The following is a 116,627-nucleotide window of genomic DNA, read 5'->3' as shown; positions in this document are numbered from 1 at the left end:
CAAAAGCTATTTTTTGTGATTTTTTTCTAAATGCGCTCAATTCGTGTGGACCAGTTGTTAGTGTGCGGATACCATGTTACAACATTGAATTCAAGTATGGACCAGACTAAGGCGACGAACAGTTGTTTTAAACAGAAAGGGTCAATAAAATCAGATGGCAGACAATGAATAAAACCAAGCTGCCGATATGCTTTGTCGATAACGTACGAATACTGTTGACGGAAGGAGAGTGACGAGTCAAGAATAGTACCGAGGTCCTTAGTTTCTATCCTACTTGGGATTACACACGAGTCAAGATCATAGTCTCGCTTAATTAGGTCTTTTTTGCGAGTAAACGCAACACTTATTGACACACAAGGATAGCGAGCACGCAGAGCACCAATTGCTAAATTTGTCTAGGCTATGCTGGAGTGTCGAGCTATACGAATTATTTCTAATAATCGCATACATCTTGATATCGTCCGCGTACATAATCAATCATTGATTTGGAAGCGCAAGTAAAAGATCATTAATAAATAGGACGAACAATAGTGGATCAATGTTACTTCCCTGTGGTACACCGGACGAACTGACGAATACGTTGGACAAGCATCTATTGATATTTACACAGTATGATCTTTAGTTTAAATATGATTTTAACCACATCGCTAGATTATCATGAAAGCCAAGCCGGCTCAGTTTCACAAGGATTATGTCATGGTTAATTCGATCAAATGCTGACATGAAATCAGTATAAATTGCATCGATCTGTGATCTTGCCATCCATTGCCGTAAGGCATTCAGACACGAACTGCTGGCTTGAACTGAAATAATTCAAGCCGCTCCTGACTTACGCTTCCTGGAAAAGAATTTCAAGTATGTTTGCTGATGCACTTAGGGAAGTTATTTTGAGATGACTAATTACATTGAACAATTGATGACAATTTGACACGTTCAATCGATTATACATTTGCCTTTTAATTTGCGTTAAAATTCTGACTACACCTTCTACAGCACTTACTGGTAACCTGCATCACTCAACGAGTTTCCCAATCTTGGCCTGAATCTATCCAGCAGAGATAAAGAACCGTACCATTCCAACACGGTGACCTACATATTCCAATCAATTTTCCATTCTTCACGCATGCTGCCGGAAACCATTTGCGGCACATCCGACTCATCCGCTGTACAGAAGCACCGGCAGCTCATCGACAGACCAAGTCCAGTCAATATCTATTATTCACTCCCAAGCAAACCTGCGTGGAATCGCTATGTATGGCTGTGTTTGTTGATGGGGGAAAGAGCGTACCATCAAAGATGGGATACACAAGATACGGTCGCACCCGTCGCACCGTCAAACCCATATCATGACTGTTTTCACAAAATGTTGACAACTCTACACCACTAATGCCAAAGTTCTTTTCCGCCCTTTTAACCAAATTCTATGCTCCACCGACGGCACGTCGGATTGCTGCCAAAAACCATAAATCACGACGCGTGTCCTTTCGTGCCCTCTTCTTCCTTTCTCTCTTTCTCTCTCATTTGCTTTCAGTCCTTCCCGTGAATGCCTGCATAGTCCTGAAAAGTAAAAGAGAGAGTGTGGAAAAGAGCTTAAATGTACGATGCCATCTCCCGACGAAAACTTATTCCATCGTGCTCGGAATGTCTTACGCCCTCGTGTCATGCTGTACCGTCCTCCCGTGCTGCCTTATGTCCTCCCTTCCCGACCCTGCCCTGCACCACAAAGCAAAGGTGGAAAATTGATCTCAAAGCTGCCCCATTCTGGTCGTTCGAACCAGTGCAAAACAATTCCAAACGCTCTGAATCACAACTTTCGAAACCATTCAAGCAGGGATCGACTTCATTGCTACGTTTGTACGTTCTACTGCTGCATGAGCTGCCATTCCCAGGAAGCTCCCCGGGCTGCTCTCCCGATCCAAAAAAAGGCAATACACAGCTCGTCCCACTAATGGTCGAATGGGTGAGCGGGAAAGATAAAAATTACTCCCCGGAAAGCAGTACGTCAAAGTCGACAGACGGATCTATCTGCCATTACCATGCTCGTTCCCGGGTAATTGAAGTAGAGCGCTGGAACATAAAGCACCGGGTGGAAACATCAAACTGCCGAGAAGGAATAAAAATAAACCACCACCCAGTCAAGTTTCTCCTCTTCACAGCATCCAGCGCCGTAACAACTTAATGAGCAGCGAAAACAAACGAATCCTTAGCGATGGTTGATACCGGCGGCGGCAGGGAGCAGATGGAAGCCGTTGCAATGGAATACATATTAATATTCTTTCCAGTGTGGGCAAACATTCCTATTCACGATCCCATGTAGTCAGGGGTTGTCCTTCCAGTGAGCAGAAATTATACCAATTCACGAAACCATTGCATGCTTGGATGGCTAGAGCCAGTGGTTCTTGGGCGGCTACCTCTTCTCCGTTCGGGGGCGAATAGAAGAACTAGTATGGAGCAGTGAAGAATAAATAGCATGATCTTTCAGTACAATGTGTAAATAAAATGGTGAATGGTGTAGAATAAAAGCCCAAAAAAGGGACATATTACATGTTGGGCTAGTAAATCGGAACCCCAACATAAACCATGCTGAATAGTAAGAGGCTAGGATGATTGTGGTTATTTATTTCGAATAAGTTCTAGGCCAATCTAAACTCCGATACAGGACGCTGGGTAGGAAAAAGTTACATTGTCCAACCAAAGAAAATTATTACACTGTGATGAAGACAGTTCTTAACCCATTTTGTTTGTGACCTTTTTGTAGCTTCTGAATCATTTCAAATCGAACTCAAATTAGACCAAGTTTATTGCAGAATCTTTATCGGAAAGAAGTTTTTGCCACTTTTAGGAACATTTTGGCTCACAAAATCAATTTGTTTATTGAAACTTGCTGATGAGCTGTTTTACTAGATACTGTGTCTGTATGGACATAGTAAAGTCTATTTATCAAAGCTTTTGAAGTGTTCTAAGTTCACAAAAAAAATATTATTAAAAGTGTAAAAAGCCAAAACCAATTCAATTGATTTAGTAAGAAATATGAATGTTCACCCTTGAATTAATGGAAAAAACATGAATCTTTGTATTTTCCAAATAAATATCATAGCTGCAACAATCATGCTTGCTAAGCCATTGCTTGCCTTGCATTAACGTTTGTTTGAAATTCAATTCCATTCGCAAGCAAGAATAAACTTCCCAAAAAACCTGTGTGGAATTTAACCTTTTAAACTAAATACTCTTTCCCACAAAATTAACTCGAAATTCAGCTTACAGTCGAAGTTCACCTCCAACACTCACAGTTTTAAATACACAATCACGCCATTTCCCTTAAAACGTGCTCTCCATTTAATCAATTACTCAATGAATAGCTGCAGCACCACTCCCCCATTAAAGCAGCCGTACAGGAAGCTACGTTGACGTTCAAAAGCGTCCCCGCTTCCATTCGCCTTGCTGTTCAGTAGAGCTTCCCGAAACCCTCCCCGAGTGTGACTTTTCTTTCCGAAGAGCCCACCCATTTACGTGCCACAATTCGAGCTTCCACGGCTTCGGGTCCGATTTGTCGGCTTCCCACACAGCCTTTCTGTTCACACCAAAAACCTCCGGCCTTACCCAACCCTTTGGCGGTGTGAAGGTGTAACTGTAACGGGTTCCAGGGTAACCAGGACTCTAATTGAAACAAATGGCTAGTGCAAAGCCTCGTCCTCTATTCGTCGTCGTCCCCGACATACCTCGCAGAAGCAGCAGCAGCAGCAGCAGTTATGAAACATTGTCACAAAATGGGCAACCGCCGGAAAGCGGAAGCTGCCAGACGACAAAAGCAAAGCGGTGGCTGCGGCATTATACTCCCTCCCCCTATTCAACGTAAATAATATATTAATAGACTTTAATTTTTCTCCCATCACTATAAATACTAATTAATTTGAGAATAATTCCATTAGATTAACTGTGCTGCCCGCTTATGCATCCGAGCGCTTTCGGCATTGTGCTGCTGCTCGGGACAGGTCCCGGTACAGGTTCAGCGAACTCCACAACCACACTCCATGTCACCCATCTTCTCCGCAAACGCTTCCACCCCTTCACCCCCTTTTTGTTGCTAACAAGCCTGCACAAAATTTGCCCCTTTACCGGAAGCACGTTCCAGCCATCAGCGACGACTTTCAGACCTTTTCCTTCCCGCGTTTTCCCGCTGCTTTTGGGTTGAGTCCACCAAAGCCTACACCGTCCGTTACGGAGCAAAGCCGTACTTCGGGGAAAGCATGGAAAGCACATACTCGAAAAGAAATTAAGGAGCGGTTACAACGAAGCATCCCACAACCGCTTTGTCCACAAGTACTCCGTGTCTCGCACGGAACGTTCCTTACGTTGGGATGATTTTTATGACGCGTTTCTTGCTTCACCGTTCCACGAAACCAATCCAGTCCTACCCAGAGAAGGTGTGAGGCGGGTGTGGAAACAAGCTTCCTCCACAACCACATCCGATAAAATTCTAATAAAAAACAATCTTTTCATCCATCGCTCCATTCGCAGGCTGGGGAACGGAACGGAAAATGTGAAATAAATTATTACCTGTGCGCCTAGCGTGCGGAAGTGCCTGGGAAGTGGATTGTGCCGGTCTCTCGGCAGTTGCATGCCGTAACAGATGCTGTAGGGAAGGGAGAGCAGAAGAGGAGAATTTTCTTTGTTTACAATTTAACCGTCTTAAATGGGTGTTTTTCGGTTTAAATCATTTATCTCTTACCGTTGAGAGGTGGCTACGTACGTAAGCAAGAGCATAAGTGTGCATATTCTGTGAAACCAAACAATGTAATTCGTTCTCGGGAACGTTTAGCAGTTGTGTCGAATTTTACCTTAAATACACGTGTCTGACAAGTAGCAACAAACAAGGAGCTCTTCTTAAAATTCCTTTCCAATAACAGAACAAGCATTTGCATCTTTTCATCTTCAAACATATTTCTACACTCATTTCTTCCATTTTTGCGTCAACTTTTAACACGAACTCGTAACCCAAAACACCTGCCATCGCTTGCTTCCTTCTTTGGTCGAGGTAACAATCCTCCGCACAGCTTTTTTTTTTGCTACAGATAAAGCACATGCCTCATATTTAACATACCTCCATTGCTCCCTCTTCACTCAAATGTCAACCTTCTTTGTTCCCTTTGGCTGGCGCAATATAAATGCTTGCCAATAATTTACGTCTCCCCAAGCGCGTGCTTCGCGCAACGCTTGCTTACATGTCTAACCACAAATCTCAGATACCGAGCCCTGAACATAAAAAACGGAATCCCACCCTCCTCCACAGGCACTACAACGGCACTCGATTAAGGATGATAAAAAGGAAAATACAGTTCACTGCCAAACCCCTTATGTGGCGGATAAGAAAGAGTGCGGTGCGCTCTGTTGGGACATGAAAATGAGTGCGGAGAGGATTTGCCCAAGTGTCCTCGTCGCCTGACGTCGAATGACGGGGCTAGCAGGCGCTAAAGCGAAAGGGGAAGAAGAAAAAAACGGAGGAATTCCATTAAATTTAGATTATGACATCACTTAATATTTCCAGATAATGATATTTTACGATACATCATTAATGACTTGGCGCGTTTTGCTTGGCAGTTGGTTGGCGTGTTTCTTTCCCTCCTTTCCATTTCTTTCTTTCTTCCCACAGCCCTGCCCCCTCACTACCCGTTCCACCCAAACGATGCCTAACCGGATGTAAACTGCTGCTTGGGTCTCGAGGACGGGTACGGCTTCCATGCTGCCAGAGTGCCCCTTCGCACACGCCACACGTCGAGTGTGATCTTCGCGAAGCCGCCGGTGTCCTCCCATCATTCCGAACAACTTCCGGGTTTCCGGTTTCGATTGCGGCACACGACCCAGACCCTTACCGCTCTACCCAAAAGGAACATATTGACTTTTATTAACGCTGTCACTGGCAGACCTGCCACAGAGCTCGTTCGGGGTGATACCTCTCCCGGGGCCTGCAATAATCGCTCCCGGATCGGTTTCCACATCGGCATGCGTCGTTTGACGCTTTTATGCATGGCTGCGTAGTGCGCGACGGTTTGACGCTTTTATCGGCAACACGGCACCGAGCGGCGCGGCAAGTTCTTACATCATCGTCCAACGAGGTTTGGAGTGTCGATATTTCTACGAGCCGCTCGTTACGCTCGATCAAAGGCCGGGCGGAATGAGTTTTTTTTTGTCTGTGTGTGAGTGCTGTTTTGCTTTGGTTATTCTCAATATCTATCACATAGACTCTTTCATTCTGGTACTGGTAAGATAGCGATCAGAATAGGTCTTTAGCACCCCGACCTGTCGGCAGAGTGTATTGATGAGGGTTCGTTCGAGAAATGTCCGATATTTGCCGCTCAGAGGACTTGAGCTTGAAAATAAATATCGAACCCTTAGGAGAAGCTTTCGGGCCCATTATTGCCCCATACAGATGGGCCATCTTTAAAGCCAAACAGGAGTTTATGATTATCAAACACACACACACACACACACACACACACACACACACACACACACACACACACACACACACACACACACACACACACACACACACACACACACACACACACACACACACACACACACACACACACACACACACACACACACACACACACACACACACACACTCTTCTAAATCTGTGCCACTTGTTAAATCGATTTTCTTGGTCACTTGTGTTTTATCTGCTGTCCGTCTTTTTGGATATCGATTAAACATGTCCATCATAGTGAGAGAAAAACTGCAGAAAGGATACGATGTATGAAACTCAGTTCATTGATCGCTCTCACACTCTATATTTGATGGAGTACTGTTTTTCATTCTGTCCATCATCATTATTTCCAGACGCTTGTTACTATTTGGATTTATAAAGAATAAGCATTTTACTGTTTTCATCACTCTATTTTAAGCAACCAAGTAAAGTCTATCGGCGTGTCATGCCTTTCAAACAGCAATTGAATCTAGCAGCAGTCATCTGCAATCACCATCCCTGTTAGTCAAATGGGTGATAGTTTGGCCTACTATTTGCCACCTTTAAGCCACCTTTAAGTACTAAATGCAACAACATAAAATAGGCCCCGTCGGCTGTTGCGCCCAGCATACATAAAAGTGCGTCCATATATGCCAGTAGTAGCCCAGGTGAGGGACCCTCATATTCGAGTAAGGCCCCATGTACTCCAACTATCATTCCAAATAAACATAGAACAAAACTGGTTTGAGTTTGTACATGATAACCAAAAAAAACTTCTGTTTGTCTGTAGTAAGTAAGTAAGTCTGTAAAAAAGTAAGACTGAAATGTCTATTTTTTAGCTCATACCATCAAAGGGACCCTTGAAACACAAACCAAAATGCCGGGGGACATTGTCCGTACTCACTGGTGTAATTTTGATTGGGTATGGAACGTATTAGACGCGCCATCAGGCTCGAGCGTGATGGTTCATGTAATGATATTGTAATAAGTAGATTCTAATGCCAAATTATGTCTATATTCAATGAGCTCCACACCTCATTATCAAACCTCTAACACCAGTCTACCGCCATTCCCTCCAACAACAATACAATAAAGTATCCACCACCAATAACAACACAACATGCACCGGAACCGGTCCACCATTATTACCAGCCTCATTAAGAACCACAACAGTGCCATTACCTTCCCGAGGATATTTTCTTTTCTGTTTACAGCAGTTCAAACACGTTCCATGCATTAAACAAACGAACAAACGGGAGTAGTTGTGGTGGCCTCTCACAACTACTCCCTCCCCCACATACCTCAAAGGGGTCACAACCTCATTGGCAACCGCCCTTCCCCATTTCCGATATCGAAGCCCAACAAATCCGTTTGCGTCAGTGCGATAATGACGCTAGTGGGTAGTGCGCTCCGGTGCGAATGAATGAACAACCGCTAGCCGCTCCTCACACCGTGCATCGGACGCTTCCGGCCAACAACAACAAAAAACCATAACCACACATACACACACACAATCACACATTCCTTCAGCGTTTCCCGGTACCGGAAGACAAAGAAAAGCTTCGATAATTACGATTGACACTTCATAAAGTATTCAACGGTATGGTACACCGTTACGCTTCCTGTACCGTCCCGCACAACGTGTCTCTAGGCGAGTTGAAGGCATTGAAAAGGGGAGGAATGAAAACGGTTTGCCCGAAGGGCTTTGATATTGTATACGCCCGTGCACCGAGAGACGCAAGGTCGTATGGTGGAAAACGCTTTGAAGCATCCTTTCGACAGGTTCCCGTTTGTAAGGACAATGGTGCCTGCCCCGCCCGTGTAAGAATGCGTCTTTGTACTCGGTGCTTTCTTTCTTCTGCTTCAGTTCCATCACCACCCTTGCCGAAGAGTGGAATTGGCACCGAAATGAGTGGCCATAGACTCAGCGCTTTAATGCACGTCCAATTAGATAAGCACGTTCGTAGCGAAGGCTCAGCGGACGCCGGCAATTGACAGCGAATGCATGCCAGTTAGGAGCGCCTTTTCAAGAACAAATTTCCACAAATGAGTGCTCGTCACGGGAAATGAGCGTGGCGAAATGTGGCCCCCAGTATCATATGACCCATCCTGCATTGATTACTGTAACGCCTGCTGCAACGAAGAAGCATCGTTCGATGCGGGGTTTGTGTCCGCCCTTCATGTATGTGTGCATGCTGCAGCCAGATACGCGTTGTTGTTTTTTTATCCTTTTACGTCTCCCTAACCAAACTACAAGTAAACGAGAACCATTCAACCATCGCCGAGGACGAACACATCATCCAGGCAAACATTTGTGGCTCCGTTCACCCATTCGCGTCACGTCTGGATCGATTGGTTTGGGTGGTTGTTGTTCTGGCTGGTACAGCACCAAAACGTTCTATCAAACCGATTGCCAGCAGTCCCCAGGAACACACATACACATCGGGTATCGTGTGAACATTCGGGCCGCTTCTGGGTAGCCGGCTGCGATTGTGTTCGAAATCAAATTAAATTGCTCTTTCTGCTGTCGGCCGGTTGGGACCAGAGCCTCAGGGTTGTCGCTTGCCAAAAACACGGAAGAAAAAACAAGAACACTCCTTCTGCTCTGTTCCTCCCACCACTGTAAGCTTTGTAAGCGTCGTCCGATGGCAAAAAAGATGCTACAAAACTCGATCTCAGATGTTTCTTTTTTGGGAACCCGAATTCCTGGGTTAGCATACATGCAACAGTATCAACCATAGCGGGTGCTCCCGGATACAGAACGAAGCATCAAACACCCACCCCATCATATGACATACACTCAATGTGCAATGACATTTAGGTGCTGATTCATGCAAAAATCAGGTGCTTGCATGTGCTTTCCAAGCACTCCAATGGTTCTCGAATGGTTCTCGTTCGACCGGAAGGTACGATTTCTTGCCAGATGCTACCGTTACTGCCCAGCGTTACTGGTCAAGGTAACAAACACGAACGAAACTATAACCATACTTGATACCGACTTTCAGCAGCGGTAAAAAGGTGGAAATGGTAAATGGACTAAGTGCTGATAGGTGACATTTTACATTTCCCAACCAATCAAAGCACCAATCGAAGGTGGATGTGCTGAAGGGTGCTAAATTTGTTTCCGGATAATCAAGTGATTCATTTAAACGATTTTTTTGTTGTATGTTTACCGTGAAAAGATTTAAGATATTTTGTTTTTAAATATGTAATTATCGAAGTCAGCAAAAAGAGAAGGGAAAAGTAAGAAAGTGGTCCAATTTGACATGTAATTTCCCTTCCATCTGGTGATTGATCCTCCGGGCAATGGTCAATGTATATGTACAAGTTGACTATTTACTGTCTAAGTTTAACAGCTTCATCATAATAATTTAAGAAATTTCCATTTAAATACAATGTTTGAAGTTGGTAAGGATTTCAGAGAGTGGATAACAGACGAACACGTTACAATAGGTTATAATAAATGAACTTGAAGGTGGATTACATTGGTGGCGATCTGGGCAGAGAGAGAGAGTCCATCAGCAGCCGGCGTTATTTGTAGTCATTATATTGTTTGAAGCAATTGTAGAACTCACCACAAACTCCTATGGAATATTGGAAGGCAATTAAGTCACTTATATCCGTGTATAAAGCCGCAAGGTTCCCCCAGCAAGGTGCTAACAGTCACAAATTGAAGAAGTATTAGGAATGAAAATGTATGTCTTGTTGTCACAATAATCACAACCAATCGAATTGTTAATCCTAATGTCGGCTCCGACACGTCAACATACGAATTCTCGCATAAGATAATGCGATAGTCCCACGCACCAGTTCAACCGATCATGAGCCGACACGTTATCTTTCGGCACGTGACAACGAGCGAGTGCCTGCTTTCTGCGAGAAGCTTCTATAAAGCGATCTATCAACGAATCGATCGTTCTCTTATCGTAAAGATCAATACGTGAACGGATATTAGCGAATGTATATTTTAATTGTGAATAAACGAGTTGAGCTTCATTAGTGTGTAAGCGCTTCGCGTGGAAGTTCTGTCATCAAACGAAATACCGCTTTGTGCAAACACAATGTCCAATTGAGAGAGCAACAGTCCCAGAGCAGTTCCAGTGCTTTTTCGTGATGCTCAAGAATGCCATAACTTCTAATGTGAACTAGCTCCGCACGATTGGACAGTTTTAGGCCATTTTGAAGAGAATATTCTATTGAGATAACATTTTGGTAAAAGTCTTTGACTAATTAATAACAAAAGAATCCAAAGAAACTGAATAAAATAAAAACTACCTCCACTTTATCAAATTTTTTGAAAGTTCATCGTTTCCTCCAAGAGGTGAAGTAATTTTTCTGAAATCATGAATTTCTAAACGAAAATACATTGGGTAATATCATTTTCCAGTTTTGTTTTATCCTTCCTTTTGAAAAAAAATCATATTTTTTGTATCATACGGTATCATACCTAATATCGAACGAACCATAACTCGCTTCGAGCACCGTTTCAAACTTGTCTAGCAAATTCCTGTTTTATGTGGTCAGTATATCAATGTATTCTATTCCCCATACCACCAACCATTACTCATCCCCACTATCCTCAGCGAACGAATATCCGACTACAATAACTACCTCCAGCAGCACTTAAGTTGCGTTTGTCAAAGTTATTAGCCTACCTCCAATGCAAACCCATCCTTGCCCAATTGTGTAAACCCGAAATCCTCCATCGTTGGCTTCGATGCAACGCTGAATAGCATATGTTAATCCAATGTCATTCCATCCAACCCCGATCGAGAGCTTCTTCCGAGAGCACCGCAAGCAATGTACACTGCCAAGTACTGTCATCACTATCGCTACACTGCGGCAATCCAGTGCAAACGCGTATGGCGTGTGGTCAGAGCGTAACCACAACAACCACGGCGAGCAAACGGTGCCTTCTCTGCAGCATCACTCCTGCAACTGCTGCCTGGCTGTACTGTGTGCTGCTGCTATGTCGCGATTGGCACGAAGTTTGTTATCAACATCCGAGCCATTCAACAAACGTAATATAGCAGAGCAACTACTACTACGGCGACGCTCCTTCATTACTGCCCGTGCTGATAGCAAACAGTGCTCGACGCGGCTACCATCGTCACGAGAAGCGGCAAAGCTGCACATTAAGCGAAACTCGTTATCCCACGACAAGCGTAAACCAAGCGTGGGGTTTTGCTCGGGAACCTTCAGTGCAGTGCAGAAGCAGTAGCATTGCGCTTCAACAACATGCAGACATTTATCGACAAATCAACTTGCATACATAATCGATAAGCGGTGCGGGGTCTGCGGCTTGCACTCTTGTGTTCTCCCGGCCCAGCGTTGACAGGGACGGTTAACAAACTTTTCGGCTGACAACTATGAATATCATCTCTGATGGATTATCTCGACCGTGACGACGGGCGGTTTGCCCCAACACGAACTGCACCGCACGTACATCGATCCGTGGATGTCGAGCATCTTTCCAAATGATAATTCCATTGCTCTATCCCCGACTCTAGTCCATGGGAGGGTAAAATAAATAATCCCCATCTACGGGGGCGTACGGTGAAAAATCCATTACTCTTTGTTGGCGTAAATTATGCAACTACGCTTCACTGACTTTACCCAAAACTAAAATCCGATAAATCACAACGACAATGGATGGGTATTGTGTTGCTCAGGGGTTATGAGAAAAATGCACTTAATCCCCCGTTGAATGCAATTATTTTTCGAACTAGTGAGTTTTGTTTTCATTTCTTCAATGGACAACAACACTACGCTTTAGCTTACTTCATAGAGCAGCAACAGTCCAATCGATATGTTTTCTATTGCAGTAATTTAAATAAAATTATTACTCGACTCTGTTTCATATGTAAATAACATATGAATCAATGTTATTTGTTTTGCAATAAAAAACAACGCATCACAAATACAAAAAAAAATCCCTTTAAATCCTATTGAAAACAACTTACAAAGTAACGTCATAAAGAAACAAATACCAGCACAAAACATTAACTTATTCGAACTTGTCACATTCATTTCTTAACAAAAGCATTTCACCTCTTTGTTTTTCAGTGATTTGTAAATGAAGCTAAACCAATAGTATGTTTTGATACACTGAACCATCCCTTAAAATGCTGAAGCAATTAATTGATGGCACAACGCAAGGATAATTATCACAACAAGTATCTATAAAGTGTAACCACCATTGAGCGACCAATTGACCAAATACGACTGGATAAATAACCACAGTAATGAGCTCATAAATATCGTTTGAATTTTGCAAACCCACTACTACCATTACCCACATGCACTCGATCGGTACTAATACCAACCACACCAGCAAACCCATGCACTCTAAACATTTGTATTGCAACACAACAGGACCGGCACAGGCTTACTATTCGCCTCTCGTAGCAATTGCAATCGCTGAACATCAAGCGAAACGAACGCCAGTGCATGGTAGCTTTTTGGAGCAGCCACCGAGCTCGGCAACAGCAGCCATCCAATGCAGGTATCGACGGTATGATAGTACCATGGACTGGCAGTTTAATCTAGCCCCAATTTCCAAATCATCATTTTGACACGTACGACTCCCCGAGAACGTCACCGAACTTTGGGGAGGTGTGAATCGATCGATCCATGCCACTCGGTTTCGGTTTGACGGGCGTAGAGCTATAATCGCTGTAATGAAACACCAATTTACAGCCTCTCATCGCCATCTCGAATGACACGCACTGGTGGACACTGATAGCTGCGAGTTTGCTGTAATTGGTTCCTGTTTTCGGGACTGGATCTGCTGTCTATAATTATCCTTTTTCAAACTAGAAACATTTGTTGAAATAGATGAAGCTTTGAGCGATGATAATGCACGAAATTGAATTAACCGTCGCTTAATGCATTAGAAGAACCAATAAGCTTAGAGCATTGCCAAATAGTCTTCGTATAACTTCCAATTTCAGTGAATTGATTAATAGTAGAGCAGAAAACTGAAGAAGTTGCTTGGTTAAACAAACATTTAATAAACAAGTACATCAAAACACTATGAACTTATTGGTACTCCCAATACATTCCAAAGGTAAACTTATGGTTAATTGGGTGGAAAGAGTCAAATTTCATTATATTTCATAAATGGATTGATTGTCCACAAAAAATATGAATCATTAAGCACTAATTGTATATATCTTATACATATGATACGTAGTTATGGCATTTTATAGTTCAATAATTATTAATGATAAAGTAATTGTATTAGAAGGACGCTGTGCGCTGAACAACGGAACTGCAACGATCAGAGGCTGTTTGTTGCGGGACTTTTTGACAATCGGATCGACTCGCCAGCGCTTCTTTCGAAGAACCGCAGAGATCGCTCCCAACTAGATCGCTACTCGACGTGGAGAAACGCTGCACTTGCTTTGGCTCCTCTGATCCGTTTATTTGTATGTGCTGTGAGTTAAATGTAATTTTTGACGGTCATTAAATGAGATTAAACGATGTATATATGTAATGTATGTAATCGATTTCGCTTAAATAGGGTCACTCGCGGTCCGTGAAATTTTGATCAATACACAACAAATAACAAAACCAAAAAGTTGTTTCATCTCCGTCGTGGGCATCTGGTTAGATAGCACAATTTTATCTGCATTCATAAACTTTTCTTTATTCGGCAAAAGATTGATCAATATATTTCTTAATCCTTTCCCATCTTAACATAAACATCGGTTTTGTTACATATCAGTTATAGAAATCTTAGAAGCACTTAGTAATTATCATCTATCAACACATTCCATAACAGCTTCCATCAGTCCTTCAACCGGCATCGCTCGCGCACCTTGAATCCTTCAACTTGAACCGTATTAAAAACGTATCTCAATTTAAACAGCCTTACGCCGCACTACAAGCATTCTGGGAGTACAGTAATCGGAATCCTCGGTTAGCTACGTCCGGCGTCTCATTCCCATTGGTTACCGTGTACACGACGAACGGCCGGGCGCTTGCTGTTGGAGTGGACGGTACTGAAACGGTTAACATTTCGGCTTCGATCGTACCATCCCGCCACCCTGTCCCATACTTACACGTGACGCCCGGAAATCCAAGACCACAGAACCGATCCGCGGTCAGGCCGGTAGGGTTCGGAATAATGATGAAATCCGTCGTACAGGCCGCCCCGGTCGCACTCAGCATGGCCGAACCGAGCAGAGTTGGATCGATCACGATCGCGTTGTCGGATAGCGTAAAGGCGTATCGATCGTTTGGAGGCTTTAAACAAAAGATAGTCATAAAGATGGTAAAGCACCTATTTTAGACAGCAACTTCCAGTCCCCAAGTATCCTTACCAGAGAATAGCTAACAGAGCACTTTGCCGCGGCGGGTCGTATGCAGATCCCATAGTTTGTGTTCGCCAACTGCCGGCTGCCCCGTGCACCGATCGTGTTGAGGGCCGGATTCTCACCCAGCCCATAGTTCAGACTGCTGATCTCACCCGTCTCATCGGTGTAGTACTGCAAACACCCATTCGGTGCCCGTTCCGCACTGGCACACGCAATCTGTGACAGCTCGATGTTCCACAGCCGATTGAACGACACGTCACCGTTGGTGGCAATGCGGAGCGAGATAGGGCTGCTGCCGGCAAAATTGAGGTACAGATGTTGGCCCGTGTTTTCACCACAGATTGGCACTACGGCCGGGCTGCCACCCACGATCGTCAGTCGATCAGTCGTGCACGAACCATCGCCCGTCGGCTGGGAAAGCGTTAGCGAACGGAAGTCGATACGAAGTTGACAAATACCGCTAGAAGGGTTGACCGTAAACGTGCAGCTGAAAGGCGAAAAAAAACGAACAGTTCTCTCTTGAGTAACATACATATCCAGGGCGTCTCAGAAGCTATTGAACTTACGTTCCACCACCATTGTACGGGCCCGGGAAGCCCGAGTTTGTAAAGTATGTACTATTGAGATTCGTAGAGCCCCCGCAGGATTTCGTATCTGCCAAAATGATGGTACATGAAGGGTAAAAAAATCACAAGCCTTGCTGCTTCCGACCACTGCAATACTCACACACACAGCAGACGGCCTGATTCGTGCGGGAACTGCACGAACCGGACGCTAGGCCACCGTTGTCCTTGCACTCGCCCGCAATCAGACAGGTTCCGGATAGGCCCGAGGGTGACGTGCACGGTACGTTCGCAATACGGCCAATCGTGTAGAAGGGAAAAACTGCACCCGAAAAAAGAACAAATAAACAAACCCAAAAAACCCCATCAAAACGAAGAATTGGAGTCGATGTTTGGAACGAGTAAAACATTGTATGTGAAATAGCTCTGTACGGCAGCTATCGGAGGCTCCTGTTCATTCTAAACGTGAAATATTTCAACTCTTATCTGCCGGCACCGTAAAACAACCGCGTCCCGCCGGACTTTATGCTGAACTTGTGGGTTATATCAATGGAATGGAATGGACCTCGCTCTCACGCAGGATGATGAAAAACATTGGAACTAAAATACTAATAACTCAAAAAACGTTTACGTTAGAACCGTTCTGTGGTCTATTACAACTTTCCCCTTATCGTGACAGCGACATGCGACATCAAACATAATAAAGTCTAGTTATTTGTTATTTGTTATTTATTAATTAAAATTCAACGGACCGCAAGTGGCCCACTTGAAGCGAATTCATTTACATTAGCATAGTCACATTTCGGTCATTCATTTGTCACGCTTAGTCTTAAGTAACATAATTAACATGTAAAAGGTCGCACGACACGAATACTATTTAACAATGCGAAATTATGAAGAGAAGTTTAAAAATATGAAATAACCTTTGTTATACTGTGCGTTTTATTTGATTTGAATTTTGTCCTATAAATCCTCTTTTGAATTCGTATGCCATGTTCATATCATTGCATGCTGTTTCCAAGAGATGCATATTAACATTTCTGATGCACAGCACGCAAGCTTTATCGGGAAAATCAAATGAATTGAAAATGCTGTAACTTGAAATTCCTGTACTCACGTCACAACCACTTGTTCTGTACAAATAAATTCATCAATTCATACACATCAAAGCCATTTTCACGAATCAAGTCGAACCACAGCATGACAGTGTTATCAACCAATCGTACCCAGGGTTTTAGATCAAAAAAGTTGACTACTTTGATGGTAAAATATTGTTACGATTCATTGAAAGTGTGTCAAATATGAGTTTCAACGCACAAATCAATATTGAACTCATTATCTATTCTGAGATATTGCACATTGGTTGTTGATTGAAATGCATTTTTAATGCAGTAATAATTTATTTCCATCATTCAAAGTCCACGTGCCCCGTTTGTCTAGAGTTGACGTGTTTTTTTATATTATTTTTAAAAGCTCCATAGAACAGGCTTTCTTTGAATTGTTATGTTCAGTTCAACCTTATTACTATCATTCAGCACCACAGTCACGACACAGCAAAATATCACACCTAATCGAGAAATTAAAAAGTAGCACACTATATTCCCTTGCCAAATTTCTTCTTTTCGGGCGCCACAGATTTTTGCACCGATTTGTGCCATTTTCCACTCCATCGGACCACCATCACCATCCTTCACTCAACTCACATCTTCCACTGCGTTGCGCTCCCGCCTGCACCACATCCAGCTCGTTGCTCCCAATCACGTCCGTTACATTTGACCGTTGCTGTACGGCGCAACAGCTTCTGCTTACGTGCAGGACACTGAGACAGAAAACCACCAACCACAGGTTCATCCTTGCACTGGCGTAAGCGTAAATAATTAAATACACACACAAACGCTGGCTGTAAGACTCAGAGGGCCGTTGCCTTGCAATGCGACAAGCGCCTACAGTTGGCTCCAATCCAAGCACGGTCCCACCAATCCAATCCGAGAACGATCACAAGACTGGTGGCCACACAATGTTGCCGTTCGGTGCGCAGTGTCTTGGAGCTTCCGACTCGTTCCGCTCCGGAAACGAACGAAGGCGCTAATTTCCACTCCCGTGTGCGTGTGAAACGTTTACGTTCAGGTCAGTTATCGCAGGGCAAGAGAGAAGTCGTACGAGTTACCTATACGAGTTCTTTTTATCTACGAAGCAATATGAAGACGTTAAGATCGCACCAATCGTTCCGTTTTCTTCCCCACATCCGCCAAGAGCAACGGTTTAGAATATGAATCGAGTACGGCGAAACGCATGATTGATGGACTTTCTTTTTTCACGCGTCCGAACGGAGAGTGAAAACACACATTCCCTCCCTCACGGGGAAGGTGTCTCGGCGTGTTTGCACGACCGATTAGCTAAACTGCCGACGGTGCTCTTGCGACGATTCCATCCATGAATGTGGGTCACTTGGGCTCTAGATTTAGAGCAGTTCAAGTCATCTCCAGTACCTGCATACGTCACACCATGACTGCGGTGGTACTGGAGTGCATCTTGAACGGTTTCAATCGCTTATCTCCAACACCAGCAAATATACTAAGCTCATACCATAAAAAGTTCAGTTGATTATTCTCAAACATTTGTGCATGACAATCTCTTCCTTCTCAATAGTCATGCGCCTTATCTTTACATCTTCCAGTCGATTGGACACATCATTCTAAAAACCAGTCCTGATGTTCTTTCTACGCACTTTTCTATTCAATTATTGTCGTCTTCAACAATTGCGAGAACATTTTGCAAACGTATCAGTTTTTTTCCAATGAAGATAATTGATTTTAGATAACCGCTTTATGTTTTGCTTTGCGTCACATATATAGCTTTTCTATGCTTTATTTTATTCGCCACAACGGTGTCCTAAAGGCCTCTTTTTCTCAAAGTCATCATTTTGATACGTTTGCTGAATGGCTATGTTAACCAACAAAAAAAACTCCATAAAAATAATACCTCCATCCTCGAATATGATGTGTTGGGGAAAGTGAAAAGAAGTATATTTCGATTCGAGAACAACAGTAGCACACACGCAAATGTGTCAAGAAAAGGCCACAATATGCGTTCAAATCATACTCCACACTGCCCACAACCGCCAACCACCGAGAGCACACGGCCAAAAAGGCATCAAATTTAGAAGTCAGCATAAACCAGCATCCCTACCTCTACCACCAGTACTACGGCCACCTGCAGGGAGTTTATTTGTTTTGATCTCATACGCCATAAATACACTCTCACAATGGTGGTCTCATGAAATACACTTACCTTTCCTAGTTATGCCCTCCCATCACTGCCACTTGCCACTACCGGGAAATTCTCACCCAAAACACACACACACACACACACACACACACACACATGTGTATGTATACCGAACCTGCACGCTTCCGTTTAAACGATATTATGAAGCAAAAGAAAACGAAAACGGAAGGGACTTGGTACGGATCCTGCTAATCCACTTGATGGGATTCTATATTTCATGGACGGATTGGTGGTAGGGTTTTTATGGCATGCTTCGCGTTGCGTCGTCTGCACAGTGCCCTTCTTACTTGCGAGTAAACCCTACTTCTTCCCTCTTTCTCACTCTCTTTCTTCCTGTGTAATGGGAGAAAGCTTGGTGCTTTTTTTGGTACGGCGCTGTTCGCCTTTACCACCATTACCGCAACACCACGGTAAACATCTTAAAATGTTTCAATGTGTTTTAAACGGGGTTTTACTGTTTATCTTGCCCGTCTCATAAATATTGCAGATTGGAAATTTAGGTGTTAAACGGTTTCATCTTTTCGGGGAGTGAATTGGAAATGTTCTTTTTTTCGGGATACACTTGATGCAACAGTGTGAAACAAGCCACCAATCGATGTACTCAATGGTCTGCAGAGCTATATTCTACTGCAATAAATTTCAATTTTCCATATTTCTCAAAATAAATCATTTTAAATTACACGAATAACATCCTTTAAAATGCTTTTAAGGACAGATAATGGTTAAAGTATGAACGTTTGATTCGAAAGGGTTTGCAAGTAGTATCTGAAAACAGAACCCATATCAATTGACAACCCTTAGAACCATATCAACCAGAACCATATCAACATCTGGATCCAAATTTAAGATCAATGGCGTAGTTTGGGAGTAACTGGAAAAAAATATGCTCACAATATCTTCATCATGAACGGAAAAAATTGAGAACATTGTTCGTTTTGGAGATCCCATATCTATGAAACTTTTTCTTCTTCTTCTTCTTCTTCTTTGGCTCAACAACCGATGTCGGTCAAGGCCTGCCTGTACCCACTTCTGGGCTTTGGCTTTTAGTGACTAATTGATTCCCCCCCACAGCAGGATAGTCAGTCCTACGTATGGCGGCGCGATCTTTTTGGGGATTGAACCCATGACGGGCATGTTGTTAAGTCGTACGAGTTGACGACTGTACAACGAGACCGGATGAAACTTTTTACTATTAGTCATTCAGCCCCAGCATTTTCTTGAAGCCGCACCTGAGGGAGACAATTATCTTAGGGAGACTGATACTATATGAAAGAATGTAACGAAACTGTTTAAAAAAACATATATAAAAATCAATGCATCTTAAAAAAACAACAACTTACATATATTTTACTGTATGAGTTTTGAATAGATACTCCGGGTGACTCCTCTCAATCTAAAGCTTAGACTTATGGTGTAATAGACTCACCTTCTTCAAAAGAAACGATTCTTCAACCACATCCAGTTTCTGCTCTCTATCTATAATATATTCCCGAATCCTTGTTACCTTAACCCGTAACTACTCATTGAAGCATATCAGCCATAGATTTTCTTTTATTTTTTTGTTGGTCTTAGCACTAATCCTGAACCCATAGCAAGCTTGAAAATGATCTTGAGTTAATACTGGTTCAGCAACTGATTACAAACCCATACCGCTCCTGAACTGATCCAAAGCTCTGTTGTCAAGAAACAGATCCTAAACCCATGCCAGTCTAGGAACTGATCATGTACCCATAATGATCCTGGAACTGAACTCAACCCTACATCAGTCTTGGAACTTATGCTAAGTCCATTTCTATGTTGGAACTGATCCTGAAGCAGTACAATTTCCTGAACTGATTTCCTGAAGTCTCATAAAGCGATCCTGAATCTCTCAATTATTATTTATTTATGATGGCCCAAGACCGGTACATAAACCGGTTTCTGTCGAAAATCCATTTTTGAGACCGATACAATATCTGCTCTGATCCAGCAACCGATTCCGATAGCATACTGGTCAACGATCCAATCTCGATAGCAGTAAATTGAAAAATTTCAGAAATGGAAATTTCAGAAATGTAATGCGTGTTACTTCATACGACTATTTTCAAAATGAGTATAGTCCTTCCAAACTTCTTTAGAAAATTGCCATTAAATCGTTGTATTACCAATACAGAATTTGCGTTGTACTTACCACTGACCCTCAATCGTACCAAAACACGCCACCGGTATGCGACACAACTGTTTGCAAAAACAACCAAAGGACCAAAGCTTTCTCTCTATCTCTCTCTCTCTCTCTCTCTCTCAGACAGCAACAGTGAAATGTTGCACGCAACACGAGGTATGGCCCTTCCATTTATCTGGCTCTGACCCACCCCTGTCTTACGCAGTCGAATGACAATTCCCAATCACCCTACCCTTTACCCTATCCCAACGGGGACCGCCTCTTGAACTCTTGTGACCGCACAGATACAGAAAGCACGAGCGAAAGTGTGACACCACCGCACCCCGGCCACAGCTTACCTTTACGCCCGGGATGACTTCGAAAGCCATTCAATTAAGCTAAATGTAATGAAAATGCTCTACCAAACTAGAGCTCGGTGCTTACTCTACTTAATTATATGCCATTTGGAATGTCCAAACCCAGTACGGACCCCGTGCGGAGTGTGGCAGCAGTGGCGAAAGGACTGAGAAGGGGAATCACACAGCGATGAAACGGCGATTTCGAAGCACGAACCAATACACTGCAGTTCCATTCCGTTCTGTACGCAGCAGCAGCAGCAGCAGCAGCCGCTCGGGCTCTCTACAAAGCCAACACCGGATTTGTGTCTCTGATCCTCCGGTCTCAAGCACTTGTCAAGCGAAACAGGATTCGTACGCTGGGCGGAAGCATGCCGGGTACGGTTGGGTTGCAAAAACGCGAGCACACCACAGCCGTCCACACCGGCTTGACTCTGGGAAGTGCTTTGGCTGTCGCTTCGTTCGGTTTGGCTTTTCGGCGTGTGATTTTGTTGGCACATTTACACTCTAACACTTCGCACCAGCCAGCTCTCCTGGCTCGACCGCCCCATCTCTCTGTCGCATGGATCGTTTCAGTAAATTAGAATCATGTTTGCCGAGCAACAATTACTCACAAAATCATTCCCACGCTCTGGCGCGCTGGCAAGCGCTTTCGAGTTTTGTGCGTTGTGCCCTTCACTTGGATGCTGAAGGATCAGTGCTTCAAGAAGATATACTGATACCATCGCCATAGCCCGGTACCGATCAAGGCGAAATTATGTAATGATAATCTGCTTACAGAGCAGAGCGCAGAACGACGAACGGCGACAAACAGCACGGACAGAGGTGACATCCGAGCAGCAAGCAGAGTGCCCCCTCACGTTCGCCCCATCATTGGTAGCAGACGCTCATTTCATCAAGCGTACGGTTAACACACCGGCTTGTTTGCATATGCTTCTCATGCTCGTCCACTGTGGTCCTTGCTCTAGTCTCCAGCGAAGGAAAACACACTCTCCGTGTTCGTACAACACACAGCCATTGTTTGTATCATTTCATCAACCAATTCGGCCGGCTGGTTTACCGAACCAAAGAGTGACAAGCTACGTGGGCTTAAGTGGATGCCGTTTTGCCAAAGATTTATCTCAATTGAAACAACACGCTGGACCAGGAGCAGTGTCGCATACAGTATAGTACTGGAAAGTTTCTTCTTATATGCTAAGCTTTAGGAGGTCTCCTCATAACTTGTTTTTAGATGATAATTGTAATAAAATAAATTAATTAATTCAACAACAAAAACCAAACCGAACAAAAACGAAATTTCACGATATCACAATTTATGCGCCTACATCCGCCCATTGCTGCCAGCAAACTACATTAATCATAGATGTGAAAACTCCCAGGCATACCAAGCGGTAATAATGACATGGTCATTTCCAAAATCAAACCTAAAAGCACCCAAGCACGGGTGATTCATTCCCTTTGTTTCGAACGCGCTGTAAATCTTTCGAACCTACATCAACGACAGCGCCGCAATTATGACGGCTACAGTTTGCCAGTACGGGTACTTTAGGACGCGGCAGGCAAACCCATTTCAACGGTGAGACATCTACAAACACACACACACACACAAAACACACACACACAAAAACACCCATTGCTCTTTGTGTCATTTTTCCAGTTTAGGTTCCAAGTTATTTCCGTTCCTCTTTTTTGTTGTTACTCTCGAGCTTTCACATCTCGATCTAAGTGAATTACTTCTCCTTTTTTTGTGCTGTCGTTTCTGTTGCTGCTACTACCGGTTTGTCTATCAATTTTAAAAACACACCCCATGCCCACGCCCTGTCGAGAATGATTAACCAAATTTGGATAATTAACGGAAACTCAATTAAAGAACCCCTTGGGGAACTTTACGGGTGCACTGAACCAGTCTGTCCCACCAGTCTTGTGCGAAACAATAAGCATCGGTATGACAAAAAAATGCGCTCGTGTGTTTTTGCCCTGGTCTGTACAGCAAGCAGCTCCGTCTTACTTGTACAACAGCACATCTTGTAGTCAAAAATAAATTGTAAATTAAATTAAATTAATGTATCATAAGGGGAAAGATACGATGAAGGTTAACACAAGAACTTGGATACAAATAGAAACATTCAGCTACATTTGTTGACTTGCACACGATAACGAAAGAGCGTGGCACTGGTGCACCAAACCAAGAAGCTACGCGTTAATCGAGTTTACACAGCCAGCAAATTGTTTCTGTTGTTTCTCAGGTCTGATTGTTTCGAAGGAAATGGCTTGTATTCTACTCCGACGTTTAGCAGATTACGTTTTCATTCTTGCGCTACTATCATCTTGAGTTAAAAAAACGCAAAAGATAATTTGTGTTTTTGCTTGCGTTATCTGTTTTATGAAAAGGATTCATGCTTTCATTTCTTCAATTTGTAACTCTCGATGAGTGCTAGATATGTGTTGTAGAAATGAAGGTTATATTATTTCGAAATTTGGACACGTATGGCTTGTTTTGCATACAATATTTACTAACTAACATTGATTCAATTGATCTAGATTTGAGAAATGAACGAGAATTTGCTATAATTTAACTCAAAACAGACGAAGGCGCGAGACCGTGAGAGGTTTCGAGCACTCCTGAGCCAGGTCAAGTAAGTAAGTAAGCAAATAACTCTTACTAAGTAAGTAAGTAAGTAAGTAAGTAAGTAAGTAAGTGACTCAAAACATTGCAAAAATCGGGAAACTTAACGATATTTCATACATTTTCGAGCTCGAGTTATGATTCATATTTAGAACAGCATCGAAATATTGTCAATAATCGTCATAAATGTTCGTCAATTTTCTAGTTTTAGAGAAATTTTAAAGGTCCTGCCATCCGATCCTGAATGTTGGCGAACGTAGTTATGTTGGCGACAGCCGAGTATGAGTGCATTTGTCTCTTCGTATCCTACCATGCGTTTATACATACCAAGAAATGTAACTACGTAAAGCGCGGTAAAATAGCCTAAATCAACATGGCTGATAAATTTTATCTGGCTCAATATCTGGTGAAATGATAAACAACATATATTTATTTATAGGGACACTAGGATCTACTAGAGCAGTGTTTTTCAACCTTTTTGCAGCTTTTCCCCTATGTAGGGTGCATGTGGGATTGCATTCCCCCTTACAAGTTTCTGAGCGGAGGAGAACGTGGCAATCCATGGTATTTAGTGATATTTTGATCCAATTGAACGGTTGAAAACCACTGTACTAGCCACTTTTCACTGGTTCATTTTCCTATGCATTTCACTCGGTGTTGCCGTGGGGTTAGTTTATCATATTACACTGTTTTTCATGTAAGTTTCCAATGTAAACAGCTTTATTCACGGTGTGCGAGATATTTTTCAACATTTCATATGTTTCTGGCAGCAGTGCTGTTGAAAAACTTCTATCATTGGAACATGACTAGGAAAAAAGGTAAAAATCAATAGTATGGGCTGAAAACACCACAATGAGTCAGGTTTCATTGCTGGTATACAAATTTTATTCAAAAACTTAATATAGCTCTAACTCCAAATTCACTAACAAAAACATTACTTGCTAAACAACACAATGTACTTGCACATTTTAAGCCATTAGGAATTATCAAACAGCAACAAAAAGCATCAAAATCACCTTCATTTACTGTTTTCATCCATCTTACCGTCAGCCAACAGCACACTCACGATGAATAATGATGACAAATAGCTACATCACAAAGCGACGACCCACAAAAAAGGGCCCCCTAAAAGATACTACCTTAAGACGGGATGTTTTGTGTATTCTCCTTTTATGAACAATTTTCTTTGCAGCAAACCAACAAAAAATGCTAATTTTCAACCTGATCCCCTTTGAACAGGTCAGCCGGCGGAAGCGTCAGCGAGTCGGTATGTGCGTATGTCGAGGGTAGATCAACCTCGGTAATCCCGCTATTAGTTTATTGACATTTTTACTTTTTCGCACGCCTAACTTTTTCATAATTTCTAATCTTCCTTTGTGGCGGACGTCATCAAAGCAAAAACTTGCGCGAATAACCCAACAGCAGAAGGAGAAGAAAAAAAACATCATGATCTATACACATCAAGCGCCGTACTTCGTTGGGGTATTGTTTTTTTTTTTTTTTTTTTTTTTTGGCGGAGGTCCGTTTTTATTCACCTGCTTTAATCCCAGATCACTCACGCTCGAGCAGTGTGGGTGCCCACTGACTGGCCGGACACCCGACAGTCTGCCCAGTCTTGTAAAGCCATCGCCACGAACCGTTTATTTCAATCACCAGATCCGGCGCTGTATCCGTGCTGCGCACACACACACACCCATACAGTAGCACGGTACATACACCGCTGGCAGCCGGCCAAGTACACGATTTAAGGACCAATTTGCCCAAAACCGTCCACGTGCCCAGGAAGCCCTTTGCCGTAAAGCCTTTTACGCCACAAAGGCTGTTCGTTCGGTTGTTCGTCAAAAAAAAAGCATCACGAAACACACGAAGAGAAGGTGTAAATGGGACTCGATGTGACCCAGCGGAGGCACCCGGTCACGTTCGGTGGCCGAGTCACGGACAGGATCAAAATCAGCCACACCACGTTTCGTGCCTGGTCTACCATCACCGACCTGCTTGTCTTCCCTTGTGCCGGCCTCTCGCGCCGCATCACTTTCGGCTTGTAATCATGAAAATTAAATTTATTCAAATTAAGAGCACTAAAGTTTGCGCCACCCCGCAGTGTGTACCGCATGGACGGACGGACAGACCTCTCATACCTCTTTCATTCTCTCTTCAGCGTTCGTGCCGTTTGTTTCGCTTTTGTTTAAAGCTAAAATTTGTCCTGCGCTTCGCTTGAAAAATGCGCCATAAAACCGGCTAGCTCACTGCCCTGGCCAGGTGTGCCCCAGCTTGCAGACTGCGTGTGCCTTTCTTCCTTTTTTTGCTACCACCATCGTAAAACCTTCGATACCGTCTCAACCGGAAGCGGCCAGCCTAACTTTGAACGCCACGGTCATTATGCTCGCTGTCATTGTCGCTGTCGCCTGGCACCGACAAAGTACCGGGCGGCAAAAATGTCATCACGCAGACAACGCAGAGCTTATTCCCACTGGCGGGAAATGCGAGGACGACCACCACCACCACCACCACCATCATGCTCCAGTTTGCTTCACGGGAAAAGTTTACCCACGTAAACGAAGAATAGAGAATGTTCTCTTTTTTCGGTCACTTTTCCCGTTGCTCAATCCGTCTTCACACGGCGGTGTTCCTGCAGTCTGAGCTCACTGCTAGCCACAACCGCAGTACTTAAGTAAGCGTGGGTATGGTAATACTACGTCCAAAGCTGTACGGAAGCGAAAGTTTTGGGCCCGCTGTTCACAAGTGCAAAGTGCTCTCGTAGGGCTAATTTGGATGTGCATATAAATTTTGCCAGCGACTAGCCTAGACTGCGGTGAATTGAAAGAAGGTATCTTTGCTGTGAGGGGTGATTTTAACTTTTCGTATCGATTAAATTGGATGTAGGAATTATAGGGATAACAGTGTCTGTATAAATAGATAAGAAATGCTTAAGTTGGAAACCTTTATTAATTACTGTAGTATGTTTAGACGATTTGATTGATGACACGATCATTTACTTCTAAATAGAAATGAAAAGAGTTCACCAGTAAGCTTGATTTAAATACCAGAATAACAAATCAGGAATCTATTCTGGTCAATCCAATTTTAACAAATGAATTCAAATAATAACGTTTCAACACAAAAGAGATCATTCTAGATCGTATTCAGAATCAGAGACCAATACCGGTTAACAAAAAGGAGAATGACAAAGAAAATGCCTTTAAAACTAGCCATATAGGATCAACAGTTGTAACTCTTTTCAAATCGATTTATCGATAAATGAGTTATGGTACAGTTCAAAAAGATGCATAACCTTATATCCTTATACTTTTATTAAATGTAGCGTTATGAGATACGTGCAGGTCTCATTCCAGATCTAGATTATACTAGCATATAAACTGTTTGAAACTTTAAATTTCTATAATGCTCTATATTTTTTACGAATTAAAAACATATTATCTCTCTGTATTGTACATACTGAAATAAATAGTAGAGTAGTAGTACTAGAGTAGCACAGAGTGTTGATAATATTCAATATTCTCCAGTTTTTTCGCTTTACCAAAGAAATTCTAAGCAATTTTTGAATTTAAAAGAAGTTATTAATGATACTTATAGAAGACGTGAAGTAATGACACTTAAGAAGCTATTAATGACATAAATTTTAGAATTCTGAAACTAAGACCTCAATGAAATCTCGCACAAGCTTTTGAGGTTACTTCAGGCTAACGCAAGTATAGCTTAGAATTTCACTATACTAAATTGCTCAAATACGCAACAGCAGCTCACATTTGCACCAAGTCAAACTATTAATCGTTGATCATTCAAACATCAAAGAACTTCTTTTACAATTCCTATTGTACAAGTTTCTCTTCCTATTATTGGCACATTGGCACTTTGAACACATTGGCAGGTAAGTCGTGGCAAGATATTGGGATTTTCAAAAGCTTCTTACATCGTGTGAGGAACAGCATAATTTGTCACCACTATTTTCATCAATTTCTGCATACATCCAGAATCGATAGCATAGGGAAAATAGATCATGTGATTGATAACAAGGACGTAGAAAATCCGCCCGAAATCACTAGCACTAAAGACCGTAAACCTTCAAATCCGTTATAGTCAAATTACGAACACTAGAATTCGCATAGATAAAGATTTGTGATCTAATCGACGATGAGAATGCATTCTTGAAATAAACCTTAGCAACTTTTATTCTAAAGTTGTTAGTAATACCAGCCACTACCACTAAGTTCGTCTTTATCTACTTTCACTCATATTATCTTTCAACAGTTCATGAAAGATACTAGCTGAGTGAATCAGATCCAGAACATTAAATCGTTCCAACGACGTATTACGTAAACTTTCACGCAATTGGTGTACGTATGTATGAGATTCTTGACGACGTAAACGTAAAACGTATAAGCTTCTTACTGATTGCGCAAAAATAGTAATGTTGCCAACACAACCAATCACTTTCCTGACTGTATGAGCTTCCCCCTCCCATCTTAAGCTTTTTCTCAAAGCCTACTACGATACACAGAACCTCATCAAAACCATCTGTCCGTTGCAATTTTTACGATACATTACTCATCCACCGAATTTGAAACGGACCAGCTTTTATGCAAGCCACTTAGCATCGTTTCAATTTAAATTATCTACCCCCAATCCCCAGCTCCATCAAATTACGCTGATAACATAGACAGGAAACCGGAGGGTGTAAGGCTAAACTTCCGTCTGTTTTCTTTTCTCTCAAACCTCTTTCTACTGCTGAATTTCTTCATTCAAAGTCAAAACGAAATGAAGCTGTGAAACATAAAAAAATGTACCATTTCCTTTGCTAGAACCAGCCTGGAGCTAGCACACTCCCGTTCTTCCTTCGCCTCAACCGACAGATCCACCAGAGCACGAGGACTGATTTTAATTTCGATTTCTCTTTTAAACGTCCATTTATGAGTCGGCTTTTGCTCCCCTCCCTCCGTCCAACCAGTTTACCGTGTGGAACTGTCAATGAAAGCACATTTTATTATGCTTCATCGACAAAAAAAACCAACCTCCACAAGTGATGGCGCACCGTGGCGCAAGAATCTCCCGACCGAAGCTAACACCAGCGCGGAAAATGGTCCGTAGCAAAACGATGATGGTGGCGGCTGTAGTTCGCATCGTAATCAAAATGAAATGGCGATGGTATTATTCAGCTAAGCCGTCCCCGGACTGTCCAGCCAACCAGTGCGGAAGGAAGGAGGGCAAGGGAAGCTTGATCGTTTCAGCTGCAAAACGACGGGACTTTCCTTTTCTTTCCTCTCTCTGTCACTGTAAATTATTCCTGTGCCAATTGGCTTAATGAGAATAAATGAGGAGGATTACAACAATCGGCCCAAAACAGTATTTGATGTTGGAGTAGGCGTGAAAGCAGAGGGTAAAAGGGAAAAGTTAAAGCTTCCGTGGAAGCTTGTTGCTGCTGAACGGGAGTGGGTATTGAAGTTTTTTTTTCCGTTTTACAAACTGAACAAAGTTTATTTTATAAATTACACATTTATTTGTATGAGTTTGTTTTTTGTTACCAAATTTTTTTTTACATTCATGACGTTTAAACACTATCAATCCAGTCTCCAGCATCAGTAAAAAAAGAATGATCACTGCAAGTTCCAAAAAAAAACTTTCTTTCAAAGCAAAAAATGGTGTTTGAATGTAGCATTTCAAAAGCACCTTCTAGTTTTTACCCAAACAACTCCATTCAATTCTGCGGTTGAAGGTTCAAATCTCCATTCAAATGCGCGATGGTTACCACCGACAACACCGGAACCGGTGTCTCGCGGGTTCGTTAAAACTTTCCTACACGAAATGCATGTAATTTAATGTTTGCTCAAACATTCGCGCAAATGTGATGCCTACTAACAAGCCTTGCGCCACACTCCCATGCCCGTGGGCAAGCAATGTTTTTTTTTTTTTGTTGCCCTTCGCACATGAATTTGTTCTCACTTTTGTAACACATTTTTTTCTGTACCCCCTGTGCCACCGCAACCGTTTCCGGTCGCTGCGTTTCCGTTCGCTCATTTGCAAAACCTGAAGCCTACCCGGCCTACCGTAAAGCTCTCCGCCGTTACGCTTTGCACGAACGCACGAAGCCTCCGGGCAGCTTTTCGACGATCCGGCTCGCTTAATAAACCTGGTTAGGGAATGTTTCCCCCTCCCGCCCATTTGTGCGGTGTCCTCTCCCCGTTCCATTCTTTTTTTTGCGTTACGGGTTCCGCTTTGCGTTGAGCGCTTCCGCTCATTTTGCTAATCTCTGTTTCTTGCGCCGGTTAACCACCCGAGCTTCCCACCCGCCACTGGCAAAAAGGGAAACTGTTGCGATGGAACAGGGTACTAGCGAAGAGGAAGTTACCGATCGTTTGAAACGGTGAGAGCGAAACGCGAAACCAGACGTTAGCCTTTTCACACAGAGCCAAAGAGGAAAGGGAACGGAAAACAACAGCAGCAAAAACAAAACCGACGCTCAACGCAAAGAAGAAGTGTAAAGTTAACTTTTAATCATCTCATTAAAAATAAAATCTTGTAACAAATTTATGCTATCATTTTACATTCCAGCGGGGCAGCGGCCGGGTGAGTACACCGTGTCCCTTCCCCCCCCCCCCTTTGCCCACCCCACTTGCTCCAATTATAAAACAACAGCAAGCCCTCCAACGTCCCAGCAGCGATCAACCGCCGAGAGTGGCCACTCGGGAGCTTTTGCAGCGGAAGCTGTGTCGTTGGAAGGATTAGTCTAAAAGGGCACCTTCCTTCGACCACTACCTGCACCGTGGCGTTCCTGTGGCATGAGCGTTGGCTTGGAAGTTTTGAAAAATTAACTTCTACCGCTTGATTCTGCCGCCCACTTGCAGAAAAGGAATACACACGCACACACGTACACACACCGACCTTATGGTAGACATTCTTGATAGCCCTGTTTTGGGTCATTATGTTGTGTACCTCATTTTTGCCGCACCTCCTGCCCTGCAGATCGAATCATTTTATGATGTTTATTTATCTTGTTGTGGCGATACTTTTCTGGTTAATGTCCGCTCCGCTTTGCCTCAAGATATACATTTTTTTCGTTTACAAGGTCCTCTTAAAATGGAATAATTGAGGCCATTGTTGAAACTATCTGCTCGTGATGTTTGCTGTGCTTTGGGTAATTTATTGTATCAGTTACAATAAAACATTTGCAGTACAATTACTTACCTAACATTATCACATAATCCAATCATTATTATTTCGATAGATACTGAAATCAAACCTGAAGAATTGAGAAATTTGTTCCTATAAATAGAGATCTGATTTGATCATACGTAGTTTCCAATCAAATCAGGTCAGTAAACAAAAGGAGCTCTATTATAAGGCTCTCTCTCTCTCACACACACACAAACATACACCCTTTTTCTCTCTCATTCTCTTGGTCTGTTGTTGGCCTATTCAAAAATAATGTTTCGTCCTTGAATACAAAAAAGACCGGTAGTTTTCAATCCATGTACGATCTCGATCTTCGACAGGTGAACGATGAATGATAAAGAAATAGTAACTAAACATATTAAGTTGCTGAAGCTTTCGGTTATTCAAGCTTGATTTACGGCATGTAGTTCAAATGTAGTTATAAAAATTTCGATTGAATTTGTCAACAAAATAAACTTTTCATTTTAATCGGTACAAAGATACCACGGACATTATAGACTCTCGAGGGCCGTAGTTTGGAGATCCCTGGTCTCCATGATGATGTCGTTGTGTGAAGTTAAGAGTATTCCAAAACAGCTGAGCTCCTCGACCACGATAGACCCTACTACCGGTTGAACTTATAGCAAGCAGTTATTTCGTCTTCATTGCATTGATCATTGGGCCTGTCACTTGATACAGGCGTCAACTAGCATGACTCAGTAACATACCCATCATGCGGACTCACGCCTTGCATGGACCGTCTTCCTCCATTCCTTCATCCCTTCTTTCATCATCCGTAGCGCAATCTATCTCGCTATGGGTACACCAGTAAGTCCCAGATAGCAAAACGCATTAGTGAATAAGACTACAAGACCTAGACCGACTACGGCAGTTTAACAAAACTGTCTAAGAAGACAGTCTAAGAATAAATAAGAATACAAGGAACCAACACGATATCAAATCTTGCAAACAACTTCTCACTTAAATATGAATCATTAATGGCTTCTGAGACAAACTTAAACAGAGCGACCTAAAATCGCAACGCTAACAGTACTACCCTTCTTTTGCTTTTATCACTCTCGTTAATCAGCTCCCGCAAAAACCGCAAAATTTGCCATTTGACTTAAAAATAACTTACTTGCTTATCGCCAGTTCTAACCATTGTAGTAATGCAGCCTTCCATCCATACATTGCTCTTCATTTTCTGTTCAACCACTCTCGACGACAGTCTGCAGTAAATCAAAAAGCAAGAAAGATGCTGCTCGCAACAGTGTTCATCGTGTTTGGTGCAGTGCAAATTACCCACCGTCAGCAACTCCTTGCCGCTAGTGTTGATCTGCCGGGCTTCCACTTTGAGCTACTGCTGACCCATCTGACAGAGATGGAGAATCGGCTGCAAGCAACGCTCGCCGAAATAGCTCAAAATCAATCCCAACGGCTGGAGCAGATCTGCGGTTTGGGTGAACTACGTCCCTTTCCAGGGGCTGAAAAACTTCCCGCAGCAGGGCGGTCGAACATCTATAGGCTGGAAAAAATAGCCGAACTCACCGGTGGAAACAACCTGGCTGGTGATTGGATCCTGTTTCAGGAACGATTCAACGGTTCGCTCAATTTTAACCGTACCTGGGACGAGTATCGGGTCGGCTTCGGTAACCCGCTGGGTGAACATTGGCTTGGTTTGAGGGCGCTCGAGCAACTGCTGGCCAAAGGACCGCACGAGCTGCTGATCGTTATGGAAAGCTTTAAAGGTACTACCGTGTACGCACACTACGATGCGTTTAGCATTGGCACGGAGCGCGAAAAGTATGCGATAAAAACGGTGGGCAAATACGCCGGCACAGCTGGTGATTCGCTATCGTTTCACGTCGGTTCCAAATTTTCTACCTACGATCAGGATAACGATGAGCACGGGTTGAACTGTGGCACCCAGTACGGTGGCGGCTGGTGGTTCAAGGACTGTTACTCATGGTGAGGTTCCAAGCGTATGAATTAACCTTAACATACTTTCGGCTTCGAAGCATTCATGGCTAATGTTTTGTACTATTTTCAGCTTCCTAAACGGCATCTATGTTCCCACCAGCCAGGGCACGGAAATGGGGCTGATTTGGTTCACCTACACCGGAGCGTTTCAGTCATTGAAAGCGTCAAAAATGATGATTCGGCTGCGTAGTGCACCGTAGCAAAGTTCAGATAATTTAAATCAAAATTCAAATCCCTTTTAATATCAACACTAATGCCCCAATCACTGTATTGTTTTATCATACGTCATGTTGTGTGTGGTTTTTCCAACAAAAATCTATCCAATGCTTTATCTTTGGACGACTTCTGAATGCGCTCAAACAACAACAGAAAATCAGACCCTTGACTGCTGTAACATTCACTCTTATTGCCCACTTCCATGCAACTATGGGCCGCATTAGCATTGGAATGACTCACTTTTAGCCGTTTGCTATTCATCGATATCATAGAAGCAAACGCCAAAGGAGCAAAAACCACCGCTGCCTCGAGCTGTTCGCGGACTATACTGCGTTGCCCTTGAAACGTGTACCCTGCCTTTGAGGGTCGACCTCGAAACGAACGTCCTTCTCGGCCTTCCCGGCAAAGCGGTTCACGAAGCGGCCAAAAGCAGATACCCTGCACGCGCAGAAAAATCAATAAACTGGCTACCTTGCGAAAAAACGCTCTCTCATGTGTGTTCCTGTGTTTGTGTGGAATATTTGTTTTTATTTATTCGCTTTTCTTTGCTTGTTTATGTTCCAACCAACCACTCATCAAGTTCGAGGGGGGAAAATAACGCAAGCGGCTAGAGCGCACGGCAAACAAACAACTTACAGAACGACCAGCTCAATCTGCATTTGTAAGGCAAAAATAGCAAAAACAAGCACTGGAAGTGTCATCGAATCAACAACAACTATACGCTACCATCCAATGGATCATATAAAATTATGATAATCTGCAAGCTGAACCAATTGTACACGATATACTGTGAATGTGTATGCCGCTCGGTGTTGGCACGATGTTAACCGTATTAAAATTGCATCACCATCACCAACAACAAACGCCAACCAACAGCAACGATTGAAGCACACTAAAGCGTACCTGGCGATAAGGGAGAAATAAAAGAATCCTGATTGTTTCGAGCCCGGCTGAAGTAGCTTACGGCATCAAATACCTGCCACTCACGTATGTTCAGCTTTTTACACGTGTTTTGCAAGGCTCGGAGTTAAACTATTATTATTTAAGCTAGCCTTTCTTTCTTTCTTTCTTTCTCTCTCTCTCTCTCTCTCTCTCTCTCTCTCCCTTTCTCTCTGTGTCACGCTTCCTGCCAAAAGCGTAAACAATTCAGCCAACTCTGCAAGCGGAAATTAAGTCCAAACACGTCGGACGACGTAAACACCAAACTACGGAACAATAGAGTGCCCCCCCCCCCCACCGTTACCCAGTGCCCAGTCACAAGCACATAAATATGCAAATTCTTTTCGGTGCGAGAGTGTGAGCGCTCATTCCACTGGGTTACCGAAAGGACAAAAACCGATTGCACCTGTTTTGTTGCATTCAGTGCACACGAATGCAAAATGGCCCTCGTGGTGCGGCATCTGTTCACTCGTTTGAGTGCTTTTCAATCAGCGCATAAATGTCGAAAGTTTCAATGAGCTAATAATGTGGCTGCTCATGTGTGAGTGCGGGCTATTTTCAATGAAATAACTTTATTTTTTGTTTTTCATTCTGCCATTTTGCAACTGTATAGCTTTGCATATAATGGATCAATGCAGCAATGGTAGTTGATTTGGTACTGGTTAAGATATGTTCTAAACTACATAATGTTCCTGAAAATAAATAATTAAATATTTTAATATATAGATATGCCATTTTTCCTTTTTTTATTTGAATAACCATTTATACCATTAAAACCAACAAAATTTACGCTTTTTCATCACTGCCGTAATGGTGGTGTGGTTCTAATAGTTGTCGCATTTTATTCCTGTAATGTTCGAAGTCAAAAGTCACATATATTGCGTGAAAAGTCACACAGTTTTGGGGCTTGTTTGATATTAGTATCGAGAATTGCTGTCATATTACCAAACATGTACGTAATTCAATTGTGAGCGTAAATCTATTATGCTGTCCGGGATAACTTTGTTTAATAGATAATTATTGTGACTACTTTTATAGAAATTGATGTATATTCCGTTAGTAATTTGTTATAAAAACGAGATTTGAACGATCTCATAAGATAAAGACGACGGAAAAATGATCCTCAACACAGTTATGCAAATAAAATGTTATTTGGTATAAGGACTGCAGTCAATCCAGACTTGGAAGTGAGAGCTTGATTTGAATGCTTGTTCTGCTACATATGCCAATTTAGGCTTTGTTTGGTAAAATATTCAGATGTTTGACCAGATTTATTCTCAGAAAATAGATAAAATATCCCACATCAGGCATCGCAGGCTTTCAAGACTTCATCAGTATCGAAATCTTAATCGAAGTCCTTGCTACAAGAAGATGGTCCATTCTGGGATTGAACCCACGACAGGCATGTTGTTAAGTCGTGCGAGTTGACAACTATACCACTGAACCGACCCATTTGCAACAGTATGTTTTTCTGTTTACATGCCAAAAATGATGAATACAATACCAAATCTTGTTGAAATGTTCAATTAGTTTAATAAATTCATCCCACTCCACGCAGACCATTTCTATCAAACCCAATTGGCTGCCGCTCACTGCCAATTAAATTGCCTTTTTGCCCATGACGCATTCAATTTGGTTCCATTTCCTGGAAATGGAAAAACAATGTTGATCATCAAGTTAGATACAATCTGTGCTACACATTTCATTTTTCATGTCGCTCTTTCTGCGATGCTCGATCCATTTGGATCCGGAGTCGAGACGAGAAATAATGGTAAAAACATTCGGCCGAAAAATGAAAGTCATCAAACGCAGCTGCAATCGTAAAAGAGGAGCAGAGCGAAATCAGCCTGTCTGACCATTCGTGGTGTTGTTTTTACGGTACACGTGTATTTGCATTCCGTGTTTTATATCTCTTGTACAGCGTGACGCAAGCAATGGTAGAAAGCTCTGAACTTATTTGGCTCTTTACCGTGCGTAATGGAACCAATGCTGACCTGTAAAATGTACTTCCAAGAAGAATTTTACATGTTTTAGTGTTAATCTCCAAGTGAAGTTACGGATACAACTTAAAGGCTTTTAGAATTTGGGTGTTTGGAGTTTACATAATGTAACTAAGCCTATTTATGCAATCGGTAAGCAGTCTATAATTCAATTTTCTTATCCGTACTTCATCCTTTCATGTTTTAAATAAACCCAACAAAACCCCGTTCCACATATGCACAAGATCTTATTTGTTTTATTTATAGTGAAAGCAACACAGTTCCACTCAAAAGCAGAACACCGCAGCAATCGATTCACAGAAACAGCAAAAGCTCAACAGCAAACAAGCCTCCCATTGTTTCGCCATTACAAAGCTGAGCATACACAAACATTAATAACCCTGTTCATAATCCTCCCGCTCCCCCATTGCTCGACTCCCGACAGACGAATCGAAACGAAACGTTTAACAGCCGGTTTAGCCTTTGCCGGTTTGTTTATTCCGTTTAAACTCACCCAAAGCAACACTCTCCCTCTGGTGGGTGCTTAAAAATTAAAGCCCCATTCGACTGGGCTCGGTTTCCCTGGGCCGACCTAATCAGCTAATGTTGTGAAGCACCGGAACGTCTCAATTTCCAGACAAAACGTACCTCGAACCCCTACCACTCGTACCGCTCCTAGGTCCTAGGTTAGGGTCTGCCGCCTCACACAACGAACAAGCCAAATAGATAGCGTCCCGGTCCATCGCACTATTTGTAAATCTTGGCACGAAGTTTCCCGGTCGCAACTGAAGCCTATCCGGTTACTACCGGTGAGTTCGCCCCGCGCCCTAACACACAAAGTCAAAGTCGCAAAGGTTCGTCGCGGCGACACGTTTTCCGGGGACCATTGGCGAGATTAGGTTCCAACAATGCTGCACACAGGTCGCACTAGCGCCCGGAAGCTATTCAAACAGATTAATGATTCATAGCGCCTCGGCACTGGCACACGATCCCGTGCCCATGGCGAAAGGGAAACGTGGGAAATGGTGAACGGTTGGCCCCTTTTTGTGCTAAAAAGGATGAGCGGTAGCAGCGTATATGAATAATAAAATTGAATAATCCTAATGGCTGATGGCGTACGTACGGCGCGGGATGACTTTCGACATTTCGTTAAACCCTCTTCGCACTCTCTTTCCCTGTACAACCTTTTTTATTCTCTTTAGTAAATCCTTTATCTACTGATTGGTCCTTTTTTTGTACTTTACTTTCTTTTAATCCACTAGCGTGCACACATACACACATTCAAACTATTTCCCTGTGTATTCCGCCCCTTTAGCTTTACCCTTTTTAACAAAACGAGCAAAAGGCTAAGCGTTCCGTAGGCTTATCCTTGTTTGAAAGCGAGCTTTTTTGTTGTTGTTGTTGTTGTCATTCGATCCTCACTTCATTTTGTGTCATGATTTATCATCGTGTTGGGGCAGCCTTTTTACAACAGCGGTTTGTGTTTGCGTAAATCTTTACAGCGCATAGAGCGTGAGTTCACTAAATCAATGATATTGTGAGCAGGCGAATAGTTGCACTATCATATGGTCCTGTATAATCCACACCATAAATCAATGGTGCTTTATTTGAAACCACAAACCGTGCGATTTATTTACCGTGGGCATGGAAGGGGGAAGTTTGATGCGTTTTAATCTCACGTTTGATTATGAGAGTGTTGGGAATTATTTGTTTTTAAACAGAACGATGATTTTATAGCATTGAGAATATCATCTTCACGTATTGTAATATTTCTTTTCAACTTACTGAATTATCCGGCGCAGGGGAGCACAGCGAACTCGATGGCTGGATCAAGTGAATCGAGACCCGACGGAGATCGGGTGTCTGCATGGATGGGAGGCTGCAGTTAGAGACCGAGCATCCTGGAGTATTATTGTTGACCGGGCCATGTCACATCTATGTGCTCTATCGTGAGCTGGTCAACAAGAGAGAGAGAGAGAGAGAGAGAGAGAGAGAGAGAGAATTCTCCGGCTCTATAACTAATTAGCGGCCTTGGTCTGTCTAAGACATGTTCCAAATCACTCATCTATTAATCCGTTGTTCTGGCCTTAACGGCGGAACCCTCCGCCCAGAGACGAATCAAGGCACTCTAGCACCTATCGAACCAGCCATCCGACTCGAACAAACAAATATGGAGGTGCACTATCAGACATATCGAACGAATAAGACAAACAAACACCTTCATTTGTCATCAATACATTCTCATATACGATATCTTGCTCGATTGGTGCCAGAGTGCCGGATAAGTAGTACGCAGACTAAGCGGTCGCGTGGGGGCCCGAGATCTCAAGCCCTTGAAGTAGAATTCCTACGACACAATTTGTACAGTATTCAGATGCCTCAGATGCGTATATGAGTAATGGTACTATAAAGGTGCGATACAGTCCCAGCTTCGACCGTCGCGTCGCTTGAGGTAAACTGCTTTCTGAGGCTATATAATGACCACCTGGTAACCTTGCATCTTAGAGCACAACATACTTTCCAAGCTATTGTCGCTGATGGCCTTTAACCCGAGGTCAATGTAATCCTGAACGACTTTAATAGTACGGCAATCCTACAAAAATATGGATTTAATAGTAGAGTTGATGGTAGTGTCCCCATCAATTTGTCCACTTTCACGATCTATTAGTAAGCCTAGGCCATATATGAGAGCATCAGACTAATGACATATCATCAGTAAGGAACCGAGGATTGATTTACAAATAGAATATTAATTATTTCCTTTGCGTCTGGGATAAGGCAATAACGTCAAGTTGAGTAAGACTTAGACTGTAGGTGAACACAAATCGCCCCCCATCCGACGCTTCCAGCCCGTTTTCTATCTGATACCCGAAGTTTATGGTGCCAAAACTCAGTACCATTTTGTTGAATTTATAATCTATGTTTAAATTTCTCCATTTTTTTAAACAATACGGCAAAGCCGTCCTTCTTGAATACAAAAAAAATCTCCATTTTAATGTACCTCTTTTTTATGTCCTTTCAACGCAATGTACAATTCTAACCATTCCAAATATCCAAGTAACGTCTTTGTCTCGAAGGAATTCAAATGGATCAGAAAGGATCACGCGCTTCTCAGTAAAGGATGATTAATCAAAAACCTTTCTCAAAATTCCATCTCAGAACAAAGCCACCCAATATACGACATTTATGGTTTCTTCTAAAATTTTCTCCACATATCCTGTTTCAGACTTTTTCTAGCCTGTCGTCAGAGGTTGATAATCTGAATAGGGAAAACATTCCACAAACTCGTTCACATAATGATTTCGAAAATGATTTAACCATGTAGCCTATAGGGACTAAAGGAAAAAAAACCATTTAGTCTCACAACAAACAAAACAACCACAACCCACTCTTTGTGGTGATCTTTTTCTCTCCCAATTACCATAAAACAATCGATCGAAACCCTCACCAGCTCCCTCATCATGCTAATGCTCTTTAAATATAGTTCAAAAACCCATTTCCCACCGCAATCCGGCACACCGTAATATACTAAACAGCTTCGTATCGTTCAGGGCCAACAATACGGAAGCCGAGGGGATAAAAAAAACCCACACACTAATACACAACCTCACCCGGACACACACCCATACGGTAGGCTGCCCGTGAGCCAGCCAGATGACATGTTGTCATGCTGCACAACTTTTTACACTACACTACCCCTCCCTTTCTGTTCCCTCCGTAAAGGGAAAACTTTTCCCTGTTCTATTCTTTCTTTCTTCAGTGTCTTTTCAAAGTTTCGATGGAGTTTGCAGAAAAAAGACCAACTCCAAAACACACATACACACACGCACATAGGCAAAAAATCCTACAAAACAAGGCACAAATCTGAACATGACCCGAAAACGGACAACTTTCCGGTCGTACTCGGTGGTAGAGTTAATCGCTGCGAGGAGTCGCAGCTTCTCTACGGCTGCTTCCATTTTTTTCTCTCTTTGTGCAAAGATAGAACATGCCATGGCAGAAGGATCAGGCAAAAGGTAATGTAAGGATGTGATTTTTCAACCAATCTTGTTGGCCTTTCAGCACCAACTACAGCCAACCGAGAGTAGTGAGTGGTGTAAAACAAAGCCGAACCAGAGTGAATGTACTGAATCAACTTTCTCTACAAGTGCAACTGACTTTTTGCAAGGAGAGGAGGAGATCAGGAGATTTCTCAGTATTTAAAGGCTTCTTTTTATGCTAAAGAAAGCGCAGATTAAGTTTAAAAATAAAGGCATGCCGAACCGAAACAACAAACTGTCTTACTTTCTCCAAAGAACTGCTTTATTTTGCAGCTCATTCGAATATATTTTGTCCTTTCCCACACAAGCTCAGGATCATCGAGCATTATCATTTCGGAAGGGATCTACCACCTGTTTCGGAAATGAATGTTTTATCATCAGTTTTCAGCTCTCGGCCCATTGCTGCTAGTTTTCAATCCCTACGTCAGCAGACACGCGTAAGCTCTGGAACTGAATGAGTATTTATTTATGCTGAGTTTCAAACCATCCTACCCTTCCGTCCTTCCGTCCTTCCGTCGCTGGCTTTGTCCCTTTTTTTTGGGCTGGGTTTTACCACAACGGAACTGTATGGATTTGTGAACTCTCTGTGTATGTCTGTGTATCGTCCAAAGCACGAGCAAAGATATGAATAAAATTTGTGCATATCATAACATTTCGTTCGGTGCCAAGCACGCCTTCGGGATGGGAAAATCCTTCACATGTGCTACCAGCCCGGCTTCGCTGCAGCTTCCAAGGAATCCAACAAGGGCAACGTACACAAAAAAAAATCCACCTCGAACAAATACCCCCGAGGGTGGATGTTGTTTTGCAGCACAAGGCTACCCCGCACGAAGACAGCTCCAAAATAATCCGCATACCCGTCGGGCACCGGTGATACTGGGTGATGGGCTGCTTCGTGCTGCCGTTGTTGATTTGGACTCGAACGATGATTCAACCATTTTCCATGTTTCCATTGTTTTTTTTTTATGATAGATTTGCTTGTCCTTATTTTTCTTCCTTCCCTTTCCCATAAGATTGTTGCACTGCCAAAGCGGGAACGGGCACTTCTGATTGCAATCGTTCAAACGGTTGCTTTCCCCCTTTTTTCCCTCCCCTTCTGTTCACACTCATTCAATCACGATCACGAACGATATTATTGTACCGTTTGGATTGTTTTTGTTTTCTGTCCTGTTTGGTGTGTGTGTGAAGCTAGCTGCCCAAATTGAACCAAATATTTGATCATCGCTGATGGATTTTCCCACTGCTGCTGTTGTTGTTTTGTTTCTTGATGCGGCTCAAGGAAAACCACAGTCCCACGCAATGCAAATAATTGATCAGTTAATGTTGGCGGATCGGGCCAGATTATCATCGTGCGGGAAGGTGAATGCACGTGTTATGAAATGAAACGATATTAATATTCATAGAGGTTAAGCTTGTGTGGGGAATCGTTTGCTGGAAGGTTATAAGTAAATCGAGCAAACTCTTGTTCGGAAAAAACCTTTATTCCGATGCTGCTGCAGAAGTGGGTACAAGTGTTAATTATTTGTTTTTGTTTATTTTAAAAAAGGTAGATAGTTCTATAAAAAATAATTTCTTCCATTAATAATGTCTTTTTAGTACTTTTCCACAGACATTTATACAAAGCCCTCAGAGGTTTATTCAGCAGTGTCTATCACGCCATTGCACAGTGGTCCAGCTCATAACAATGGGATGATATAGGTATTTTATGCTAGTGTTTTGTCAATTATAGTAAACTATCTACTTTTTCAGACACACAGATGGCACCACCTTTTTTTTAATTTTCACAATTAGAACCAGCCTCTTGTTTGTTCTCAGACACTTTGATGCATTTCTTGTGTTTTATGTTAAAGGAAACAATAAGAGATACTATATTTGTGTCATTCCGCTGTCTAACCTTTTAACTATTGTAGTTCTTGGAGAGGACTAAAGGGAAACTAAATCTTTTGACATAAGACTAAATTTTTTTTTTTGATTTACGTATTGAAATCGTTAAAGCTTTTTCATTGTATTGTTAACAATAACTTTCACACAAGACACTATTACTTCAATCTGTTCACATAATATGAATGAAGAAAAAACATCTTTGTAACAGTGCATTGCGTGAGCAAATAGCAAAATAAATAACGTATTTAGAAGCATTGCAAACATACCAATATTGCTGCTATACCAAAATTATAAGGATAAGAATGAATCAGCAAACATATTTCGCCCAAAGTCTGCTGTACATCATTGTGCAATGTTTTAGAAGATATTCATTCAATTGATATTAATTGAACGATCCATACACTAAAATTACATACAAACCTGCTCATATGATGAGAACGCATACCATCATCACCGTACCATTGTGGGATTGCTGAATCCCACAAGCAATCCTTCCGATCGCTATCGACACAACCTCACCCACAAGTAACGCAACAGCACGGCCACATCGACTTCGACCTGTATCTGTACCATCTTATCATGCATCCCACGGCTAATGCTACCCACCTACATGCCACCTTATTTGCACTGCAAATGTAAAACAAACCGCATCCCGTGCAGCTAACAGCTCCTGCACATTACGACGACCGCTGGAAACCGCACTAGCACACACTCCGCACTCAATCGCTTCAGGGCAAACTAAGTCGACTGTGAGTGTGGAATCGTAACGCGCCAAAGCCTACTGGCCCCCACCGCCCCGTTTGCAAATCCAATCACATGGATCAACTTCTTGACGCATCCGTAACAGCGCGTAGCGCGAACCGTACACGCACACTTACGCCTAACGCCTCTGGTACGCAATTGGCGTGGGAGCCAGCACATCAGGAAGGGGGCCCACCGGCACGCCGATTAGCCGCACTAATGGAAAGGTGGAAATTGTTATTTAAATTGGCGGTCACTGGCATCGGGCTGTATTGTGTGTGTGTGTGTGCCTGCAGTCGGTGTCCAGTGTGTAATATGATGCGAGCCTTTGAGCCTTCGAACAGGATGCACGGTGTGCACGCCTAACTGCCACGGTGTGGCGGGCGTATTTGCGGGAAAATCACACCCACGGCTCAGCAGCGAACCGCATGGATAATGCTAACCGGGATGAATAATAGATTTGAGTGTGCAGTTTTGGGGTTACAAATTAAATTTTCACGAGTTAACTTCACTGTTACGTCGGTGGTAGGTTAAATCGGAAATGCTCAATACTCGGAAGAAATGATTGCGTAATCGATTCTTCATAATTTAGCGTTTTAGTTTTTAGATACAAAAAAATATTTACAGTCTTTCCTCGAGTTACGAGAATTTTTAGTTTAGACAGTTCATACGTCAAATTGGTGCAATTTCCTCCAACAATTACCACATTCAAAATAAATTGCAGTTTTGCTGCAAAAGAAAAGAAGAAAGAACCGAATGTTCTACACGAATCGTATAAAATAAGTAAAAATGGACATTAAATTAATGAATTTAATCATAATTAACTTTTTATCATTCATATTTTGACTGAAGAACGTGATATTCGACATACGCGAAAATTCGAGTTACGCGATTGTCCCTGGAATGCATTATTTGCGTAACACGCGAAAAGACTGTATATATTTTGTTCATTTGAAAACACAAAAACTGTTGTACTTCTCGTTGCGCTACAATAAAAGGAACGAGACCGAAGCATTCTTAATGTAGCTGGAAATGGTTTGTTGAAATGACAAAACATGCCTCTACTAGTATCATGCGGCAGTAGGTATTTCATTTTAATTTCACGATAGAACATAGTAGAAGCAACCTTTTCTTGTATTATATCTGCGTTCTTTCATTATCTTTTCACTCCCATTTGCCCGCTCTTGTAAAATCGAAAACCGCAACAAAACCACCGCACAAACAAAGTATGTGCGCCGAAGGGTAAACTCTCGAGCTAAATTAAAAAGAAAGAAAGCACACAAAAAACCAGGCAGCTCATGACATACACTCCCGTTCATTCTATCCATAATTACTGCTCCGACATTTTTGCGAACATTTGCGTAGAATGAAGAAGAAAAAAAACGGGCAAATGGAGGATGGAATGCCACCACTAGAATGGGAAGCAAAAAAAAGGCCACAACTCTCCCAGCGATGTATGCACGCTTTCCATTCCCCAAGAAAGCCATCTCGATGAAAAGCCGTCTGATAAAGGAACAATTTCCACGGCCTTCCTCCCCTTTTCACACAAACCACACTGCCCCGGCTCAAATCCAAAACCTCGGCAGGACTCGGAGAGAAGGGCTGGCGAAGGTAGAGCAGTTGGGTGAGTTTGCGGCTGCTGTTGTGAGAACCTTCATCAACGCAAAAAGGTGCATTATGTGCACGATGGGCACAGAAGAGGGAATTAAGTCATTGAAAGCTGCATTCTGCCGACGATGATGCATTGATGTCGGTGCCATTGAAATGGCACTGTATTTGGATGATGGTGGTGGTTTCGGAGCTCACCATAAATGGCACACGAAGCCAGTGCACGACGCCTCCCACTCTAGTGGGCGCACGGAAAAGAACAAGCATTATGGGTGCTTTTTATTATCTATAGACAAACAAAACCACTCTTGCGCTGGTAAGAGCGTCTAAGTGGGATGCTAATTATTGCATGCCTTAAATGCCCCAAATTAAATCATTGTTGCGGCTTGAGTGTGACGTAATTGCATGAACCATGCAAGGCAAGCAACGATCACAGTGCCTCTTAGCGAGAGTGTTAGTATCGTCTGTAATAACTAACAAATACATTCTTACAATTTGTAGAAGCTGTACTAAATTCCAATACCGTTTCATCCTTCCTACAAGCAAATTTGCCTCATTTTCCTCAAAGCATAATCGTCCCGAAAGCTACAAATCGTTTCCAGCCATCAAACATTACTCGTCGACCCAAAATCGATCAAATTTCGATACAACGAGCCATCCAATTTTTTGCATCATCCGGATAATCTCCATCCGATTTACCTCTCGCACACGCCACTAATAGCCAGCACGGCAGCTCCGCCAAACTCAAAAACAAAGCATTCCCCCGCCAGCTTGCCTCCTGCCACAAGTCTTAGAGCTTTCGGACCGCCTTCTGGATATCCTGTCAGCGTCAGGCATGTCTATCCGACACGGCAATACAGCATTGGATGCGTTTGCATGATAGACGCATATCGTGAAAGGGGGCCATCATCATCTCCGTCGCTTTAACGTGCCTGCAGGCTTTCGATCCGAAATCGATTCCAATCAAACGCTGTAGCATTATTACATATCGTGTAGGAGGGCAGGGTAGCGTTTTAAGCTCAGTACAGCCATGTACCAGCATGATGGGTAGTGTGTAGATATATGTGGGCAATATGTGTATAAAGCTTTAAAGTCTGAAATGAATTTTTGCCACATGATCTTCAACCTTTGATGCATTGAATATTGTGAAAGGTACTGTTTTGTATATGAATTAGTTTAGTTTTCCCACGTTAATTTTATTTAAAGTTATATTTATTTATATTTTCAATTAATTGGTAGTACGATCTTATTATCTTAGATTTTTTTTATCAATTTTGATATTTTGATTTAATTTTAAAGCGGAATGAGATGAGATGCATCTAAAGTATGCAATGCAGCTCTTAAATTCCCGATAGATGGCGCTAGTAGTAGTTAGTAATATTGAAGGAGCTATGTTTGTAATGAAATCAATATCCCAATTGACTGAAAATTAAGCTACCAATTGAGTTTGAATGGGAAATATTACTGTTTATACCCATCTCCAATCTACTTTTCTATCTCCAACATCTCCATAACTATCGAGCTTCCAATCAAACTTATCCTAAACAACAAGCCCAATCCCATCAATTTTCGGTCAGAAACGTGATTTTGGAACCAAATGTTTTCCCCCATTTTCCCCACTGTGCGTGAAACAAAGCGGACCATGTAGCTCAAAATCTAATTACCACGTGCCAGTGATGGCCAGTCTGATCAAATATCACTTCAAAAGGGAACTGTCCGATAATCCAAACCGTAGCCCGTTATGTGACATCCGTCCGGTTGTATCCGTTTTTAAATGATTTGATTTCATGCATTCCACTCCATCCTTCCCAAACCTCCAAAGGCTCACTCATTTCCCAAACTGTACGGCCCACAGTGTCTGGTTATGAAAATTAAAACCTCCCCCTTATACCCTACCGCGTCATGCGTCACATCGCCACCGTCAAAGGATTAATTAGCCCGTATGCACTGCCGCACTCGGTCGAATCGGTTCGGTCATTTTGGCTTCCGGTTTGGCATGATGAGCCACATCCGACCGGCCGGTCGAAAGCGACCGAAAGCCATTGTGTCGCGTCCCGGGCCCGAAAATCGATGACGAGGGCCATCTTTTGAGGACGACCGTCCACCAACCTCGGAGGAGAGGAGCAGAAGAGTCTAAAGACTTGCCTCGAAAACGGTAATTAGTCAGGCTGCCCTGGCCGACCCTTTCCGTAGTCCGTAGCCTTTCCTCCACATTCTTTTGTTACTACGATTCATGCTGGCAGGACTGCGGGTAAAATGTGGAATATGAGATGCTTCGCCGCATTATACGCCGTACCAACACGATGACCATCACCGTTCACCGTGCTGCTGACATAGATACAACTCATTAATTTTTGATGACTACAATCTTTGCATTTTCTGTTTTTTTTTTTTGTTGTTTTTTTTTTTTGCATTTCCAGTACTGCTTGCACTGTCGGGCAAAGGCAATGATGTGATGTGTCGGGAAGGTAATAAAATGGCCATTCGACCGCAGTTGCCATGCACGTGGCAGGCATGTAATTAGCTCGCGGCGATTCAGAAATTTGACGTAAATTATGAGTGAGAGTGATGAATTTAATTTTTTTTATTGTGTTTCCTTAATCCTGTAAAGGATGCCAAATTAATAATACTTAGTAGATTATATCAATTATTTGTTAGTATCCCGCTGTAAGTTCTGAGTCGATAGCATTTTTAAGGATTAACGCATACGCAGCGGCGGATCTATCGGTAGGCGGACTAGGCGGTCGCCTGGGGCCCCGCCGATTTAGGGGCCCCGTAGATCGCCATTCTATAGTATGCCGTATGGACAGAGTACTAGCGACAAGGGCCCCCGGAAGGATGGCCGATGGGGCCCCGAGGTTGGCGAAACATTTGCACCCCCCCCCGTCAGCAAAATTTTTAGAGTTTGCGACAGATGATTTGCGAAGGATTTGATTTGCGAAGGGGGTCCCGCTGAATCACTTGCACCCCCCCCCGGCAGCAAAAATTGAAGAGTTTGCGACTGATGATCGATGATGATACTGTTCAATCTCCCAACAGCAACTTTATTGCCGCTACCCCCCCCCCCCACCAACAACATTTACCATTTACAGAGGCCTCAACTCATCGTTCCGCCTAGGGCCCCCGATACCCTTGATCCGCCACTGCGCATACGTTTGTTTCCTCCTGGCTGCTGAAATGGTTAAATTGTACATTCCACTGTAACGGAATCAGATACTTGATTGGAATAGGTACTGTTTGGGAGCCTGAACTGGAACATGTCCACCATCCGCTCTTTCATGAGGATAGGTCAAGGTACTGGTCTTTGTTATTAGGATATTGTAGAACCGATTTAGGTTCAAGATCCATTCGGGAACTGGTATGAGTTCAGGACCTGTGGCCTGACGGATAAGGATTCTGGATCAGACCCAAGACCGGCATGAGTTGGCGGTAATTTCCAAGATCAACATGGGTTGACGATACTATTATTTACTCTTTGTCATTTATTTGCAGTTTTTGCTATCTTTTTTTACCTACATTTCACTTACTTACTTACTTATCCGGCGCTACAACCGCTTTGCGGTTTTGGCCTGCCTCAGGAGTGTCCGAAACCGCTCACGGTTTCGCGCCTTCGTCTGCCAGTCCGTTATCCCGGCCTTAATGCCACGCCATCTTGCCACCTCAATTTGGGCCTACACGCCTCCTTTGTCCTTGTGGACGGCCTAAAAAGACTTTACGGGCTGGGTCGTCCGTTTCCATGCGTACAACATGGCCAGCCCACCGGAGCCTGGCGAGCTTTATGCGCTGTACAACAGTGAGGTCGCCGTACATCTCGTATTGCTGGTCATTATAGCGGCTCCTCCATTGTCCTTCCACACATACGGGGCCAAGAAAATATTTCACTTATCTTGACTAATTTTACTTCTTTGAAGATCTTGTAGGAGGTTCTCCAGACTTAAATAATTCAACATCAAGTTCAAGCTCCAGTTTCTGATCGTTTATATTGGTCAATTACTAATGAATTACTAAACGTTAAGCTTTTGTGTCGTACTAACGGATGTGTGCGCCATCTATTGGCAAAACTAGAAAAGTAAATTCAAAATCTTGACAGTGCACTGAGCAAATGTGAAAAAAAAACATTATTTTATTAAATGCTTGACTATAAATTGCTACATAATATTGTATTTCATGCAATGAAAGTCTTGGATTTGAATATCAATTTCCGATAAATATTCTTATTGAATAAACCCCACTCTTAAGATAACCATCAAACGATCGTTTCTGTGAGCCTTTTCTTTAATGCCATTTAAATTTGTTTTCTAATTGCTCGTTACGTTCAATGGGCCCCTTTGCACACCTTCCAAGAAACGCACAAATTTACGATCAAAGATCAGCAATCAGCTAACACCATCACTGGCAGGAAGATAATCATTTATCCCACACGTTTTCCGCCTAATTTATTCCGAACAATTCCAAAACGCTCCAACGTTCAGCCCTTGATTCGCGCACAAAAAGGATCATCACAAACGCACCGATAAAACACCATCCACAGCACACACAAAAAGGCACCCACCGGAAGGGAGCCAGTTTTGACCGGACCAGTCAAATTATGTGGCCGCAGGCATCGGAAAACTTTCCACCGTTTTTACTCTCCTCTTTGTTCACTCATTTTTTCACAATGACAACTGAAGAAGGAAAGCTTTTTTGTATTTTTAATTTTATTTTTACCGCGACCGTTGCCCCGGAATGCTTGCCTGAAAGGTAAGCGTTGAATTCCGCGAATATTTTAACCATCATTTAAGTCTCGCGAGAATCAAGAAGGAAGCAACTTAAAGCCCTCCTCGTGATTTCCCCTTTCGTTATGTTCGCGACTGGTACTTTCATTATGTACAGCCCTTTTTTTCTACTTTCACTTTCAGCAAATGATTTTCTTCCGGCCCCCGGAAACATTCTTCTAGCTGGCGTGTCTAGCTGATCTTTTCCCTGTTCGTGATGGGCGCAGACATCCCAAACGCACGTCGCACGACCACGACCGGAATGAAAAGTTTACGATGGCGGGTGAATACTTTTTAATCAGATTACTGCCTCTGCTGGCTGGCTGACTGACTGGCTGGGTGGTTAGGTTGGTTTGGATGGGATGGCCCACCGCCATACCGACCGACAGTGCACACGGCACGGCAGACAGTAATGTAAAAAATGGTGAGAAGGAAATTATTCCCGACCGTAAGCTATTGCATGCCCGTCTCTGTACACGCTGGTTGAAGAGAGAAGAGAGCAGGACGGAATTTACGTCGCCAGTGGAATTTTCCCCTTCCTTCAGCAATCTTCCACCCTGCATGGTGGGGAAAATCGTACACGTTCCTGGAAGGTTAACCCGGCGGACTGCCAGCTTACGGGAGCACCGAATGCTGGTACTTAATGTGAAAATCTTCACAACATTCGTTGGATGGTTTGCGTTCCGGTAGGGTTATGATTTCATTACGCCTGGTAAAGGGAAAAAGAGTAGCCGAGATTTACCATTAATGAGGCCCGTCAACAAGGTGCAGCTAGTGGTAAGTGCAGTGCGCTGTGAAGGAAAAATAAGGCGCACACACACACACATACAGATACAGACCACTGCATACTTCGTGGTAGGAGGTCGTTTAAGTGCAATAAATTAATTATTTCATTTTGTTGTTTGGTGCTCCGGTACGAAATTTGCACTATTTGCTTCCTCTGAGACCGGGCAATGTATTAAGCTTGGCAGTGGGTTACTTACTTACTTATCCGGCGCTAAAACCGCTTTGCGGTCTTGGCCTGTCTCAGGAGTGTTATCCCGGCCTTAATGGTGGACGTCTCCACGCCATCTTGCAACCTCAATTTGGGCCTACTAAGCCTCCTCTGTTCTTGCGGACGGCCTAAAAAGACTTTACGGGCTGGGTCGTCCGTTTCCATGCGTACAACATGACCAGCCCACCGGAGCCTAGCAAGCTTTATGCGCTGTACAACAGTGAGGTCGCCGTACATCTCGTATAGCTCGTCATTATAGCGGCTCCTCCATTGTCCTTCCACACATACGGGACACACAGTATCTTTCTGAGCATCTTCCTCTCGAACGCGACTAAGAGGGTTTCGTCAGATTTGGACAGTGTCCATGTCTCAGAAGCGTATGTGAGTACTGCATAGGTGCTATATAGTCCCACCGGTACTGCATATGTGCTATATAGTCCCAGACTCGTACGTCGCGACAGGTTCTTTGAGGTGAACTGATTTTTCAGGCTGTAGAAAGACCGGTTGGCAGCCAGCATCCTTACGCGCAACTCAGCTTTCATGCTATTGACGCTGCTGACCTTTGACCCAAGATAGGTGAATTGTGGGACGACTTCAAAAGTGCGTTCACCTATCTGTACGTCACGCCACCGTAGGTTTGGATTATTTATTGGTAGGGCCGCTGATGTTGCCACCATCAGTTTGGTATTTGCTTCGTTTATCTGCAATCCGAGGTTCTCTGCCGCTTGCTCGATCCCTTGGTAAGCTTCTGCTACATAGGAGAGCCGCACTATCGCTGGCTATGCTATCATATGCGGCCTTGAAGTCAATGAAGATATGGTATGTGTCATCTCTGTATTCAGCCATCTTCTCCAAGATCTGCCGCCTGATGAAGATCTGGTCGGTGGTTCATTTTCCGTTTCGGAATCCTCTTCGATCGTTTCCGACTATCTCTTCGACGTGCGGGACAAGACGATCCTGAAGAATAAGGGAGAATATTTTAGATATTTTAGTATTCAACACCCTAGTACCCCTGTATTTGTTGCAGTCCAACCTGGCTCCTTTCTTGTATATGGAATAGATGATGTCGAGATACCAGGCATCCAGGCCGACAAGGCATTGATTCGCTATCCCACACCTCAGTAACAATTTGATGAATTTCATTGTTCAATCGTGCACCTCCAGCGGGTTACTAGTGTTTAAAATCCTGCTGAAGTGACAGCACAAAATTTAAGAACAAACTATAATTAAATTAAATAGAGTTAAATAAACACAATTTTTAACTCAAAAACAGTCCCAGAATAACAAATGTTGAACACATTTCCTATACCTTCAATCACTGATGATTACATTAAATTTAATGCAATCATTTACAATCAACGAATGGTTTTGCACCAACCCCTTCCAATTACTATGCGTTTGCAAGCACACAAGCTATGCCAAACACAATTTGTATCTTTTTGTACGTAAAAGCCTTTGCAAAATGGGAGTTCTAGCACCGAAAAAAAACATGCACATTTCTACTTCACACTAACAACCATTAGGATGGCCCGGTAAAATCCGTGTGGGAATTCCATTCATAACGGTGTGCTAAAAATTTGCCCCAAAACTGCTCCCCCTTTGTGCCGGTTGATAGCCACGTGCTCGATTGAAAGAAAATTGTCTACAAACATATTTAAGGGGAGGGGAGGAACCATAGCGAAACATGCTTCAATTTACAGACTGTCACAAGGGAGAGGAGACACAAAAACACTCTCACACACACACACCCCCATCCTCTTGCACAATCAACCATTCACTAGGACAGAAAACACATTTCCCGTTCAGTTCAAATTACTCCAGCCCTGCAACTGTGCTGAGCGTACACGTTGTGGTTCCATTTTCCACGCAACGTGTGGAACGAACGGGTGAGCGGTTGGCAATTTGTGCGACCATCTTCTTTTCATAGTTCAATTTCAATTTGATCGTGCCTGAATGGGGTTGAATTGGTGGCACGATGGAACGGCTTTCTTAACCAAAGCAAAAAAAGGTGTAGCGCTTAACCAAAGCGAGTGCACTGCAATAACGCATTTGGTAGGGGCAATTTAAAACTGGGTCCCTTTCTTTAAATGGTAAGTTCTATTAGAACTTTTATGAAACATTGCTTTCAAATTAAAAAAAAAGCAAACTTGTAAGTGTAATTAATTATTTTTAGTGTTTTGTTCCTGCTTTATGTTTGGACGATTTGAACCTTCCCATGCACATACTCTAGAGAACGGTATAATCTACAACATGTTTAACCTGCAGAATAATCACTTTATCTCGTCTCAATTAGGTTAACTTATGATTCCGGTAAAATACGAACCACTAGTTCCGCCCGGAGTCGAAGTCGCCCGAAGACGTTCAGAGTCGCCCAGATTCATTCGGAGTCGGAGTCACCCGGATTCATTTAGAATCGGAGTCCTCCAGAGTCGTTCGGAGTCGGAGTCGTCTGGAGATGGCTGGAGTCGATCGAAGTCGTCCATAGTCGATCGGAGTCGACCGGAATCGGAATTGGTCAGAGTCTACAGGAGCCTGGATGTGCTTGTGATCAGACATTTCATTTCGTTGAGTTTTTTTGTTTTTTCATATACATGCCTTTATTTCGATGGCCGACTTCGGACAACTTCGACTTCAACCGATTCCTGACGACTCCGACGAGTTCGAACGATTTCGAACGATTCCGGATGACTCCGACTACCAACGATTCTGGCCGACTCCGGACAACTCCGGACGACTCCGTACGACTCCGAACGACTTCGACTACCAACGACTCCGACTTAGGACGACTCCGATTCCGACTCCGTACAACTCCGGACGACTCCGACTCCGAACGGCTCCGACTCCGGGTGACTCCGGATCTGGCTCCAAACAACTCCGAACGACTCCGGACGAATCCGGGCGATTCTAGACAATACAGAACGACTCCGGAAAATGCTGGGTGAACCTACCTTCTAAAGTCGATTCCGAAATTATCGGAGTCGGATCGAAATGGACTCCGGATTTTTGCCAACTTTACCCATCACTAGTTTTAACAAGTGATGGAAAAAGTTGTGTTGGTCGGAATCGATTCCAGACCATAATTCCTGAAAAAGTTGGCAAAATTGACTCCGGAAGTGATTCCAGACTCGGTTTCAAAATCGGACCTGGTTCCAGTATCAGATTCAAAATTATTATCGATTCCACATTTGCTCCAGCATAACTCCCGGAATGGGATCTAGAAGCGGAATCGGTATCGGAATCGATGTTTTCATGCTGAATCTGACCATGAGAAATCAACCTTATGCAGTAAACCTAACAAAATCAAGTGTCAAATCAGTGCTCGCAATTTGTTATTGTTTTTTTTGCAAATTGCTTACGCTCTTGTTCGGATAACAGAGAAAAACGCTCTGTATTACGGTTTCAAATTATCATAACGAGGGTTTTCGTGTTTTTACGAAACCGCATTGGTTTTCTTTAGTAAGGCCCAAGTGAATCAAAGATAAAGATCAATCCAAACCACCTGTAGCGCCCTGAACGTTTTGGTGACACGCAGGCCCGATAGCGGATGACAACAACACAATAATTCTTGCTAGCAGCTGTTTTCGTTCGCAAAGAATTTCCGCAGTGATTTTTACTTTTTTAGTTATAAGATCACGTAGCAAAAGTATGTTAAGGTGGCTAGCATTAGTTCTTACGCTGTTACTTTCCGTCCAAGCAGGAGAAGGTATTAAACCACCACTCGCCGCCAGAACATCATCGCAATTCGATCTTCTTTACTGAACGCTTTTGCTAATTCATTTCCATCGCAGACTGGAATGGAGCATGGTTTCCCAACGCACCGAAAGCACTTGCCCTGGAGGCTGGCGAAACGATGAAACCCGTCGATAATGCACTCCCGGAGGTCGACATTGCCAAAGAGAAAAAGTCCCCATCGCGCATTATGATGGGAATCGAGAATGCGGATTGTGATGACGCAAAGCACGGTCTGGCAATAGATTTCGACCCGTACAATGTGACGCACTCTACGGTGTACATGTGCCTGGAGCCAAAGGCAGACTACAAGGGCGATTACAATATGGACGCTGTTATCACCGAGCGCAATGTGCCGGCTGCGTACGTGGCCAACCATAAGTGCATGAACAGTAGCATAGAATATGCGGAAAGGATTCCTTCCTAGTAAGTTCGATGCCAGAGACTTGTGGTGGTGACTGGTAGGAAACGATCCATGAATGCTGTACCTTGTTTTCTCTCTTTCAGTGGAACGCATCGTCCGCTCTGGCCGAGGTATGGGGAGTACCGGTAAGTTGTTTACTCAGCTGTGTAATCGTATCCAGCGTATTGATAGTTAATTTGTGATCATTTTCACAGATACGTTCCTCCGCAGCGATGGCTGCACAACAGCGAGCATGGCGCAGTAATTGCTCTCTATCATCCATGTGCAAACAAGCAACAGGTGAGGGGAGGGCTACCACGGAAAAGAATCACGATTCAAAAAACAACCAATGAATTGGGTTTCCAAACATTCTTCCTTTCTAGGTAGATGAATTGAAGCACATTGTGAAGGATTGCCTGTATCGGCATGTGATAACACCTTCCCAGCTACCCAACAAGGACCGTCCTTTTGCACTCGTCACGTGGCACGCAACGCTGGAGTTTTCCGTGCTTGAGCGAACCATCGTTGAAGCTTTTATCGAAAAGTATGCCCTCAAGGGCCCGGAACAAACACACCGCGACGGACAGTACGATCATCTGCTGGTGGAGCCGGCCAAGGTCGTCTCAACTGAGGACGATAGTGTGCTGTGCCCCAAGAAGCAGCGTGACTAATGTTTGATCAAAACAGAGCACACATTCCTTGCCATTTGCAGATTTTACAAAACTTTTTAAATCGATGTACGTTCCTATGTGATATCTATATTTTAAAACCGACGGTGCACAGTGCATAACGAATCCGATCTGAAGGGCTAAATGCGAACATATTGCAATATTCTATACCTATACAAATAAAGGAGGCAGTTTGAAGGAATATTAAACAAAAATGAGCATTTTTTATAATTAAATCGAGAAAAAAATATCCCAAAAATTACCTCCATTCACCTCGTGCATCCAACTTCAACCATCTTTGTATGGAAACCTTGGCATATTGACAACTAAAACGAAAACAACACACGAGCGAAAATATCAAAACAATACCGGCCCTGGTGCACGGGAAACACGTTTGTAGTAGAAAAAATAGCTTAAACTTATAGTTTAACGTTCGTAAATAGTTTTCTAGCCGAGCAAACTCTCAAACAAAATGAGCTCCCTCATCGGCAGTTTGGTTCCACTGTTTCGACGCAGCTTTCTACAGCTGACCGTAGCGCGAACTTATGCAACACCAAAGGCCGGTGGTATGTACCCAAAAGGGTAGCACGTTCCGGCTTTCTCTCATTCACGTGTTTTGTGTGTCCGCAGGTGCTCTCGGTGGGTCAAAAAAGAAAAAGCTCGGCAAGCTCGGGCCGGTAGTGGAGAAGAAGGTCATTCCGGTCGAAACCGATACGAACCGGCTGGTAAATTACGTGTGCGGCAGCAACATACTGAAACAGGGTGAGGATATCAAACTGCAACCCGACTCGGAGTATCCCGATTGGTTGTGGAAGATGCACGTCGGGGCACCGCTTACGCTAGAAGAGATGGACCCAAACACGAAAGCGTACTGGCGAAAGCTAAGGCGAATGGCGCTGCAGCGCAACAACAAGCTGGCCAAGTTGAAAAAGTTCTAAGCGATAAAGCGATGAGAGGGCGAGCACGGTGCTTTTAAAACAAACCACTACCAATCCAGTTTCATAGAAGATAGCACGAAAGCAAAGAGGAATAAATCGTTATAGCTGTACATTGAACGGAAGGAGCTTTATTGTTTCCACACTTCAGCTGTACTCGATTGTTCGAAACTGCAGCAATACCACCAGATAGGTAACAATCGCTGCCACGATCTAGAATAGAAAGCATGTTAGTAAATGGGAAGATAGGTTTCCGTTCAGCTTACTTACTCCAAAGAAGTACTGAAGGTCAAAATCAAACAGATTGTATGGTGCCATTTTCATCTGACTTTGAAGAAGAACCATTCTGCCATTCAAAGCATCTCCACGTTGCTGAAACAATCAAGAACCATGATTAGAATTGCATTCTTAGGTAAGAGATCCTCTCTCTCCGTACCATATTTGCTACACTTTTCGTCAGCTTCGATTGAGCTTGAATAACCAGGCGCATTAAGCACCGTTGCTGAAATGCAAAGCAGTTCCCGTCTTTCACGCCGGTACACAGAAGAAAACGTTAAGCCTTACCTCACTCTCAACCCTATCAGCATTGCGACAAATCAGCAGCAGTGCACACAGCTGCGGAAAGAATCCCAAACACTCCGTCACCCGCTTGTACTTTTCCAGCCAGTTATCGTGCGTATGCATCAAGATTATGTTCAAATTGACGTAAAATATCACAAACGAAGCAATGAACGTGTTCAGTGCAATCGCCACCAGCTGCAGCTGAAACGCACGGCAATATTTCGCCCGTCTTCGATGTAGCGTCAGCACACGATGATAAAAATGTTCGATCGTACGCCACCAGTACGGATCATCAAGCTCGGACGGCTCGCTCGTGGCGTTTCGTTGCAAACACCTGGACAGCCGATCGCTATCCAGCTGCCCCGTTCGATGCACGATATCGAGCACGGTGGAAAAGTACAGTGCATTCATGACCGTTACCATCTCCAGGTAGTAAAAGATGATGTAGAACATAAGCTCGGGCCACTTTTCATCGTACAGCAGCACGTACGTGTACTGGTTTAGCTCGTAGTTGATGTAGTGCAGCAGGAACACGCCCAGCACGACCTTTGAACCACGAAATGGACTGTTTTGAGCACCTTCAGCTGCACTTTCGCTTTTCGCTTCTCGTAAGCATGCCACACATTCGGTTAGCAGTGCACATTGCTTTGTACCGGTAAAGTAATAGTTCAGCAGTATGGTAATGTTCATCGTCAGCAGCGTCCAGAGGACGCGCATGGCAAACGCTACCACCTGTACGGACGGTATGGTAAGTAGTATACCCGTTGTTCCTATGAGCGAAATTACCAACAGCACCGAATTTGGAATAACTATATGAAGCACCACTTTGAGTGCGGTCATCGTCTTGCTGCTGGTAAACGATTCTTTCGCTTTATCGTAACGGAAATTCATCACTCCCAGCAGATAGTACAAATACAGATGGTTCATCACTTCTGCTAAAGAGAGCCAGCAGTCTAGCAAAGGGTTTCTATTCCAAAGACTGTTACGAATTGAATGAGACCAACATGTGGGATGGTCTATGGAGAATCAATCCAATATCTAATATGATTAATTAATTAAATTCTCTGTAATTCCCATTCATTAAGGGAGCAATTTTCTTTCCAAAGCTGTCTGTTTTTGTGCCTTTTCATCCTAACTGGTTGCTAAATATTTAATGTCGACCATACTACAGAAGGAATCCCCATCCCATCCCATGCCGCATGCGTCATTCTTTCGCCACACAATCAATCCCTTCAGCATAGTTAGTTGTTTTAAGCAATGATTTTTACTGTAGCTAAAGAAACGATTCATCCGATGGTCGATTATGGTGTTGAGTGTGCTGTTTTCTACACCCTCATGCGTGCGGGCTGGAGCTTCTCCCTCTCTCTCTCTCTCTCTCTCTCTCTCTCGTTCCTTATCTACACTCAAACAACGTTCAGCGAGCTCTCGTCGCCGCTTTGCCTAGAACCATTTCAGCTAAACCGTACCGTGTAGAACCCCTTCTTCCACGCGCTCCCACCCCACCCCTAGTTGAGCCAGTGGAAACGGGAACCGTATTTGGCCTCGGGCCGTGGATAATCCTCCGGCAGTCCCGGCGTTGCGTCCGGGTACACTGCCTTTTCTTTCTTCGGTGGCGGCGGACGTTCCGTGGCGTGAACCTTGGCGCGGCAGAAATATCCATAATCGGGACGCTCCAGATCCATGTTGTCCAGGACGCACTTGTCGTATACGCCCTGCGTTTTGCGGCAGCTGCAATACATTGGAACATGTTTTTTTAGAAATGCATTTGTAATTTGGCACACACTCTTCACTCACTGCTTGAAATTCAAATCGCCACTGCTTTTGTCGAGACAGTTAGCATACTGCGTAAACTCCTGGGCACAGGTCTTCTTTAGCTTCCGGAAGAACTCGAACGCACAGTTAGTGACCGCTTTGCCCTCGTTCACGCAGGCCCGCGGATCGTCCAGCTCCTGGCGGCATAACATAAACTCCTGCCGAAACGTAAACAACACCGACGGACGGAACGTCAGGTTATGTTATGGATTGAGCACCATTATATAACAAAACAAGCAGGAAATATTCTGACTCCTCTTCCCTTCGGACGAAGGGTTGTGGCCGATTGTTGGCCTTCCGGGGACCACTTACATTGTTTTGCGCCTCACAGTACTTGCCCAGATGGAAGGCGCCGGCACGGAGCGCTGGTCCGGATAGGTTGATCTCCGGTACCGTAAGTTCTTCCTCCGTCGGCAGGAACGTATCTTTCGTCACCACCATGGTGCCGGAGCGACCGAATACAACTGCAATGAGCGCTAATCGTTAGGGAGGCTTGGAAATGTTGCCGGCAAACGGCAAATGTTACCTGCAGCTGAGTTTGTCCCCTGCACGTACAGGGGAATTCAATTTACGCGATGCGAGTTATCCTCGCAGCTGACGAAGGAATTGTACGAAAATTGAAGTGATAAAAATAAAGTTCAATACGAGTGACAGACAGAGTGACCAGAAATACCGATTTATCTGTATTACTACCGATTTTTTATATGCCTACCGATTAGCAGATGACCGCCCTAAAACTACAGTGGAGCGCCGTTTATCCGGGTACCTTTTATCCGGCTTTCCGTTTATCCGTGCTGTTGAGAAATGACAGTTCAATACAAAAGTGACATTGCGTTATGAGGAGCATATTTGAAAAAGCGGTTATAAGAGCACATTGTCATAACAAAAACACTATAATGCATGGCAAATTTTAAATATTCTCCTTGGAAAAACATGAAATTAGTAAAAACAGGGTTATTTTTATCAAAAAATAAGAAAAATTTCCAAAAAATAACCAGGAATTGGTGATAAAATATATCATTTGACTCATTATCCGTGTTATTCGCTTATCCGGGTGAGGTTAAGTCCCGAGAAGCCCGGATAAACGGCGCTCCACTGTATTCTTACGATTATTAGACGGCAAAAATGCAAACTATAATTGATCGTTCGCCATAAACTGCCAATTTATTTTTTTCTCAGCTTCATCGTTCTTTGCATGCCGAGGAGATTTCTCTCACCGAAAATGCTGTCAGTCGCTGTCAATGCATGCTGTCAGATATTTTCTCAGGTGCTTTCTCGGTGTATTTAGAAACGCTCACAGACAAAGAGAATGAAATTTTCAGGCGAGGGGTAAGTATACTTCTATAGAAACACACGGTGGGGGTCCGGCCCAAGATCGGATCCGAAGTCCGTTGTTTTGGGCTAAAAATTAAAAATGGCGGATGGGGCGCTACCACGGAAAGAATGCGCTCTATTGCATGTCTTTAAAATGCACGAGGCGCTCTCACTGAAAAGAACGCTCGCTCGCGCTGTTTCATTGTATTTTCCTCATATCCCTTCCTTTCCGTTTCCTTCGGCTTGCGCTGCGCTGGATTGGTACCCCACTTGATTCCAGCGAGTTGCGCTGCGCTGGACTGAAACCCCCTCCCACTCGTTTCTTTCTTAGCGCGCTGTGCGCTTCCCTTCATACGGACTTGGTGTACCCAAATCAAAAGAAAAACTTTAACACATTAAACTTGGTTTATAAATATTTTATCATTTTTATTGCAAATAAAAGCACATTTCAATTCATAGCTTCACACAATCTTGCTTCAAACCACATACATTATTTATAAAAGACGCACACTTTTTCATTATCTTTGCTAGTAGGGAAAAAGAAATTAAACCGTAAAATAATTGATAAAATTTAAATGGGTGCGTTCTCAACAGTGCTCCTGCCGATATCTGCCAATATAATCTGGCCACACTGGTCCGCAGGTCAGGCGAGCTTTTTGGCGGCCACCGTCGCAAAACCGTCGCAAAACGTCAAAACTGGCGTCGCATGTACTGCAAACCGACGTCGCCAGCGAGCGAAACTCGCAACGATTTCGAGGCGCTGGCGACGGTCGTTTTTGACGTTTTGCGACGGTTATTGACCTTTCGAGCGAGCTTTTGCCCTGCGGGCCAATGTGGCCAGATTATATTGGCAGATTTCAGCAGTAGCTTTGTTGAAAACGCAACCATTTAACCAAAGTGAGTGTATATATCAGGTGGGCTTATGGTGTTTTTTCTCACCAATACATCGACACACAATTTGACGGTTTGCTCCATAACAAAATCTAGTATGCCTTGAAATTTAAACAAAATCTCGCAGAAATTGTATGTGGTTTTGCTCAGGCGTAGCACAAATACAGAAGCCAAAACACCTTCGCGACGGCCAGTTCTTTAATTAAAATGATGATCTGAAGATTACTGGATAACAACAACACAGTTCCCTAGCAAAATCTGATATATAGGAAACGATTATTGAATCCGTTCAGTCAGCGAGCAAGGAGAAGTGTACCAAGCGAACCAAATATGAATTTATTCTAAAAGTGAGGAATTTATCAGAGTGCCAGTGCATATTTCCTTTGCTCCTGTTCAACAGACCATCGAAATATCTCAAATATCGAGTAAAATTGTGAAAATTTTGGATAAAGTTAGTAGTGAGTACATAAAAACATCATCAAAGCATCCAGTTTGTTATGCATCTAACTGTCAAACCAGGGTTTCTTCCTATTTTCGTTTTTAGACGTCAAATTGCACTGGATAAGCCCACCTGATATATCAACTCACTTTGCATTTAACCTTTGTTTCTATGACCAAAAATATGCTAAAACAACGACGAAAAGCAAACCATCAACCGAGAGAAATGAACGCGACGAACTTTGAACAAAAAGAATAACGACCAAGCTTCGATGTTCTTTTATTCCTGAGACGCAACTGTACAAGTTCACAATTTTCGATCGCTTATATACTACCGTACGCCAGTACTGTCGAACCCAAACAGCAAAACATTGCTTATTCTTAACAAAATACACCCCCATCTTTATGACCACCTACCCGGGTAGGTCATACATTTTGTATGAGAAATTGCTCTTTTGCGTGGTAAATTGATCATATCTTCTGTTTTAGTTATTGAAATAACTTCAAATTTTCAAGGAAGCTTGAAGTCAGGTGTATCTTGAGGACCGCCTGTATATGAAAAATAATTTGGGAAATTCCTATGTTTTAATACTGGAGAGAACATAGTTTTATGCTGCTTTCCTGAAAATTTGAAGTTGTTTCAATTATTAAAACAGAAGATATGATCAATTTACCATTCAGAAATGCAAACTCCCATACAAAATGTATGACCTACCCGGGTAGGTGGTCATAGAATTGAGGGTGTATTTTTGGTCATAGAAACGAAGTTTAAATGGTTGCGTTATCAACAGTGCTCCTGCTGAAATCTGCCAATATAATCTGGCCACACTGGCCCGCAGGGCAAAAGCTCGCTCGAAAGGTCAATAACCGTCGCAAAACGTCAAAAACGACCGTCGCCAGCGCCTCGAAATCGTTGCGAGTTTCGCTCGCTGGCGACGTCGGTTTGCAGTACATGCGACGCCAGTTTTGACGTTTTGCGACGGTTTTGCGACGGTGGCCGCCAAAAAGCTCCTTGCCTTGTGGGCAAAGTGACCAGAAATACCGATGTATATGTATATCTAGGGTTTGAAGGAAAAAATCTCAATTTTTTAATCATTGAACTGTAAAACTCAGCCAAACAATCAAATCAGTGTAAATAATCCAGCGAAAATCAAATGACAGCACGTATGATAAAATCGTATCCAATGGAGCACTGCACCCAAGCGCCACAGATTAAGCTTAAACTACTGGAAAATTGAATATCTATAGGAAAAAAATGAAAGCTTCACAGCTTCATTGGTTTGATCAATAGATGGCGTATTACAACTCATCATTATATTGCTATCCTTTTCTTGCAATGTGTTTCGACAAATTTCATCTTATGACCTATATATCCTTCTAACTTTCTGAGCAAAAATCTATATGAATGGTCGTGTGGTCAGATACGTGGGTATCAACACCAACGACCATTACTCAAATCTCACTTGCTACAGTGGTGGTGGTTTCCATTGGAGTTTAGTATTTAAACAATCGTATCCCCGTTCTAGTTCTAGCGATGCATAACTTCAATGCGAAACCATACAACAGTACAGAGGAAATGAGAAAGCTCTCCTCCAAGCGATGAAGCTCAACTGGTTGGGGTATCCCACCAACAGAAAGCGCCACCAGCTTTTTCGCTATTTTTAGAATGCATGAGTCGTTTGCCGCCTGCTATACGAAGTCTTTCTATATTCCGTTTAGGTAGAGAACTTGAGTCGTTTAGAAGCCGTTTAGTGGTCGTTTAGTGGATTTGTGGCACTTGGGCAGCGGCTCTAAGGTCGCGTGGAGGCCCGAGAAAAAGAACTTGCCACCATTGAGAAGAAAATGTGCATCTTAGTCCTTCTTTGGCTTAGAATTGACCTAAGTCCTAGTACAATTTTCAGATCAACACTTCAGAAAGACCTTCATTTGTGTAACCGCTGAACCAAATCTAATCCGTATCCTAGGTAAAGGATGCATATTCTTTTGAAATGGAACTTTCATCTTGCGCATTAGTAACCCCTCCCCTTCATCCTTTCAACACTTCTTTCGCTTTCACTTCTTTTAACTCGAGTTAAGTTTCGAGTTTTAACCTACCGAAAACTACCGATAAAATTTTGATGAGCCTACCGAAAACTGCCAAAATAATCTGGTCACACTGGTGAGATGCGTGCGTCATAAAACGTTCAGGGCTGGAATGAAGGCTGATTACCTTGAGGGTTGATTGTTTGTTTTTGGTGTTCGATGTTTCGAATGGACCAGTTTTACGTAAATTTCACGTTGCCGGGTAAATTTTGCCACTGTGACTTTAAGAAGAGCTACTAATCATAAATACGTTCTTCTGTTCAAGGAACAGGCTATCAGTATTAGTTTTATTACATATTTTTATATGAAGTGTGCATTTTTAAGGCCGGGCTACATTGGTCGTACTCGCAAGTGTAATTTTTATTTTCACTAGCGCATCTGGCGACGACCAGCGCAAGCTAGATGTCGGTATAATTTATGTGTCAAAATTATTCATACTTGGTGTCTCATCATGTTTCGAGCAGGCTACTTGTATGCCGTATGAAATGTTTATAAACGTCCATAAATTGCAACAAAATAGGCCGTTAATTGTTGTTGATGGATAAATCGTCATTCATACAAAGCGCTAGGCAACATTTTTCCCCATCTTCCAACATCTTTCCATCATTGGGTAAAATTATAGCCTCCTGGACCCAAAACACTTTTTGACAGATAAATTATACCAGCCTCTAGCTTCGACCCGCCGCCGCTAGATGGCGTACGCGTTCACAAAAATTACACTCAGGAGTACGATCAATGTAGCCCGGCCTTTATGTTTTTCTTTGATCAAATTTGCAAATTTCCATCCCTATGTTTTTATTAAATCGCTCCACTTTGTTCAGCGTTTAATGATGTTATCTAATTATGTGTAAGCTCGTATCACTTCTCTGCCAATTAACAGTCAGCAATGGACCAATGTTGTATGCGGATAATGGCCTTGTGGTAAAAATTGTGAAGTCGTACGACCTAGAACCATGTTCGGTATGGGTTCATGCCTTGTATGGATCCATAAAAGAGGCGATAAAGTTTATAAAAAAAAGACAAGAGACGATTCCAGTTCAACTCCGGAAAGCAGGTTCGATAAGTACTACTTAAAACTGATGGGAATCGTTCGGATTAGTGTTTAAAAATACTAATGCTACGTAGTATTTGGAACTTAGAATTCTAATCATAAAGGGGATTCGAATCTCCGAACCCAATCCCACTTTGGTTTTCAAAGCGGTAGGTGGGGGGAGAGGGAGAATTTTCTACTAGGAACTACTTTGCTGTTACGACAAACGTATGTAACATATGTATAGAAAATGGCTTTTGCCAAGTAAATTTCATTTGTTGCTTAAACATTCTCATAAAACCCCTTTACTTAAATTATTCACGTTTCTCTCGAGCAAGAATGCTATCAATTTTTTTTTTTTGCAACGATTAGTACGTTTCTCATCGCAAGTTTCCAATCATTTTCCAATACATCCTATTAGGATCGAATTGCAATCGTCCAATGTCCTGAATCATCTGAAGTACATTGCATAGGCCATCACTGGGAATGCTCCGACTCTTTCCAACTCCGGCTTTGACTCCGGATTGCTCCAAATGCGAATGGTGTTTCCTTTTTTTGTCGGTTTCGGAATTAGCCGGTGATCTTTAGTCTTCCAAACCGTGAATGAAGCTCCGCGACTTTAAGGACTGTATAAGGTTTTCGTAAACGTTAAGAATTGTTTAGCCTCTTTCTAAACTCCCTTATCCTCGTAAAGAATCCCCATCCGAGATAAGGGAAATTTTTCCTAGTCTTTTTCGTTCAGTATATCCATGCAGTTTTAATAAACCGACGTTTGATTATGACGAGAGTGCTCGCTTGCTCACATTTCCGAAACTCTTTGAAACGAAATTCTGATTCACACAATGTTTAAGAAAAAAGGAAATCTGTACACAAACATCATTCCGGCGATGTAGGTGAAGGCGGCCAAGCAACCCTCATCTGCATAATTTCACGTTTTTGCGATACCACCCTCCCTCCTCAAGTTCATTGTTGTCTACCGTACGTCTACCGTCGAGTCTGTTGCTTTTTCTCGAGATAATAGTACAACAATGTACATTGCTTGCACGCGTGTTACTTTCAGCCTGACGGCGGGAAAGGTGAAAGTCAATCCCTTGTCAAGAAAATGTGATAACCAACAATAACCTAAGCAAAATTATAAATCAAATACAGGAATATTATTTGTACACACACAAAAAAAACAATACATCTCAACACCACTATCTTCATCATGTTCATGTTTTTTTATTGGATCACTTGCACTGAATTTCTCTCAACAGGCAAATGTCTCCCCGTGCATCCAAAAATAACCTCCTCCGGATGGGCAGGGCGTGCTACTAAAGCAAGGTAACAACAGGGACAAGGCCCTTATCGAAACAAGATCCGGAAATAAGCAATAGAGCGTCAAATCAGTGGAAAGATCCCGCGCACACCCGAGCAGTCCACGACCACGAGCAAAAGCATCAATCTGTCCAAGATGATAATGATAACAATCGTGCCGTGGCGCGGAGTATTGGGACCACTTCTCGGTAGGGCCAAACCCTCAACCGACAACCATAATAAAGAAATCAAACCACGGAACCCGTGTCGTTATTGTTGGAGGCACACCGCTCGGGGAGGGTTACCATTTCTCCATCAATTACCCTGCCCAGTCAGTATTCGTGATGCACCTTCCGAACGGAGGACTGCATTGATAGGCATCTCGTATCTCGTTGGTTCATTGGCTGGTAGTGTCGCTTTTGTGGCAAATAGCAACAGCATTGTGCAGCTTAGGTGCGATCATTTTCAACATTTAAGGTTGATTTTTAATTTTTCATTCATTTTAGCCTTTAACAGTGCATGACAAAAATAGAAGCTTCTAATTTTCATTTATTAACGAGCTGCTAAATCACGTCGTTTACAGCACAACTTAATAGTGCCATTCCATTGTTCAATGGTTTTATCGATTTTTAACTACTTCGTGCGCTGCCAAACAGTGCCAAAAGGCTAATGCAGCTGTTTAAAACTCGTCTCACCCAAAGGTTTACACTACAACCAAATAAAAAACCACCCTGCACGTGCTGCTGCCCAGAGTAGCACTTTAACAACGACTTGCGGCAAATTACCTTCCCCACCGACAGTTACAGTTACGCTGACGCTAATGGTAAATTTATTACTCTGTAATCATGAACTTGTCGAAAATGCGTCCAAGCCAATCATGCCTGGAACGGTTGCTGTCTGTGCGACACTTTATTCACGCCATCCATGTGCCATTTCCCGCTGGTGCGCAAAACTGCAGAGAAACGTGGTCCGGTAGGCGCTGCCATAGGCCTCTGATCCCCCCCTTCCCCGCCCCATGGGCAAACTGATTGTTTTCCCTTTCTTCTCTCTCTTGCATTTCTTTGTTTTCTATCTTTTTTGTTTGGCGTTCATCTCACCCCCCCCCCCCCCCGACATTCCCCGCAATTGCAAGCGTGGTACGTACGAGTGACGTGTGTGTGATTTGAATGCACATCACGCTGCACGACGGCGCTGCACGGGAAAAATGCATACGACGGGAGGGGTTGGGGCAAGAGAGACGATGTAAATAATTCAACGACAGCAACGCGTTTCGCGTGCATCGCGAGCCCTGGTTTTTGTTTTTTTGTCGCTGTGTAACTAGACTACGAACTACCGGGGACGAGAGTAGTTAGGCGATCCTCTCGATCGCTCCAGCTTATTTGGCGAATGATCGGCACAGCTCGGTGATTGCTATTCAGGAAATGCCACACTTCCAGCTGAGCTTTTTTTCGCATTAAATTCTCCCCATTCCTCCCCTATTCCCTTCAACTCCTCCTTCGAAGCTTTTTTGCACGAGATTGGGATCGTGTTTGGTTTGAAGCAGTCAACACCACTGTACGTTCCTATGCTGGCACCACAAGTGCACACGAAAGGGGTGGGTTTGCAGTTGTATGTACGCGTGTGCACGCGTCTGTATGTGTGTGTGTGTGTGCGTGTGCGTCCAATCCGGGCAGGGTGTGATTGTTTTAGCCGTCCTCGGTGTGCGTGAGCTTATGTTTTGTATACAAAAAGGTAACAGGGGGTTGCAATGGCTTCGTGCGTGGAACATACAGTGCGTGATGGAAAAGGTGTTACAAGTGCTAATGGAGCATTCTTTTTTGTTTTACTTGGATTAAAAATGTAATTTAAAAAACTTAAGAAACTACTCAGAAGAGGTAATATAATGCTATAAAACAAGCTGTAGCTACATATTTCAAAGGTACTGTTAGTGGAGCACATCCTTCTAGAAGGTGATCATCACGATCGGTTCCGTATTAGTGCGATCGCCAACATTCTCTCCGCATAAAGACGGTATATACCCAGTAGTGCAAAAGAATTTGAATAATTTATATTTATTTTTCAATTGTGTGGGTTTTATTATTATATGAATTAATATCAATAAAACAATTGGAATTAATTCATGACCATAAAAAATAGCATACATTTGGTCTACTTTTGATTATGTGTTTCAATCTGAAGAGAAAACCAATGTAATCATTCTTTAATATATAATTTATAGTAAATTATTTGCTTAAAATATTACTAAAACAAATATGCTTCTATTCCACCCCACACGATCGTATGATCATGTTCAGCATGCCTTACCAAATGCTGGCGTGTTTGAACTGGGCTTAAGCATGCACCAATGGTTCGGTTCCAGCGCATTTGCCAGCGTGATCTTGCCTTTTCCAGGGGAAGGGCAAACGCACAATGATCTCGATCGTGGCAGTAGAAGTCCAAAAGATAATTGATGCAAACAATAGTGATGATGAATCAAGTGCTGGTTAAATCCCTTGTACACTTTTCACAGTAAATGATGATTTTTGCACGGCTCGTTCTATAAATTCTTGCTATACTTGTAGCATTCAGCTACTTAAAATTGAATAAAATTTCGCTTCAATATTTTTTTCCCACTCCTGCAGCTCACATCAGCTCACCGTGCGGGGTGCAAATCTCACAACCTTCCCTACACGGTGCAGAGCCGTGGCCAGTCCGCCAGCGCTTTCAGTGTGTCCGTACGTGTGTTTCGCCGCTGTCGTCGTTGTGTGTTACCTTGTTGATGCTGCTGCCAGCCCTGCTACCCGCAACACCGTGAACCGTATCTCCATACCCACCGTTCTCACCGTGTGCTCACCCGTACGTGTCTCATTTGTTGTTTGCCGTTTAGTGCTTCCATCATCCATCGAAACCGTCGCCATTATTACGCACATTCACCTGCTGCCTTTTTTGGCACACAGCATCTCCTACATTCTTACCTGTGGCAGCCAAGCTTCATCCCCATTCTTCCGTGATCGTCGTTCCCAGCAGCGCACTATCGGTCGCTTTGTGTAAAAACCCGCACACACACAGACATACACTCAATTTCACCTTTGGTTACAGTGCATTAGGGACAAAATGTACTGTTTTTTTTCGCATCAAAACCCACACCCCGCTGTGTGACGTCGTAGTCAGCTCGCTCATCTCGTCGGACATTAGTCGGTCGGTCGGTCATCACCGTTGTTCCCCCGGTTCCGTTGTGATGATAGTTCTCGAACACAAACTCTGGCCAACATTCGCCCCCGTGTGGCGCTGTAAGATCGTCTAGATAGCGCTGCGCTCCTACCTGTACGACTGCAGCACAAGAGGGTTAACCTTCGGCCCTATTTACTGCTGGCCCTGCGCTCTCCTACCCGCTAACGATCACATCGCAGACCCATTCTCATAATCAAACGCCACACGCGGCACACAATCGTGTCATCAAGATCGTCAGGAGGTTTTTTTTTGGTTTTTTGTCGCCCATTCTCTTCTGCCGCAGATTTGCTCGACGATACACGCACCACGTATCGCGCTGGGTCGCGCAAAAAGCTCGCAAGACGTTTCGGCTCGGAGTTGCAAATTTCGGAGTCTCGCTTGAAGTAGCCGTGTGTCTGTGCCATTGGCGTAATCCAATGTTCTATTGTATCCTATGCAGGTATTGAGCGGGCCTGTGGCACAAAGTGATCTTCGGATTTTTTACATTCTACTCTCAACTTCAACGGTGACGTCGATTAGTACACGATCGTACTCGATCGATCAGCCTCCAGCAGTGCTTTTGTTCGATCGTTTCCTCCTCGACCCGCACATGTCGCCCTTCCCTGCGATCATTAGCAACGTTGGCAGTGGAAGGAATCCGACCGATCGAGCCTAGCACGACACGATTTGTTAGGTTAGGGTCCCGCAAAAAACCCTTTTTTACCTAGCAGCACACAAACACCTTCATTTGCATGCGCTCTCTCTCGGTCTATCGCTCTTTTTGTATCCGCTATCGATAGATCACAGTTCCTTCTCCAGATTACTGACCCCTCTGACCTGCCGTGGCGTGTGAAGACAAACCCGGAGATGCCATCTTTTCCCCCAAAGTGTGTTGTGTGTGTCTGTGTGTCACCTGTGACTTTTATTGTCCTGTTTTTTTTTTCATTGTGTCCCAACCATTCCACTCCTTCCCTTTTTTCCAGGTGCCGCCCCAAAAGCAGCCCAATCGTAGCCGAGTGTGCGTGCGTGCGTTTGTGTTTTGCGTGTGTGCGAGTGTGTGTGCGTGTGTGCTGAGTGTACGTGTGCAACGTGTGTAACGGCGTAAGCTCGGTGTGTGTCTCTCTGTGGATTTGTATGCAGATACAAGTAAAGTGTGTTGTTTTGTAAAGCCACAAAGTGTGTGCAAGTGCGGTTTTTGGCTTTTGTCACAAGATTGTCAGCTTTTTCGGTTCAACCCCTTCCGGGACAAAAAAAGCTCACTCCGCGAGAGCTTTGCGAGAATCTCGGCGTCTGCTGCTGCTGTCGTGTCGAAGAACGTGAATGCTTGGGTTGTCTTTGCTGGTGTGCGTCTTTGCTGGCATTAGGAACAAGCGGGCGAGAAACTAGGAACGGCGAACGTAAACCCTCGTTACACGGGTTCTCTCAAAGCGGGCTATCTTCTATCCTTTCTACGCGACCACCATTCCGGCACCGTACGGGCAGACAAGGCAGAGAGCCGGCAAGCTTTTGAGCGGTGTTCTGCCAATTGCCAAGTGAGAGGTAAGAATTGATATTTTATTCGTAATAGTAGTATTAAAGTATGAAACATTCTCTTGTTGGACCTATGTTTTGGCCAATTCTGACCAGTTTTAGAAGAAAATTAATCTCTTAATAGAACAAAAAGGCAGTGCCAGAGTTAATTTACTTTAAAAGTATCTTCGGAAATGGAATTAATTATTAGCTACAGAATTACATTTCACTCGACGAATCTACTCGTTATTAGTGTTAGGAGCTTGTAATCGAGCCTACCCAATTTTGATTCCGTATTCGGGATCAATTTGGGAACCGATTCTGATGCTGGAATCGATCCCGATTCCGGAGTCGATTACGGAGCCGATTCTGGAGTCGATTCCGGAGTCGATTCCGGAGCCGATTCCGGAGCCAGTTTTGTAGCCGATTTTGGAGTTGACTCCAGAGCCGATTCCGGGGTCGGCTTCGGAATCGATTCCGGGATTGGAACCAGCTCTAAAATCAGTATCGGCTCCGGAATCGGAATCGACTTTGGATTCGCAATTTGCTCCGGTAACGGAATCAGGAATGACTCCAGAACTGGAATTTGCTCCGGAATGAGAATAAGTTCTTCAATTGAAATACGAAATTTCAGAAGCGAAATCAGTTCGGAGTTCTCCTTATCGAGTATTGCACGTTTTTCCATCCCTTCCACTGGTGATAGTAACCCAGTAACTGTCGTCTTCCTCACACGGTACCGACACAATCAGTCCACTTTTGATGGTTGACTTTTAAAAGGGGCGCAAGGTTTTTTTTTGCTTGCCCCACTGACGCCCGGAAGCTTACGCACTGCATGCAAATATCCCCTTCGTGTGACGGTTGCGAATCTTTCTCCTTTCTCTGCATGTCCCACACTCCCTTCGCCGGTTCTTCCCGCTGGAAGGAGCTGTTGTTTACACGCTTTGCTCACGTCTCCTTGGCAAACTGGAAGCCGCAAGCCACTTCCTCGAGCCCTCCGCGTGACTGGCCGGGCCAGGCGGACGTTAGGTAATAGATTAACCAAACCTGGCGTGTGCTTTTGGTGTGTGTGTGTGTGTGTGTGTGTGTGTATGTGTATGGCTATCCTCACTTGCCGCTGTCGGTGTCGCGATGCTTTTGCTCAACAATGGCTATCGGTTTTGTTTATTTTTACCTTTTGCTTTGGTTCCTTTTTTTGTGAAATATAAACCCGCGGTTATAAGGCGCTACGGCACGCCAAACGTCACCGAGTTGCGGTGTGGCTGTCTTTCTTTTCCTTTCTCACACCTATTCGAATGTTTATATGCTTTCTTCTATACCGTAAAAGGCCAACCCGATATCTCCCTCTCTCTCGTTCTCTCTCTCTCTTTCTCTCTGTTTCCTCTCTCTACCGCGTTTGTGTGTGTGTGTGTGGTTGCACGTTTTGCCGAACGACGGGGACGGCTGTACGCAATCATAATGGCGCCATATGCGATCGTGATCGTGTGCGTGAGGAGCTGGATAGAGAGTTCCAGCAAACCACACTAGCAAACACCAGCAGCAGCGTAAAAAAGAGTGCTGGAACTTTCTCTTCTCCAGCTGCTGTCGGTGGCCGCAACTCTATATTGGCCGCCCCAGTGGGCATGGGATGTTTGTTTGCGGTCGTGCGGGGTTCACGTTTAAAAGCGGTGCAGCAAGCTGTTTTGGCGCTCAGCCACGCCGGCACGGTTTTGGCCATTTTGGATGCTGCCGGGGTAATGACGAAATGACGGCGCCATCGATCAGATCGGTACACATTTGTTCGTGTTTTTCGATCTAGAAAGAGTGAGAGAGAGAGAGAGAAAAAGAGAGTCACACACAGCCGGAATAGAGCGCTCAAGCGCTCAATATTCTTTGGAGCTTTTTCGCCGTGGAAAATGCCGCTCCACTGTGTCTATTCCGTAGTTTATTCCAAGCTGTGTGTGTTGGTGCTCTAGGGCATCACCCCAACTAATCACCAACACATTGGAACCATTTCTGCCGGGTGTTAAAAAAGACGATGCCATTAGTGCATCGTACTAGGTCCCGATCGGTTGTGTAACACCAAAGCCCAGCGACCGGGTAAGATCAAACGCGTGACGGAATAAAACGAGCCAAGCAGACACACGATCATTTGGTAATCTTTGGTTTGATAAATTATTCTAGTTCGGCTGTTTGATTGATTGTCGTTCGAATCATTCTACTTTGAGGCTCCCTTTTCTTTGTTACGCTTGCAGGCTAACGCTTAATGATATACAGCAGCCAGGTAGGTGGATGCACAGCACGTATGTAAAGAGCGTACAATTGCATTTTTGTTTTCTTTCTTACTACGCCTCCACGTGAACCATCAACTGTTCGTTTTCCATTTGCGATAAACCACACCGCCTTTACGGGCTGCAATCAGGGAACAAAGAGACTTCACCGCATATCGTCTAGCTAGTCGTCGGTCGAATAGGCACCAACCTGGTGCGATATGTGTAAGCACCACGTCTAGTACCACGTCTTAAGCTAAGTGATCGTGTGCAAGATCATGTTGAATGCCGTCAGCTTCTCGCCGTTGTCCCTCTTGCACGAAACACGCTGCAAACGTATGTGAACACTATGCCGTAAAACTTTGATTGCTATAGCGTCCCTCTGTGAACAATAAAAAAGTCATCCCCCTGCCGCATCGAGTCCGGGAATAGAAGAAGTGAAAGCAGGGAGATAAACCTTCCCACATATACGTGTGATGTGGTGGTGGGTTTTGTTAGCTGTTAAAACTATCACCACGCGAAAGATTGGCTGGGGGCGTTTGCTGTTTTTTTTTTTTTGTGTTTGTGTTGTGAACTGTTCCATCATCTTTCCAGCAAAGGTTGCCTGTGTGGTGCTCTAACGGAGAGAAAGGTTATTTGCATTTTACTAATGAACTGAACTACTGCTTGACATTAATGTCCCAAAAAAAAAGACACAGTATTTCACAAACCGGTATAAAACACTCTTCCAGGAACCATTTTTATTCTATCAACATTCAAACGAGCACGTGTATTAAATTTTTCCTGCTTGAGTCAGCTGATTTAAGCCACAGCCACACACATTCCATTTGCGTTGCGTATTGGCAGCGTAACCCGCTGATAGGGAGTTGCCTTGCTGCCTATGCTGCCGCTTGCTCCATATGTGCATAGATGGAATGACTTTTTTTCGTTGTTGTTGTTGTTTGCTGGTGTACTCTCTTCTGATCGTTTTATAATCACAGCTGTGATTGCACGTGTTACTGTTTTTTTCTCTCCTTTTTTTGATAATCCAAACCCAGCGATCGGTTGCCTTAAAGTGCCCGAGTTGTGTAACTGATTAACTAACGAAGCTACTAATGCGTTGAACATCATCTCGTCCGGAGCTCTCTCTCTCTCTTACTCCTGGCTACGCCGGGCATGCCATTGGGCTATTTTTAAGGCATTCTGTTAATGATATTTGGTTGAATACAAAAAGCTTTTCTACATTCAACTGTGAAAGCAAGAATTCTCCTTCACAACAACCACCAAAACCCACCCGACTCTAGCGTAAATCATTTTGACTGCAGTTTCGTAAAGCCTTCATCCTAACAATCGTACTAAGACGGGTAAGACCCTAACAGACTATCCCCCAACAGCTGGAATGAACTCTGCAACCGAAACAAAGCCACACCGTTCGTCTACTCCACCTCCACGCTCGCCTAGTCAAAACGGATCGACACACGTAATGATAGTAGTTTGCCGATTGTAAATCTAAATGACTTGCCGACCTGCTGGACGATGATGATGATGATCGTTAATCAATTCGCCGTCTCGCCATTGATTGATTGATTGCAAAGTGCAGCGGTGCGGAAAAACGATGGGTTTTTGTTTCTGGGCTGGATGGGAAAACGGTAAGCAAAAGAGGCAACAAAAAGAGTGGCGGCCAGAGGATATGGATTTGAGAGACGGTGGTGGACGTTTGGATTTTTTGAACATTGAAGACCAAAAAAATTAAGGTGGAATTCGAGCTAGAGAGCTTTTAGTTAGTCGCAGCAACTCTCAATGAATGCTAAAAACGACACATCATGCTTAACATCTTAAGCCACTCTGATCACCATTGTTATCAGTGTTCTAAACTCAAAACTCCAACATCACCTTGCTATTATCCCACCCAACAACAAAAACATAACCTCCCCAAAATACCCCTTTCAAGCAAATGCGCTGACGTGACCGAAAATTGCAGCTTCCAGTACTAACCCATAGTTCACTCGAAACAAAAAAACACACAAACATGCCTCTTTCATGCCGGCACTAAAAGTATGTTTCGCTAAAAAAAGGGTAATTTTTTGCTATCAAATGTATTCGTACAACAACCAAAATAATGCCTTCCATGTCCATGCCTTTCAAGTCCACAGGCCACAAATCGCTTTCATGTGTTGTTTCTTGGCACGGCCCGGCTTCAACACAAAACAACATTGCATCTCCCAGCATCTGGTTCCCACAGCTCGCAGACTACACGTTTTCGACACAAGTGACGTGCACAGAGCTCTGGGCCGGCTAAACAAGTGGTGGTGGTGCCTTTGAAGAAGGACTACCGAAGAAACTACGTCAGCAAACAAGCAAATGCGGTGTGTTTGGGGAACTCGCTGAGTTGCTGCCCAATGAAGCAGTTGAGTTGAGGTGTCATTTTTGGCAAAAAAAAGAAGATATACATTTCTCTTCAATATTTTCAAATTACTTCAATAAATGAAGTTATTTCGTTTTTTTGGAGATCACTAGATTGATCTTAACTGCGTTGTATTTATCTGGTAACTTGGCATATGATCTTCAGGCAGTTTGCCAACTTGGAAAGATTTATAAGAGTTATAGAGGAAAATTATGTGATATCTTTCTTTAGGACACTTAAATTCAAGTTTTTAGCAGTTCCATTTAATATGAAGATCACCACCAACAATGATCATGATCTTCGTATGAAATTAAAAAGCTTGAACACTGTTATAACCAACAATAGTTAAATACTACTAACCCTTTATCCACACACACAGAAACACAGAAAAAAGTATACACAGTCCTCTACTCACACAGTAGAACATAAATAAACTGGCTGGAATCAATCCACAGGTAGCTCTCCTCGGATCGTATTTCACCCAGAATCGTGCCGTGTTTGCTGTCTACTACTGACTACTCCTTCGCAGCCCACCTCCCCAACCTCCGCACTCTCGCTGTCAACGCTGAATTGTTTGTTTGCTACCCTGTACGGGCAATTGTGTTCCTTTTGGTCATGGCCGCCGATCTAGCCAACCGTGCCACCACGGTTCCCCTGTACACGACGTGCGATCAATCGAACGGGGAAGGTGAAGGTGTGTGTGTGTTTGTGTGTGGTTTTTGCAGCATTTTTGCATCGCATTGGCCATGATCGAGCGGCGTCACCATTCCTCGCTGTGTGTAGGGGGCTTGTTTGGTTCGTGCAGGGGAGGGTTTGTTCTGGTCAGCTGACAATGAGCTTCAGCATTTCGAATTTCGCATGCCGAACGTTCTAACCGATCACGGGAAGGGCAGGGAAGGTGTCCTTTGGTGTTGTGTGAGTCACGGAACATGGTGAATTGTGTACGATTGGTAACCCTAAACACAAAACTGGCCTGCTTGTGATCGTGATCGACTATCGGTTTGGAACGGTTCTGACCATACAAACGGGTACACGAGCCATGGGGGGTTTATTGACGTTTTATTAACATTGTATAATGTAACAGTAAACTAAAGCGAGCATACAAAATCGCTTAACGAAGTGTCGAAATTTATTGTTTTATGCAATCCTTTTTTCCACCGAAAAAAAGCCTCTCATTTACATTTTTCGCATCCGCTTTTCGGTTCGTTGTGGTGGAGCACAATGTTTGAATAAACTAAAAAAAAATCAGCATCCTTCACCAGATTATAGCGATAACGGCGAGCATAAAGATCCGCACACGAGATCCAATCAGTTCGTTGCATAACGGTTTGTCTTTAGTGTGCGGGCGTTAGCGAACAATATACTGAGCTTTGTTTCTTTAGCTCTGAAGCTTTTGCTTTAAAGTAACTCCGTTCGTGCCTTTGTTTGCTTCATCAATATTATACTCGCGAACGGAACCGCGTCACATATTGTCTATGTGTGTGTGTTTGTGTTTATGTATGTTTGAGGAGAAGTCCCTCCTTCCAAACCGGTCGCTGAAAATCGCATTCTTTACACAAACGCGACGCACCATTGAAAACGCGAGATGACAAACAAACGGTTCGGATTCGGTACAGCCCTATAGCTCATGGGAATATTAAACACGCAAGGCAAATAGGCAAAACCCAACCCCCACAGCAAGCCAGCCACCACAGCCGCACTGGAGGTGTCTCTTTGTGCGAGCAAAGCTGGTGTCACCCTACCGCCAAACGACACCAAACAGTCGAGGCGAGAACGGTTCCCGAACGGATTCGAGTTCTGTGCAAATTCAGCAGAAACTATACAAATAAACCTCACCTGCCCGGTGCATGCCGGAGAGGCTGGGAACGTTCCCTAACAGTACCCCCCCCCCCCCTCCCCAGCACACCGGAGAGCAACGGGGTGTGGAAGGCAAGCTATCTTAATTAGAACCGGCTTGGACATGGTTCTGAAAGCTTTAGCACAGCCGCACACACGCACACAGCGTTGGGAAAGGGGTGGCTGAAGCTTTTGGCTTTTGTGTGACGGTGAAAACACAACACCAACACACAGACACACAAATACACAGAAAATAACACCCGTGTGTGCGTGCGTTTGAGCGGATGCATCGATGAAGCCTTAACATCAGCTGGTTTGTTGCAAGCTGGGCAGGCCAGGAAGCGGGGGGACGTGAAGCACACGAATACGCCAATAGAATGATGCGGAACAAATTACACAACGCACACCGTGAAAAAGAAGGTGTTTTTTGAATTAATCGACGATTTGGCACGCAAACGGGGGCATTATTTCCAGAGCTTGCGTTGCTTGCGCTGAAAATTCTTCACATTCTTCTCGCGTGATGATGATCGTTAATAGATGTGTTTTTATAGTTTTGTGTGAGTACTATGTTTGCACATATTTTACAAGAATTTTGTCATTTTTTTTAACAAAAAATAACATTAAATACCTTTTATCTCTACCAGTTGTCGTTGAGCTCTTGTAAGAGCTAAAAGTAAAGAGATCCGGTTCGAAGGACCATTTTAATTTTGATCGTTTTCATCGCTTTTTCTATGTTCTATGGTCACAATCTATATGAAACTCTTTTCTTTAGTAGTGTAGATGCCATTAATTCTCATTGAACGAAGCTTGTTTTCCAATTGCGAAACAGTGATTAACTTGAACAACTTAATAGCCTTTTTAACTAACACCAGGTTGTGCTAATGAAAACGGTTCTCCCTCAACACAGACACAATCGCTCACCGCATTCCATCCGAGTAGCTAATCTTGTGCGCATCTTGCTGCACGTCTCAACTCAGCGAACGTCTCGCCGTGCATCGCCGCGTGCATATCAATGATCGAAGATCGCAGATAAGTGATGCATCGGTCGGGGTAGATGCGTTGCAGCAGACGTGCGGACGGTCGGTCGGAAACGATCATTTGCATAAATTAGTTAAAGATGAATGAAGCTGTTAAACGACACTGCATGGGAGAGAGAGGGAGATAGAAGGTTTGATGCGTGGCGAAATTCTTTAACCATGATCCTTTCGCCCCGGAATGCGAACGGTATCATCAACGTCGTCGTCGTCGTCGGTGTGTGAGTGTGTGCTATGCATGCATTCGCTTACACCGAACGTTTGTGGTGGAATGCAACTGCAGCTCCAACGAAGCGAGTTTCATCTTCTTAGAACGCCAGCAATGTCTCGCAACAAACAGCAAACATCAACGCTCTTGAGAATGATCATATGACCATAGGATGATCACCATGAAATGCAAACAGACGCCGTGTGCCTTATTCGGTGGTGATGCGATGATGTGATATCGACGTTCAAACCACTCGAGTGCCAAATTTGTCCTTCAAAGCAACGAATCCACATCGGTAGTGTAGTACGGCACGGCCGTGCACTCACCTGACCGGACCTGGACTGACCTGGCCCGGCAAGCGGCAAACTGCGTCACGTTGTGAGTTTGAAAATGCGTGCCCGAAACGCCGCTTCCAGCATATTTCCATACACCGTTTGGAGAGCGGAGGGCATCAAACATACGCAACAAACCTCTCCAGCCCTCCCGGTTGCGGTTGGGTAAGGTCCAAAATAAAAACTGAAAAACCGGTTCCAACGCACACACACACACACACAAACACGGAGCATTTGCCTTCTTGTGCGGCTCCTGTGAGGCAGGCGAGTGAGGCCGTTTATTTTTATGAGAGTCTCTAACTTTAATCTAGCTGTTTGTTTTCGTTGATGTTTGCTGTCAGGGGCTGTGTGTGTATGTGTGTGTGTTGTTGCGGTGGTTGCGTCTTGTCGTGCAAACAGCTGAACCTTTGGCGTCTTTTTTGATGATGGCGACGCGGATATTGCTTTGTTGAACATTTTCAAACTTTTATTATTGTTTTGTTTTATTACTTGAGTTGCTTCGTTAGCATTTTATTTTACATGTTTTACATAGATTTTAGCTAACTTTTGTTTGTTTTTTTATTTTTATCATTCGTTGTGTTGATTTCTAAACTTTCAGTTAATGTTACTGTTGTTTTTGTTATTGGTTGCTTTTGTTTTTAACTTTTTCTGTTTTCGTTTAACGTGGCTTTATTTTATACGCTCTTTTGTGTATTTTTTATTTGTGTATACTTTTTTTCTATTCTTGTTACTGTTTTTACATTTTGCATAACTAAACAATCACTTTACCACACTCACGAACACAACATTCATTTATGACCATATGACGCACTGTATTCATCACCAGCAGACAATATTTTAGGACGCTAGCCAAGGTCAAAAGCTCAACCGTCTTCGCACAATCGAAGCAAGGAAGTGGTAAGCCCACTTCGCCTTATCCCTTTACGAAACTGCGTCGCAGCGTTGGCACTCTAGCAAGCTCTATAAAGCACTCTAGCACTGTGTCTGGGACGGTAAAACCCGGCTCGTGCGGTCTAACGATGGATTACGACAGGAAAAGAAGAATCCCGTCTTAGCTAGCGATTGTTGTAGAACAGGTTTTTTTTTTCTTCTCTCTATTAAAACTTCTAAATCCTTCATCATCCACCCTCACTTGCGAGAGTGTGATTGGAGATGTAGAGGGCAAAAGAGAGAGAATACACCGAGCAAAATATTGCCCTCCGTTTGTCCTTTCGGCTGAGTGGCGGCTGGCTGGAAAGGAACGGAGGAAGCCCCATGATAAAAATAAATACGTCCTTCCCCGTGCCCATTCTGTCCGAGGGAGGGATGGAATGTAAATATTTGCATCATCCGTCGTAATCTTGCTTCGACCGTTTTGATCGTCCCGATCCGTTTTGAAGCATATGCAGGCGCGTGCACCTGACGACACACCACCAGCGATCGAGTGCGATCGTATGCCGAGAAAGAGAGAGATAGCGAGCTAAGATTGATTTCCGCGATAACGGGAAGGGAATTTATGGTACCTAGGGCCCCGGCGGAAGTCGGCGGAACAGTTTCGAATTTGTTATTTGTTTATTGGCAAACAATAGCAGCAGCCATCACGCCAATCGCCTGTGCCTGGATGTTGACGATGATGCATGCAGGATTACGAAACTGCCTTTCAGTGCATGGCTGTTTGGGCCGCCATTTCTGTCGCTTCCACACAGTGCAGCGCAATGGTGTTTTGGTTTCGGTGCTGCAGGCGGCTTGTGTTTGTTTGTTTTGTTGTTTATATTTCCGCTCTTTTTTACTGCAATCTTGCTCTTGTCGAAGTGCAATTTGTTGCGCTGCCGTACGCTCAGTTGTGTAGCTGTTGGTAAGTTGTATGTAAACTGTAACTTTATTTATGAATTGATTGGGATTTTAATTTGTGCGTCAGCTGCACCTTAAAGTCGATGCATATGAACGATCCTTAATTTTTGAAAAAGTCATTTTAATGCGATTAATAAGACTTTTTCTGACAATAGAAAATATTTTTTTAAACTCGTCAATTGACAGCCATTTAATTCTGTACACCAAAAAAAAAACACTCCATCAACCCATGCAAATTACCACGCCACGCACATACTCGAACCAATTCACACCCAACATTGTGCCCTACCAGTGGTGCATTCGTTGCACCAAATAAACTCAAAAAAGCACACACACACGAGATCCGAACCCTTCTTGCACCACCATCCCCGATCGTTCAAAGCTCCCTCATTTTGCCATTTTCGCATACATGATAATAGAATGCATTTTCACACCGTCGCACACGGGGGCCAATGACCCACTGTTGACCTCCCCGCTGTTCCTCCTTTCCCCCTCCTCCCTCCTGGTGATCTATGGCAGAATGGCAGCAACGGTGTGAAATAATAATAGTAATGATCACCCCCCGGGTATGATGTGCCCGGATGCCCATTACCTGCCCGTTTTTGCCCCAAACATCCACACGAGAATGAAGTAATCGACGGATAATAAACTAACCGCCACAGTCTTGGGAGTATGGACGCGGGCTAGCCAACCAACCACCCACCCACCCACCTCCTCTTTATTAGTAGGTGGTAATGGGTGGCTGTGTGACCGTGTGGAAACTGTCTAACAATAGGCCAACCCAATTTCCATACCAACATTACCGTCCAATTGGTCCACTCAGTAGGCGCTTGCACATATGACCGGGTGTGTGAGAGTGTGTGTTAAAGAGTGAATTGTGCTGTGTCGTTGCTTCGTCGTTATGTGAAGGAAAAAAGTCAATAGCGGCCAATTAGCAAAAGCTTCTCTTTTTTTGCGGGGTCCATCCACCCACACTGTGGTGCTTGGGTGCAACAAACTTTGCAGGTGATGACGACCCCTTGCAGCAGATGTGAAGGTTTCAGAGGGTGGAAGCAAAACGAGATTTCGTGCCTGATTCGTCCGTCTACTAGGGTTAGACCCTTAGGTTCACAACACGCATTTGAGGGATGGTTTACGTGCGATGTCTTCGGGTTGCGCGCCTTATCTTGCATAATTTGACTACTCTCCTGCTACAAAGATGCAAGGATAAGCCACCCATATACCCTCTGCTATTTGTGACAGTGTCGATGGGGGGTGGTAGACAAACGTCGTTGCTTCAGACGCCAACAAGATAAGGTTTTTGTGTGCGGGCTTAGCGTGACCTTAAAACAGGCAACATAGAAGAGTGTCTGACTGAGAAGAGCAGTGCGGGCGGGATGCTTCGTGCGAAAGGTTTTTATCCGTTAGGGCCCTAAGGCGCAGTAAGGCTAGCTTTTAAAGCGGCGCAAGCACATTGTGACGTGATAGACACCTAACACACACCAAGCAGCACGAACATGATGTGAAATTCCACCGTAAAGCTGTAGCTAAAACAAATGTGTCACCAGTTGCATGCTAATGTATGCTTCGGGTTTCCTATCGGACGTGTCGCAATGCAGTGTTGCTAAAGCGTAGCTTTGGCCCGTGCTTTTGAGACACACTTTATGTATTTATGGAGGATGCAGAAATAATGCTACATTGATTAAATTTTGATAATGAAAAGAAACACCTTGAAAACGGCAATGGCCACCGTGTCACCGATGGCAACGCGTACCGATGGCATTGTCTCTTACCCGGGGCGGAAGAGGAGGCAAGCAAACGCGTTGCTGGCCCGGTTTTGGGTTCCAAACACGGTACGAGGTCGGTGGTCTAGAAAAGCCCAAACTAAAACGCCATCATTACTACGTAATGAGGATGAACACCTTGAAGAGGCGGCTCGAAGTCGAAGGTTTTTGGAGCCCTCGATGTCGCAGCTCGTTTGGCCCGCAGCTCGTAGCCTAGCCTTAGCGGAAAATTTCATGAGCGTAACGCAAACGCAAACTAATTATCTTATAGTTTGGAATTTAAGCGTTTTTTTATTTAAGATTTAGTATTTTAATTTGTATTTTTTTCTTTTTTTTTAGGTAAGATGGAAGAGCACTTAAATTTACAATAAAACCTTTTCAAGTAAGGGGAAAAAATTTACGGTATGTCAAGCTATGGAATAAAATAAAACTATTTAAAATGTTTTTTTAAGCAACAATAATCACTTCATTAAACTCGCAATGAAATCTCGAATTGACTCGCTAACGGAATTGAAAATTCCCGTTGCATCTTGCTTGCATCTTGCGTGCATTTCGCGTACCTTGCACAGTATCATAACGCCTCCTCTCTTCCCCTTCTTTGTTGTTTTCTGAATGAAATCTTCAGCAATTACATTTTATCGAGCGAGCTCCAGACGGATTAGTCGCATTCCGGGCTTCATGCATTTTTTGTTGTTTTGTTTTTGCGAGCAAATCGTTCTCATTGTGCATCGCACCATCTCCGCTGCAATCAAGCACCATTCACCACTACCAAAGTGCAGTCCAAAAGTGTATCTCCCCCCTTTATCGCTTGATGCACATCTGCTATAATCAACCACCGGTAGTGGCTGGACACGGTTGGTTTGATGGACCGTTACGATACGATTTGGACAGTTTCTCTCTCTGTCTTGGGGAGCGGTGGTAAGATGAATCATTCATTATTCATTTCACATCGGTTTTAGTTTATTCGATCGGATTTATTTTTTATTTAACCCACCGATCGGACCAAGAAATGATGCATCACTGCAGGGGGCTCTCCATTGTATACAGGCCCGTGAACATGCGGGAGAGGCGAAACAACAACGCTCTAATTAGGTCTTTGTTTTCTGGTCAATTTCTAAACACTGCGCTACTCTGCTTCTGTGTTGCTTGTTGCCAATTATGCAACAGTGCAGCTAAGGGGGGGGGGGTTTGTTTGTGCACTTGTGCATGCTGAAGATAAAAATGCACAACAGACACTGCCACAAAACGACGATCCGTTGGTACGTGATCAACGTACACTAGTGGGTCTTCCGGTAAAGGGGAAAATGAAGGTTTTGGTACAGTGTATTTGATTTGTTTCGGTGCTATTTTTAAAACACGGGATCGATTGTACACGATCCTTTGAATACTTAGGGGTTTCTTTTGAATGAGCGTGATCTTATGGGAGAGTTCATTACCTATTTAAACCCCTCTAAAAACGAGTTAAATACCATTAATATTGTAACCACAGCAAGCAAAGTGGCGCTCATTCAACGCATAAAATCACTTAATAAAACACTAAACTACCTGTTGGAAACAAATATCTTTGCCCTGTGCTTATCCAAATAAGCCACTTTTTTCGCACGATTTCCCCTTAAACTTAAGGGTGACTCTATGTAAACTGCCCTACTAACAACCCCCAGATTTTATGTTTATTATTCGTGCAACATGTGTATTGGCAAGCCCCTTCCCCCGCTGAAGTTGCAGCTCCAAGCTCATTGTTGCCATTGTGATCGTTCTGACGGGAGCAAACAATCGTTTGTTTTTTTTTTTACACTGAGAAACCCGTTGCGACCTTTACGGCGCAGCTTTTTACAGTTAATTAAAAATCAATTCCACCGCATGCAACGATCGGTGATGAATTTACAATAAATCACACGAACGATTATCGAATCGTTCGATTCTCGCGCTGTCACGTACATTCAAGGGCATCGTTTTATTGTGTGGTGTTTTTGTGCCGGTTTGCTGATTGTATTGAAGCAGTGTGGTGCATCATGCTGTACAAACTTGCTGATTGTTTGTAATTTTGTTAAGGAAATTCAAATGCATGAATTGTGTTTTATTTTATCTTCATTATTTAACATCAAAGAGGTTTGCCTAGTTCCCAACGAACTATCAAAATAAGAGCTGCAACTAACGATCTATTCCACCAAGTCAACACGCTCCCTTCGCGGTGGCTCGAAAGATTATCTGCAGATCACGATCACGTTTCATTTGGGATTGCTGTCATCTGCCTTTCCTTCTACTCAGCTACTTTCTCGGATTTGTTTTGCTACTCCAAAAACCACCTCCTTCTGACCCGGTTGCACTGTGAAGATGTCAATTTAGGTTTCACCCCTTTTTGTAGGTTAGATCGACTTCACTGTACCGGAACAATGTCAATGGCTTGCTTCTTGCTGCCGATCATCTTCAGCCGCAGCTAATCGGTGCTGTGCGATCTGAGCTGAAACCAAGGTGAATTTGGCACAGCGGGATGATGTCACGATCGTTCCTATTTGCAGTTACTTTTCCACAAAGTCATCATCTTCCATGATGGAAGGGAGAGCATTAGAGAAGAGAGATCTTTGTGACACATTACGAAGTAAAGATGTAATGAAAAACATCTTCTACATTTTTCTATCTATTAAATCACTCCACCAACTGTTTGGGCCTGGGCATTACAGCACAGCGGTCTCGAAATGGCACCCTGGCATGTTACCCTGCAGGGAAGCAGGAAGTAAATACCAAGCCACAGCCGATCTTGCATTGCATGCGGCCATGGTGGCGTTGCGGGAGAACTAGTTTATTCGTCCCGGCAAAACACGGCCATGTGCTACCCTTATTGCTAATGTGATTATTACTACCCCATCCCAATACACCGCTATTGGACTGCTATCATGGGTCTTGCATGCCAAGCATGCAGCAAGAAATCGCATCACCCTCACTCACTCAGAAATCGCATCACTCCGGCTGATGATGGTGGAGCGCCGTTGGAAAGGTGGAGAGTGGCATCTACCACCGTTTGCGCCGGCCAAAGCAAAGCAGGAAGCCGCAGTCGGGGTCTGTATCGCGTAGCAGTTTCAGGCGCAGTAGCACAGCTTATCACTCTCACGTCAGTCAAACGCGTGGTGGATGGGCGTTATTTTCTGGACAAGTTTTTCCCTCCACTGTTGGAACCGCAACCGGTCCAAATGGCTGCCCCTCCCGCCGATGGACCAGGGCATCGACATTCGCGGGATTACGGTAGAGAGAAGGTTATGATGCTTCGGAGTTTGCTGCTGCAAACTCAGAGCAGTGTTAGCGCTGTTTGCTTCCTTTTGCTATTATTTTACTCGGCAATTGATCGACAGATATAGCGATTGTTTCAATTGAAATTATAACTTATACTACATCAAACAAATGATAAACTATTGCCCTTTCCTGGGCTCTTGCGCGGCTTAAACCCTCTCCCCTCTGTCTAATCACCATCTCCAGTTGAACTGTGTGTTGTTGTGTGCCATCGAAAGGGAAACGCGAGGCAAAGCGCCCTCTCGATGGCATCGGCCAGCGAAATAAGCAACCACAACCTATGCATTCATGTTCCGTCCGACTAAAACACCCACTGTGTGAATGTTGCTAGCCGAGGGAGGGCATTAAGCTGTGGCGCATGTATGTGGTAGGTTATTGCGGCGTGTAATCACATCGTGCGCCGCCACCGTCTGTTTGTGCCGTGGATCGTTGGTGCGCTTCCAGGGCCCTCGCCGTGGAAGGTAATAGCAAAGACGAGCCAAACAAACGCACCCCGCCAAAGGAGAAAGTGATGAGGAACCCTAAAGTCGAGTCGTTGCGGTTTGCCCTGCAGCACGCGTTCCACAGACACAAACACTGCCACCGAGGGTGGTGGAACACACTGCCAGTAGTCGAGCGTGCAGAGTGTGCAAAGGGCTCCAAACAAGGGTGGCCCGTATGTGGGAGCGGAAGGAAGCGTTGTACGGTTGTCGGTTGTGTGCCTTCGCGGTTGTTCCGTGTGCTTACCAGAAGCGCCTGCCAGTGTCCACCCCAGTGTAGTGATGTTGGGGTTTGGTGGGGAGCAGTCCGCGTGATTGGAGCGAATTATGAAATTTCCGGTTTTCCTTGCGCGCGCGGGGGTCAATCGACAGTCTTTGGTGTGTTGACGCGCTCTTCGGTGTCTTCGGCTGGGTGGAATGGAGTGTGTGTGTTTTTTTTTTCGCAGCGTCTTAGTATACACTGCCAAATGGTTGGCGAATGAAATCCGGTTTTTTGGGTTTGGGACGCAGAGTCGTTTCAATAACATTCATTCATAAACAACCGTTGGTTTGGATGTTGGGAACGGGGATCATTAAAGCTTGGGCCTATTAGATGTGTCAAACTAATGTGATCATCTCTAGCTACTGTCATGCCCTTATACTTTAATATTCCGACAGAGGGCGTTGTCTTGGATAGAGAGAATATCATAAGAGGAATTCTTTGAGATAAACACAAAACAATACAAAAAGGTTCATCTATTATTAAATCCTTCACAAATCTGTACCGTTCCGTATCCTTGAAGCTTCTGGTTGAAAGAATTACTCGCGGCTCAAGCGCTGATGATGCTGCAAGCAATGTTCAGCGTGTCCTTGGCTTGCATCTTGCAAAAAATAAACGAGTGAAGCACCAAATTGGACAGGGTAAGCGATAATCACTTAAGAAAATCGTTCTGACTTCAGAAGGACTACATTTAATTACGGTGCTTGCCGTTGACCTTCGCACGGTTGTGGATGATGCCGCACTGGGTAGCCCATCGTGTACCATGAGCGTCGATTGCATCTGGCAGTCGAGTGTGCAATTACACTTTGTTCTATGTGCTGATTATTTCATTATTTCTACACCGACTCATCTTGATGGATGGTCAACTTAGGTCGTATTTTTCCTGAAATTTCACTGCTGCAATTCATTCATACACGACTGTTGATATAAACCACACCAACCGTTGCAGACTCATGTCAGTTCTACCGAAAACAGATTCGTGGCATCCGTCTCTCTATCTAGTTGGCATGCAGCAAAAATGCACTCTTTTTGCTTCTTTGTTCTCCTCTCTCTTTCCCTATCTTCAACATTGCCAACGATGTGATTCTTGGTCAATTCACGTCTTATCAACCTTTCATTCTTCTCTGGGTCGGCATCGAGTCCAGACTGTGATACTGAGAACTCAATCAAACAAATCAACCTTATTCTTCGTTCCATCTTCAACGACGACGAGGAGGCGAGAGCATCAAATGTTCAAATCAGTTCAAATGGTTTAACGCGATTATAGCACACCACATACCCGCCAGCACTGTGTGTCTGTGGAGGGCATCACCACCAAGCCATCAGCGAACAGCGCGACCAACGCAGGCCAAAGGTCCGCCTGCTGTGAAGTGAACCTGATCATTTCAATCATCGAGCATAATTTTTATGACCACAAACAAAATCAGGTCCCTGACAGACACACACTTGGCTGTGGTCACGCGTTGACTTGGCTTATTTTGTTTTGTTTGCACCATTACCACCACTCACCCTGCCAGATAAGTAGTACATCCTTCAGCTGTCCGTGGTGGAACTGGACGGAGCAAAACATCATCATTAAGCGACAAGCGGTACACCGAGTAGAGCGTTGTCGTTTAGGACACTCATATATCCTAACGATCTTGCATTAGGTCGGAAATATCCATCGCCCGTACCCTGTCTCCTGGTCTCTCTCCCCGGGGCTGTTGCGCGTGCGGTTGTATAAATAGAAACCTAACCCGATAATGGCACTCTCCATAAGTGCACTCCAATTCTGGCAAACAACACGAAACGACCACAAACGGCGCACAACGGTGTCGTCCATTTTTGGGGTCGGCGTTGGTGCGCCCACGTTGGTTGACTGCCAAGTAACCAGTACAGCTTACTAAACGACAATAATCGGCCCCAAGAGATGTGACCCAGTGTCCCTGGCCCGCTCCTACCACATGCCTTGTACGTGCTTAATCAATTGGAGCGAATGGATAAATGTGCAGATTGTTGGAAAATTGGACTCTCTCACACACACACACGGCATTATTCAGCCACCGGAACCTGGCGAAAGGCCGTCCGCGTACAGTCCCTTTTCCGCACTTTGACAGTTTCACGCAACTGCTCCCGCTGTGTACGTGCTCGGGTCGGGTTGATGATGATGCTTCTGCGCCATACAGAGTTACCTTTCCTCCACCAGGTTGTGTGTGGAGACATGCGCCCGTGTGGCACATTATTAATTGCTTTGCCGGCCAAATGTTAGGCACAACGCGTCATCGCCGTTGCTTTCGAACGATACCACCCTCTCTTTTTTTTTGTTTCGTGTTCGCCATAATATTTGGTACAACGATTTGCATACGCCTGGTACCTGATTTTGACAATTTGACAACGAGGGATCGATGATCGTGAATAGCCGCCTCCGGGAACGCATCCGGGATTACGAAACGAAACACTTTCTAATAAATCGTCTCCGAGCCAAAACTTTTTTGGTGGATGTTGTTAGTGTTATGAATTTCTTTATAGAGGGTTGAAGAGGTGTTTGCGATCCTTTGTCTGGTAGCACAGTATAGGATATGATCGTAAAGATGATGTTATTAGCCTCCTTTTGATCAATTTAAATGTCAGATTATCAGATATTTGCAAATTTTCACAGAAAGATGTCAAATGTTTAACCTTTCAGTCAGTTTTGTACATATGTTTGCTATATTTGATCGAAAAATGCGATCACTGCTACTTGTAACACCTCCAAACCAATTAAAACTCAATGGTTTATTCATCCCAACACTATGCCACTGTGTCACTACTTCTGTGCTCTTGAATTCGGCTACCAAATTAGCAAATTAGTGTTACAGTCACACTGGCCGGACAGCTTGAAAGAGCATCGAACCGAAGTTTGGTCAGAAATTAAAGTTTTTTGTTGGAATGATCTTATATTGCAAGATCCGTTGTAGGTGTTGCTTTGACGCCACACAATTGAACCTCGATGCTGGGCTCGGATTCAGCATAACCAACTCGCATCACCCAATCGAAATGAAATATTTCCAGCCCCCCATTATTATCCGAGTTTGATTTTGAGGTTTATAATTACTGAAATCGGTGTTTCGGTCCCCCCCCCACGGTAACCTTGAGCCGAAACGGTAGCGCTGTACGGTTTGCCCACAAACTGCTGTCATAACCTGCACTCCGCTCTTTCTCCCCCGTTTTGGTACGGTCTTTTCGGCCATCTCTGAACGAGAGGTGAAATCCAATGCCAAACGAATGCCCGGGTGGGTGGAAAATGCACCGGAATTGAGGTAACCGCTATATAGTGCTCGAGTTTCGTTAGTCAGCTCTGCTTGCCAAATGCACTCGTGGGCTGTTGCAACATCGTGCGGCATTCGTCTTCGTTCGGCCACAGTTAATTTGATGACCGTGACCATTCGCCGCGGGTTGAAGTAACACTGAGGATTGGACGCATTTTATTGGGTGTATGGCAAACATGGATTTTTATTCGTTGATGATTTGTTGCATTATTGTTCGATGATGGTAATAACCCTTTGTTTTGAAAACTGTTTAATTATTTTCATGTCATAAAAATAATGAATAAAGCATATAATGCAAATCCAAGTTGCGGTTTTTATCTCACTTTTCAAGATCCACAAAAACCTACTTAATGATAAATTGAACAAGGAAAGATTTTGTTTAGTAACACATGCATCAAACATAACATAACCTGCGGAAGATCTTACCACTAAGGCACTCCCTGCTCGGTTTCTGTTGTAACCCTTTCTAGATCTGTACCTTTCAAAAGTAACTGTTTTTTTTATCGCGCACTTTGCTGGAGACGTGCGTAGTATTGATGACGTGCGTGCTCTGCACCACCAACTGTGACAAGACATGCAGACAAAAACACAAACGCCTTCTCTCGACCGCTTGTAAGCGCGAGGGCACTGTGCTCATAAAGGAAGTTATTGAGCAAAGGAATGAGCTGCATCGTAAAGTGTGATAGAGCGTTTTACTAAAAGGTAGAATGGTTCTTTGTTGAAATGACAGCTGAAAGTTGTGTACATTGTAAAACGTGGAGGTACAAAGTACATTTGATCAGTGCAAGGTACAACCCAAGATGATCAACGATTGATCTTGACGCAGGTTGCGGTCTTGGCGGACTTTGTTTTGATCATTTAATGGTTCAGTAGCTTGCCTATTTCAATCTGCAATTTTACTCTGAGTAGAACCTTCACAATCTTCAGGCAATTATGATTCCTTGTGTGCGAAGATCACTTTAAATGATCATGTCTTTATTTCCGTGGTCTTAGCCGCTTCCAATTATCGCTTTTTTTCTTACGCATCTAAGCAATTCTAACGCCTGCACCAGCAGGCAACGTGTCTTATCACAATAGTAACGACAAGAAACAGCCCCACTACTGGTACGTGGATTTCCCGAACTCCCCGGACGAACGCCTCATTAACATGCGCGCATCGGGGAGGATGTAAAACTTATCGTTTTAGGCCGCGATCAGAATGGTTGAATACCGCACCACCGCACAAGCAAAAGGCAACACAAAAAGCCTTGAGAACAAAAACCAGAACCCGCAACAATTGATGACATCCGGCAGAGCGGTAATACGATCGATCGGTTTCGATCGTTGGTGTCTCAAGCGGGTGGAGGGGGGGGGAGGTTAGCGGGAATAGAGAAGACTGAAAGCACTATGACGCACCAGCATCGCGATGCTGCTGCTGCTGCGGCCCGGTTGTTTACGAAGTAATGGGTTGTAATTTGAGTCCTGTTCGATTGTCGTTGAACGCCCAAGTCGGTCGCGACGACTGGCGCTTCCAGTTGCGATAGTGTGGTTTTTTTTTATCGCAATAGGAAACGAAGTCACAGCCTCCGCTGCGCTGTGCTGGAAGAGCCAACAGAACCCAGTGGCGGGGATGACGTTCCAAGCTAAGGGCACTTTGTTGCAGCACTCGACGCGTACTGCGTTCTTTCCTCCCCGAAGTCCCGATATACGCACGCAATCTTGCATACATAAGTGTCGTCATTGTGTGGTTATTGCTTATCATGCTGTAGCTAATTACGGAACAACAACAACAACAACAACAGAACCAGCAGTCACAGTCCCGTTTAACTTCCCTTTACGCTTGTGCCTCATTGCAGAGATCAGTGTCGCGGCGGACAGTGAGCGGGCCTGTTCTGGGGTATTAGCTTCTAGTGCGCAGCAGGGACGGTCCACGGCCTGTCGGTTCCACTCCGGAGGAAACACAACCCGCTACGAACGCGCAAACGGTGCCCCTGCCCCCTGCCCCCAATCCACCATGGCTTCTACGCTGATGTTCTGGAACAAGCAGAACTCCAACTCCAACCAAAATGGAAACGATGCCAAGAACACAAAAAACGGCCGCAACTGGTTGCATGCGCCAGACGTGCTCGTCAACGGGCACGTCGCCTATCTAGTCAAAGTAAGTGGAACGCCTTTATGTGGCTGCACCAGGCTGCAACTACCTTCCAACTGACTGTTTCTGTTTTCTATTTGCAGTACCTCGGCAGTACTCCCGTGGAGCAGCCGAAGGGCATCGAGGTCGTCAAGGAAGCCATCCGGAGGCTGCAGTTCACACAGCAGATGAAGAAAGCCGAGGGCGGTGGCAATGTAAAGACAAAAAAGGTCGAAATCACCATCAGTGTGGACGGCGTAGCAATACAGGTAGGTGGTGGTGGTGGAGCGAATGAAATCTTAACGGCAAACCCCACCTCCTTTAGACTGTTAAACTAAACTGCTGCCCTTCCACGCTTCTTGATCATTCCTGCAGGAACCGCGATCGCTGACCATTATGCACCAGTTTCCGCTGCACAAAATATCCTACTGTGCGGACGAGAAGGGCGTGAAGAAGTTCTTCAGCTTCATCGCTAAAACGGGCACGGGTGCAACGCCGACGTCCTCTATCGCCTCTTCCGGCGATGATACGAACAGCTCCAACAACTCGACCACCAGCAACGGTACCGAGGATCGGCACGAGTGTTTCGTGTTCATCTCCAACAAGCTAGCGTCGGACATTACGCTGACGATCGGGCAGGCATTCGATCTTGCCTACAGGTGAGTATAAATTCTTGCAATGAAACACATTCTCCTTTTACCGACTCAATGCCTTTCTAAAATTCCAGGCGCTACGTTAGCGACAGTGGCAAATCGCTCGAGTCGGTCAAGCTGCTGGCCCAGAAGAAGCAGCTGGAACACACGATCGCCGCCTACCGACAACGGCTGCGCGATCTATCCGAGCTGGTCTCGAAATCGGACCTGGACAAGCTGCTGCTGAAGATGGGCATTCGGGATATTTGCGATGTGCCGGCGCTAGAGAATGGTGTCGATGGCCATAATAACTACACCAGCAATAATAACAACATCAACAGCAACAACCACAATGTGAATGGGACCAAGACACCAGACTTGGGTATGATTAGGAGCTCCACAAGTCAGAGTTGCAGAATTTAATGTTAATTGCTGTTTTTTTAGGAATTGATGTCTCGTTACCCAACAATGATGATCAGCTGTTGATCGAAACGTCACCAAAACACTTTGCACCGATCGTACCTCCGAGAAACGGTATTCAGAATCAGGTAAGACGACGATCGCATGAAGATCATCAGTAAATACAATCTTAACCACAACCTTGTTAATTCTCCTCCAGATAAACAACACGCTGGAAGCGTTCAAGCCATCGGTCGGCACCAAGCTGGAGGGATTGCTGCTCAACTCTGACTCGGACAGTGACTTTGATCCTCGGGCGCCCGACACCGACACCAGCATCTCTACGGGCGGTGGCAACAAGATCAGCAACGATCTGTTCGGTTTCGAGCCGCCGAAGCCAACCAGTGCCACCCTTGGCCAGCAGCTCTTTGGCAGTGTCACCAACAATGGACACAACAATGGTTTCACCAACGGTAACGGTGCCGTCACCAATGGTTTCGGTGCTCCGAACAGCCCTCCTCCAATGTGTAAGTGTGAGCACAGCTTGAGCAGTGGTGGGTTTATAGTGTCGGAGGCCATAAGGGGTACGAAGAGTCGAGGCCTACTGTACATGGATGGTGGGGTTCTCAGGGTTTCTTGGTCACAGGGCCCTACATCTATTGCTCACGGGGCCCCTCCCGGAACTACTTTTTCAACTATCTGCTAACCATCTAAGGGGCTCCTGATGGCCGCCCGGTCTGCTTACCGTTAAACCCGCCACTGAGCTTCAAAAAGGTGGAACTTTAGTTTGATTTTTACACTCCCGTATTCTACTTCTAGTGGCTCCTCCACCGGCAAAGTCGGCACCACGGCGAACGGTACCACAGACCAATGGAACCACCAACGGCACGAGCGCATATCAGGACTTGTTTGGATCGGCACCATTCAATCCGCAGGGCAATGATGTAAGTGTTGGATGCTTTCGCGCCGATTGTCTTCATTTTGTGTAGGAAAAAGCTACGGAACGTACCGCCGAGTTGCATTGCGACAGGAACACGTACAAAAATTCTCCCCCCTATTCCAGCGTAATTACTCGCTAACGCTCCTTTACTAACTCCCCGGACAGGACTCCCAGACAGCAGCATTGGAAGACAGTTCCTCCTTTGCCAACAGCTCGGCCAGCACCCAATCAGGCTTCGGTCCGTTCTCGCAAGAGGTGAACGTTTTGAGCAAAAATTCCTACCATCTCGATTCGATCCTTGCCTACGGTGATGGGTGCAATGGTGCAAGCGCATTGCAAGGAAGCACCACGACCACCACCACCAGCACAGGAACTACCGCTGCTAATTTGGCCTCAAAATTGAATCCCTTCGCTGCGGCCATTCGCAGCAATCCGCTGGCGGCCGTGCAGCACAAGGCCGCCGCGTACGACGTGTTCAAGAACGCGACGGGCGACAAGGAACGGTTAACCACTAACACCGGTACGGTCACACACTCCGCCTCGTTCGATGCGGCGGATGAGTGCGAGGTGACGCACAGTGCTAACAAGACGGCCCCGGCGGCCCTTGCATCCGACAGCACCGGTACTACTAACCCCAATTCATCCGTCATCGCATGCACATCCGGTCAGGCGCACGAGCTGGCCGGCGCTTCCGAGGCACTGTTTGAAGATTTTGCTTTATCGGCTTTTAACGAGTTCAAGAGAGATTTAAGCGCCAACAGTCGCAACGTGAAGCGCCAGTCCTCGTTGCTGCAGGACCGTTCGCTCCACAAACCATCGCTCGGGTCGCTCAAATCCATCGGTGGCGGTAGCGTCGTTGATGCTAACAGTGGTGGCGCTCGGCTGCGCCGGGCCGGTGGGCCCGCGCTGCTGCAGCCCGAGATGAAGGTAACAAGCGGTGATCGCTGCGCATCGTTGTCTTAACACTGGATGTCTTAACACTACTCTCGATCGTCGTCTGTGTCGTAGCATTCGTTGTCGTTTTGGCTGTTTAACACATATTGTTGTAGTAATGATAATGTCCATGTTGGGTTGAAGCTTTTCACATCAGTTGGTGCTCTGCTTCTGTTGGTTCCTTCTAATACCAGTTTGTCTAACACAAAAGTCTTGTTTATGATCATTGTTTGTGCTGTTGTGCTGAGTTGTCTCGATCGCTGGTCATCGTCACAGTGTTGTCCTACTGTCCACGTCCACTGTTCATCCGTCTTCTCGAGTGTTTTATGTTCCGATCAAACATGTCGTGTGTGCGTGTTTCGTTAGCAATATAGTTTAACCAACAAAAAGCGTACAACTACAAGTCAACTAACATGATATTTCTGCTTTCCTATCTCATTCACCAACAGACGACCAAGAACGGTTTCTTTAGCTCCGACGATGTGCTGGATACGTTCGATCCGCTAAAGAAGTAAAGTCCTGCATACCCTGGCCAGCTGATCGCTGCTAGTGCGGTACGTTCGTGAAGCAATGCAGCCCCAAAATTCGACCGTCTACACGTCTAGTACGATGATCGTCGCGTGCTCCAGGCCGATCCAGAAAGTGTCCAATGAGACGCGTTGCGTGGTTTTTCTTTTTTGTTTAATTTTTGTTTTGTTGTAAAGCAGAAGCATGTAACATTTTGTTTTGCAAACGCGAAGCCAAGCAAAGAGGAAAGTGAATTGTAATTTGTTATAGTAATTGTACGGTACTCCTTTAAGTAAGGTCATACACAGAAACACACATACACATTATCTATTCCTTCTGTACTGTACTGTTTTCTGTTTTTCCGTTGTGATTGAAGAGATTCCATTAACGATCATTTCCCAGAACCGAATCTCCCCCGAAGCGTTAAAAAGTGATGGTAAAACTGTTATATTCCATTATCAAACCGTTCTACGCAGTGCAAGGAGCGCTGTTAGCAATAGGGAAGAAAAAATAACAGATTTATCCTACATCTACAAACAGATAGTTTAATTTATATTTACTTTTAATCCGTTAAAACCACTAACGCTGAAAACGCTTCAAATCGCAGCGTCCGCGCGCCGATCGCTTCCATTGGATGGGTGGTAAAATAATCCTTATCGGAACATTCCAATCCCTTTGTCCGGTTTTGTTGTTCGCATTTTGCTTTATGTTTCCTAACTCCCTCTACCATTCCCGATTAAACATGAATCAATTGGTGCATTAGAACAAATAGGTATGATGGTGTATGAAGCGATGAATATGTCGTGATGGGAGGTTGGTAGCGACGGGTTTTACAGACGTAAAAATCATCTTTCTTTTAACTTAAAACGCTTAAAGAACTGTTGACTCCTTAGTGAATTTGTGTGTGAGAAAGAGACAGAAGGAGAGAGATTGTTTGGATATGTTTTTGTTAAATTTGTTACGCGTACCGTTTCTTTTTGCTTTGTTGCAACATTTGGTTGCTTAAGCACTCGCTTCGTGGAGTAATTGTTTTGTGAATTGTGATCAATTTAATGCCATTTTGTCATTCACTGTATTTGGTTGACTATGTTTCTTTCTCCCTTAACACTCTTTCTCGTTATTATTGTAATATATCTTCCTGTTTTTTTCTTCTTCTTCTAACTCTGTCAAACTCGAAAGCGAAAATTCCCATCACGATCACCATTACGTACTGTGACAGAAATAATACGAACCATTACACTTAGGCTATAGAGCGGTATGCAATAATACACGTAGTGCTAGTTTGATAGGTACGTATGCAGTGCAGAAACCTTTGCCCGCGATATCCAAACTCTAGCGAGTTTCTTTACTCTCCCTCATTTACTTTACTCGAATCCCTCTTCTAGCACAGATCGTTTTCTGGTTAAGCTACTGTGTAAACGAACAAAAAGCATACGAAAGGAAATCATTAGGGCCATTGTTATCGTAGTTGAGTAAAACATATCAATCTATACATATGGAATTATAAATATATACATATAAAGTTATGTTAGCAGTGTATGTAGTGAATAAACCATCAACAGAAACAGATCGATTTGTTTTCTATTTATAGGTATTTTTTAAGATAGTATGCCCCTTTAACGGCATAAATGTTAAATGTGTAAAGAGTTTATCTGGTCCTTCACATTGTGCTGGAGCGTCATATATAGCATCGCTAGCTATGAAACTGAGCAGAATTGATTGATTCTCAATCCTTTTCTGGTTTCGAATTCCTCATAAAACTTATCGCACGACGTATCATTCTAGTGGTAGAAGCTCGGAATCGGACCTACCCAATTCCGATTTCATGTTCGGAATCAATTCCGGAGCTAATTCCGATGCTGGAATCGATTCCGGAGTCAATTCCGGAGCCGATTCTGGAGCTCAGCTCCGAAATCAGAATCGGCTCCGAAATTGGAATCGACCTTGAAATTTGGTTCAGTAACGGAATCAGGATTGACTCCACAAATGGAATTTGATCCGGAATGAGAATCAGTTCTTAAAAGAAGTTTCAGAAGCGAAATCAGTCCGGGAATCTTCATGAGAATGGATCGTTTACAAATACATTTTGTTTCTTTGCGGCTATAAATACGTAGCAACACTGGTATCAAACGCCTTTTCTTATGGAAATGTTGAAACCGACATTGATTCAAAGCCTAATTCCATAGCCGATTCCGATTCTGGAAACGATTCCGTTTCCGGAGCCGATTCCGGAATCGATTCCGGCATCTGATTCCGGACCTAATATCCGGAATCGATTCCAGAAAACTGGGAGGCTAGTCAGAATCGTAAATATATCATTTGTGTGATCGCTTAGACACTCCACTCGTATTAATCCGCCACAAACTGCTATCATTCCAAATATACCAGTATCACGAATGACTTAACTTCAAGACTTTAAGTGCTAATACGTTAGCGTAATACGTAAAAAGAAGTGCAAATCACACGAAGAGTCTTTAAAAAAATAGGAATAGGACCTTAAGCATCAAATGTATGATCACTAGAGATCTCGTGATCAGGTCGATATCACTATACAGCTTTTTAACGACAACTTTGGCTGTTGATCTTTTTTTTCTTTCAGTCAACCACATTAATTAAATAGCACCTAGTTGTGTTAATGCTATCTAGTTTCTTGGACGATGAATACACAAATTAAACTAAACTATGCTATAAAATATTATACTAAACGGACTATAAACTTGTTCCACTAATGCAACCAAATCGATCCAGCGCAGTGACTAGAAAAACGTTTCCTTTTCCACTTACACCATCACTACATTATTCATAAACTTCCTTCACTACCGATCACAGCTCCATCCCCACGGCCAGCAGTTAGCAAAACAACCACCGTTGTGCGGAAGTGCGCACCATTTTACGGCCGCACTACCGTAATCGTCCGGAACTCTTCCGCTGGATGGTGGAGTATGGTGATGGTTTTCGATTTATCATGTCACTCGCTAAACCCGCGGGATGAGAAGCATTATCCTCTTTGTTGTGGTTGCAGTACTGTTGCAAAACTGTTCGCTACTTTTGCTTACGACGGCAACAACAACAGCAACAGCCACAGCGACAACGACGATGATGATGATGATGATGTACATGGCTGACGGGCAATAATTATGCGAAACTCATCGTTTTGAGCAAACGTTTTGCGCGGTAAGGAGATTTGCTGCGGATGGTAGGAGGATCTAGCTGCAAATTATGGACAAGTGAAGAAGAGAGCTCACTCATACACACACAGTATTTCAACCACGGCAGCAAAACAAATCATAAAGCTGGGAAGGATGCTTGCTGTTCGGTTTCTATTTGTTTGTGAAGTGATTTGTGACTACGGAAACGAACCGAAACGAGCGAAATCGTCCCACAAAATGGTGTTGTTCGGTGATGATTTGCAAAGAGGCAGTGGCTTGGGCTGCACAGTGGGAAATGAGAAGAAATTTTCACTGCTAAACAACATGAAATTATTATTTTATATAGAAATATAGCAACTTGTAAGCAGTAGTAGTAGTGTACTTTCCATATGAATTGAACCATTTCATTTAAAAAAAAACTTAATTCACCTAAACTTACCCACAACTAATCGCTTCAAACGTTGTGTCAAATATTCCGTAGTTTTAAGCACCGATTTTCCTACTTAGCATACCCCGGTTAGCCCAATACCCGCCCGTCCCTCCGGAACCGTTTGGCCTGCGACCAAGGCAATGGCGAAAGGGAATAAATATTAATCATCTACACTCCCTTTGGCACGTCGCGATGCATAGCGAATATCATTCCATGTTGGTTCCGCCTCTCAAAAATTATAACACGATAAATGAATTAGAGAAGCATACCGCGCGCATACGGTCCCCGCTTCCGCCACAGCGACACGGTGCAACGATGCGCCCAACGACCGACGTTCGGCGCTGGCAAGATTCGCCAATCGGTCCTTCCTTCGAGTTTCCTTCGAGTTTTCCCCCTTTTTTTGATAGTTTTGTCTGGGTTGTTTCGGTTTTTTTACTCTCTTTTATATAACATGTAATGCCGAGCATAATCAAGGACATGATAGAGAACGATTATGATGATGGTGATGATAATGATTATGAGTTTGATTCATCACGGGATCATCTTTTTTACTTGTGCGTTACTTTCGCATTGCATAGTTGAACGTTTTTCTCCTTTAGTTTACAGCATTTACCATAAAGTGCTATGTATTTGTAAATTTACTTTTTATCTATTTTGTTTTGTTTCATTCATTACATTCTATTTTTTCGTTTTCATCATTGCATAATAGCATTTTCTTTACCTTATCTTTTACAAATCTTTTTGTTCTATTTGTATACCAATATGTATTTGTAAATTTACTTTTTATCTATTTTGTTTTGTTTCATTCATTACATTCTATTTTTTCGTTTTCATCATTGCATAATAGCATTTTCTTTACCTTATCTTTTACAAATCTTTTTGTTCTATTTGTATACCAATATGTATTTGTATTTATATTGATTTATATTGATATTGTTGATTATATTATTGATATTATTGATATTATTGATTTATATTGATTTTATATTGATTTGTTTCATTCATTACTTTCTCTTTTTTCTTTTTACACTTTGCAAAATTGCATTTTCTTTACTTGATATCTTTTACAGAGCATCTATTTTACAGGTTTGTTAGATTTGTATAACAATTCATATTCATATTTTACATTTACATATTTTAGCTACGTTTTCCCCCATTCAAACAACCCTCTGACATACCTTACTGGCCATTATTCCCCACGGAGTCCTTCAGCAAAGGATATGATAGTCAATCAACAAAACAAAAGCAGTGTAACAATCAGCTTCGGCGCTAAATGCCGCGTCAGTTGACAAGTTCATTTTCCCCGTTTGCTGTTGAGTGACACATCGCCACTTCGCCGTTTGTTAACGGGAACGGGTTTTTCTCGGGACACTTTGGTCTCGTTTCGTTGCGCTTTTCCATTCGAATCAACCGTGTGTGTGTGTGTTTTGTGCGAAGCGAAAAATGGAAACATCCTTTCTATTATTGCCGTTAGTTTGTGGTAGAGTGAGCTTTGTAAGAGTGGCTGAGTGGATGTGCCATCACAATTAGAAACATCCGTCAATCACGACCGAGCAAGCAAGCAGTGAAATTTGCATTCTTTCGTCATTTTTTTGCTCCCCCCCTCCCCCCCTTCCACCTTTGTTGGGTGTTACAATTTATGATTTCATACGTTTTCGGTTATTGTTGAATTAGCATTTATAAATTATTCCTTCTATCAATTTGTAAAACATTCGCAACAATGCTTCTCTACTGTTTCTTAGTAATCGCTAAACATACTACCACAAACTCACACAAACAATAAACCCAACACAACCCGCACATTTTGCCCGTCAGGGAACATCCCACCAAAGCGTTTTCTCCTGACCATTCTATCGTTGCTACATTTTGTTACTTTCATAACAACCACCACGCACACAGCACAAAATATGCTTTCCATTTGTGGGTGTTGCAGGCGGCAGATGCTCCATGCGCCCCTTTTTTATGGCAACGGAACGATAAAAAAGCAGGTCTGATGTGGTGTTTGGTCCACTTTCTTGTAATGCATTTGGTTGCGAAAAACTGGGCGGTCAGTTTGGAAAATTGTGCTAACGCAAGCAAGCAAAGTCAGTCACTGACGTTTTATGGTAGCATTTGTGTGTTCTTGTTGGTTTCATTGTAGCACGTAAGTTGTGGTCCGTTTTCAAATTCAGCATTGCTGTATTGCAGAAGTATTGCATTTACTTAGAGAAGCGTGGTAGAACATTTAAAATATTTTTTATTTATTTAAAGAGTCGAGCTTTCTATAGTGAATCTTCATAGAATTGTGGAAAATGCAAATATAGTCTGCTCGCGAGATACACGGTTTATTTGTTACTGAGGAGTCCATGTACAATGTCGAATATAACATTTGTTCATATAAAATACATGAGCATATTCAATTCAATAAAGTACTTTTATGTAATTAAACATTTTTTCAACACAATTAATTGCAGACAATTTTGATATTTCTGGATTTTGTGTGATTGAAAAAGATTTGGCCGAAAAGTTATATATTATACATTTGACAATTCTCAAAACAAATGGTACAGATTTAACAGATGATGTGTCAAATTTAGGAAAATCGCGTATCTCCGAATCTTCGTGAGTCGAGAACCACGTAACTCTGGAACAGACTGTACATTATTTTATTCATCTTTGTTTTTCCTTTTGCTCATTGCATACAACCAAGATAAAATCGTATTCTAAGATTAATTCTAAACAATTGCTGTTTTTGCACACATTTTGTTAACCTCAGGAAGAATTTAAAAGATATCTGATATAGACAAATATTTGAGATTACAGTGGAGCGCCGTTTATCCGGGTACCTTTTATTTGGCCATCCATTTATCCGTGCTGTTGAGAAATGACAGTTCAATACAAAGGTGTCATTGCGTTCTGAGGAGGATATTGAAATATTCGGTTATCATTAGACATAAGCATAAAAAAAAAACAATATAATTCATTGCAAATTTCAAATATTCTCTTTGAAAAAACATGTAGTTAATAAAAACTAGGTAATTTTTATCAAAACAAACGATTAATTTCCAAAAAACATAAGGAAATGTTATTAATAACTCATTATCTGTGTTATTCGCATATCCGGGCGATGTCTAGTCCCGATGAGCCTGGATAAGCGGCGCTCCACTGTATTTTAATAACTGAACGACATCAGACACAGCAAATTTTCGCACTGTTAAAATAATTATTATATTATAATATTAATATTGATGTAAACTGTCAAACTGCCTGGGTGCCTATGTAGCCAAAATTTATCAATAACGACTTATTGCTAGCAAAGTTAAGAAAATCAGACTCAAATCATAAATCTCTCCATAGAAAATAAATAAAATAACACTAAAAACTCTACCTTTTTCCTCAATTCCACAGCCTTGCAAACCGTCCTTAAATCAACCTTCACTATACAACACAATTTCTTATGATGAGTCCATATTTTTGAATACCAACAGTTAAGATGACATCCAACAAGAAAATAACAGTCAAAGTTAGGCTTAGGTGCAATTCTGCTTACAATCCTATAGGAAAAAAATATGTTAAAATTAAAATATAACCCCCATGGTAACCGTTTTCCGATTACAGATTTGCCCATCCTTTCAGCAATCTGTCAAACCGAAAATAATTAATTTCATTTCCAACTCACGCACCAACGCCCATCGCTTTGTGTTGCGCCGAACCGCACGCTAAGTATCGTGTCGGCCCGATCAGGTGACCATTATTGTCCAAATTACAACGAAAAATGTCTGGACAAGATTAGGACCTCCGTGTATGTTTGTGGTCGAAACGTGTCCAGTGCCCCGTAATTCGTGGGGCGAACTGCTTATATACATGATGGCCGTTTTGTTTGCTTTTTTCCCCTTTCCCTGTCCTTTCCATTAGCAGTGCATTTTTCCCACTGTACTCAGCAACTCGTCAGCACTCAAGCTTCGGAACCATGGCCAGACATTGCGACGACGGTTTGCAATCGGTTTCTGTTTTCCGTCTGCTCCCAACAAGTCTCCCAGCAAGCATGGACATTTCATTCTGTCCAATGGCCTAAGATGGACTGTTTCGCAGCAAATATGAAGGTGCGGACAGCTACTTAGAATTCCATCGATCATCTACCGGGGAGCGATTTATCCGTCGACAATCATTCCGGTCGCTACACACACCCACTCAAAATGAAGAATAAGGAAGACCGAAAATAAAAACCGCACAAACAGCACATTTTCTATCTCATTGACAAAAATGACCAAACGCTGGAACGCCGATGTACTAATTAGCATTCATCAAACGTCAGCGGAATGAATTGTTTAATTACCGTGAATGAATCGAGGCTTGTCGCGATGCTAAGCTATTGCGGATGATACCTTGCTTGCCTTCTAATACCTGCTATCGTACAAAACTAAGCTGCCACGAGGAATTTCGAATTTAGTTTGAATGAATTAATTGTTAATGCTGTCGCCATTCGCTAATCATGCTCACGAGCCAACAAACGATTCTGAACCCGGTCGGTCGGTGCTTTGATGTTTGTTTGTTTTTTTTTTTCAGTGCAGGAATGTTGTCAGGTAGTTCTGATAAGCTGTGATGGAATGATTTATGTGCCGAGTTTAATATTTCTTGCATAAAGTGATCGTTAAAACGCTATGTAGATTTTGTAATAAAAATATTGATTTCATTGAAAAAACCGTATAAAGGTTGTAATCATTTCTTACTCATTTGTGTTAGATGATCGAATGATAGGATTAATAAACAACTAGAAAATAAATAAATTAATAAACATGATGATTAATAAGCTATAAAAAACAATGGTATTTTTTTGTAGAATATGTTTTTTTTTTTGAAAATGAGAATAAACATACAATCTAGCACATGATGATATAACAACAAGCTTTTCAAGTAACTCGGTAAAAGAACCATTTAAAACAACATTAAACAGAGTGAAAAGAGCGAACAACTCTCTTAGAATATCTCCATTCCTGCCCGACGAGGATGGGATTCGAACCCACGCGTGCAGAGCACATTGGATTAGCAGTCCAACGCCTTAACCTCTCGGCCACCTCGTCATGTGTTAGAGTCAAGAGCAACCTACTATATTAATAGTGGCAATTTCACGTAATTAACAACATATTGTAAGGAAAAGATTCAATGATCATTAAACGGTCGAGGGAATCAGTGTCATTGAAAAAATCAGTACAATATTTAAATAATATTCTAAAGTGTAATAATCAGGTAATGAATAAGAGAATTTTACACTTTCCCTTTCCCCACATTACGCAACACTCGAGTTACGTGAGTTCGAGTTACGCACATTTTTTTATTTTGATAGTTTATAAACTATAACTGACATATATGTCAAATCACTACACATTTTTCCAACATTTGTCAAATGCAAAATAAATTGCATTATTGTTGAAAGATTGATATCTCTAAAAAGACATAAACAATCGAATTTTCCACACGATATGTATTAAGTAAGATAAAAATGTATGTACAGTAAAAACTATATGTAATTGAGTACATAAAAGTACTCAATTCATTAAAAAACCATTTATCAACAATATTTTGGTTGAAAATAAGCTATTCGATATACGCATAATTTGCGCAACTCGGGGAAAGACTGTAATATAGAACTACAAAATAAACAAGACAAATAAACTACATAGTATACAACTCGAGGTGGTAATTTTTTTCTTAAATATACAAAAAGAAGCCACAAAACGATGAAAAACGAAGCATAAACACTATTGAAAACATGATAATAACAAATTGATTTGTGTTATTTGATACAATAATTAATTTTATCAACATTATTCTGAATCAAAACAAGGCTGCAATATAAAAACAAGCTAAAGTTACCATCTTTTTCGCAACACTTTCTATATAATTTTAATAAAATGATATATTGTACCTTTTTTGTACCAAGCAAAAATGCGACACAACCAACATGAAAATGAACCCGCCTTGGTCTGCAGACCCGCCGTTCGATCATCTTCAAAACCGAAGGAAACGTATCGCTTCCCCAGGACGATTCTCCCAGCCACACACACACACTTACACACCCAAAATAACATCAGACACAGGGTTGCACAATGCGAGAGTTTTCCACGCTCGCATCCAAACTTTCAGAGGCGTGCCCAAAGTCATTAGTTTGTATGATGACAAAGGGAAATTTTATTACATCGCCCGTTTGCTATTCGCTGCAACCCGGGTTCCCGGGTCCATCCTATGCCGGTCCGGTTTTGTGCACATGATGTGGATGAGATTTTTTATTGCTTGCTTGTACCGCTGCGCTTCCCCTCGCACGGGGCTCGCCGTCTTAATTCGTTCGATCCCCCCCCCTCTTACTCACCACATCGATTACTGACTTCCGTTTCCGTTTGACTTCCTCGGATTCGATTTTTTCCCAAGTCCTTCGCCCAGGGAGGGTGAAGCTGTGAATAGAGCAGTTGTCAGCGGTTTCTGCACTTCCCATCAACGGCGACGATGCGCATATGAACGGATCCAGTTCCAGCACGGTCCAGCACGGGCAGGACAATCATATTGGACTCCTGATGTGTGTTTGTGTGTAAGTGGGTGTGTGTGTGCGGGTGTATCGCTTTTGGGTAAAGCAATTTGCTTTTTTTATTTGCCATAGCTGTTTATCCTCACCGCGGGATACACGCTGCCGTTGATTTGATGAGAGTTTTCGCCCTGTGTGCAAGGGGGAAAGTGTGTCCTGTGGTCTTTGCACCCAAAACTGGCCCTGGTGTGGAAGTGTGCTGGATTTATTTAGCGTTTAAAATTGGTGTTTGGTGTTATGTTCAGCGGGGTGATTTCATTTCTGCGACCTGAGTTTAATTTATGGCCATGTGGAAGTGAATTATTTGGTGCTGATGTTCGATCGTAATTGATCTTTTTTAGGGGTTGACTTCAGCTTCAGCATGTTCAGCTGTGTATGCTACCAACATGCATCGGTCGCAGTTTGTAAGCCAGAAATTTAACAATATACAGGATTGTCATACATTATTTCAATTTCCAATGGATATAAAACGATTTTCATAGCAAAAAAGAGTCAAGATTCTTTGGAGAATTCTAAATCATGAACGAATCAACGATCTTTAAATGATCTCCTAAGAGACATTAATCTATAAAGATATTCTTTTCTTCTATTTGGCGAAACGTACTACGTGGAAATGCCGGCTTATATAGGCTTACGAGACTAGCATTCTTAAAAATGCTTATTCTAGCTCAACAAAAAATCTGCACTATAAGATTATTATACATGATTTGTGATTCATCTATGCTGATTAATTTGTCTAAAAATCTATTTAAAAATCATCTCGTGCCGTTTCGTTAGTTTGATGATAGTTTTACCCACGTTTTTACTGCTTCTAACCGTCCTAAACGATATATTATAGTGCTTCAACGTCAAACTTATAGTCTTATAGTCTTATAGTCAGAGAGACTAAACTGATACCTCAACATCAGTACTATAAATTTGTTAAAAAGACATTATCATGATCAATCCATTCAGCTCTTCTTCTTGGTACCGAAACCTCTCGAAGCTCTCTGGCAATTCATTCCATCGCACGAATTCATGTCGAAACATTCCACATTTAAAGGCCATTATCAATAGTAATTTGCAAACACGCACCACACCAATGCAACTGACATCCTAAGGTTGCTTTCGGTGTACCAAAACAGTGCTCAAATTCAATTTGCTGTTGCAATTAATTCTTGCAACTCCCGAAAAACCGATCGCTCCCATCGTGGAATGCGTGATCGCAGCTAAGCCAGCAATCGCACGCAGCTCACGTAATCGTGCACGATTTATACGATTGCTTTATTGATTGATTTTTAACGATACGTCACCCGATATATCAAATCATGAAAGGTGCAGTAACCGCAGTCCTCCCCCTCCACATGTGCGGTATGCTCTTTTATATATGCTCTCGCTATCCCACTGCAAAAGATCGGCCATCCGGGATTGCTGCTGCTGTTGAAACTGCTTAATTCACCTCACAGATTGTTTCATTTCGTTTAATAAATTGATGACTTCGTACGATAGGGAGTTTCGAGCTGCATGATCGGTTTGAGGATGAGTGGCCTGAAGGTTTTGTATTTGCTGTCCTGATTCCCATGATCGTATTCAAATACGAGAAAAAGGTTTGATCACGGAGATATTTAGTTGTTTTAAAAAAGCAAACAAAGCAAAGGGAGAAAATAACTCACTCCTCTCTAACAATGTGCTAAAACCACAAATTGACCATAAAACCCTTCCACTACGCACACATCGCACATCTTCAAACGATGCGCGTTTACTGTTGCCGTGGCGCACATATGCGAACCATCTGGCATCAAGTGTAATACGGAACCTTTTTGGTACGGTTTGGGTTTCGCTTTCAAAATTCCCACTGCAGTCGGTGGTCCTGCCGCTTGACAAAGGATAATCACGTTGGGGTTCATATACTTTTCACTATATTTCCGACACATTGCTGGCAGTGCCATTAATTGTGTCTTTGATTTTGCTGATCCGTTTTAGCAGTGCCGCCTTCTCCCAGAACGGTTCGTTTGATTTGACAGCTTTCCGTTTCATTTCGGCAAACAGTTAATGGGGGTTTGTTTAATGTTTTGGGATCCGTGCGAAAAAGAAGGGTGACCGGGGGGGGAGGGGGGGATGTTGTTGTGACTTCTAGGATTTAATTGGTGGAGCCTTTCATGTTACCGACAGTGGCATTAGACAACACAATGTATAGTTTTATTATACAAAAAACGAGCAAAATTTCTTTTACAGCTATTATCTGCCTTTGCAAGCAACATTTGATTCTAATTTCAGGAATTTTATAAGCATCTGCGATCAATATGGTCGACTGATTACTTAGAACATGATCAATAAAGGGGAAATGTGTTTAGTTCAACTGTGTTTTATTTTAAACATTAAAAACAATCGATCAATCCCATTCAACGCCAGTCTCTGTTGAGCCCCTTGTTAAAATAGTTCATTTCAAACTTTCCCACTCAACTGTCCACATTGCACATTGCTCAAATCACACTGCCCTAACCCCTTTGCAATGTTGTGCAATAACACTGAAAATGCAGCTTTTCATCCTTTATTTTCTCCTTCCTCTTTGTGCTCAAGCGAACGTGCTTTTCAGCGTTTCAAATTGATTACTATTATCCTGTTTCGTCTTATTTCATTATTTCAAACTCTCAGCCTGTTTTGATTGATCGACGATCGATGACAGTGAAGGCACTGAGTTTCACATGAGTGTTCAATTTACTTACACACCCGGTCGTCGTTTTTTCAAAGTGCGCAAAGAAAGTGCCCAAAATATGACATTAAATAAGTGGAAGAGGAAAAAAAACGACAATTATCTGCAGTTTGCTGTATTAAAACAAACGTAGCTATTTTTTATGATCAGACACAACAATGGGGTTCGGAAGGCAGTCAGCGATAGAACTAGCCGGAACGGTGCCGAAAGCCCGTGTCATTTCACCTAAACGTCAGCTTTGCCAGGCTTCGTGTAGGATCAATCCCCTTTTTTCCTAATCGGTGTCATCGGTGTCGTCGGAACAGCCTCGCAATGACACGCCTGGACCCTGGAGTGGCAGCAATCCCACATCAAACCAGCCGGCTGCTCGGTGCCGCGCCCTCGGTCCTCGGTTCTCCAACGCCAACGAAACGTTAACCGTTGTTGTTCAGTTCGTTGCTATTGTATCTCTGCGCACAATAGGGCACAATGGTGCCTTTTTGGCTTTTGCCTTGCCGAGGTGTGTGTGTGTGCCTTATGCAATAATGCCACGAACAGGCAAAAGGCGTGAGACACCTGGGATAATGAATGAGCTACCGGTAACAGGGGGCGAGTGATTAAGGGGTTGTGTAGGACGACCCTACCACATCCAGCCGTAGCAACCCATGGAGCCATAGCAACGGTGCGTACAGGAGAGAAAGGAGCCATTCTTTGGTGAATGGTGGAAAAATCTCAGACCAAAAGAGAGAGAGAGAGAGAGAGAGGGAGAAAGAAACAGAGAGAGCACATACACACAGAAAGCACTTTCTTCCCGGTTGCCCTAAGCCACAAAAGGCCACAATTTGGTGCGTGAAATTGTCCCACTTAGTCACGCCACTAGAATCTGTTGACTTTACGTGCCGTACGTTAATCGATGCCCTTGTTATCCTGGCTTATTGCTTCCCGCTCTGTACACAAGCTGCGCCACGCACGCAAGGATCGTTCTGCCGGCGCCGGGATGAGGTGTTTTCTTAACCGATTTGTTGGGAAGAGCACAGACGCACACACATAAACCGACAATTATGATGCGCAAAAACACGCACACTCTCTCGCACAGCTACGCACAGGCAGGCTTGCGCTCGACGGGGTAACAAGGAACAAAATCATGAAGGGGGCAACAATTAATGTAATCACACTGCAGCAGCCGCGGGAAATGGACGAGGCGAGCGAACGAACAATCCCGCCCCGAAATCTCGCAACCCGATTGCGTTAACTCAACGGTGGAAAACAAAATCCCAACATATCGGTTGAATGGTATGGGCGGGCTAGGAATTGTCGTTTCGTAGGAAAGAAAGCAATGGCGTTTCTGCCCCGAACAGGGCTTAATGTGTGGATTAATTATGCCTCATGGTAATTTATATGTATAGTACATGGGGTAAAGCAGTGTTTGCCCTTTCCTCATCCAGTTGGTTTGCGACAGTTTTTTTTTTTGCTTTTTCGAGCTCGTTACACATGGTTAATTGGCAGTTTAATGATTTAAACGTTTTTCTTTTCCCAATTTAAAACTCATAATTTTATACTTTTCCGTAAATTTTCGTATTGATTTCATTTTTTATTGTTTTCTTACATCTCTTAACATTTCTTACACGTGTTTAACGTTACTTAGCTTACTTTTGTATGGCTTTTTGTTATCATTTTCTTCGATTTGCTTTCCAGTGTGTACATCTCGTAGAAGTGCTCCATTTTTATCCTTTTTTTTTACTGAACAGTTTATTGCTTTTGTTGTATTTTCCCTCTTTTTTAATTTGGATTACTCTTTTTATATACAATTTGATAAGTAATTCTTTTCAACTGGTGTGACTAGCTCCCCGAAAATAGAAGGACAATAATTATTTCAAATAGAAACTTTCGTAATAATTGAACATTAATTAACATTCACGAAACTAAAATATCTTCAAATCAAACAAAAAAGGGTTGTTTAAAAAAATTCAACCCACAATTGATCACTTCTAACCCTTACTTGTTCATCAATTTAAGTAATCAGTGTGGTACATTTAATACCACCATCGCCACCTATTACACTTCACAGCACAATGCCGGAAGCTGCAGTTTGTGTGGCTTAAGTTTATTATTTAATCATTTCAATGCACTTAATGCCACAGCAATTAGCGTTGATTTAAAAACGGGGAAAATGATGTTCATTTTGAGTGAATTGTACACACCAGCAGCTTCGAACTCGGCAACGAACTCAGTATTTATCATCATGATGTACTTGTTCCTGTTGTTAATTGTGCAATTGCAACACAACACCAATAAGTCTGCACACACTTTAATTGAACTGAGGGATGCATTATTTCACTTCCTTTTCATCACCATCACAGAACCCCGCTCCCAACGAGAGAATGGGTTAGAGTTAATCGTTGCTATGTCACAAAACTACAATTAGTGTGAGAGACAGTGGAGTGCTTCTTCCGTCTCCCGATCACGTACTGTACATATTTTAGAATGTTTTCGGATTAACAACGAGAGCGACCGGGTGGGAGGCACTGTGCGGTGGGGCAGCAAGTGAACACACCCCCATACCCAACTGGAACCCCACTCCAATGCCTGCTGTTCCTGCACCACCAACACCACCACCACCTGTACCACTACTTTCGATGGAACTCTTTGAGGCACCCTCTGATGGTGCTGGTGCTGCTTGTAGCGCAGGTCCTGCTGGAAACGGAGGTTCCACCCTGTTGCTGGTTACTTCCGCGGATGGCACCACCTTCGAGAGGTGTTTGCTCAGCCCGAAACGCTCGAAACCGCCCGATTCCGCTAACCCAAGGTCAACCTTCCTCAGTTCCGCCTTTGGCCCAACCAGGTTCATCTTTTCCATCTGCTGGTGCTGCGATCGGATAGCGAATCGGTTCACATGCACCGGGATCGGTACAACGATCTTGTTCGCCGTTCCGGGTGTACCGGTGCCGGACCCACTGGCATTGCGATTGCCGAGACCGTGTGAATTGAGGCCCGCCTTGACCCGTTTCCACTTGGCACGACGGTTCTGGAACCAGATCTTGACCTACACCAGGAAGGAAATGAAAATTAAATTAAACGACAGGACTCAAAAGAATGCTCCATCAATCAATCGACTTACCTGCACCTCGCTCAGCTTCAAGCTGGTCGCGATCTGGCTACGCTCCGTAAGGCTGAGGTACTTTTTGGCATGAAACTCTCGCTCCAGCTCCAGCAACTGTTCCGATGTGAAGGCGGTTCGGCGGCGCCGGGATTTGGAGTTTTCCGCACCGCTGCCCGATTTACCCGCCCGCCCAGAGGAGGACGAGTTTTGTGTGCAATCGTCCTCGGAACAGGCGTCCGAGTCGCTGTCACCGAGATCTGCAAAAAGAGAGTAAGTAACACATTAGACTTAAGCTTAGAGATTAATCAATTTGGGAATTTATTGATTGTCTGGAAAAGTCAGTGAAGCGAAATCACTATATCGTGCTTGTCTTGCTTCATCTTATCTCCATCAAGAAAACATCTGGAGGAACTGTTCCCAAAGAAAGAGACGATAATGGTACATATAACTTTTTCGTAGTTTTTTGCAAATATTTGGATGAGTTCCCAAGTAACACTAACAAATTGTTGGTCTAATTGTGCCGCGTTTTGGCAAAATGTTTAAAATACACCATCATACAATAATGGTAAAATGAACATATATACCACACTTGGGATTATGAGTTTTCACGAGCAAAGAGAGTTAGTTAGGCTAGATGTAAATAATGAAACAAACCTGCTTTAGCCTATAAGAGAGTCTGTAAAACTCAAAAGATTAACTCGCACGTTTCAATACTAGTTTATCGACATACCGGCTGAGACGATGTGGAATGAAATAAATGATTTCTAATCTAAAATTTTAGGCATTTTATTATTTATCCTCTTTACTTGTTGTTTTTTTATTCATTTACAAATAGGAACAATGATACTTAGGCGCCTTTTCTAATGAATTTAAAAACTAATTGAAATAAATGAAGGTTTACGAACCGTAGATATTTAAGTACCCATAGTACTAAACCAATAAACCTGTAATATTTGTATATTCAGCACACACAAATACATTCATTTCAACGCAATGCTGCACAATAACAAAAAATACTAAATTTAATAGTGTTAAAGCAGGAACTAGTATTTAATGTTTAAAAAATAGACTTTATAAAGAATCTCAATTGGAGAGAGGATAGGACCATGACTTAGACCAGATATGTCAAACTGCCGGCCCCTGAGGGTTCTATATGCGTCCCGCGATAGGCTTTTTCGGGTTAACTAGTGGCCCACAAAAAAAAAACGAGTTTGACACATTTGGCTAAGACCATTAGTGTGATTCGAATCTAGATCAGGAGGTAAACGTAGTCGGGATATAAGCCCAGTACTGAGACTGTCATCATCAAAGTCAGAGACACCTTGGGGATGAACATTAAAAAGTTTAATATTTCCATAAAATTATACATGAACTACCACGCTATTACACGCTAATAAGTTAGGCTATAAACTGTTAACAAAGATGACCAAAAATACCGGTATCGGCTGTGATTTGCCTCCGAACGTTTAGGAATCGCTTCCGGAAAGTAGGTTCAACTGGCATTTTTCGAAGCGAACCGAAGTCAGCCTGATTCTGGGAGTCGGAACCACGCAGAATCGTCCCGGAGTCTTATGGTGTCAGAATCGACCGAAGTTGTTCGGAGTCATCCGCTGATTCTATTCACGCCGGAAGCGAATTTGAAGTAACCATTTGGAACCGTGAGTGCGCTCCAGAGGCCCATTACTAGTATTTTAATATTATTATTATTATTACTATTATTATCATTATTATTATTGTTATTATTATTATTATAATTACTATTATCATTATTATTATTATTATTATTGTTAGTATTATTTTTTATTCATTTATTTATTTTACAACAATCATCACAATCTAGTTGGCCTAGTAGAAGCATTCTAAATCGGTTTGTATCACAGACGGTCCGGTCCTCATGGGAATTGGACTACATTTCACGTGCATGATCTATTTCAAAATACCCTGTCTAAATTTAGTTTATTAATTTTATTGGGAGCATGGCACCTGCATGTTACATTCGCACCCTTTAAAATACACATCCTCATACAGTTTGAAATCACCACCGTTGATCACTTAGCAAAACAAACCATCTTGATAGCTCTGCTGCGGTTAAGAAAGACACCCTCCTGCTGCGAGCGTAAGAAACAGTAATCCCACCAATTTGTACCCATGCTTGAACTCTAATCTGTGCGTGAAAAATCATTGCCCATTTCCGACCAAACAAACGTCCACCCCTGAAGCAGTTGCTTCCCCCTTCACATACCACTTACAAAATATCGCTTCCCTATCTCGCAGCTTCCCTCCCTCTACCCACACACTCAACTCTACAAAAAAACGACACCACAACAGTCACCGGACTGCCAAATGACTCACGGCATCACAAACTCACGGGATGCCACACAAGAAAAGCGCCACTTTTCATTACCGCCTACAATGAAAGTCAATTTAGGCCGCAGGCTCAACGCAACAACAACGACGGGACAGAGAGACTTACTTTGCGGTCGCGTGTGTGCGCTTGGTAATCAAATCATAATTCCTTCCCGCCGAGATTTGCCACGTGATCGAACGGTGGCTAAAAAATAGGGGCCCCAGGAAAGAAGGCCAGCAAGAAATGGCAGGACAGACTGGGGGGGGGGAGGGATGCGGTTGAACAGTTTGTAAATTATTCATAATCTGTTTAAGTGAATATTATCGCCCTCCTTCCGGTGGCGAGGGATGCGAGCGTAAGGACGATGGACCGATGGACGGTTGGTTGGCTGGCTGGCTGGCTGGTGGGAGGTTTTCCGGAACAGTACATGACAGCTGCTGCTGGGACATTTTCCCTTCGTTTATACGCACGTTAAAATTGCTATTAAGAGCATAGCAAATGAAGCAGAGCAAGAGGGTAAGGAGGCGTAAAATGTCAGTTGTTCGTACAATTTATCCGATAGCAAGATGGTTAAAGGATCTCGACAGCTCGCGGTCGATCGAGTACCTTGGAAGGACATTGTGCTTCAGATTACAAATACTATGAAATTCAGTGTATTTTACTGTCAAATAACGTGTAATGCCCGTAAAGTTTAATTTTTGCTAAAAGTGTCTTTTTTAGAGTTATAAGTTGTCATTACTTTGGTCATATGAGCTAAAGACTCTATCAACCAAAAAAAATTATTTAGGTTTAAAATTGGCTAATTGTATGCTAAGCAATTTACAATAAACCCTTAAAATCTGGATTGAAATGCTTAACATATAAAACCAGAATAGGATTTCAAATTATCGTTTACGCTCTGTATCGTATTCACAAGTTGACTTCGTTCACAAATTGCTCGTAAATCGTAATGTGTCTAAATGTGATTGTATGAACAATTTTTAATTAGACTTCTTTGATATTATTCATATCAGTTTTACAAAACTAATACTAACCAAAACAGTCATTTTTCATGATTTTATGATATCCTGAGAAGATAAGTAACCCTTATCGCTAATGAAAACTAGGATTAGGATCACGAATGAGGTACGTATGCCGCCATAATCTTAGCTATACCTTGTTTGTCGTCTAATCATGGTGTTTATGGAAAATTTTGAACCAACAATAGTACAATATGATAATCTTTAATTATAAAATAAAAAACTATATTGAAGCTTGAAACATGTACAGGGTTTCCATATTATTTTGGAAGTTTTCCGAAAAGTTTTGAATATTTTCCATTGTATGATGCATTGGATTTTTGGATCATTTATATGCTATAGGTTGACCAATCAATCGTGGGAACGATCCAAAAATATACGAGAAACGGTGAATAAATCGTATATGAAGTTCAAAAATTACGAGAAACCAACCAAAAACAATCATGGGAAATCTTGTATCCATCAAAAGGCATCAAAAGATTAAGACTAGCTTGAGAATTGGCCAAGATACTTGCAAATGACTAGCGAAAATGTTGTGTGTGCCATCAATTTAGTGATCCTGACTGTTCTTGCTTATGGTGTTGAGCTGGCTTGTGAAGCCTCCTTAGAAGCGAACTAACCGAGATTGTTAAAGATAAATCTGAGATTGTTATCACTTGTAGATCACTTCTTTTAAAGCAGTTGGATACCATTAGACGCAGACACGTCTGCTCCTCTTAACGCCGGACGTGATTCTATTTACATCCTGGGTGCACACATATACACAAACGGGACTTCTTTCCTTACACACTACTCTACAAAATCTTAAAAAAAACAATACCACATACACTCGAAGATGCGATTATTAATATATATTGTTAAAGAAATGTCTTATTACATTCGAGAAATTAATTTAATGTGAATACAAAATTTTAACTCCCTTTTTTTCAATTTAACAACTATTCTTTCATTAAAATACGGCTCCGAAATAAATAATAAGTAACACGTTTAGGGCGTCATTATCCTTACTTGGGCGACTGATATACCTAATATCGCCTATTCAACTAATTGATTGAACACCAAATCGCTAACTAATCTGTGATATTGGTTGACCCATCACCCGAACCTACTTGGTTTAGCTACGACTTCACGCACAGAATTAACGGCAATTAAAAGCCATTCGACGGTCCCGTAGTTTCAGTCCTCAACTCGAACGACTCATTCAGGTGCATGGTAATGAATTAAATCTCGAAAGCCTCACAAGCTAGCATGTCCGTTACCTTCATTGCGCTGAATTAAACATACAAAATATCCTTTAAAATAATTAGTCAGATAACATCACCCTTTAAGTGTGATTTAATTCAGTGAGGTGATATCGCCCTTTGATCAATTAAATCTACCCGCTTCTACATCCTAAGGAGCACATCGCTAACAACTATCTTCCGACAGTAAAATAGAACCACCCTTCTTTAAAGTGACGATTGCACCAAATCAAATTAAATCATGACAAATCACATTCGATTGAATCACAGCAACCAGCAACAACAACCCCTTTCCCTGTCGATACTTTCCTCTCGAGAGGCACTCCAAGGAAAAGAAAAACCGCATTTCTGCCGACTCACTCGACCCATCATTAATAACTTACCGGTCGTTTTGCCGCATCCGGACGGTGAAAGTGTCAGACTAATGTCATCGCTGTATGCCGACCCGTCCGCGCTCTCGCCCCCGTCCTCGAGGGTCGGGCGTGTTCGCTCCTCATCCTCCGGCCCACCGTCACTGCCCGGGTCAATCGTTTCGTCCGGCGACTGCGGTTGGTGATGGAGTTGGCCATTCCCGGTGCCAGGATTCACGCCATTCGGTTCCAACGCTGCTCCAGTAGTAGTATATCCTGTGCCCGGTGAGGACGGTGTGAGGTAGCGCGGCTGTTGCTGCTGCTGTTGCTGCTGTTGCTGCTGGTGATGGTAGACAGCGTACACCTTCGACAGCAGATCCACCTCGGTTGGGAACAATTTATCGCCACTTCGAGCACCCCTCGGACTGGACGGTCTCGTCGGTAGGACACCACCACCACCCGACGGCTGTTCGGCCGCTGGGTACGTCCCCGGGCAGGGTTCGATCCCCCCCGGGTGCGATTTATTTCCTCCACTCGAGTGGTGGTGAAACAGAAGGGAGGACAATTTTTCATTCGCTGCCTGGGACAGATAGCGCCCAGCAGTCGGCAGCCCCGTACTCCACGGATGATACAGTGGTGGAAAGGAGCTGAAAGAAAGCATAGCCGCACTGTAGCCGGCGGCAGCAGCCGCAGCTAGATAGTGTTGCTGCTGCTGCTGCTGTTGTGATGTCTCCAGCAGGAGACCACCGTAACCGGGTGGGACGTTTGGTCCTGCTGCCGGCGGTGAACACGACCCATGATGATCGCCGGGATCGATCTCGGGTGAGGAGGATCCAGCGCCCACGCTACGCCGACGTTTGACCGCGATGAGGTTCTCTATGCTGAAGGAGGAACTGGGCAGGGGGCGGGAAAACTTGACGTCCGTCACACCACACACCACCGACCCGACCGGTGCCGGCTGGACGGTGGAGAGTTTATCCATGATTTCAGTGCCGCTTTAAACCCGTTTAAATCCTTGATCACCGCGGCATAGGTAATGGGAAGTGTCACTCACACACCACCACATACACTGCACAGGAAATGGATGAAACTATAGGGAAAATACGCACAAACACACACACACACACACACTCTGCACAGCACACGATCATACGCAACACGCTCTGCGCCACACGCAATCGGACGACCCTTTGCGGAGGGAACTTTTCGACTGACTGACTCGCTGGCGGGCTGACTGTTGCTGTTGCAGCGGACGCTGCTTGGCTGTGGCTTGCTATTCGTATTCATATATATTCGTTTCCTTTCCGCTACCATCGGCATCGTATGCGGCATGGTGTTGTACCGTTTCTTTCTCGATCCAGCTCGGTTAGCGAATTAG

At 43.4% G+C, this 116,627-nt stretch overlaps 8 protein-coding genes and 1 non-coding gene across 11 annotated transcripts; 4 read left to right on the top strand and 5 right to left on the bottom strand.

The window, feature by feature from the left end:
- Positions 1-14,219: 14,219 nt before the first annotated feature.
- Positions 14,220-17,320, bottom strand: LOC120895806. The gene is made up of 6 exons (XM_040299459.1): positions 17,058-17,320; positions 15,518-15,676; positions 15,358-15,445; positions 14,798-15,278; positions 14,537-14,720; positions 14,220-14,458 (listed from the first exon to the last, which is right to left on the bottom strand). Exons 1-6 carry the CDS (start codon positions 17,203-17,205, stop codon positions 14,346-14,348), a joined length of 1,173 nt encoding a protein of 390 aa, XP_040155393.1. The 5' UTR covers positions 17,206-17,320; the 3' UTR covers positions 14,220-14,345.
- Positions 17,321-32,133: 14,813 nt separating this feature from the next.
- LOC120897379 (microfibril-associated glycoprotein 4-like) lies at positions 32,134-33,626 on the top strand. Its single transcript, XM_040302225.1, has 2 exons — positions 32,134-32,899; positions 32,982-33,626. The coding sequence occupies exons 1-2, from the start codon at positions 32,187-32,189 to the stop codon at positions 33,109-33,111; spliced, it is 843 nt and encodes a 280-aa protein (XP_040158159.1). The 5' UTR covers positions 32,134-32,186; the 3' UTR covers positions 33,112-33,626.
- A 19,764-nt stretch (positions 33,627-53,390) lies between these two features.
- Positions 53,391-55,075, top strand: LOC120895181. Its single transcript, XM_040298291.1, has 5 exons — positions 53,391-53,769; positions 53,855-54,221; positions 54,303-54,344; positions 54,414-54,498; positions 54,582-55,075. Exons 1-5 carry the CDS (start codon positions 53,712-53,714, stop codon positions 54,867-54,869), a joined length of 840 nt encoding a protein of 279 aa, XP_040154225.1. The 5' UTR covers positions 53,391-53,711; the 3' UTR covers positions 54,870-55,075.
- A 115-nt stretch (positions 55,076-55,190) lies between these two features.
- Positions 55,191-55,921, top strand: LOC120895183 (39S ribosomal protein L54, mitochondrial). Its single transcript, XM_040298294.1, has 2 exons — positions 55,191-55,432; positions 55,497-55,921. Exons 1-2 carry the CDS (start codon positions 55,339-55,341, stop codon positions 55,802-55,804), a joined length of 402 nt encoding a protein of 133 aa, XP_040154228.1. The 5' UTR covers positions 55,191-55,338; the 3' UTR covers positions 55,805-55,921.
- LOC120895180 lies at positions 55,911-57,484 on the bottom strand. Of its 2 annotated transcripts, XM_040298290.1 has the most exons (3): positions 56,238-57,484; positions 56,072-56,173; positions 55,911-56,014 (listed from the first exon to the last, which is right to left on the bottom strand). In XM_040298290.1, exon 1 carries the CDS (start codon positions 57,287-57,289, stop codon positions 56,330-56,332), a length of 960 nt encoding a protein of 319 aa, XP_040154224.1. In that variant the 5' UTR covers positions 57,290-57,484; the 3' UTR covers positions 55,911-56,014; positions 56,072-56,173; positions 56,238-56,329. The 2 variants fall into 2 exon arrangements, with proteins under 2 accessions (XP_040154224.1, XP_040154223.1); XM_040298289.1 differs by having other exon boundaries at positions 56,072-57,484.
- Positions 57,485-57,606: 122 nt separating this feature from the next.
- Positions 57,607-58,836, bottom strand: LOC120895182 (NADH dehydrogenase [ubiquinone] 1 alpha subcomplex subunit 8). Its single transcript, XM_040298292.1, has 4 exons — positions 58,701-58,836; positions 58,487-58,638; positions 58,157-58,332; positions 57,607-58,090 (listed from the first exon to the last, which is right to left on the bottom strand). Exons 2-4 carry the CDS (start codon positions 58,613-58,615, stop codon positions 57,868-57,870), a joined length of 528 nt encoding a protein of 175 aa, XP_040154226.1. The 5' UTR covers positions 58,616-58,638; positions 58,701-58,836; the 3' UTR covers positions 57,607-57,867.
- A 9,069-nt stretch (positions 58,837-67,905) lies between these two features.
- On the top strand, positions 67,906-95,955 carry LOC120908535 (PTB domain-containing adapter protein ced-6). 2 transcript variants are annotated; one of them, XM_040319650.1, is made up of 11 exons: positions 67,906-68,060; positions 69,398-69,953; positions 90,701-91,002; positions 91,080-91,244; positions 91,351-91,634; positions 91,703-91,989; positions 92,052-92,155; positions 92,227-92,533; positions 92,826-92,950; positions 93,112-93,873; positions 94,329-95,955. In XM_040319650.1, the coding sequence occupies exons 3-11, from the start codon at positions 90,859-90,861 to the stop codon at positions 94,392-94,394; spliced, it is 2,244 nt and encodes a 747-aa protein (XP_040175584.1). In that variant the 5' UTR covers positions 67,906-68,060; positions 69,398-69,953; positions 90,701-90,858; the 3' UTR covers positions 94,395-95,955. The 2 variants fall into 2 exon arrangements, with proteins under 2 accessions (XP_040175584.1, XP_040175585.1); XM_040319651.1 differs by lacking the exon at positions 93,112-93,873 and having other exon boundaries at positions 67,910-68,060.
- A 6,988-nt stretch (positions 95,956-102,943) lies between these two features.
- Trnas-gcu lies at positions 102,944-103,025 on the bottom strand. Its single transcript has one exon. It is a non-coding gene; the product is annotated as a tRNA-Ser (tRNA).
- A 5,751-nt stretch (positions 103,026-108,776) lies between these two features.
- Positions 108,777-116,442, bottom strand: LOC120897668 (homeobox protein unplugged). The gene is made up of 3 exons (XM_040302690.1): positions 115,283-116,442; positions 110,311-110,549; positions 108,777-110,235 (listed from the first exon to the last, which is right to left on the bottom strand). The coding sequence occupies exons 1-3, from the start codon at positions 116,229-116,231 to the stop codon at positions 109,672-109,674; spliced, it is 1,752 nt and encodes a 583-aa protein (XP_040158624.1). The 5' UTR covers positions 116,232-116,442; the 3' UTR covers positions 108,777-109,671.
- Positions 116,443-116,627: the final 185 nt, after the last annotated feature.

This window comes from Anopheles arabiensis, chromosome 2 (assembly GCF_016920715.1).
Source record: "Anopheles arabiensis isolate DONGOLA chromosome 2, AaraD3, whole genome shotgun sequence".
Classification (NCBI taxonomy): Eukaryota; Metazoa; Arthropoda; class Insecta; order Diptera; family Culicidae; genus Anopheles; species Anopheles arabiensis.
The sequence above is the reverse complement of the archived record's forward strand: the minus strand, read 5'-3'. Positions and strand labels throughout refer to the sequence as shown.

Excerpts from the sequence above, each read along its gene's own strand:
- LOC120897668 (XM_040302690.1), bottom strand. The coding sequence starts at position 116,231 with ATGGATAAACTCTCCACCGTCCAGCCGGCACCGGTCGGGTCGGTGGTG. Across the intron at positions 110,550-115,282 it reads CGGATGCGGCAAAACGACCG|ATCTCGGTGACAGCGACTCG; the intron begins GTAAGTTATTAA and ends CTCTTTTTGCAG. Across the intron at positions 110,236-110,310 it reads TGAAGCTGAGCGAGGTGCAG|GTCAAGATCTGGTTCCAGAA; the intron begins GTAAGTCGATTG and ends TTCCTGGTGTAG.
- LOC120908535 (XM_040319650.1), top strand. The coding sequence starts at position 90,859 with ATGGCTTCTACGCTGATGTTCTGGAACAAGCAGAACTCCAACTCCAAC. Across the intron at positions 92,951-93,111 it reads TCAATCCGCAGGGCAATGAT|GACTCCCAGACAGCAGCATT; the intron begins GTAAGTGTTGGA and ends CTCCCCGGACAG. Across the intron at positions 93,874-94,328 it reads TGCTGCAGCCCGAGATGAAG|ACGACCAAGAACGGTTTCTT; the intron begins GTAACAAGCGGT and ends ATTCACCAACAG.
- LOC120895181 (XM_040298291.1), top strand. The coding sequence starts at position 53,712 with ATGTTAAGGTGGCTAGCATTAGTTCTTACGCTGTTACTTTCCGTCCAA. Across the intron at positions 54,222-54,302 it reads GCGGAAAGGATTCCTTCCTA|TGGAACGCATCGTCCGCTCT; the intron begins GTAAGTTCGATG and ends TCTCTCTTTCAG. Across the intron at positions 54,345-54,413 it reads CCGAGGTATGGGGAGTACCG|ATACGTTCCTCCGCAGCGAT; the intron begins GTAAGTTGTTTA and ends TCATTTTCACAG.
- LOC120895180 (XM_040298289.1), bottom strand. The coding sequence starts at position 57,289 with ATGAACCATCTGTATTTGTACTATCTGCTGGGAGTGATGAATTTCCGT.
- LOC120895806 (XM_040299459.1), bottom strand. The coding sequence starts at position 17,205 with ATGAACCTGTGGTTGGTGGTTTTCTGTCTCAGTGTCCTGCACGTAAGC. Across the intron at positions 15,446-15,517 it reads TCAGGCCGTCTGCTGTGTGT|ATACGAAATCCTGCGGGGGC; the intron begins GTGAGTATTGCA and ends TCATTTTGGCAG. Across the intron at positions 15,279-15,357 it reads CCGTACAATGGTGGTGGAAC|CTGCACGTTTACGGTCAACC; the intron begins GTAAGTTCAATA and ends TTCGCCTTTCAG.
- LOC120897379 (XM_040302225.1), top strand. The coding sequence starts at position 32,187 with ATGCTGCTCGCAACAGTGTTCATCGTGTTTGGTGCAGTGCAAATTACC. Across the intron at positions 32,900-32,981 it reads TTCAAGGACTGTTACTCATG|CTTCCTAAACGGCATCTATG; the intron begins GTGAGGTTCCAA and ends TACTATTTTCAG.
- LOC120895183 (XM_040298294.1), top strand. The coding sequence starts at position 55,339 with ATGAGCTCCCTCATCGGCAGTTTGGTTCCACTGTTTCGACGCAGCTTT. Across the intron at positions 55,433-55,496 it reads TGCAACACCAAAGGCCGGTG|GTGCTCTCGGTGGGTCAAAA; the intron begins GTATGTACCCAA and ends GTGTGTCCGCAG.
- LOC120895182 (XM_040298292.1), bottom strand. The coding sequence starts at position 58,615 with ATGGTGGTGACGAAAGATACGTTCCTGCCGACGGAGGAAGAACTTACG. Across the intron at positions 58,333-58,486 it reads ACTGTGAGGCGCAAAACAAT|GAGTTTATGTTATGCCGCCA; the intron begins GTAAGTGGTCCC and ends ACGTTTCGGCAG. Across the intron at positions 58,091-58,156 it reads GGCGATTTGAATTTCAAGCA|CTGCCGCAAAACGCAGGGCG; the intron begins GTGAGTGAAGAG and ends AATGTATTGCAG.